This window comes from Chiloscyllium punctatum, chromosome 15, assembly GCF_047496795.1.
Source record: "Chiloscyllium punctatum isolate Juve2018m chromosome 15, sChiPun1.3, whole genome shotgun sequence".
Taxonomy (NCBI): domain Eukaryota; kingdom Metazoa; phylum Chordata; class Chondrichthyes; order Orectolobiformes; family Hemiscylliidae; genus Chiloscyllium; species Chiloscyllium punctatum.
In genome coordinates this window covers 70,043,479-70,165,374 of record NC_092753.1, presented here as the reverse complement: position 1 = coordinate 70,165,374, position 121,896 = coordinate 70,043,479, and the positions used below count along the sequence as shown (strand labels likewise).

The window sequence follows — 121,896 nt, the reverse complement described above, 5'->3', positions numbered from 1 at the left end:
ACAGAATTTACAACAAAAGTTTACAGTGTGATGTGATTAAAATTATATTTAGATTTTTTTTATTAGATTCCTACAGTGTGGAAACAGGCCCTTCGGCCCAACAAGTCCACACCGACCCTCTGAAGAGCAACTGACCCAGACCTATTCCCCTACACCTATCATGAGGGGCAATTTAGCATAGCCAATTCACCTAACCTGCACATCTTTGGACTGTGGGAGGAAACCGGAGCACTCGGAGGAAACCCACGCAGACACGGGGAGAATGTGCAAACTCCACACAGACAGTTGCCTGAGGTGGAAACTGAACCTGGGTCCTTGGCGCTGTGAGGCAGCAGTGATAACCACTGAGCCACTGTGCCGCCCATATTGAAAAAGACCAAGATTGTCTGCAACAGGACTTGGATGCCAGGTGAAAGTGGCAAGGAAAGTAGTCAGAGCGACAAATAATTGGGCAAGCTGGCTCTGGAGTGATGTTTGTCTTCTCCTTTATTGAAGTCAATAAATGGCCTCAACTTACCTACTGGCCCAATTACTTACCTTTTTTTGGCAGTCTAACAAACTGACTTGTTTCCCGAACAGGGTTGTCAGGGTGACCTGCCTGCTGGGTTGGAATGGTTCTCCATTTACTCAAATCTGGGGGAACTGGGAGCAACGGGGTGGCCACTGAAAGAAGTAGAACTAGAGTAGAGCTTTATAATAAGGTGCCATCCATTTAAGATGACAATGAAGAGATTTATTTTTCTCACAGAGGGTGGTGAGTCTTTGGAACTGTGTCCTCGAAATTCAGTGGAAACTGAGTCTTTAAGATATTGTTAAAGGTAGAGGTAGAAAGCTTCTTTACAGGCAAGCTGGAGAGAATGGTTAGCAGGTAAGGATAGCGCCAATAGCTGGGAACAGTTTGGAGTAGAAATTACAAATAACTATTTCACAAAAATCAGTGAAAGGTAAGACACCAAAAGAAATACAGGGTTTTTGCTGTATTTTCAATCAGTTGAGTGAGAATTTTCTTTTCCCACTTTGATTGAATCTTTTTCCAGTTTGTTAAAGAGTGGCATTAATTGCAATGTGGAGAGGTCATAGGTCTCACCCCATGATTACCATGTTGGAGAGGGAATCCTGGTGTAAGCAGAATGTCAAACAAAAAGTAAAACTAAAAATCCATGGGGAAGAAACAATTGGTTTTATTTGCCTATTATGTGCATAATGTTCTAACGCATCTTTTACTGGTTGCAATACGATTGAGGATTTTCACTTTTATGGGAGTCGGTGCTATCTCACATTGAGTTATTATCCCTTCCCATGCTGCTTTTGTGACATCATCTGGATTACATACATTTATCACTTGAAAATCTGCTAGTGATCTGCTAGCTCGGTCTTAGAGAAACCCCGTCAAGGCTGAACACAGCAGTAGTATGAAGGTGGCAGGTGTCTATCCAGCAAAAAAAACTGGGGTGAATTTTGACAGCAAGGCCTTGCAACTTGGATCCATACTGAATGGTCACATTCAATGGCTCCAGCTCAAGTACAGTTCAGCAAATGCAGTGATGGCACTGTTTGGGCTGTACTTGCAGGAAGATGGCATGTTGATGGGCATGTGCCCTTTAATACTGGATTAGTGGTGCTGGAAGAGCACAGCAGTTCAGGCAGCATCCAACGAGCAGCGAAATCAACGTTTCGGGCAAAAGCCCTTGATTTCGCTGCTCGTTGGATGCTGCCTGAACTGCTGTGCTCTTCCAGCACCACTAATCCAGTATTTGATTTTCAGCATCTGCAGTCATTGTTTTTACCTTGTTGATGTGCCCTTTAAGTCAGGTCCAGGGGGCACCCAGACCAATCAGGCAGGCCCTGGTGAGTGAGAAGACAGTTGCTAAGGGTTGGTGATGACATTGCCATCAGGTGATCAAGAAAGCTCAAGGAAGCAGGTACCTCTGATAAAACAGTGTGGGGTAGCAGGAAAATGATAGGCATGACAACTGCTGTCTTCCCTTATTCCAGACACTCCCCAAAAGGGAAAGGCTGGTCAAATTCAATTGCAGGGTTCTTTTTACCTGTTCTAAACAAACTTTCTGTTAAAGATCAATGTATTATTAGAATTGTGGGAAGAATTCAATATTTCTAACAAAGAGCATTGACATGGAAGCCAGGTTAACGCAATATAATTTTAAGGCACTAACATGGCAACATTCACTGTGGAACCAAATGAGGCTGATTTTTCTTCTGTTTTCGGCGAAGATTTTAATGCAGATATTGAATGCGATTATTCTAGGTCAATTTTATTTTCATTTGGTGTAAGAGACTGTGTGCACAGAGCTAATAGAATTATTAACATTGGTGTTAAAGAAAACGTGATCAACGATGTCTTGTTCAGAAAAGAAAATGATAGAATAACTTAAGGATTAAAGAGACGAGAAAAGATTGTACAAGACTATTTAAAGGAGAAGTAAGAGTTCGTGGATATAAGTCTCATTTTTGTTGTCAGTGATGCAATGTCATATGATGCAATGCTGTTTTGAAATGGCATTTCATCTTTTCAAAGGATGGAGGCTTGGAAGGACAATATATTTTTATTTTGTTTCATTTTGGACCGTGAACTGAGAAAAGGAGGAAGATATTGCTTTAAACTAAGGAGATTCTGTAACGAGATGGCCGCTGTTTTTAAACTCATGTTTACAGGGGCAGCCTGTGTGGTATATAATGTTGCTTACCCCCGAAACAGTGAGAGCAAATCAGACACAATGGGTTCTGAACCAAGGGAATACTTGTTGACAAGACTGTTCTGATTGGATCCTGAGCAAGTGATCATTGTTTGTGTGGCAGCAATGAGCTTAGTCTGCAAAGAGAAAGCAGTAGACGTGATCGATATGGACTTCAGTAAGACGTTTGACAAGGTTCACCATGGGATACTGATTAGCAAGGTTAGATCTCATGGAATACAGGGATACAATCTTACTTCACTTGCCATAACTTGTTTGCTGCTTTGCACGTGTCAACATATGATTTATTATGACCTGAATTTCCCAGTTAAAAAACAAATAGCTGTTCTCTGTTATTTTGATGGAAATGTTTATTTTGAATTGGTCAGCATCTCTGCCAAAACTACATGGAGAGGAGATAATAGTTTCAAGGTCAATGCATTTGAAATTTAAATGTTTATTTAGTTAATACTAATACATTTGTTCCTAATAACTGAGTCATTTGTTTAATTCAATATTAATATTTCAGCAGGAAACTCAACATACTGGTTGTTTGATTCAGGATTACAGACCACTAACATATTATAGGGTCATCAAAGGGAGCATGGGTTAACCTCCAGTTAATGCAACTCTCCCTTGAAGGGCAATGCAAAATCCTACTGTTAATCTGCTTTGCCTAATCTCCTCCCAGCAGTCTCACACATTCAGTCCAATGATTCAGAATAAACTGTTGAAATTTCAAAGGGAATCACAACTTGGGTTCTAGTCTAATGAAAAATAATGGAAACAATTCATATTTGAATGTAACCTGCACCATATCTACTAATATACAGACTTATTATCTAAGACCTGTAATAAAATTTCGACTTCAATCATTCCCGGTTTAAACAATACCATCCTCAGGGACTGGTTTGAATGCTGTTAGCATTAGGTCTCTGGGCTGAAACATTGCCTTGGTGTCTCCTCACTGTACTCAGTGCCAACTGTCCCCATTGCAATCCACCTTTCAATTATCTAGAGGGCTAAGATATTCCTCTGTGGATGAAACAATTGAAATGATTATGCTGAGTTCAAAATGCAATCACAGCTTTCACTCAGCATATTCTTTCTTCCTATCCGCAGCACTGCTATCACCTTAAACTACAGGATTTAAGTTCATTCCAAATCAAACAGACTTGCGTCAGCTGAGTATAAATAGCTTAATACAAATCTCCTGTCTTTTCCCACTGCAAAAAAGAGATAAGTAAGTGTGTCAAAGGCCGATAGTTTAATATCTCCAAGCACATTAACTAAATTGAAGTGAAGCCTTATATAAACACACAGCAAAAGCACTTTTAGTGCCAATCTTACTGGTCAAAATCCTGAACTAAATATAACCTGATCATGTAAACAAGACTTAATAGCCTAAGGGTTGGCTGCTTCACAAAAAGCCAGCTCCAAACAGTTCTCTCCTGTTCAATATAATTCTGAAATTCTTCTCACGAAGGGATAGGAGGGGAGTCTCAGCCTGGAATTTGTTGTAATTAAACTTCACCCTCTTTTTGGGATCACCCACTTGTTAACCATTTCGAACATTTTTTTTCCATCATGAGTAAGTTATGGGATGGACATTAGCAATACAGTGACTTTTAAATGGTCCAGCCAGCCAATTAAAATCACTGGACTTAAACAAGGAGGTCACAAGCAGCAGCCACAATCAAAATTCTTGGAAAATGAAGACAACTAAAACATTTGCATTGACAACGTGGCACTAAAGCAGCTGACACAGAAGTAAGTTTGTAGTAAGTTATAGTTGACACCAAGATTGGTGCTTTAGTGAACAGTGAAGAAGGCTATCTAAGATTACAAAGACATCTTGATCAATTGGTTTAATGGGGTGAGGAGTGGCAAATGGATAAATTTGGATAAATGCAAGGTGGTCCATTTTGGTACAACAAACAAAGGCAGTACTTATATAATTAAAACTGTGGCCTTGAGCAGTTTTGTAGAACAGAGAGAACATGGGGTTCAGGTACATAATTCTTTGGTGTTTGTTACACATTTAAATAGGGTGTTTAAGAAGACATTTGGCACATTTGCCTTCATTGCTTAGACCTTAGGAGTTAGGGCATTATGTTGAGGTTGTACAGGCCATTGGTGAGGTCTGTCTAGAGTATTGTGTTCAGTTCTGGTCTTCCTGTTAGATGAAGGATGTTATTAAACTGGAGAAGATTCAGAACAGATTTACCAGCTTTTGCTGTGAATGGAAGGTTTGGACTATAAGGAGAGGCCGGATGGGCTAGGACTTTTTTCACTGGAGCATAGGATGTTGAAAGGTGACCTTATAAAGGTTTACAAAATAATCAAGGATGCAAAGTGAGTGGCAAGTGTTTTTGCCCAAGGTGGATTTCCAGACTGGGGGCATGCTTTTAAGATAAGTGGAGTTTTTTGAAGAAGGAACAAAGATGATTGATGAGGGCAGAGCAATAGATGTGATCTATATGGACTTCAATAAGGCGTTCGACAAGGTTCCCCATGGGAGGTTAATTAGCAAGGTTAGATCTCATGGAATACAGAGAGAACTTGCCATTTGGATACAGAACTGGCTCAAAGGTAGAAGACAGAGGGTGGTGGTGGAGGGTTGTTTTTCAGACTGGAAGCCTGTGACCAGAGGAGTGCCACAAGGATCGGTGCTGGGTCCTCGACTTTTTGTCATTTACATAAATGATTTGGATGCGAGCATAAAAGGTATAGTTAGTAAGTTTGCAGATGACACCAAAATTGGAGGTGTAGTGGACAGCGAAGAGGGTTACCTCAGATTACAACAGGATCTGGACCAAATGGGCCAATGGGCTGAGAAGTGGCAGATGGAGTTTAATTCAGATAAATGCGAGGTGCTGTATTTTGGGAAAGCAAATCTTAGCAGGACTTATACACTTAATGGTAAGGTCCCAGGGAGTGTTGCTGAACAAAGAGACCTTGGAGTGCAGCTTCATAGTTCCTTGAAAGTGGAGTCGTAGGTAGATAGGATAGTGAATAAGGCGTTTGGTATGCTTTCCTTTATTGGTCAGGGTATTGAGTACAGGAGTTGGGAGGTCATGTTGCGGCTGTACAGGACATTGGCTCGGTCACTGTTGGAATATTGCATGCAATTCTGGTCTCCTTCCTATCGGAAAGATGTTGTGAAACTTGAGAGGGTTCAGAAAAGATTTACAAGGATGTTGCCAGGGTTGGAGGATTTGAGCTATAGAGAGAGGCTGAACAGGCTGGGGCTGTTTTCCCTGGAGCGTTGGAGGCTGCGGGGTGACCTTATAGAGGTTTACAAAATTATGAGGGGCATGGATAGGATAAATGGGCAAAGTCTTTTCCCTGGGGTTGGGGAGTCCAGAACTAGAGGGCATAGGTTTAGGGTGAGAGGGGAAAGATATAAAAGAGACCTAAGGGGCAACCTTTTCACGCAGGGGATGGTACCTGTATGGAATGAGCTGCCAGAGGATGTGGTGGAGGCTGGTACAATTGCAACATTTAAGAGGCATTTGGATGGGTATATGAATCGGAAGGGTTTGGAGGGATATGGGCCAGGTGCTGGCAGGTGGGACTAGACTGGGTTGGGATATCTGGTTGGCATGGACAGGTTGAACTGAAGGGTCTGTTTCCATGCTGTACATCTCTATGACTCTACATAAGGGTCAATTTGTTTTGCACAGAGAGTGATTTATGTGTGGAATGCACTTCCAGAGGAAGTGGTGGATGTAGGTACAGTTACAACATTTAAAAGACTCCTAGATAAGGAGATGAATAGGAAAGATTTGGAGCATTACAGGCCAAGTGGAGGCAGGTGGACCTAGTTTACATTTGGATTATGGTTGTTACAGACTGGTTGGGCCGAAGGGCCTGTTTGCATGCTGTATGAATCTATGACTGTGACTCAGCTAATTAAAAAAGGGCATTCATCTCAAAAGTGGTTGGTGTAGAAGCTATTGGTAGCAGGTTGCTGACAAGGACAATGTTGACTTTACGACCCAATGCACCTGGGCACAGAGTAGAGGGAAGATAGCTAAAGTCAACTGCTACAGGACTAAAAGGATTCAGAGTATGATGATTATTGTATCATCTGTAGGCAAAAGCCATTTGGTTCACTGATGTCCTTTAGCCCTGTTATCATTAACTGGGCTAGCCTACATGTGCTTCCACTGTGGCTGACTGTTCTGAAATTACCTAGCAAGCCATTCAAATTTGGAATTAGGAAAGTTGTCTCATAGACCTGTCAAGCAGCTATCTTCTCTTTGGCTGATGAATCGGCGCTCTTTCATATTGAGCAACACTTGAAGGAAGCACTGAGAATGGCAAAGGTGCAGAGGGTACCCTGGATGGGGGAATTTCAATGTCCCATCACCAAGAGTGGCTCAGCAGTAGCACTACTGCTTGTGTTGGTTGAGTCCTAAAGGACATTGCTGGGTCTGTGGCAAGTGGTGAGGGAAAAATATACTTGACCTCATCCTTACCAATCTGCCTAATGCAGATGTATCTGTCCTTGACATTATCAGTAGGATGACCACCAGGCAATCCTTGTGGAGTCCTGCCTTCACATTGTTAATACCTTGCATCATCACAGCACCATCCAAACTCATGACTACTTTCATTTAAAAGGACAAGTGCAGCAGGTACATGGAGAACCATGACTTGTAAGTTCCCTTCCAAGTCACTCACCATCTTGATTTGAAAATATATTGCTATTTCTTCAGCATGCTTGGAACAAAATCAAGGAAATCCCTCCTCAGCAGCTTTATGGGTCCACCTACAGCACAAAGCCTACAGCAATTCAAGAAGGCAGCTCAGCATCACCTTCTCATTGAGCCATTAGGGATGGGCAATAAATGTTGGCCCAGCCAGCGACATCCACGTCCCACAAGGAAATATCTTTTCAAAAATTATAAATTGTCATAACACAGCACAGCACAAAAAGACAAACAAAACTTTATGGCAAAGAATAGAGCATTCTCAGGCAGTTTAAAAAGTATTGACAACCAGTTGTATGTTCAATCTGCGATCCCATAAGCACTGTAGAATAGGCAGATATAAATAATTATACATTCCTTAAATACATAACATCTAAAGATTTCCTGTCAGCTTGAGGACAAACATAAAGGGATCAGACCAGAAATGAATATTGTCCCAGGAATAAGAAGCCTTTGGCAGAACCTGAAAACATATAATTAACAGAAATGCTGAGGAGAACGAATCCTCCCTCAAGGTTAAAACCACCAACATCCTAATGTTGTTTCACTTCTTTCTGCTCACTCACACTCAATAAAGGGTGGCATATAATCTTTAAAGACATTTCTGGGATTCAAAGTGTTTTGTGGCTTCAGAAGAACAGAGCACTGTCCGTGTCCCTAAGCTATCCAGAAATTCACATTGTGCTGTAGCTCTCCCAAAAACACTGGCAAAGACCGGTGCAGCTGCATATGCCCCGAAGGACGTAGATAATGAGCTTGGGAAGGAACATTGGGTGAGTGACATTGCACAGTCAGGAAGTGTTAATAGCAGATGAGGAGCAGACTTGATGCCTGAAGGGCTGTTGCTTTGCTGCAATGTCTAGATTCTGAACTTCTAGAATAAAAGGAGTTTGTTGTCTTTGAAAGGAATTAATCTACAGGAATCACTTGTGCTCTTAAGAAATATCTTGCAAAGTCTGATTCAGAAATGTTTGTTCGTGATAACCATACATTAGATGATGAATAATTGTCTGCTCCACTTAGTCTCCTGTGGAACACATTTAGAATTCAGGGGAAGCTGAAACAGTGCCCAGTGGTATATATCCTGGCCCTGTTGGCATATTGCTTATGAATGCTCATACTGTTGTTCTAGTAGCCTTGAGCTCCAATTAAAATAAAGCCTTGCTTGTCCAGTTCCAGAATGCTGGGAATACGATTGAGGTAGGAATTCACAGGGATCATTTCTGTTCCTGCATAATTAAGGAGACATTTTGATGAGGATTCTGGCAGGATTGTGGCTGCAGGCACAGAAGGTTTTGTGAAATGTAACGTCTTTTCAGAATTCCAGTACAAACAGCAATGCCAGCATCAGAATGTATTAAGGAACAACCAGTGTCACAGCATCAGGGAATATTGCTGAATCAGTGACAGGAAAATATCCTTGACTAGATAAAGGATCACCTAAAGCCTGGCCAGATCCCCCAATGCCCTGCACAGTGTCAGAAACCACTTAGGGGATTCAAACAGTGTGGAAGCAGGACATTCATCCCATCGAATCAATACCACCTCTCCCACTCAGACCAATCGCATCCCTATAACCTTGCCTTTCTCATGGTTAATCCACCTAACCTGCACACTTCAGGGCAATTTAGCATGGCCAACCATCTAACCCGCACATCTTTGGACTGTGGAAGGAAACCAGAGCACCCAAAGGAAAGACACAGGTAGAATTGTAAGCTCCACACATTTGCCCGAGGCTAGAATCAAATCTGGGTCCCAAGTACTGTGAGGCAACAGTGCTATCCACTGTGCCATCCAGTGTAATGAGCTGAAAATAATTCATCACTTATTGAAAACAAAGGAAAACATGTTGCTAAAACTCAATAGTAAGAAATATAGATTGCATAATTAAATTAATCATTTGTAAGATCCTTGAAATTAGTCAAGGGAAAGTTTGTGCAGGATACTTAGTATGTTGTTAGGATGAAATGCTGACGGCAACCTACAAATGCCAATGGAGCATAATTTTGGAAGAACTAACCAATTACGTAGCTATCTCTATGAGCTCCGTCCAATTAAGGATGGTGGGCAGGCTTCTAATCTAAATTGAATCCCATGCAGCACTGGAAGATTGGAAGCCCCATTGTCAGAGGTGGGCACAGCCAGTGAAGAAAGCAGAACAAGATAGCTTTTCAAGATGGAGGCACCCTCTGTAAACTTCATAATATTCAAATGTAATTGTTGCCTACAGGGATGGCCTATGGCTCTGTTATAGCCCTTTGGCAATTGCAGGGGTTGGAATGGGAAGAAATGAATGAATGTATCACTAGCTCCCTCCAATCCCCACTCCCCACCACTTAACTTCAGCCAAAGATCTGCCTCCATCCATTGGCCAAGATCTGTACATCCTCAAAAGAAATCACATGTGATGAAAATTCCAGACAGTTCTCTGAATTGGCCCTGTAAATGGCACTGCTACAGAAATACAGCTCTTTGTGTCTGATTAAGATGGCAAGACTGTAAATAACTGTAAATAAATGGTGACACAGGAGAAAGATTTGCAAAAGGTATGTTGAGCCATTTTCTTGAATCCTTGGACAGCAGAATTCTTCAAAGTGAAACATTAGACATCGAGCTGAATAGATTTTGGATAAGCATCTTATTCCTAGCCACACTGTTGTTTGTGCAGTAATACACACCGAGCTGATGTGCTGCTCGAGACTTAATTCTAAATTGACTTGCTCTTCCATGTCAGAGTCTTTTTATCCAGAAAATTTCTCATGTATGCAGCAGACATGAAAACCCTGAGGCAGTATAATATAATGAATGATATGCATATGAAAGCCATTGGGCTACAGGCAGCTGATAAATACTGTAACATCACTTGAAGAAACCCAAATATTTCAACTGTATTTGTACTTGTTTTCAAATTCCTTGAGTCTAGAGATATAGCATTTAACACTAGAGTTCCTTCAACTACTGGATATGTTGAATAGCATCTAGGAAAAGGTGGACAGTATATGTCACCTGCCATCTCAGATAACCCTTCCTTGTCTTTGCTAAAACATGTGACAACAGAGCACTGAAAGCAACCTTCAAAGCTGTAAACTTGATTAACATTTTAGCACTTAATATTGAAAACCAAAACAACCCGTTTGAAATTAACTATGTATTTACTCTCACATATTTTCATATAATGCTTGAAGACAATGGTTTTGAGGATTTCCTAAAATTTCCCAATTTACATGATAGTGCTGTTTGAACTGCCTGGTTAAAAACAAGTTAGAGAAAGCAAAGATTTTCTAACAGGTAGCCAGTAAGGGTAAAGTGAATGAATACAGAATTCACAACATTCCTCACCAATCTTAATTTTACAGTGCCATAACACTTTACAATGGTAAAAGCATCTAGATTCTGATATCCAGATCTTGGTGGACTGTAATTACCAGTGAAAAACTAAATCTCAACCACAAAAAACAATTACGCATGTTAGAACAGTCTGTTCCATACTGAAAGGAAAATTAACTGACCCCATTTAAGTTGCTGGCTTTCACCAGACAGTTCAGTCTAGACTTTTCAATCATGCTTTTGAAACTCCAGGATTACCACCAGTATTATTACAACACTAATCAGAAAATCCTGTCTTTATCTGCAGCAAATAAATCAAATGATGTGTGCAGGTCATGCAATGATCTGAACTGGATGGCACCCAGTTTAGTTAGGTTCATCGCTCTGGAGCTGGAAGGAGTTCAGTTAGTTCACACCTGCAACTTACTTGACTTCAGTCAGTAAAGCTCAGCCTTTAAAGAATTTTCCCTGCTGTAGAGTGCGGTTTGTGAATACAGTAAATCCCTAGCACATCTCCAATATTCCATTAAAGTCAATCTCATCCACTATATATCATATTAAACCTCCAATTCAACTCATGCAAGACACTTATAGCACAGAAAAAAGGGACCTTTGGTTTAATCATTCAAGTCTGGAATCAACCCCAAAGAAGATACTGAACCTACACGACCTATGGGAAATTAATAGGGACATCCATTCCACACCCTTCTCAATTTTACCTTTCTCTGGAGTCCATAAAAAGTCAAACATCAAACATTTGAATACCATGAGTTTCTTATTGGGCAAATTAGGTTAGATTACTCAAGTATTAGAAATGAAAGTACCATGTATTCACTCACCACATTATCAACTTCTGGATGAACAATACAGATAAAATTTAAAGTTACATCCTCCAGACAGATAGACAGAATAAATTTACTGATAAAGCTATTCTCAACCTCACAGAAGAGCAGGAGTAATCCTTGAACAATCGCCTTACAGCTAAATTATAAATTATGGCTCCGCAGGTCAGCGCTGTAATGTTCTATGTTCTATAAAATTGTTGGTGTTACTAATTCACTTGTTTAGAACCATCCCAAAACGTTAAGTTTTCTTTTCCCTTTACCAATGCTGAATAATCTGGTATGTATCTGTAAAACCTGGCTCAAGATTGGCAAATAATGTCAAGATGTTTCAGAACTCTTCCTTAATTAGAATGTTCCTTGGTCACAATTTAGTAAGGGAAATACACAATCTAATTAATGTTTGCCATTACACTATAAAAATGCTGTGAAAGAAACGCTGGTGTCCAACATTATTTTGGGAGGTCTTTGGGCAATGTTTTAATAACACGTAAATTAAGTTGTTTTAACAATTTTCATATTTCTCCCCCATCTTCATGTTCCATATTCCAGCCAATCTTTGCAGTGTTCATTTAAAATGCAAGAGTAAGTCCATCATGTATAGGGCTCCTGAACCATGGTTAGAATACACCGGTGCAGAGAGAAAACAGAATACTGCAGATTTAGGTACCACAACTGTAAATACCAGAGGTTTATGTTAATGAGACAAGAAGCAGTCATTAAAGTTTTATTTTAACAAAGTTAGATGTTGTGCACCAAAAGTACAAAAGCAATGTGAAACATACAGTTAAGGACAACAATATTTTTCATTAGAATTGGATATAGTACAACTACAAAAATGATTCATTCAACATTATTCAGGCCTGACCCATCTATTTTCTGTCTAATTTCAGTCCTAATATATTCTATTACTTCTTTTAAATGTCCTTGGAACACAGTTTGAAATGAGAATGTTGGACCAGTGATTATGTTCTTGAACATAAGATGCCTGAATTCATGATTGGAGAAATGACTTCAAATCCACCCTGGCAACTGGGGAATTTAAGTTCAGTAAATTAAACAGATCTGGAATAGAAAGCTAGCATCAGGAATGGTGACCAAGTAATTTCTGGGCTGTCATAAAAATTCAACTGGCTCACTAAAGCCTTTTAAGAAAGGAAATCTGTCATTGTTGACAGTCTAATCTACATCTGACTCCACTGTGATTGACTTTAACATCCCTTTGTAATAGACTTGCTAAGTGAGTCAGTTGTGGATGACCATCTCCTTCTGAAGGGAAATTAATGATGGGCAGTAATAGCTGGTCTTGCCGTGGACAACAAGATCCTATGAAATCTGCAGATTATACTGTTACAGTGTTGTTGTACAATCCTGATAAAATATGTTTGTAAAATAAGTCCTTTTACTGTTTCCAAAAGAACTTTAAACATCCTGAAAATCTTTATTTCCTTTCCAGTGAGATAGTGAATTCTGATGTAGAAGTTAAGATTCTTACAATCTTTTAAGATCCTTGTCAATCCGTAATTAGAAAATGGGATTCACTTGACTATTGTAAGTAAACTAGATCTCTGATTTTAGTTGTTTCACTATTGATGGCTGTGTCATCTATTTCCAAGGCTCTAAGCTCTTTCTAAACCTTTGTATCTTCCATCAAAATGCTCTTTACAGCTTACCTCTATGACTAGGCTTTTGGTCATCAGTCCTAAACATTTTTATGTGGGTTGGTGTCAAATTTTCTTTGACTATGATCCTGTGAAGTAACTTGTGAATTAATACTCTGAACAGTTGCACATATACTTCAAGTACTGAATTAATTTGTAGCAGTTTTCTAGACACTTTCAAGCATTGTCAGTTCTCTTGGAGGGGAGAAAACCGTTAATGTAAAAGTTACAGTCTAGCTCAAGAGACTCAGCCCATGATCACATTGTCCATACTGTTTCTCATATTGATTTTAAAAAGCAAGGTGATAAATTGCATTAATTCATTACAATTATTTCTCCTACTTTTCCCATGGTTAACTTTTGTAAAAAGTAAACACAATAAGGATATTGCATATTCAAGATGTGTGTGCAAAGTGAATTAGGTAAAAACAAGGACTGCAGATGCTGTAAACCAGATCCTAGATTAGAGTGGTGCTGGTAAAGCACAGCAGGTCAGGCAGCATCTGAGGAGCAGGAAAATCAATGTTTCGGGCAAAAGCACTTCATCAGGAATCTATTTGGGCTTTTGCCCGAAACAGCGATTTTCCTGCTCCTCGGATGCTGCCTGAACTGCTGTGCTTTTCCAACACCACTAATCTAGAATGCAAAATGAATTATAAATTTGACACAATCCAAGTACTTCATAATTATACACAATAACCACAGATATTAAGTTACATTATCAAAATGTATAAAGCAGCCTACACAGTTACCGGCTATTAACCTTAGACCAGTACTTAAACTTCAGTAATGAAAAAAAGTTGCATTGCATACAGCAATTTTCTGAAACTTCTCATATTTTCTCAAATTTAATGGTACTTTTCTTGATGTTGTACACAATGGTGATAAAAAAGAAGAATCCATACTAGCATGCTCTTTGTTTATGGAAGGATTTCAAATTTAATTATCCCTCAAAACCTAAGACTTTGACAGGCATCAAGACCAAAATATCCTAGAGTTATCATATGTCAAATCGAATTAGCTAGTCTTAGAGTGGGGTTAGCCTCCATAGCTCTAGGCGCTAGGGGGGAACATCAGGTAGGTTTCCCATTTCTGATCACGATCCATCTACTGTTGGAAAAACTACAACTACTGTTCATACAGTTCAGCTTAACCATTCAGAATCTTCCTTTAAGCCTTCCTAACTTAAAGCTGTACTCTAAATATTCATCCCAATTGAATACCTAAGCTATGCATTGAATCATGTTGCCTCTAAGTATCAGTAAAATGATTATTTCCTTACATTCAGCCTCCATTTTCCATGCAACCAACGAAAGTATAATGCATTCGTGCGGCACCACTTGATTAATTGGGGAAGTTAATAAAATGACAGAACTGAATAACAATTTTACTGAAAGTTTCATAGTAACGATGGGCATGTGAGTGTCCGAACACCCATGTTTGTCTCTCTCTTGTTGATGATACGATTGATAGAAGAATTGAAAAATCTGGAAAAAAAAGGAAAAAGCGGCCACTTTTCCAACAATGCAATGCAACTTAAAATCAAGTTACAGGAACAGGTTCTTCTTTGAATACTTTAGATAAAAACAGAGACTGAAACCTAAAATGTTGTGGTTTGGATTTAGAGTGCAAAACATTCAAACAAGGGATAAGAGTAGACTATCTGACCCTTTGAACCTGCTCCACCATTCAATAAAATAATGGCTGATCTGATTTTAACCTAAATTCTACAATTCTGCATACCCCCAGTAATGTTCCCACCACAGCACCCCCTTGTTGTTTAGCCTAACAGATAATGCTTCAGGCCAAAAGCTGGAAAAGTCTTTTGAAAAACTAGTATAATCATGGGGGCCTGGCCAGCTGTCTAGCTGTGCAGTTCAGTTCAGTTCAGGAGTGAGTTGAGTAAGAGTCACAGGAGAAAGAAGCCTTCTCTCTATCCTTCTGCCCTTATAATTTTGAACTGTAAGTTGCCTGTGCCATTGTTTGCTGTTTGTGCTGTGGGTTTTGGGACTGTTGCAGATATTTTCAGAACAGCTTCATTAAATCAGGTTTGTATTGGATACATTATCCAGTATTCTGTTTTCTGTTCTTTGTGTTTCATTCCATAATTTTGTGAATAAAATTTGTTTATTTAAAAATTAGCAGTTGACCCAACCAATGTACTCCAGGAATATCCACTATACACCTAGCTAGACAAATAGCAAAGTTACGATCTGGACTACCTGCTTAAAAATGTTTTGAGGAGTCTGGCGTAATCCATAACAGATGACACCCAGATCTCTCCGCATCTCAGAGCTTTGCAACCTCTTATCATTTACATAATGTGCTTCCTTTTTGTTCTTTCCATTTTGCACACTGTTTGCCAGATCTTTGCCCAGCCATTTAATTCACCTATCCCTTTGTGGGATACACAAGTCCTCCTCACAACATATCTTTTGTGGAATAGAGTAAGAAGTGAACTTTAATTCTGTGCTAATATTGGCTGAAAAAAAGAGTGCTTCTGACAAGGCCACAGTTGTGAGCAAGTCGGTGCGTTGAAGTCCAAAGGAAAGATTTACATTTGTGTGCTATTTTCTTCAATTTCAACATGTTCCAAAGTATTATACAGCTAATTAACTATTTGTGAGATTTAGTCACAGAATTGGATTTTATGGAATGCTATACAAACCACCTATTTCCTGACTGAAAGTTCAGACAAAGTCTAACCAGCATTGGTATTGACAGAGCCCCGCAAGTAAAGAGGCTCAGTGGAAGCTGGCTTTGTGATGCTGGGGTGGAGAGTTAAAAGTGGATATGACTTGGGCTCTGCCTCCAATAGACATAGGGTCACCAGGATACCAGATGCATTAGCAGGTTAGCTTAATGGGTGGTGAGTGAGGATGCATATTTTGGCATGAGTTGGCACTAAGTTGGCATAAGTCTACAAAGGATTATAAAAAGCACAGGATTAGGTAAAACAAATTAAGTTAGCATGGGGAATGAGTGTCAGAAGAGGTGCATAGATTGGCATAAAGGGTCCAAAGGGCCATGATGGTAGTTACAGGAATTTAGATTATCATGGAGGGAGTACAGGGCAGGGTGTAGCATGGATTTGCATGAATGAGGAATGGGAAGTGAGATGGTGTGAATGAGGGTATGTGAAGGAGAAGGGATGTTTTATATTTTCTGAATCAATGCACTGAATGCACTAAAGCAGCCCTTCCTCTCAGTCCATCTCCAGCTTTATTCGAGAGCTATTGAGTCCAAGCTCCAGTATAATCTCACCCCCGCCATCTGACCAGAAATCTGATCTTTGGGTCACCGTTTTTGGCTTTGCCAAGCCAGGATTTCTTTCCAACTCTACACATGTGGTTCCTGGACAAAGATCTGGGCATTATTTTCCATGGGAAATATCAGCACAAGTATGTTAATAAAATATGGACATAAATAAAACTGGCATTCTTACCATTTTAGGATTGTCTTCTACTTCTTCAGAAAGATTAATTTGTAGGATTTGTTTTGGTATGATCTACACCTCTAGTGAAGAAAGAATTAAGCAAAAATGTCAATGAAACAAGAGTTGCATGGTACAGTTGTTTAGCCATGCTGACTATTCACGCAAAAACTCCACAATCAGAGCTTTTTTGCAAAGCACAACAGTAATCTGCCACCATTCAAAAATGAATATATAATACTTTTACTTTGAATAACTCTACTGTTTCTCTTGAAATTAAATTTCATTTTTTTTCCATATTGTACTCTATCTGCCACTTCTTTACCCACTCTCCAAGTCCTGCATGCTTCCTCAACGTTACCTGCCTCTCCACATATTTTTGTGTTATCTGTGAACTTAGCAACAATGTCCTCACGTTCATGTATAAACGTGAATAGTAGTAGTCCCAACACTGAACCTTGTAGAATTTTACTAGTCACTGGCTGCCATCCTGAAAAAAGACCCCTTTATCTCTACTCTGTCAGTCAGCCAATCCTCTATTCATGCTAGTACCTTGCTGCTCACACCATGGATTCATGTTATATTTAGCAGCCACCTGTGCTATACCATATCAAAGGCCTTCTGGATATACAAATAGATCACGTACACTGGCTCTCTATTATCTAACTTGCTCATTTACTCCTTAAAAAGAATCTAACATGGGCATGACCTACTCTTGATGAAGCCGTGTTGACTCAGCCTTATTTCACCATGCACATCCAAGTACTCCACAATCTCATCCAAACTAATGAACCCTAAAATCTTACCAATGACCAGGCTAACTGATCTACAATTTCTACTCTTCTGTGTCCCTCCCTTCTTAAATAGGGGCACCACGTTAAACATTTTCCAGTTCTCTGGGACCTTCCCTGACTCCAGTGATTTCTGAAAGATCAACACTAATACACCTACAATCTCCTCTGCTATCTCCTTTAGAACATTGGGATGTAGTCATCACCTAATAACTTACATCTGATGTTGTCTCACAAATTCTGCAAACTGCCGATCTTTAGCATATAGATCTATTATCCGTAGTCTGTCCTGGATTTCCTGAAATACCACCAAAAATACAGAGTTACATAATCAATTGTTTTCATCTCCTAATGCATGCTACAAATGGCATAAATATTAGAGGAGCTTTCTGATTGTTATACTTATCATATGTTTTGACTGCATTTTAGTTTTCATGATGAAAGTCAATTCTGAAAGATCAGTTGATTGCAAAAAGAATAAGCCTTAAAATTATATAATGCCCACTTGATAATCAACTGTAACTAATTGACTAAAGAATATTTGGAGTAAAATCAAAGCTGATACAGAAAAATAAACATTTTGTTGAATTTATTTATAGAAAATGATATCCAAAAATCAATAATTTGCACAGGCCTCATATTTGTAAAATAACAGCTCCTAAGGCAGCTGTGTAATGTTTTGTGAAATAGATTAAGGATTACAGTTAAATTACTGAAACCACGAAAAAAAATCCTCAAATGTTTCTTTAACATTATTATGGACTATGGAAAATGTTACCAAAATAAATAGCTATTAGAATTAAATTACCTAAATTGGGGATTTATAACTTCTGTGAATAAAAATATTTTCATCCAATCTTTTGAAACTTGATTATTGCCTCTCTATGATCTCTGTAAAGTCTGATAAAGTTTTAGATAGAAACTCAAACATGAAAGAATGACTCAACAAGATTTGAGTTTTGAAGCTTTTTATTGTAAAAGTTGCCCAAATCCTACCAGGGCTGCTCTTTCATTAGAGAGAGATAAGTAGTGATGGTTTTACCTCAGGGTCACCACGTCTCAGGCAAAGGGAAAGTTCTTCATGGGAACCTCAGCCTGTAGTGGAATTGAACCCATTCTGTTGGCTTTATTTTGCATTGCAAACCAGCCATCCAGCCAACTGAACTACAAATGACTAAAACAAAACCATTATTAAGTAAATATTATTACTTTTTGTGGACAACTTATATTTTAATACAGAAAGTGGCAATCCATTGTTTAGGTATCACTCATTGCATCTTCACAGAATTACATTATTGTAGTAAAAACCCTCAGTTGAAGGCATGACTATTTAAGCCAGACTAAAGTCCAGGATGCCCAAGAAGTCAAGGCTAGAGCAGTGCATCTGTCCTGGAGAATTGTTATGCTGGAGATCATAATGATTGGCAGGAGTAAAACACAAAAGGATTTGAAAATGATGAAAAGGATTCTCTATCAAGGGGACTGAACATGCACTCACCAAGACATATTATTGGTGTGGTTCACATAAAAAAGGATGGGTGCTCAGCCCTCCACCTCCCCATCCACCTCTGAGTATATCCCCACAATAGTAGTGGATAGAGGGGTGGATGGGGTGGGGTTTGTTTGGCACTAATATTGACAGCCTGCATGTCATATTAAAATAAATTGTAAAGGATTGATTCATCTTGCTCGCAGCTCATTTGAACCCAATAATATTCTGCCCATGCTATAAAGGGGTTGGCAGGGGTGGGCAGGCAGGTGGAAGAGGTCTGTTTTTAAAGGGGAAGGGTGACTACTGAACAACAGAGAGGCATCCCAGAAGATGGAATCCTCCCCCCACTCAATTCTTTCTGCATGGACTTTAAAACACCCCTCTACTAACCTTGCCTAGCTTCCTAAGTTGCTTGAACTCTCCCTGCTGAATGAATCCAGTTACATGTGCCTCAGATCCTTCTTTCTGGGAATGCTTGCAATCCTAGCAGACGCCATCAGTACAGGACATCATTCAGATTGGCTAGAAGATGAATGGGCAGCAGCTCCTAAGGTCAGGAACTTCATGACCACCCAATCTGCACCAATTTAGTCCACCCACATTGAGAGGTGGCTGAGGGACAGGCTTCCTCCAGGTCTGTCAGCTGACCATCAACACTTTCCAAGGGGTGAGCAGTGCGCTCACCCTCAAAAGTTATTCCAAGGTGTTGTTTAGAAGAGAGCTAATTCAGCAGCTGACATAAAATGAAGTTTCAGGACTAAAGCTTGTAGTGTCTGAAATATGAAACATTCAGTCGTTACACAAGAGATGGTTCCCAGGTCGCAACATTCTACAGTAAACCTACCTCTTTGCTAAGTTCACTGTGCTCATAGATGTGTCGGATTTCATCACTGCTGAAGTTGGCAGATGCCTCTGCACTGCCTGAGCTGTATGAGGCCAGTTGTGGATAACGTTTATTGTAGTGACTGTAACTAGTTGTGGCATCACTTTCATACATAGGATTATATTTTGTTCCATTTTCCACTGATTCCAGGCTATTACTTTGTCTAGGGAAGGATTAGAACATGCTTTTATCAATATTCTAGCATAAGGCACAGGAATCATTGACAACTTAAGTCATACTTAAGAATACAAACACACATAAGCATGTTAAACACTTTTGTCAAAAAACAAAAGATAATCAAGACATACATTTAGGCCGCATTGGAGAACATTCAACAAAATATTCATGTTAGCATGTTAAAAAATAAACTATGAAGCAGCTAAAACTGTAAAATTCTGTCAGAAAAAAAATGAATAAGATGGACTCTTTTCTTGAGAAAAAACAAATCTAAAGGGTAGCCTGATACAGGCACTTAAGATTATGAAAGAGTTTCGTAGGGTAAAGGTAGAAAAAAAATTGCCATCTTTCCAGCTATAGGTTGTTGGTACTTCAAAGTATTCAGAAAATATTTACAAAGATGTTGCCAGAATTGGAGGATTTGAGCTATAGGAAGAAGCTGAATAGGCTGGAGCTGTTTTCCCTGGAGCGTCAGAGACTGAGAGGATGACTTTATAGAGGTTTTTAAATCATGAGGGGCGTGGATAGGGTGAATAGTCAAAGTCTTTTTCCCAGGATAGGGGAGTCCAAAACTAGAGGTTTAAAGTGAGAAATGAAAGACCTGAAGGGCAACGTTTTCACGCAGAAGGTGATGCAATATGGAATGAGCTGCCAGAGGAGATGGTGGAGGTGGTTACAATTTCCAACAGTCACAAATACATCTGGATGGTTACATGAATAGGAGGGGAGGGATATGGGCCAAAAGGAATTCGATCAGTTCAGAATATCTGGTTGGCACAGACAAGTTGGAATGAAGGGTCTGTTCCCATGCTGTACAGCTCTATGACTCTACAACTCTGTTTGGTGGAGGAAGGAGGCAAAACTACTAGCTGTAAATATAGAACAATCACAGATTAATTAGAGAATTCAGGAAAAAGACCCTTACCCAAACAAAAATTAGAATGTGGAACTTGATGCCACAAGAAGCAGTTAACAAGCCAGTCCCAAAGGGTTAAGTCAGGGTAAGCAGCCAGCTATAGGACATTCACAGAACCACAGAATTGTTATAACACAGATGGAGGCCTTGCTGATCCTTGAGGGCCCTATTCTCTCCCTCATTACCCTATGCAAGGCGGACTTTGTATGGAGCCGCAGAAAATGGTGGGGGGGGGGGGGGCGGCGGGAGATACTAAATGGGTATTTTGTATCAGTATTTACTGTGGAAAAGGATATGAAAGATATAGACTGTAGGGAAATAGATGGTGACATCTTGCAAAATGTCCAGATTACAGAGGAGGAAATGCTGGATATCTTGAAACGGGTAAAGGTGGATACATCCCCTGGACCTGATCAGGTATACCTGAGAACTCTGTGGGAAGCTAGAGAAGTGATTGCTGGGCCTCTTGCTGAGACATTTGTATCATCGATAGTAACAGGTAAAGTGCCTGAAAACTGGAGGTTGGCTAACGTGGTGCCACTGTTTAAGAAGGGTGGTAAGGATAAGCCAGGGAACTATAGATAGACCAGTGAGCCTGACCTCGGCAGTGGACAGGTTGTTGCAGGGAATCCTGAGGGACAGGAAGTACATTATTTGGAAAGGAAAGGACTGATTAGGAATAGTCAACATGGCTTTATGCGTGGGAAATCATGTCTCACAAACTTGATTGAGTTTTTTGAAGAAGTAAAGAAGAGGATTGATGAGGGCAGAGCGGTAGATGTCATCAGTGTGGACTTCAGTAAGGCGTTCGACAAGGATCCCCATGGGAGACTGATTAGCAAGGTTAGATCTCATGGAATACAGGGAGAACTAGCCATTTGGATACAAAACTGGCTCAAATGTAGAAGACAGGGGGTGGTGGTGGAGGGTTGTTTTTCAGACTGGAGGCCTGTGACCACAAGGATCCAGTGGAATGCCACAAGGATCGGTGTTGGCTCCTCTACTTTTGGTCATTTACATAAATGATTTGGATGCGAGCATAAAAAGTATAGTTAGTAAGTTTGCAGATGACACCAAAATTGGAGGTGTAGTGGACAGCGAAGAGGGTTACTTCAGATTACAACAGGATCTGGAACAAATGGGCAAATGGGCTGAGAAGTGGCAGATGGAGTTTAATTCAGATAAATGCGAGGTGCTGCATTTTGGGAAAGCAAATCTTAGTATGACTTATACACTTAATGGTAAGGTCCTAGGGAGTGTTGCTGAACAAAGAGACCTTGGAGTGCAGGTGCATAGTTCCTTGAAAGTGGAGTCACAGGTAGATAGGATAGTGAAGAAGGTGTTTGGTATGCTTTCCTTTATTGGTCAGAGTATTGAGTACAGGAGTTGGGAGGTCATGTTGCAGCTGTACAGGAGTTTGGTTAGGCCACTGTTGGAATATTGCATGCAATTCTGGTCTCCTCTCTATCAGAGAGATGTTGTGAAACTTGAAAGGGTTCAGAAATGATTTACAAGGATGTTGCCAGGGTTAGAGGATTTGAGCTATAGGGAGAGGCTGAACAGGCTGGGGCTGTTTTCCCTGGAGCGTCGGAGGCTGAGGGGTAACCTCATAGAAGTTTACAAAATTATGAAGGGCATGGATAGGGTAAATAGTCTTTTCCCTGGGGTTGGGGAGTTCAGAACTAGAGGGCATAGATTTCGGGGGAGAGGGCAAAGATATAAAAGAGACATAAGGGGCAACGTTTTCACGCAGAGGGTAGTACATGTATGGAATGAGCTGCCAGAGGAAGTGGTGGAGGCTGGTACAATTGCAACATTTAAGAGGCATTTGGATGGGTATATGAATAGGAAGGGTTTGGAGGGATATGGGCTGGGTGCTGGCAGATGGGACTAGATTGGGTTGGGATATCTGGTCGGCATGGACGGGTTGGACCAAAGGGTCTGCTTCCATGCTGTACATCTCTATGACTCTATGACCTTGGATCCAGGAATATTTAACTCCAGGACCTTCCTTTCTTTGAGTCAGGACTGTTATAGCCACCTTTGAGGAGTCAGGACGAGCATTCCTTCCATTAGTTTTTAATACATTTGTTTATGCTGTTACTCACTCTGTAGATTGTTGAGGGACACCTTTGGCATATTGAGCACGAAGAGTTCTGGCTATGCAGAAGATCACAGCAGAAGCTACCAAAAGGAACCCAACCACTGAAGCAAAAGCAATGGCCACCACAAGAGTTTCAGAGACATACTCCTCACAATGCTCTCCTCTGTACCACCAATTTTCACCCACACGACACCTACCAAGAGGGAATAAAACATTGTTAGTATTCATATCTAGATGTAACAATTTAATGTTTGGGCATAATAGACAATGTTTATCTCCTATCATAAGAGCAAACCAAAAGGCAGTACTTGAGGCAGTTGGGATTACATCCTTTAATAGCATGCAAAGCAGAACGTTCTAAGTTGGTGGCCAGATCGCCACAGCCTCAGTTAGGTTTCTGCCCACATCGAGCAGGTCACTGTGAGGACACCCATTGAGACAAGACCAGTGCCAAGAAATGATTGCCAACATTTAAATATATTGAGTCAATGGTGTTTCCAGAGAAATAGGAATTTGGGAGGAGAGGGCAGATTTTGGGAAGTCGGTGTTCATCTGATAAACATGCATCTGGTAAAGACAAAGGTGTTGACCAGTGTTCCATTTTGGATGACAGTATTTGACATAGCACAAGTGCAGACTAATTTACCCTTTCACAGATCAAACTCCTCCCAGGTAGAAACCAGTTCTTATGAATTATTTTTAGTCAGCTCTTTAGATGTGTTATGACATATCTTCAGGACTGCTGGAATTTTACTTTGTTTAAAAATATATTCTCTAACCTTTTCCCTAGATAGTATCTTAATCATAACTATAACATGCACAGATACACACTCAATTGATGCAACATTTGCTACTTTAGCAGAAGATGGGGTGGTGTGAATCAGAGACCGGGAGGTAAAGCCAAAGTGTTCCTTCACAAAAAACCTTCCTGCTCCTCTGACCCCAACATGAAAGTCAAATGAAAATGCTTTATTGGACATCTTCTGGTCTTGACTCCTCTTCCCCTAGGTTCAGCTGACAGAAAATCCACTATGTTTCCTACACAGACTTTTGATTAAAACAAAAGTTTGGACCTAATGACATTGATGGAGGGTGTTCTGCTTATTTGCATGTGGCTTTGGCCAAGTTTCCTTCTTGCTTACTCAGACGAATAGGTTAAAATCAGAGTCTGCACAATAACAGCTGGTGAATCCTATAAAACAATTTTAACTGCCGACCAACTGACCGAGTGAGTTGAGTTAAGATTGCTTAGTATTAACAGCAATAAACATACAGGAATAAAAATACAAAAAAAATAAAAATACAGGAATGCAGCAATAAACCATTTTGTGATATTTTCTATGTATGGATAATATTTCAGCATTATCAGACAATACAGTAATTTGACAGATATTCTGAAGAAGTATTCTGATCTCAAAACATTAATTCTGCTTTTCTCTCTACAGAAGCTGCCAGACCTGTTGAGCTATTCCAGCGCCTTCTCTCTCAATTTCATATTTCTGTCATCTACACTTTTATTATTATTAGTCAAAAGATTTATTATTAGTTTAGCTGAATGTCAGACCACTTCTGTTTTAAGATAAAAAGATGTTAAGTTCCAAGCCAGAAGTTTTAAATAAGAATAGAAATAATTGAATTACACAACAGGCTACTCAACAGCTGGAAGGGTGAAAAATAAGTTAATATCTTTCTGTAGACCCTTTATCAGAAACAATGATATCACTGAGGCTTCTGAAGTCACCTCCCTGAAAGCATAAGAGATGACTTAGATATTTTAATCAACCTGTTCAGAGATGGTATTACATACCTTTGGTATAGCTGGGACTTGAACTTAGGCTTCCTGGCTCAGAGGTAGGGACACTACCACTGCACCACAAAAGCCTTAAGAGAGCTGACTTAACAAACAGTCAAAACAGAATTACCTGCATCACATAATTATTTTTTAAAATTGATTTTAATTCACTTTTCTCAAATTATCAGACTCGGTAACAACTGCAACTTCATTTGTGTAGTGATTTTAATGTAATAAACTATTCCAATGTGCTTCACAGAAGTACTATTGGAAGAAATTTGACATTACGCTACATAAGGAGATATTGGGATAGGTGACTAAAAGCTTAATCAAAGGAGGTAGGGTTTAAGGAGCAACTTAAAAGGGGCAGGAGAGAGGTAAAGCATCAAAAATATTCAGGGAGGAACTGCAGAGCTCGTTGTTACAATCCTGTGAGGAACCATTTGCACCTAAAGAAGAAATCCAAACCCACTTAGAAATTTACTGAATGGACCATGCTATAAGATTTCACATTTTGTTAACCAAAACAAGATATGTCGTGAAATCTTTATGGTTCATTCAAATTTCCTGGGACCAAGTCAAAAAGAACATCACCACGCTCTGGATTAATTTTTTTTCAGTGTTACAGCTGTTTGCCACAGTATAAGATTTAAGGAGGCTTTCGGTTGTGACCTTCCAATTTCATGCTGATCTTATGATTCTGTATTCAATAGCTCAAGTACAGACTTCCCTGTGGCGTCTGCACAGAGGTTAAAAATCAGAAAACGTCCTTGCTTTCAAACTGCAACCAAGTTGATTACTTCCAGAATTCCTACTGTAAAAAGGTTAACTGCCTTTCACAGAGGATTACTGTCGATTTATGTCTTTAGCTTCCAGCTAAACAAGTTTTCAAGTTGTTTTTCCCCTTTCCAACTTTGCCTTATACCAGCTCCTTTCAAAGGCTGGGTCATGGATGATTTACTCTACTTTGGCTCTAGCCTTACCTCTTGACTCTTAAGAGTTATAAGCTGAAAAAAGACTCCATGCTGACACAGTGTCTTTACTGCTTATCTCAACCCATCCTGCCAACTGTCACAGAAAATTACTCTAAAACAAAGAACTGGACTCAGCTCTCCCTATCTCCATGGCAAGTGACACACTACCAGCTCACAGGTAAAATGTAAATTAACAAATTGGACTAACATAATTTAGGATAACTGGCCCGAATGGATGAGTTGGACAAAAGGGCTTGTTTCCATGATGCACATCTCTACGAATCTAACTGCCATTCAATTCCAAAATTTTCCTTAATTCTTTCCACTAAACATTATATTCTTTATTTAGAATAACTGCAATGTCATGTCTCCTATTCTTTAGCTAAGTAAGCATTCCTGCTGTTTATGATCTTACCTGTCTAATTATTAACTTTGTCAACATGGCACCGATGTTTCAGTGTAACAAACTCCAAGACTGTTTGAATTGCATTCACTGCAGGGTTATTGCCAGTTTCTAAATCAGGTTTTGCCATTTAACATATATTAAGTACCTCAACCTCTAAACTAAAGGTTATATGTTAACACATGTTTGCATAACAGTGTTCTATTGCTGTCACTACGCAATCATTGTTTGAATAAGACTGAGTAGTTAAAAATCTTGCACATATACATAATGTCATACTTCAATAACATTAATATCCAGAGCAAAAATGATGATTGATTCAAGTAGCTGCTGGATATAAAATTAGCAATATGCAAATATATGATTAATTAAATGACAATCTGACAAAAATCAGTTTCAGTTACTCGGGTAGGTTAAGCTACCAACAGCCACAAAACCATTCTGTTCCCTCATTCATTAAAGATAGCATTCATAGCTTGCTACATTAAAAATTACATCATTCTGAATAAAATCTTACTAAATTTATCCACAAAGCTAGAAGAACATGCAAGAAAAACTTATAAGAATATTTCTTTGCTTAGTGGCTCTCAGTCTTGAATCTTCAACAAGGTTATCAGATGTAATAAGGTAAAAACAATGACTGCAGATGCTGAAAATCAAATACTGGATTAGTGGTGCTGGAAGAGCACAGCAGTTCAGGCAGCATCCAAAGGGCTTTTGCCCGAAACGTTGATTTCGCTGCTTATCAGATGTAATCCCTGTTGTCAAATTCTTTATGTGTGAGATATATGTGTTATGGGAGTTGTAACAATCAATCCTTTCCTGTGAAGCTACAACACTCAGAGCATTGCACAATAATTCATTTCATGACAGTCAAGCAAAAAAGAATCAAGATACTTGGTTCTGATCCTTAAGCAAATTTTTCAATTCCTAATCTTTTGACTGGGCACTTTACTGTGTTCAACAACTTCAGTCCACAATCCCAATTTGTTTAATTTTATTTGCCTTTTTTTTTATCCTTTTATTTCTCATATTTTTGATTTCAAACAGGAGCATTCCTGCTCGAGGCGCAACTGACTTTTCTTGCCCCACCACCATTTCCTTTGGCTGTGTAAGACTATCTTATGCCATTCAATCTCTCCTGTCTTGCTTTATCCTTGCTCCACCCAGCCCTTGCTGAAAACATATTACCTGTACATCACTAATTTCTCACAATTCTCCTGAAATGGTCTTGACCTGAAGTTTTAACCCTGTTTCCCTCTCCACTGATGCTTGCTGAGTACACAAGCACTTTCTCTTTTTACTTCAATAAAATGTGCAGACTGTTACGAAGGAGAGGGCATGAAGTTTGATGTGAGGACCGAAGACACACACACATTCCTGGCCTTCCACAGTCTAAGCTCATAATAAATACTCTATTGTTATAATCACACCAAGAAACTCAACTATTCCACTTAATGACATTCACGAAAGCTTGAACAATAATCCAGGTTGGGAATTCATCATTTTCTTGTTCAGAATCTAGAAATGGACATTAGTCAAGAATGACTGCATACTTGGTGAAAACTAGCACTACACACGTCACCATTCAACAAGTGAGTATGCATTTTCACCAAAAGTAGAGCAAACTAGTGAAAAAACAAGCCCGATGATATTATAAAATTTTAATGTGGAATTCATGCAGAACTCCACAACTGTGGAGTCAAAGTTAAAAAAATTATTATCCTGAATTTGGTGAGCACAGCAACAGAAAATTCAATATATAGCTGCAGTAGTGAGGAGATTCAGGCTGTCTGCTGTGACTGACGGCATAGGGCTCCAGTTGTCCAAAATGTCAGTGATTGTTTTCAATACCCCTGACATTTATATCAGAGTGCTTTTAGATCATGGAAGGACATTGAGTCATAGAGATGTACAGCATAGAAACAGACCCTTCGGTCCAACCCATCCATGCTGACCAGATATCCCAACCCAATCTAGTCCCATCTGCCAGTACTTGGCCCATACCCCTCCAAACCCTTCCTATTCATAATACCCATCGAAATTCCTCTTAAGTGTTGCAATTGTACCAGCCTCCACCACATCCACTGGCAGCTCATTCCATATACATACCACCCTCTGCGTGAAAACGTTGCCCCTTAGGGCAACTTTTATATCTTTCCCCTCTCACCCGAAACCTATGCCCTCTAGTTCTGGACTCCCCAACCCCAGGGAAAAGACTTTGTCTATTTATCCTGTCCATGCCCCTCATAATTTTGTAAACTTCTATAAAGTCAACCCTCAGCCTCCGACACTCCAGAGAAAACAGCCCCAGCCTGTTCAGTCTCTCCCTATAGCTCAAATTGTCCATCCCTGGCAACATCCTTGTAAATCTTTTCTGAACCCTTTCAAGTTTCACAACATCTTTCCGATAGAAAGGAGACCAGAATTGCACATAATATTCCAACAGTGGCCTAACCAATGTCCTGTACAGCCACAGCATGACCTCCCAACTCCTGTACTCAACACTCTGACTAATAAAGGAAAGCATACCAAACACCTTCTTCACTATCCTATCTACCTGCGACTCCACTTTCAAGGAGCTAGGCACCTGCACTCCAAGGTCTCTTTGTTCAGCAGCACTCCCTAGGACCTTACCATTAAGTATATAAGTCCTGCTAAAATTTGCTTTCCCAAAATGCAACACCTCACATTTATCTGAATTAGGCTCCATCTGCCACTTCTCTGCCCATTCCCCCATCTGATCAAGATCCTGTTGTAATCTGAGGTAACCTTCTGTGCTGTCCACTACACCTCCAATTTTGGTGTCATCTGCAAACTTACTAACTGTACCTCCTGTGCTTGCATCCAAATCATATATATAAATTACAAAAAGTAGTAGACCCAGCACTGATCCTTGTGGTACTCCAGTGGTCACAGGCCTCCAGTCTGAAAAACAACCCACTACCACCATCCTCTGTCTTCTACCTTTGAGCCAGTTCTGTATCCAAATGGCTAGTTCTCCCTGTATTCCGTGAGGTCTAACGTTGCTAATCAGTCTCCAATGGGGAACCTTGTCGAACACCTTACTGAAATCCATATAGATCACATCTACCACTCTTCCCTCATCAATCCTCTTTGTTACTTCTTCAAAAAACTCAATCAAGTTTGTGAGACATGATTTCCAACACACAAAGCCATGTTGACTATCCCTAATCAGTCCTTGCCTTTCCATATACATGTACATCCTGTCCCTCAGGATTCCCTGCAACAACCTGCCCACTGCCGAGGTCAGGCTGACTGGTCTATAGTTCCCTGGCTTGTTCTTACCACCCTTCTTAAACAGTGGCATCGCGTTAGCAAACCTCCAGTCTTCAGGCATCTTAACTGTGACTATCGATGATACAAATATCTCAGCAAGAGGCCCAGCAATCACTTCTCTAGCTTCCCACAGAGTTCTAGAGTACACCTGATCAGGTCCTGGGGATTTATCCACCTTTATGCACTTTGTGACATCTAGCACTTCCTCCTCTGTAATATGGACATTTTGCATCTCAGCTTGCAACCGGTGTTAGACTTTTGCACAATGGATATGTTATCTGTGCAATTTGCAAAGAAGTACTAAAAACAAACTACAAGACAATGTTAGAATTATGGAATCATAGACTTTTACAGTACAGAAAGAGGCCATTTGATCCATCATGTCCGTACAGACTTCTGACAGCGCTACACAGCTAGTGCCATTCTCCAGCCTTAAATTCATCACATTCAGATAGATACTCAGTCCTCTTTTGAAAGCTCCTATGGAATTCTTCTCCACTACTCCCTCAGGCAGCACAATCCAAATCCTAACAACTGCCTGTATAAAGAGAATTCTCCTCATCTCACTCCCAGCTGTCTTGCTGACAATCTTGAAATTGTAAGCCCTACTTACTGACATCCTAACTAATAGAAACAGAGTGTCCTTCTTTATCTTGTCAAAATTCTTCATAATTTTGAACACTTCAATAAGATCACCTTTTAACCTTCTCTATTTCAAGGAGAATAAGCCCAATTTCTCTAATCTTTCCTCGTATCCGAAATCCCTCATTATTGGCGCCCTTCTAATAAATCTCCATTGCATTCACCTTAAATACGGTGTGCACAAATGATCACAATACCCCAAATGTAGTCTGATCAATGGTTTAGAAGGGTAGCATTAATCCCTTGCTTTTATATTCTATTCTTCTTTTATAATAATGTAGACATTGTATACTCTGGTGCTCCCCTCAAAGTTGTACCATTGTACTTGTATTGCCTTTCTGTGTTTCTTCCACCAAAATACATTTCTCACATCAGTGAGAAAATAAAACACATTTCTTAAATTGTGTACTATTGTATGCTTTATGTTGTCATCTCTGTCCTTCTTAGTGTTCTGAACTTTCCCGTGTTAATGGTATGAGTGCTGTATCATATTTTGAAATGGATCTCCCTAGTTCGGAAATAATCTTGGTGAATGGCTGCATTATCAACTGTCAAATAGCATAGATGCAAAAGGCATCCATCTACAATTAACTGATGGACCCTGTTGCTGTAGTTACTGGGAACCCAGTGCATTCAGAATAACTTGCATTGCCTCATGTACAGGGCTATATTGTGAATAGTGCCACCAAAAAGCTGTTACATGGCGATCACTGCCATCTTTATTAATGTAGAACACTGGACTTTTATGGAAATTCAGAATCCTTCCATTGCTGCAATAATTTCTTGAAGCAAAATACCTCCCTGTCTGCCTGGGGGCTATATGGCTTGAAGATTCATTTGATGTTCCACAACACAACTCTTATGGAACTTGGAGGCACACACAGCTGCTACATTCTTTTTACACAAGCTATCATACAATATAATGTGCAACAAGACAGTGCCTAATTGTGCTGCACTAAGTGCTGCATTCTCTTACAGTTCAAGTGAATCACTGCTTCCTTAACAGCATTAACTTCCTCAATGCCTCATCTGGCAATTCCTTAGCAATATCACTATGTATCTCCCATGAATATATCTATGTTGAATTTTGATGTTCTCTTCTATCAAAAATATATTTGACTAAGGTTGAACTTGTCAGCACTTTGCAGAATCTTGTTGTTAATATGTTTTCTATGTTCGTGATCAGACATTTTCTACAAGCATTGAACTATCTAACTTGATTATTGATATTTTGAATAATTATAGTCATTAAATGCCAAGTTGGCTGTAAAGAGATTTCAGACAATTATCATTAATGAAAGCACAACATAGCTGACTCTTATTTTCTCATTCAGTCACCAGGATCAAATGTTCACAAATTAGATGTTTGAATTAAAATTTCAGTAACAGTTTCATGATATGGAAGATGGGTATGTTTTACTCCCATGTCTAATAGAGAGTTAAACTTTTGAGTTCAAAATCTTCAACAATGTTTTTAACCAGGTTACCAAAAAATAACATTATTTTTCTGAACTCAGATTACCTTAAATGGAGATTTGAAAAAATATACAGGTGCATAAATTAACATTGATAATATGGAAAACAATCTTTCCTTAGTAGATACAGTTATGATGAAAATCGTACTTAGCAATTTATTTACACAATTGAAAATCCGAATATCTGAACAAGGACCAACTGGCAATAAATTTGTTGGAAGATGTGAAAAGAGAGAATAGCTGATCTGACTTCCAGATTCTGTACTACAAAACAAATGATGCAATAAATTAAATACGATGCTTGTTCAGGTTATCTGAATATGACATAAGAATTGTTATTTTGCTTAACTAAGTCAACTGGAACATACCTGCAGATTGCTCCTTGGCCTGGAATTATATCACATTTGCCATCATTAAGACAGAAGTCTGTGTCTATATCACAAATACTTTGACAGGGTAAGTCATCCACACTCATATACCCAACATTACAGACACATTCTGACTCTCCTGTCCAGTGATTCACCAAGCATTCAGAATGTTCATTGCAGGCTTGAAACTTGCATGGGTCAGCCCCATTACCTGAAATCACAAGGCACAGCTGTGTATTAGTTACTGTCCCTGTTACAAATAGACAGTACATGGTACAAAATAGGGTTCATTGAATACACAATGGAAAATACAATGTGCACATCACCCAGGAATTCTCTCCACCATTCGGTTTCCTCCCACAGTCCAAAAATGTGCAGATTAGGTGAATTGGCCAGTGCTAAATTGCCCGTAGTGTTAGGTGAAGGGGGTAAATGTTGGGGAATGAGTCTGGGGTGGGTTGTGCTTCGGTGGGTCGGTGTAGACTTGTTGGGCCAAAGGGCCTGTTTCCACACTAAGTAATCTAATCTAATCTAATCATCGCATGCAAGTTCCCTTCCAAGTCACAATCCATCCAACTTGGAAATATATCACCATTCCTTCAGGGTCATTGAAACTCCCTTGTGAATGGATTTGTAGGTCCACCTACACCAAATGAACAGTAGCAGTTCAAGAAAGTAGCTCACCATCACCTTCTCAAGGGTGACTAGGGACAAGCAATAAATAGTGGCCCAGCCAGAAATACCCACCATCCCATGAGCGAATTTTTTTAAAAGCCTTAGGATATTCAGCATGTTTAAAAGCAGCATAAACATTTGCTGGTGTTATTCTTACTAATGTTGTCTTGAATTATCATCTTTAAAAGTTCTCCGACCAACAAAATCAACATAAACACCTTGGGATTTTCTCTAATTCTGGTTGCCCAGGAAATTTCCTGGCCCTTTTAGGACTCCTAACTCCTTGTTTAAATCCTTTCCTGCTATCTGCATTTGTTGAGGGCTCTGTCTGTCTTCAGTTTTCTAAACCTTATGTATGTCTCCTTTTTCTTTTTGACTAAGCTCACATTTCTTCTTATTCATGATGAAGGGCTTTTGCCCGAAATGTCAATTCTCCTGCTCCTTGGATGCTGCCTGACCCGCTGTGTTATTCAAGCTCCCCCCCCACACTCTCAACTCTAATCTCCAGTCCTCACTTTCGCCTCACAATTTCTCCTGTCATCCAAGATTCATGAATATTACCATTCTTAACCTTCATTTTCACGGGAATATGCTGGTCCTGAACTCTAATCACATGTCCTTTAAAAGAATCCCATATGACAGATGTAGATTCATCCTCAAACAATCGCCCCGCCAATCTGCATTCCGCAGTTCCTGCCTAATGTTGTCATAGTTAGCCTTCCCCTGATTTAGTATTTTCATCTGAGGACTACTCTTTTCCTTATCCATAAGTAACTTAAAACTTACAGAATTATGGTCACTGTTTCCGAAATGCTCCACCACTGAAACTTCAATCACCTGGCCGGGCTCATTCCCTAATACTAAGTCAGTATGGCCCCTTCCCTAGTTGGGCTACTTACATATTGCTTCAAGAAGCCATCCTGGATAAACCTAACAAATTCACTACTCCTTCCAAGCCCTTGGCACTGTGAGTTTTAGTCAATATAAGAGAAAATAAACACACTTATTTTGACAATCCTAAAGTTTTTACATTTTTCTATAATCTGACTAGATTATAGAAAATAGATTATCGGGGGCATAGCTTTAAATTAAGGGGGGGGTAGATATAGGACTGATGTTAGGGGTAGGTTCTTCACTCAGCGAGTTGTAAGTTCATGGAATGCCCTGCCAGTAGCAGTGGTGGACTCTCCCTCTTTATGGGTATTTAAGCGGGCATTGGATAGGTATATGGAGGATAGTGGGTTAGTGTAGGTTAGGTGGGCTTTGATCGGCACAACATCGAGGGCCGAAGGGCCTGTACTGCGCTGTATTCTTCTATGTTCTATGTTCTATATCTGTTTCTCTATCACCTGCTGCCTGTTCGGAGGCCTGCAGTACAATGCCAACAAATTGATTGCATCTTCCTAATGTTGAACACTACCCACAAGGCATTGCTGAATGAGCCCTCTCAAATGCCCTCCCTGAGTATAGCTGGCATATTCTCCCTTAACAGTAATGCAACTTGCCCACTTCTTTTATATTTCTCTATACCACACCTGAAATATCTAAATCCCAGAATGTTAAGCTGCCAGCCTTGTCCCTCTCCCAAGCAAGTCCCTGTTATAGCTATAACATCATTGCTATAGCATAATATAAGCTCTAAATTAATCTGCCTGACCTAGTATACTCCTCACAGTTAAACAAACACACCTCAGATCGCCAATCCCACCATGTTCAGGAACCTCTCCCCTGTCTGTTCTTCCTCTTCATCTTACAGGTCTTGGTCTCTAACTCTTTCTTGGTCATTTCACATGCAGACCCACTGCTCTGGTTCCTATCTGTCTGCCCTGCTAGTTTAAACCTTCATGGAGTAACATAAGCAAACCTGCAAGGATATTGGTGGACTTCCAGTTTAGGTGCAACCTGTCCTTCTGGAAGAACCTGCCCTGGAAGACATCCCAATGATCCATATACCTGAAGCCTTTCCTTCTTCATCAGCTCTTTAATCACGTACTTAACTGTACTATCTTTCTATGCCTAGTCTCACTGGTACATAGCACAAGGAGTAATCCCAGGATTACAACCACAGAGGTTCTGCTTTTCAACATATTATCTAACTTCCTGAACTCCCTTTGCATTACCTCATCACACTTTGTGCCTATATAATTAATACCAATGTGTTAGTACCAGATGACTGACCATTATTGACAGGTTTATTCCTTTCACCTTTTTCTAAACTTTTGAACCCCTTGGATCCTTGGTGCCATCACCATATAGAGTACTGGAGTTACACAGCATGGAAACAGACCCTTCAGTCCAACTCATCCGCACTGAACTTATATCCTAAACTGATCTAGACTCATTTGCCAGCATTTGGCCCATATCTCTCTAAACTCATCTATTCATGTATCCATCCAGATACCCTTTAAATGCTGTAATTGTACCAGCCTCCACCACTTCCTCTGGCAACTCATTCCATACTCGCACCATCCTCTGTGTGAAAAAGTTGCCCCTCAGATCCCTTTTAAATCTTTCTCCTCTCATCTTAAACCTATGCCCTCTAGCTTTGAACTCCCCTACCCTAGGAAAAAGACCTTGGCTATTCACCTTATCCATGCACCTTCATGATTTTATAAACCTCTATAAGGTCACCCTCCTCAGCCTCCAAAACTCCACGGAGAAAAGCCCCTCCCTATAGCTCAAACCTTTCAATCCTGGCAATATCCTTGTAAATCTTTTCTGAACCCAGTCAAGTTTAACAACATGCTTCTATAGCAGGTTGAAGGACAATTGGAAGATGGTGGCTGGATACTCAAATATTTCCACCATTACTTACTCGGTAACCCATGTAGCCAAAGTGACTGTCAATCACTTTCAGCCAAACGTACCAAGTAGACAAACCACCTCAGCCTCTTCCTGTGGTCCCCAGCATTACAAAAGTGTGTCTATAACCAATTTGATCCTCCCTGGGTGATATCAAAAATGATTGAAAACTGGAAACTCCAAGGCCACATGCCCTGATAACATTTGCCAACAGTACGGAAGACTGGTGTTCCAGAACCACCTGCACCCCCACAAACCTGCTCCTTTACCATTGCAACACTGACATCTTCTCAACAATGTGGAAAACTGCTCAGATATGACTTAGAGACAACGAAAGGACAAATTTAATCCAGGCAATTGTCACCCGATCAACTACCTCCCAGTCATCAGCAAAGTAATGCTAGGTGTTATCAATAGTGCTATCAAGAGGCACTTACTCAACAATAAGCTGTAAATTCTTAGTTTTGGTTCTACTCAAATCACTAGACTTGTGACTTCTCTCCAGCCTTGGTCCAAACATGGACAAAGAGGCTGAATTCTGGAGTTGATGTGAGTTGATGCAGCAATTGACTGAGTGTGTCATCCAGGAACTCCAGCAAAACTGGAATCAATGGGCTTCGGCGGGGTGGGGGAAGCTCTCCAGTGGCTAAAGTACTATGTGGAGCAAAGGATTATTGTTGTACTTGACAGAGGCCGATCATCTCAGCCCCAGAACATTTCAGTAGGAGTTCCTCAGGGTAGTGTTATGATCTGAAGTGAAGCTTTACTGATAATTATACAATGCTCAGTATCATTCATGACTCCTCAAATACTTAAGCAGTTCACATCCAAATACTACAAGATCTAGATGACATCTGGGCTTGAGATGACAAGTGGCAAATAATATTTGTGCCACACAAGTTCCATGCAATGGCCAACTTCAACAAGAGAGAATCTAACTATTGCCCCTTTAAGTTTAATGGCACTGCCACCACTGAAGCCCCCACTACCAGCATTTTGGGGGTACTATTCACCATAAACTGAACTGGAGCAGTTATTTAAATACTATAGCAACAAAAGCAGATCAAAATTGGGAATTTTGCAGCAAATAACTCAGTTCCTGACTCCTCAAAGCTTGTCCACCAGCTACAAGGCACAAATTAGGAATCTGATGGAATAATTCCCACTTCCCTGATGAATGCAGCTCCAACAAATGAAGAAACATCACAACATCCAAAGAAACTTGCTTGATTGGCACACCACCCGCCAATTTAGGCATTCACCCTCTCCACCACTGATGCATAGTGTTAGCTGTTTGTAAAGCTTGTAAAGTTTGTAAAGCTTGTAAAGTTTGTAAAGTTTGATGCAAAGCAACAATTCACCAAGAGTTCTTGAACTACTCCTTCCAAACTCATAACCTCTACCACCTAAAAGGACAATGCAGCAGGCACACAGGAACACCACCCAAATTCCTTTCCAAGCTACATACCATCCTGGCTTAGAGCTAGATCATTGTTCCTTCATTTTCTTGGATCAAAATCTTGGCACTCCCTTCCTAACAGCACTTTTTGTCTATTGTAGACGGATTGCAGTAGTTTAACGATGCATTCATTCCACCTTTTCAAGAGCAAATAGGAATGGGAAATAAATGTTGGCCTTGCCAGTGATTCCCACACTGCTAGCAACATGCAAGTGCCCTAGCTAAACCAAAGTTGATGAAAGGACCACCACTGAGCCTGTAAATTTTGGAAGGAATAGCAATGCAGGTTGCTGGTAAACATAATTCCTGAATCACTGACAGAATTGCAAGCCCATTTTCAGTGTGTACATTTTTCTCTATCTTCCCTGTTGTAGCCTGCCTTTTCTAACTGTTTTTATAGATAACATCCATCTGGAAACATATTTATTTTATGCTGCTTTTCATTCTGCTTGTTTAATTAAAAGATTAAATTGGATATGTCTTATCCTTCTGATCAGCACTATTTTTAGAGAGTGTTTATCACCCTTCATTCTCCAATTGCTTCCATTCTTTAATGCCCATCTCACCATTTTAACTATTTGCTAATGCCTTTGCTCTTTCAATATCTTTACGTTGTCTCACTAATATAATATTTTATATCATTGAACAAACTCCTACTTTTGCATAAAATAACCTCAAGGTCATTCAATCTGTTATCCCTGTGAACAACTGGGGTATCTACTATTTATTACCACTTCTTTATTTTCACTCCTCATTTGAGATAACCTTATCTTTTAGCTGTCAGTTCTTTTGCAAGTCATGTCTGAAATGTTAGCACCTTTTTCATTCTAAAGACTGTGTCCTTTCCTCCCAGTTAATTGATTCCAATCAATATTAACTGGAATGATATCATTTAAAATTGTGTGGTAAGACTTATATGATTTCAAATTAATTTCAATAGTTAAATATATTCATAAGTTTTTCATGTTTGGTCTTATTCCACATGAATATTGAGTAGAAACTCAATAATTGCTATTTATCATAAAATACACTCAGCTCATAATGGGTATTAAGTGACTTACAATAGTCCCTGTGTTCCACAATATCAGATATCTATTTATGATGTGGGGAGCCAGTGTTGGACTGGGATGGACAAAGTTAGAAATCACACAACACCAGATTATAATCCAAAAGGTTTATTTGGAAGCACTAGCTTTTGGAGCACTGCTCCTTCATCTGCTGGTTGTGGAGTATAAGATCGTAAGACACAGAATTTATAGCAAAAGATTACAGTGTCATACAGTGATATATTGAACAAACCTGGATAGTTGAACAAATAGCAGCAGCAATAGTTGAATCATAGGGTGAGGTGAAGCAGTATCAGTTCCAGTAGCACTGGTTCGGGGTGGTGGGATGCTGTCAGCTCCAGCAGAACTATGTAGAAGTGGTGTTTGGGGAGTTTGTCATCTGCACTCAAGTTGAGACAGGGTGGGTTACCAGCTCCTGCAGAACTGTGTCAGGGGATGGGCTGCTGTTTCCAACTGGAACTGGTGGCCTAGAAGGTCAGGGCCATATGTTGTTGCTTTATTGAGTATTAGGAAAATTGGGGAGGTGTGTTTATTGTGGTAGTCAGTTAGAGTCAGGGGGTCAGTTTAATAGGCATACAGGAATTAGATTAGGATTTTAATTCTCCAAACATTTCTGAATAATTTAGATAAATCGGAAGCCTTCAAATTCTTCAACTTCAATGGATCCCTTTTGGAGAGTTTCAGATACAAGGGAATTGCCCGATCATAAATTTTATTTCCTGGGCAATTTCCCATGGAAACAGCTGCACCAGGGCTTTTACATCACTCCAAAGTGTAACCTTAACCAAACTGTTTCAATAAGTACCTGGCCATTGGAATATTTGGGCCTTTTGTCTGTCAGAAATGCACTTGAAATGCGCTTTAGCCAACTCCTTTTCTTTTATTCTTGCATTTGTTGCCTATGCCTGAGTTACTCTTAAACTTGGGTGCCATTTAGAATTAGGCAGCATCAAAGGAGAAGGAGAATTGACGTTTCGGGCATAAGCCCTTCTTCAGGAATGAGGAGGGTGTGCCAAGCAGGCTAAGATAAAAGGTAGGGAGGAGGGACTTGGGGGAGGGGCTTTGGGAATGCGATAGGTGGAAGGAGGTTAAGGTGAGGGTGATAGGCTGGAGAGGGGGTGAGGGCAGAGAGGTCGGGAAGAAGATTGCAGGTCAAGAAGGCGGTGCTGAGTCTGAGGGTTGGGACTAAGAAAAGGTGGGGGGAGGGGAAATGAGGAAGCTGATGGAATCTGCATTCATCCCTTGTGGTTGGAGAGTTCCTAGGCGGAAGATGAGGCGCTCTTCCTCCAGGCGTCGTGTTGCCATGGTCTGGCGATGGAGGAGGCCAAGGACCTGCATATCCTTGGCGAAGTGGGAGGGGGAGTTAAAGTTTTCAGCCACGGGGCGGTTGGGTTGGTTGGTGTGGGTGTCCCAGAGGTGTTCTCTGAAATGTTCCGCAAGTCCTATACATTGGGGAGACAGGCCGCCTACTTGCGGAACATTTCAGAGAACACCTTTGGGACACCTGCACCAACCAACCCAACCGCGCCGTGGTTGAACACTTTAACTCCCCCTCCCACTTCGCCAAGGACATGCAGGTCCTTGGCCTCCTCCATCGCCAGACCATGGCAACACGACACTTGGAGGAAGAGTGACTCATCTTCCGCCTAGGAGCCCTCCAACCACAAGGGATGAATGCAGATTCCTCCAGCTTCCTCATTTCCCCTCCCCCCACCTTTTCTTAGTCCCAACCCTCAGACTCAGCACCACCTTCTTGACCTGCAATCTTCTTCCCGACCTCTCTGCCCCCACCCCCTCTCCGGCCTATCACCCTCACCTTAACCTCCTTCTACCTATCGCATTCCCAACGCCCCTCCCCCAGGTCCCTCCTCCCTAACTTTTATCTTAGCCTGCTTGGCACACCCTCCTCATTCCTGAAGAAGGGCTTATGCCTGAAACGTCAATTCTCCTTCTCCTTGGATGCTGCCTGACCTGCTGCACTTTTCCAGCAACACATTTTTAAGCTCTGATCCCCAGCATCTGCAGTCCTTACTTTCTCCCTGCCATTTAGAATTAGGCCATTTTAGAGGGCAGGTAAGAGTCAACTACTGTGGATCTTTAATCACATGTAGGCTCGTCCAGGTTATAAAAAAAGACACTTTTCCCTGAAGGCCATGAGTGAAGCAAATGTTTTTTTTTAAAACCACAATGGTTTCATAGTCAACATTACGCTACCATTTTAAATACACATTTTACTGAATTCAAATTTCACCATTTGCTGTAGTGGATTTGAATTCATGTCCCAGAATTCATGACTCCAGACTCTAGCCTGGAGTCCTAGATTACTAGTCCATGATGCCATCCCACAATTCAGAAAATTTGGAAAAGAGGTTTGTGACTAGTAGAAAATTATCATCATGTACGGTAAATAAATCTGTTACAATTTTGGAGAAAGGAGCCAATGGAATATCATGAGGTTGTAGAGATTTTTTTGTGTTGCTGTGGTTGGGGACTCTGGCACGTTTTGCACTTCCTTGTTGTCTTCTCCTTCTCATTGCTGATCCCCTGCCAATACACAAAATCCTGCGCCAGGCGTCTTTTTGGCTCAGGCCCATATGTCCCTGGTGTAACTCTGTCAATATCTTCTGGTGAAGAACTTTATGCATAACCTCTTCTTCCACTTCAAAACTTATGCCTCCTGAGATAGCTAATTCATTTGTGAACAGCCAAAAGCACTTGAGTATGTCTGGCATCATTTTTATTGTGTTAGATCATGCTTTGATGATAACTTTTTAACGTGTTCTTTTGTGAATCATTAGTTCTTTCTTCCTGAAGGTGGTTGCATTTATGCTGGCCAAAATAAATAAACGGACTTTAAATATAATCTTTTATCTCAAAATCCACATTGTCTAATTGTAAGTCGAATGGACTTTCTGCATTCTTATTTGAATTTCATTGTAGTCTATGTGGTGCATTTCTTAGTGGTTTGCAATTATTTACAAAGGTTTGTGGTCAGTTTCCTCAAATAATTGTTTATCAAACAGATCCTCGTGGAATCTTGTGATGCCAAAATTCAAAGCTAGTGTTTCGTACTCTACATTGGAATAACTGGATTCTGCTTGCGATAGGCTTTCAGATCAAAATAAATTTTGTTTACTATCTTGCATGTTTCCTTGCACCTTAGTACTGTAAGATACAAGTTTCCAATTTTGCATGTTTGAATGATTCAAACACAGACTGATGGCCCTCCTGCCATACATATAGGATGCTTTCATTTAGAGATTTATTAACAAAGGTGCCTTCTTTCAAAAGTTTGGTAGAAAATTTGGGGTGACATGGTGGCTCAGTGGTTAGCAATGCTGCCTCACAGTACCAGAGACCCGAGTTCAATTCCAGCTTCAGGTGACTCTGTGGAGTTTGCACATTCTTCCTGTGTCTGCATGGGTTTCCTCTCACAGTCCAAAGATGTACAGGTTAGGTACATTGGTTATGCCAAATTGCCCATAGTGTCCAGGGATGTGCAGGACAGGACGATTAACCATGGGGAGTGCAGGGTTACAAAAATGGGATGGGTCTGTGTGTAATGTTCTTCAGAGTGTCAGTTTGGATTTGGTGGGCCAAATGATGTGCTCCCACACTGTAGAGATTCTATGAAAGTGCTAGGAATCTGAGACATCTCTGCAAACCTCATTTGTGTTGGGTGGTAGGCATGTGTCATACATCGTTGACTTTGTCTGGGTCAGGATAGTTCTTATAATCTGAATTAAGGCCATAAGTAGTAAAGTAGGCCATTGAGTCTACTCTACCATTCAATGAGATTATGCTGGTTTGATAATCCTCAACTCCATTTTCTTTTAATTTGATTCATATTTCTAAAATGTGACAAAGAAGGCAGAGGGAGGCTTAAATTTTTTTAACCCAAGACATTTGGACAGCCTAAATGTACTCCTGACATAGACATAGGCCAGCTCTTACTGACAGGGTTTTTAAGTGGAATCAGGGAAATGAAGTGCAGAACCTAATGCATGCATGAGCTTTTGGGCTCTCTAACTACCACTTGATTAGTGATGTGTTGGGCTCTGGGTACTGACCATTGGCAGTTTGTATTTGGGGTAGTTCACTGCCAGCACCCCTTTTTTTCTGTGCTGATTCCAAAGGCCTGTCTAATAGACAGCGGTTGAGAATAGACTATTGCCAGACTTTAACAAAAAAAGGCACTTGTCTTACACAACAAGATGTAGGTTGTTGCGTGATAGCAATAGATACAAATAATATTGACTACATATAACATAGAACTGTACTGCACAGAGTGGGCCCTCAGCCCATGACTAGTGAAGCATAATTACAATGATGAGGGGGCTAGAAATGGCAGGTCTGTCTCCACCGGACATCATATATGACTGTCTGATTTTGAAAACAAAGACTGTGAGACATCTTTAGATTGGGTGAAGATGAATGCAAGTTGATCATAATCTCCCTCACAACCATTATCTTACATAACAATAACAATCATGGCAGAAAACCCATCAAAGGTTGTCTTCCTGTTCCCTTCTATTTGATGCCCAAAACTGATGAGGAAATTGAGGAGGATGCCAGGAAGTATCATCTTCTTCTACAACATCATTTGAATATCTAGGCTGGAGCTGTGTGTACTCCAGGTGCAGAACTAATCGCATTCTTCAGGAAAAACACCGCATACAAACAGTGTCCAGTCAATATCATCTTCATGTATTTAACAGCTGAGCATTCCCCAGGAGCAAAAAATAAGAAACCTCTCCTGGCAATTCTTTGAAAATGTTGCCACTCTTACTTAAATAAAAAAAATCACACAACACCAGGTTATATTCCAACAGGTTTACTTGGGAAGCACTGTTGTGTGATTTTTAACTTTGTCCACCCCAGTCCAACACTGGCATCTCCAAATCATTACTTAAAGTACAACCCCTATATACAGTCCCTAAATGCTGCAAATTTATGATTATGATTAGATTCCCTACAGTGTGGAAACAGGCCCTTTGGCCCAACAAGTCCACACCGACCCTCCAAAGAGCAACCCACCCAGACACATTCCCCTACATTTACCCCTGACTAATCCACCTAACACTACATGCAATTTAGCATGGCCAATTCACCTAACCTGCACATCTTTGGGCTGTGGGAGCACCTGGAGGAAACCCACATAGACACAGGGAGAATGTGCAAACTCCACACAAACAGTCGCCTGAGGCAGGAATTGAACCCGGGTCCCTGGTGGTGTGAGGCAGCAGTGCTAACCACTGAGCCACCATGCTAAATTTCTTTTGGCAATTATTCAATTAATCCTGAAGAATGGGTCACAAGAGAGTTGTAAACAAAACCTGGCTTCAATTTTATCTCCACAGATCTCTGTGAACTCTGTTGAACCTTGGGTAATCTTCTTAAAGTCTATAACTATTACAAGCACTGAAGCCAGGTATGAACATGAGAAGAATTTAGATTACTACAATCCTATTAATGATATAGTAGGGTGGCCAGAAACGCACGTACAAAATAACAGCTATCCAAATAACCTGTGTTAAAGTTAATTTTTATATAAGGTAGTTGGACCTTGCATTTCAGCTCCTTTAGTATTTATTATGAACAGGATTCTGCTCATCAAATTATGACGCTGTCAGTCAATACAGGAAGGGACTCTGCTTTTGTACCAATAAAAAAAATTTCAATATCTCACAATTATCACTGAATTATCAAATAGAATTGAAAATTGGTTTACTGGTGACCTTCATGCAACTGTGGAATAAGCAACGTCACCTTGGTTCTCACCTAAAGTAAAGGAGGAAAATATGAATTCAGAATAATTCAAAGGGAAGTCAATTACAGGGCAGCCGAATGTTCAGTTTGGGTGAAATTTCATTCCCATTACAGTTTTTTTATTTATTTATCTCTAATCTACACATTGGGTTGGATTTTACACTTTTCAGAGGGAGATGCACTGGAAGGTGAGTGGTCCACTTACCTCCTTCCCACCATCTCAGTTTGGAGAATTGAATGTCACATGACCAACCAGGGACCATCCAGCAAGAGGCCCCCTATTTGGAGGTGCAACCTAATGCTCTGCCCAATGGGGGATCTAGGCTGGGATATCATGCAGCTGAAGGGTTATGCCCAACAGGACGTTAGTCGGGGTTACTAATTTAACGGACTCCCGCTTATTGAATCTGTATTTGCTTTTAAATGAGGCTTTAAAATGTCAAAAGATTAACTCAAAAATCATTCGGATGTTGTCACCTTCACCCAAAGAAATTGCTGTTACATTTAGCCATGGTCCCAGCAGGAGCTTTTGTTGTTTGGCCCTTGTGTCATTCCTTTAAAAATTCACTCATGGGCTGTGGACATCGCTGGCTGCCCAGCATTTATTGCTGATCCCTAGTTGCCCATGAGAAGGCAGTGGTGACCTGTCTTCTTAAACTGTTACAGTGTAGATGCTGTAGATTGACCCATAGCTCATAATTATGGAATTCCAGGATTTGACCTAGCGACAGTGAAAGAATAGCGATATATTTCCACGCCAGGATGTGCAACTCATTATGCATACAATATAGTAACCCCGATGCATTCTCATCTGACTTCCAAGAAAGAAAATGGATGACAAAATCTTCCATGTAATTGTCTTTTTTAACATGTTAAAACAGCTTGTTAATTTGTGATTTAAAATGCTGGCAGGGTTTCCAATTTGCACATTTGTGTTGTGTAATATTTAAGGCAGAAGTCATGATATCAGGCTGGCATTCCATATCATCACACCACGTTATATTTTCACACCATTTCATAAATATCTTATATATTCCTCATCCAGTTGTTAACAACAACAAATTAAAATAATGGCAACCAGCAAAAATGAAAGCTGTACTTTCTTCTTCATTGAACAATGCATAATAATTCATGTTAAAAGGTTTGCCCTCACACATGTTACTTGACAGGATGAGTTTTATAAAATCAAGCCAACCAACTTCACAAAGCACTTTCCTGGAGCAAAGTAGATGAAAACATTGACATTATCAGCCATTCACATAGCTTGTGCTTACCGGTCATGCTTCAGAATGGATAATGGATACAACAAAAGCAGAAAATATGAGCATCTTATGGAAAAATAAACAAAACAGTAGAAACTATCTACCTGATTCAACATCCAGAGAAAATCTATCAATCGCAAGGTTCATCGTCTGGTATGCTGTGTTGCAGAAATCATCCAGGATTAGGTAAACTGCATTGGTAACATTCTGTGGAACAGGCTTTGCAAACTTCATCCGGCTGTTAACAATAATGCTACCATTTCTGAAGTTTAAGATTTCAAGGTGCTTGAAATCAGTCAGGTTGGACTGAAGGTAGGGAACCAGCTAGAAAAGAAGCAAATAAAACTCTTGATAAGCATTGAATTGCTTCCTATACAAGATTTACATTTATTACATTTTGTGTTTACTGTCATTTTATTTTTTCAAAGTGTCTCAATTTTCCAAAAAAAGGAAGAATAAGTTTGATAAAACTTATCAAATTCTTTGAGAAGGAATTCACAGTGGATGTGGAAAGGGGGATACTGATTTCACGGCCTTAAAGAAAGCCTTTGCACTGGGATTATTAGAAACTATGAAGTGGTTAAACAAAAGTATGAGAAAACAGAATGAAAAATTACTTAGGAAAGATAACAGAAATTAAAATTATAGGCAAAATTTCTGTGTTTGTTGGAATATAATGGAAAATAAATTGTTTATGTATGGGTTTAATGTAGATGTGTTTTTGGAATTCCAGGGTTTTGACCAAGCAATACTGAAGGAACAACTGTAATATATTTCCAGGTTAGGATAGTGACTGTCTTAGAGGGGAACTTGCAAGCCGTTGTATTCCCATGTATCTGCTGCCCTCATCCTTTTAGTTGGTTGGTTAAGGGTTTGCAAGGTATTGTCTAAGAAATCTTTGTGAATTGTTATAATGAATATTATGAATGGTATACACTGCAGCTACTGAGAGGCAAAAGGAAAAAGCGTGAATGTTTGTGGATGTGATGCCTCTTAAGTGGGCTTCTTCATCCTCGATAATGTCAAGACTGGAGTATTGTTGGAGCTGCACTTATCCAGGCAAGTAGGAAATATTCCATCATACATCTTACTTGTGTCTTGTGGATGGGGGAACAGGCTTTTGGGAGTCCAGAGGCGAGTTATATACCACAATATTTCTAATCTCTGACCCACTGTTGTGGCCACTGTGTTTATATGGTTAGTTCATTCTGTTTCTGGTCACTGGTAATCCCCAAGGAGTAGATTTTGTGCAATGGAGAACAAACATTTTTTTACAGTTCTTTTCTGTTGGTACTGGCACAATTGGGATTTATGTAATTTAAGTTGATTAGTGTAAATTGACCTGTATTTTAAAAACAGTTGGATCTCTGAGACTGTTGCCTGACTAATCTGCAATTGTGGCAGCTAGTATATGGTGAACCATGTTTGTTGGCTGCATATCAATCACTGTATTCTGTTAAAAACAACCTTCTAAACATGCTTTCTTGTTTCATGACATTGATCTCTGGACCGTTAATTGGCATTGTTATAAAGGTTGAACTGTATCCAGGAAAGGTCTATAAATCATTTAGCACTTCTAAACCTTGCCATATTGTGTCACACAGTACAGAACTTGCTAAATTATCAATTACTTCACTTACTGGATATGAAATAGCTAGTAAATGAAAGAAGTTTCTTGAAATCAGTATACAGCATTTGTTGCCAAGTTTCAGTTCTGGAGAAGCCTAGATTAATTACATGAACGGGAAATGTACTTGTCCACATAGAGTACCTAATTTGGAAGACCGACCAAGCAATAAACGTAACTGTTTCATCCAGAAGATCTGCTGTTAGTCCAATTCTTGAGGATTTTCACACTCAAAAGTGAATCCTAACTTCACATTGTTTGATTTCAATTTTTTTAGGATAATTTTAAATAAGGTTTTTGTATTTCAATACATAATTTAGCCTGCAAAAAAAAAACTGACTAAATTTTATTGGCTTATACCCACTAGCATGTTATTATCTACCTTCTTAAGAACAGAAAATTAAGTAGAGACATCCTGGAAATTAATTCTTACTTCGATCAAAATGATTAGTTAATTATAGTATCACATCTACCAATTCAGATTCTGCTGTGTTGTTTATGTCAGGAACTCAATCCTTTCGATGTGATCATGATGTCCCTGCACTTATCACCCCCATCCTTAGTTACTCCAATGAAATCTCCACAGCAGCTTTTGCAAATCCTGGTGATCTTGCCAATGCCAGAGCAGATCTACAGCTTCACTTCCAAATGTGCAAATCACCCCAACCCTTCTCACTTTGAAAGACTGCCATTCACATTTGAAAGACATACCTTGTCTTTCCACTGAGACATAGCCAATTTGAAATCTCATCCCCTCTTGGTGACTCGCTTACTTACGCTTGGGCAGCTTGCCCGTTACTGGTTAATAAAACCTAACCATCAAAATAGGCTATATAGGCGTATGTGGCCTGAATATTTTTACAATTCAATATCATATCATAAAACACCAAAATTGGCTAAAGGGATTTGACTATCTATCATGTACAAACAAATGTAAATTTAAATCAGTTATTAGGAGGAAATAGAGACATAGGAAATGGGAACAGGAATAGGCCATTCAGCCTTGTGAGTCTGTTCCGCTAGTCAATATGAACATGACTGATCATCAAACCCTGTTTCTACTTTCATCCCACACCCTTTGATGTCTTTCGCCTTAAGAGTTATATCTAACTCCTTGAAAACATTCAATGTTTTGTCCTCAACCATTTTCTATGTCAAAGAAATCCATAGGCTCACCACTGTCTGGGTGAAGAAATTTTTCCTCATCTTGTAGGAGCAAATAGTAGCTACCATGAGTACAGGATCAAAATTAACGTAAACAAAATAATATAGAATTGGTTTATTTGATATAGGAAGCTCATCAAAAGTTAAGTGAAACAGAACTGCCCGATCTGGCACTAGGTGACAAAAAGATGGTTATAAGATCATAATTCTGTTCCAAAAAGAAAATAGTTATTGAAAGGATCTCCACAATTATTCTTGAGAGTCAAACTTGCCTCATCAGCTTTGATATGGCTTCGCCATTGTTAAGGGAAGCAAGAATTTACATCACACTATTTGTCCTTAAAGCATGTCAAACACTTTGCCATACAACAGAACACATTTTGAATGTAATCACTGCATTAATTATCACAAACAAACTATAATTCAGTGATTTAAATGTATATTTGAAAGAGACTGAACTTACTAATTCCAAGAATTGTTGTTCTAGTGCTTTATATTCATGTGAACTTTTGTTGAACAAGTCATCTGAGAAAATCATATTCGTCACACGTAGGCTGAAGAAGACTACTAGTGCCTGTCGAGATCTGTGACTTTCTCTAGCTGTGGTGCTTGTTGGAACAGTAACTGGCAATTCTGCGTAGATGCTAGCCATTTCTTCATTATCTGATTCTTCACGATGCTGGAGTATGTATGGGGGATCCAACTTATTTGAGATATCTTGAACTTCAAACATTTCTATTTTATCCTTGGCTATATCTTGAGGAGGTTGTATTTCATTGTGCTCCTCAATAATTGAATCATGGTGGTCTATTGGGAAGTAGTCTGTCGTCATATCCATTGCTATGGATGTCTTATTGGCAGGTTTTACTTCAGAAAACACTGTCATGTATATTCTCTGAATGGATTCATCATCAGAATGAATGCTGTTACTAGATTTACTGTATGCTTGAACAGTGGCTGATGATTTATTGACATTGTGCTCTGAAATAGATACACCCAAGCCTTGCACTGCTACTTCTGATTGAGTAGTAGATCCCATCACTGTGGAAGCAGCAGTATTAGGTAGTATAGGGTTATTCCATTCAGTAGCAATAACATTAGCGATTTCAGTGTCTAGTGGAGCTAATATTGTAGGAAAAGGTTGTAAATCATTAGACAATTCTGTGTTTGATTGGACCCCATTTGAAGAATCTAAGCTTGATTGGCTTATAGAGAATGTATCTCCAAAGGGCTGCGTCACCAAGATTGATTCTGTGGTTGCTTGCAGCAAGGTAGAGATATCTGCCACCGTCAGTGAGTCTGTCATCAGTTGCTGCATATTGGAAGATGCTGTGATAAACTGCCTTATTGAGGTTGAGTCTTGGATCAACTGACCCACTGTGGGTTGTTTTATTACCATATCTTCTGTGGGGAGAGATTTTGTTACTGTGTGCGCCATGGTGACCAATTCTAACATTTCTTGCTGTGCAGTGTCCAATTCGGTTATTATGTGCCCCTTGGCAAACAATCTCGTAGTGAACTGATCCTTAATGAAAGAGGTTTCTGGACTTCCTTTGGTAGATGGCTTTGTTCCTAGATGCTCTGTGACAAAGGCATCCATTGTTGTTTGACTTTTGGTGGATAGTTCAGTCACTGGCAGCTCGGCAACAAATGGCTCTTCAATTGATTCCAATGTTGTTGCATGTTCTGTGAAGGGTTGAGCCCTTAAGGTTGAGTCATTGGAATAGTAATTAAAGACATCTGTGGGTTCAGATGTTTGTATTGTTAATTCATTATCTGGCAACTGGTCAACAGGGGCTTTTTTACTTACTGTCTCTGCAATGTGAGGTTTGATTTCAACACCAATATCACTGTATGAAGCTGTTTCATTTAACAAAGGAACATCTATTTCATTAGAGATACTTGTATCGATAAGAATCTCAGGAGGCTCATCAGTCAAATCCCCAATAGTTACATTTGGTACATTTGTCGGAGAATCTACAGTAATGTCATCAAAGATTGGCATATTTGTGAATTGAATGGAATTGCTGACCAGTGATTCATTATCTAGCTTATTGTGGAAAACTGGCTGAAGGGCTACAGTCGCCCAGGACCGTAAAACGTCTTCCACAGATCCTGTCCTGGATTCATAGTTGGAAAATGTACCACTCTCAAAACTAAGCCTCTTTGTTGTACTATCAGATGCATCTGATGTAGTGATTTGTATTGTGGACAAATCAGAGGTTCCTTTCATTTCAATATCAATCAGTGGGCTTAGATCTGAAACAGATGGTGCAAATATTACATTCATTGTGCTCGTTGGCATCTTCTCATTAGAAACATTTTGCTGTTCCACAGGATTTATATAGTCAGTTAATATAACAGGAGTATTTTCAGCTTCTGACATTCCTTTGCCAGTTGTTTGATCAGACTGAAAATCAATAACTGTTGAATGTGACTGTAATAGCTCTTCAGTACTCAACATGGAATCTCCTGATCCATCCTCCTTGTCTGCAAATTCTAAAAGTTAAAAGCACACATTACTTCGCTTGTAAATTCACTGGAGACATGAAGTAAGTATCAGTGACCAGGTCAATGCTATTAATATCTCCACAACTAGGTAAAATCCACTCTTCATAAAGTTGAGTTTTTTAAAAATGTTTTGCATCCAAATTAGAAATTATTTCAAATTGATATCATAAGTGGTTGTGGCAAGAGGTCTTGGTTGACATTAACTGAATCCATATGTTGCAGATCATGTTGTGTTCAAACAAATGTTACTACCCTGCTATGCCAGATATGCTGCTTGTTAAAAAAAGCCCCTTCTTTCATATTGAATGAAATGTCTGACTATGAAAATAAGTCATTGTGTAGGGACTTCTTTTGAAATGGGGCACTGTGCCAGATTAATATAGACAGAAATCAAAATTCGATCTATTCCAGCCAGTCAATGTTGTCAATGTGGACAATCATACCCATTCGTGAGTGTTTGACAAATGTGGAATAACCGTGATTTTGTCATTCTCCATTTTGCTGACAGAAAAAACCTGAAAAGCAGTTACCAGTTTCTTGATTTTCTGGGTCAAACTTGATGCCTCCAAGTGTAAGACTGGTTGATCGCTCTGTAAAGGAAAACACAATCAAATTACTTGATTCTTGTCAGTTCAGATTTTAATCTCCAACACATTTCTCAATCCTGAAGTGTATTCATTACAATTGATATTGTTTACCATTCATGAGCTGAAGAGTCTCTGGATTAAAAGTCAGTGATGCATTCCCAATTAGATTTTCCTTGTGTAAGGCCTCAACTACAAGATTCTTGAAATCCATTAATGTGTAGGCAGCTGTCAGCTGATGTTCCAGTTCAAAGGAAAGATCATCTTCTATTTTTTTGAGGTTCACATCGACTAAATTAAGTGTTTCGTTCTGCAAAGCTGGTGTATTTCCATCAAATGTTACAGTGTAGTGAACCGCCACATTATTACTGCTGCACAGGAAATAACATGTGTTAGCAGAACATAAAATCACTACAAGCAGTGGTTAAATGGATTTGGACTCAGATGGAGAAAAACATTTTCTACTACATGAAGAAGTTGTCTTGAGTTAACACAGATCACAAAGCTGGAGTTTATGAGGTTTTAAATGTAGTTTTGAGAATTATGTTAATTGAGTCAGCCCAGAAGCAAAGTAGTTGATTTTTCCGCGTTTTACACAACCTTGTGGTTGCTTACATTCAATCCACAAACAATTTTCAGAGGTTTAGTAAAGCTGAAAGAAGGTGTGAAATTGGCACAATACATCTGCCTGACAGACACAGCAACTTGCGAGCTGTCTTAAAATCACGAAGGAAAGCATTCTCCACACATTTGCCTTGCCTGCACTAAAGAATTATAAGTTGAGCTGAAAGAGAAAAAGAAATCTAAAGGACACTCAGTGTTTCTGATTTCAGAAGGCCACAGAGATGTTTGAAACATTTGGGTACCTCTAGTTACTTCTTATAAATGTATTAGCATGAACGTAACCTTGCACTGTTAAACTCATCTTCTTGGAAGTAATTCTACCTCCAATTTTAGTTCAAATGGTAGCACATACCAAACTCTAGCCCCAACAAACATGAAACTGCCAACTACATTAGGGAGAAAAACACAGAGTTGGGAATTTAACTAATGACAATTACAGTTGCAAGAGATGACAGGAATAAAAACTAACATGTTTCATAGAGACATAGGAAACACAGCAAAAGGAATTATTGTTTAAGCCAGGATCTTTTCATTGGATTTGAATTAATTTTAATTAAAGCATATATATATTTAATATATGTCTTGCTAAAGTCTTTAAAATGCTGTAGTTAAAATCATATTACCTGTCTGAATTGGGATGTTTCCTAAAATAGAAGGCAAGGAAATTTATATTAAACTTCAATATGTATAAAAGCAAAGGGCTCATTTCATTTCTAAAGATTATTTTAAAGTTGATAACATTTTCATTCTTGCATGGATGAGTGTGAAGGCAGTACACTTCTACTTGTGTGATTCTTGGATAAGAAATATAGACAAAAGACTTAAACAAATGTGAAAGTTACCCATTACAACATTCTATTACAATGGTCCAGAGTTTGTTGTTTGCCACAAAATATAGGCGTTCACAGCTGGCTTTGAAGAATGCCTTGCTGAGAGATTTTATGATCTTTGTGGCAAAAACCTCACCCCTCATAACATGTAGTAGACTTTTTTCTATTCTTTCATGGGATACGGGCGAGGCGAGATTTTGTTGTTCATCCCTAAATGCTACTTGTGGTTGCTGGCACATTTCAGAGGGCAGTTAAGTGTCGACCATGTTTCTGTAGATCTGGAGTTATATATAGACCAGATGAGATGGCAGATTTCCTTCCTAAAATATTTAGAAATTCTGCACAAAAACGCAAGTACGTTTTCACAACTAGATCTGTTATTCGGCAATAGTTATTACCCAGATCATAGTTACAAGCATAATTACATTGGATTGAACAAGGCTTAACTTATGTTTTTTACAAACAGTGATATGAGAACAGAAGCGGAAAATTCTCATCACATCAAATAGTTTGAATGGTTGTCAGCTCTAAGGGTGAAGTCAGTGATGTCCTCACTGCAGCCTGTGTCAAAGCACAGGATAACAGATTGCATCGGGGGGAGTACTCCCCACTTGCTTGAATGAGTACAGGTCCAGCAACACTCAAAAAGCTTGACACCATCCAGGATAAAGCAAAACGCCTAAATGTTGGTGGATGCAATGGCATTCACTCCCTCCACTGCCAACATTCAGTAGCAGCAGTGTGGACTATTACAAAGATGCATTACAAAGGTCCTGAGACAACACCTTCCAAGCTCATGGCTGCTACCAACTTGAAACACAAGGGCAGCAGACACAAGTTCTCCTCCAAGCCATTCACCACCCTGACTTGGAAATATATTGCTGTTCCTTCGTTACTGCTGGGTCAAAATCCTGGAGTTGCCCTCCCGAACAACATTGTGGGTCAACCCACAGCACATAGACAGCAGTAGTTTAAGAACGCAGCTCACCACCATTTTCACAACTTCGCTCCCAACCGTTCAACACTCATCCCATCCCAACAAAATTCAGGCCCCATCACTTACAAAGTGTATCACAATACTCCTATAGCATGCTTATTTGTAAGATTTTTACACTTAGTTTTGTAGAGCATTTAAGATACAACACATAAAATCCAAGTGATAGAACTCCAAACCTGAACTCCAAAATGTTAATTGTCTGATATCCTGGAAACTTTCCAAAAACATTCTCCATCTGAAATCATATTAAAAAAAGAGATGCGATAATAGTTTTAGCACATTTATAAATCACTGAGTTAAGGACAACTTACAAGTTGAAAAAAAATCACCACACAACCATGTGTTACAAATGCATATATTACAAGATTATTTTTAATCCAGAAATTATGGGATAAATGAACAAAAATTTGGTCTATCTTATCAGAGTGGCCTGGAATTCTGGATTTAAGGGAGGAAGTTCTGTGTGATGTTGCTGGAATGGTGTTAAGAGTTATGATCTAGGCTAATCATGTTGTCTCTAAATTTCACTTGAAGAGACATTCTGCCCTTAAAGCATATCAGAAAAGGGCATGAAGTTAAAACATATAACAGAAGAGTTTAAATTATTTATATAACTCCTCATAAAGGATTTGGAAGGCTAGTGGGAAGGATAGTTTTAAAACATCCAAATGTTTTTCAGGTCAAATGAACACTTTAAAATTAAAGATAATTAATTTGAATTTTTATCTGAAGATCGTGTATGTGTGTCACTATGCCCCATGGTGTTGATTTGAGTGGCTAAAGTTATTCTGTTTTGCAAAATCTCAGCTGTATTGAGAAGTCTGCCTCATCTGTGAGAAGGCAGAGAGACAATCAAGTGGTGATCAGGGCTGGGGCAGAGAAACCCTCAGGAGCTGGGGGTGTTATGGACTGACTGCAGGAATTGTGAGTGGGGTCATGTTCAGAATTAAGAATTAATTTCCTTGACAGATCTGGCAGTGTTTAAGTGGAATAGATCATCAATGAAAGTTACACAGAGAGCAATCTGAAAGTAATTGCTATACTGGGGAATTAGCAGAATCACAGTGAGTCTCTCGGAGTTAAGATACACAGGGCTGGGCTTTCGCATTTGAAATTAAGATGTGGTGGCGAGCGGGTTTCTTGGAATCCACGCCACCCTGATTTTTCGCACATGGTCTTCTGCATTGTGCCTCATTAATTATGCAACCAAGATGTTGGGCATGTTACTTAGGGAACCTCAATGCAAGTAGTGCACAGCACTTGCAATGAAAGCCAGACAAGTTAACCCACACTGCGCTGCTCAACCCTAACCAGCAAAGAAATGACCCAGGAGAAGGGGAAGCTCACTCCCACGTCACAAACAGATCTGGAGGTGGTGCTGGATGGGCCAGTGGACACAGCCAGTCTGGACTCAGGTAACAGCATGGATCACCCCACAGTGTCACAAGAACGTCAATGAACCTCAACATTCTGCAAACGTAAATGCCACCAACTTCTTCCTGATACTTAACAACCACAGGGCCAGTATTGATTAGATTAGATTCCCTACAGTGTGGAAACAGGCCCAACCAGTCCACACCGACCCTCCAAAGGGTAACCCACCCAGACCCATTTCCCTCTGACTAATGCACCTAACACTACGGGCAATTTAGCATGGCCAATTCACCTAACCTGCACATCTTTGGATTGTGGGAGGAAACCACAGACAGGGGGAGAATGTGCAAACTCCACATAGACACCAACTCTGCCAGTGAACCAATATCTCATCAAGGCTGATGGACTATAACCCTCTCTCCTGAATGCTTTTCTGCTCAATGGCTCTCAGCCGCCTCATCTTCCCAAACAAATAACCCTTTCTGTCCTCTGTAGTTTCTGTTTATGCTTTGGGGACACCTCACCTTTACCCTGCTAATGTAGAACTAGTAAATGCTCATGCATCTACTTACATTAGACTTAGTCCTTCCATTTGTCTCATTGCAGGAGAAACTGGCCCAACCCCAGGACTGATGACTCAACAGCATCCCACTGACTAACCTGCAATCCTTGGACCGTTTACATTTGATCTGCAGGATTGACCATCGCCAAGCCCCTGGCCAGGAGTTAAAACAGCTCCTGAGCTGACTGTGGTGGTGCCCCTGAGTGACTGTAGTCCACATTCACCTCACAAAGCACTCTTTTCTTTTGACTTTCATACATCACCATTTACCTGCAGCACATGAATGTGTTTGCTACGTAAGCTGTCAGCACATTGTGCAGCTTTGATATTGACACAATACACACAGCGGCACATCGCCCACTGTCTGACTGGTACATTGACTGTTCAATCGATGCACGATCACAAGCTGCCTGCCTCTTTACCTGCACTCAAAAGCAAGCGATAACTAAGGAAACTATGCCCTAAGAAAGCAATATCACCAACAGAGGTCAAATGCCTGAGCACTAACATCAGTGAGCACTAAGAAAACAAGTTAGTGACATGCAGATGCAGGAATTGCATGGCTGTCACTGCAGATAAGCGACCTGGCAGAAGCATGCAAGTTGTAGGTGGCTTTGTGCTTCAAAGGAGAGTACTAAAAGCCAAAAGTGACGTGAGAGTTGCTCTTGGAGCCAACGCCAAGTTGTGTGGATGTGGAGTCAAGAGGAATGGTGGCCAAGGACCATGCAGGGATGCTATTTAGGAGAAATAATTGGATGACGACCAGCACAGGCAGGAAGCTACAGTGCCAGGAAACCATTCAGTTTTACAGAGTCTGTCAGGTTTTTAAGTTGTATAGATTCTGACCAGAGGTCAGGAGAACAGGAAGTTGGTTGTTAATAGGGTCAGTTGGGGTATTGGTGATATGTAAACATGTGGAGGTAAACTGGTCACCCAATCAAGGGTGAGACTCTGAAGTTTCAGTTTTAAGAGTGAAATACTGTCTATAACTTCTTCTAAATCTTGGAAATTTTTGTTCCATTCTCACCCTATTTTGTCACATTACTCAGCATTACTCTAACCACACCAGGAAAGGAAAATTCCTCCCACATTGTCCATTCACTTCTCGGAAATCAAAACAATCAAGAAACTAAAACAGAAAAAGAAATTAAAATTAAAAAGGAGGATTCTGTTTGGAATTTTGGTTAAAGTATAAGTGCTTCTGAGATACAGAGCCAACCCAGGTCCTTACTTCAATGCTGAGACTCTCCATTGTGGCAAAAGTAGCAGCAGATGTTGGAAATTCTAAGTTCCGCCCCTAAATTGGGCATTTTTCATTAACACAGAGTGGGGGATTAGAAAGGAGCTGTATATTACACTTGAGCAGTTTCTGTCAGCAGCTGGCCATTTAAATGATCCACAACCTCTACTGAAATTGGATTGTGGAATCCCTGGAATGTGGAATTCCAGACTGTAGAGACTGGTCTAAGTTAAGACCCTCTTCTCAGTGCCTTTCTTTGGGATAGCAAAGGCACCCCTTTGAAGAGCTGAGGGATACCTATGGACATGGTTCCAGGAGACCTTAAGTGTATAGATGAAGAGTCCTTTAAGTGCTCTTTAGGATTGTTAACATTGAAGAAGATTATGTGTAAAAAGGTGCATACATCATTGGAACTGTTTAAGTTATCATGAAATATTAACATTATCAAAGTATTTTCTTACGAATAAGGGCACTTTTCCCAAAACAATGCAATCTTAAATATAGAAATCAAACATTTTTTTTCCCTCCTTGTGATGCTAAAAAGGTTGATAAAATAGTAGGTGAAGGTGGGGAGGTTGGCAGGTAGAAGTAGGCATTAAGTTGACATGGGGATAGGAAGTGCCATGGGGATGGGCAGAAAGCATTAGGTGGCATGGATGAGGCCTTGGGAATTTGGGGGTTGAAGGGGAGTGACATGGGTATAAAGGATGAGAACTATAGAGCAGGCTCCCTCCACTCTAGCTGCAGAGGCTGTGACTGTACTGAGACATAGTGTGTGGCAAAGGGCAAAGAACACCTTTTGAAAAATATTGTTGGCATGGTTGAAATACTACTGCAAATAAAGTCTAACATCTGTTAAAACATGCTCAGAGTGTCACCAGATCTGTTTGCTAATGTCTCAATATGGTCCCTGCTGTAACTGTTGCACTGTGAGGTCAGACATCAGTTCATATGCTTGCTGTTCTATGGAGCAATGCTTGAATTAAGGAGCTTCTGCACACTTTGGAAACACAAACCTTGCAATTAGAACTGAGCATCATTTGCCACGTGCCCAGGTATTGTTTTGGCAACACTGGCCTCAGTGGCCAAAGGTGTTGGTCTTGCATGAAATAGTCAGCAATGTTTGGCCTTGGGAGATGTGCAACATAGTATAAGATGCTATGGCAAAGGGTTACCAGGGATTGGGAGCCAGCTGCTAAGTGTCCTTTTCAATGAACGGATCAGCAGGTAGTGTTGCTGCCCTTTGAAGTGCCTAAGGTTTTGCAGCTCAAGGCACTTACTCCATCCACTCTGGATGTAGTTGAGGCCATTTTCTTTCCCATTGGACAGTTACAATTTCCAGTTCAAAGGAAGGTGACAGTGAAGGCTCCTCAGACAGTAATTTCCAAGCACCATGCTTGTGTGTTAGTGAGGCTCCAAACATCCCCATCACCCTCCTGGTGGCTCTTCCCAATCTCAATCATTTCCTAATAGCTCTCCCCATAAACCTATTTGCATTCCTCCCACCTACTTTAGAGTCATAGAGTCATAGAAATGTACAGCACGGAAACAGACCCTTCGGTCCAACTTTCCCTGCCAACAGATAACATAACCTAATCTAGTTCCATTTGCCAGCACATGGCCATATCCCCAAAAACCCTTCCTATTCATATACCCCTCCAGATAGATGCCTTTTAAATGCTGAAATTGTACCAGCCTCCATCAGTTCCTCTGGCAGCTCATTCTGTACTCGTACCACCCTCTGTGTGAAAAACTTGCCCGTTGGGTCCTTTTTATATCTTTCCCCTCTCACCCTAAACCTATGCCCTCTAGTTCTGGATTCCCCACCCCAGGAAAAATACGTTGTTTATTTATCCTATCTCCCCGTATCTGATGAGTTTCCTCTGGGTGCTCCAGTTTCCTCCCACAGTCCAAAGATGTGCAGGTTAGGAGAATTGGTTATGCTAAAAGTGCCCGTGGAGTTAGGTGCATTATGAGAATGGGTCTGTGTGGGTTACTCTTTGAAGGGTCGGTGTGGACTAGTTGGGTCAAAAAGGCCTGTTTCCACACTGCAGGGAATCTAATCAAAAATATCTTTGACCAAAAAAATTGAGGTTGAGATCTGCCTGCATGGTCCTGGAAACCTATGGAGAAGAGAGATGGTGAATCCAGTCGGATATTTCCCTGAACAGACTGTCAAAGCCATTTAGCAGATTTTCTCATCATCAGAAGTTTTGAACAAGCCCAACCTCCTTCTGGAACGTGCACATTGCCAGGAACATCTGATTTTTGTCTGGGATTAGTCCTGGACAACCCAGTTGTAAGAAAAGTCTCTATTGACTTTTTCCAAGACAGGTTTTGAGAGAAACCTCAGCTGCTGCTGGAAGAGGATCCACATAATGAAAGATGGTCGACCTGAAATCTGACATTCATCCAGTGCAGAAGAGCTGCCAAGTATTGGAGCATTCGGGGCTACATACTGGGATGTAATGAGGTTTAAAGAACAGCCTTTGACCATTTTACACAGAAGGGCTGAACCAGTGTAAAATTTTTCAGGTTGGTCACCACAGAAAATGTCAGTGCAGATGCAATCTTCATTGTAAGTTATGCCTTGTACTGTATTTAAACAAATACATATGTACTGCTCTACAATACAATTCAAATATGACTCTTCCTAATGTTACAAGCTTTGTTAATAAAGTAAGCTTTTGAAAGAAAGGTTCCATTACAAGCAACTGATGATGAAAACTGAATGCACATTTCTATGTTTATTTATATTACTACCTGTACAGATTTAATGACTAATCCAGCACGAGGTGATATTACCGAAGCAGAAAATGCACAAATTTGTACAATTTACAAATTTTCCAGGATTCTATATATAGCCGGCCTGCTTCCACAGCAGGCCACTATTGTGTTGTCAGCGATCTTATACTGGGAATAGGCAGCTGCTGTTCTATAGCACAGATGGAGGAAAAATGGTAAACACACATGGGCATAGATAAACACATGTACACAGATGCACTGACAATGAACCTACAACCTAATGAGAAGGGCCATTAACCAACAATAACACATTGGTCCAGAGCTTTGAAGAAGTTTAGTAGAAGGCAAGTGAAGAAAGAGTTTCACACAACACTGCTAAATAAAAATGATACAAGTCCATCTCTTTCCCCTCTTTGGTGCTTTCAAATCCTAGCTGTCTGCGCTGAATCCCTGGCTCCAATAGCTCCAGTGCTAGGGCTAGCAGTACAATGTAGTAACAGATTAAAACTGAGAGATCCTACCCAGGAGTACATTTAATAAAGACACATTCCAAGACTAGACACAGCAATTTTTGACCTCACTTTACTGATTTTGAGGGAATTTAGGTATTAATGTACCCTCATCATTTAAGTGGAGCTTCAGCATGTGCCATTACTAAAGACTTTCTGACTGGACTTATCAACGAGCTGCTGTCCTAAATAAGCATGGCAGTCACTTAATTAGCTCCAACCAGCCAATTGCAGCCACATCTCCCAAAGCAGATTTGTAATGTTACATTGCTGCTTTTGGCAGCAGTGACAGGATTCCTGCCTACCTTGTGATTCTATCATCATCAAAGCCTTTTTTCACTGATTCTAAATAGATAGTATGATTCAAGGTTTGCATAATGATTTGTAGCTTGGATGCCAGTTGTTGTAGTTGTGGGTATGTTCGCCGAGCTGGGAAATTGATTTGCAGACGTTTCATTCCCTGTCTAGGTGACATCTTCAGTGCTTCGGATCCTCCTGTGAAGTGCTGCTGTATTGTGTCTTCTGGAATTTATTGGTTCCGTTCCTGCTGGTTCCAGTTGCCTGTTCCAGTAGTGGACAGTATATTGAGTCTAGGTCTATGTGTTTGTTGATGGTGTTCTTGGATGAGTGCCATGCTTCTAGAAATTCTTTGGTTGTCCTCCGACAGCCAGATTCCAAGATTCCACGCAAAGACTGCACGCAACACTCTATAGGACAAATGGCAGACAATTAGCAATCTGCATCCACGAACACCAAGTAGCCACTAAATGCCACAACCGACTGTCCCTCGTAGCCACACACACTTGACAGGGACAATATAAGGATCAAAGGACAAGCCAAACTGAGGACAGCCAGAGAATTTCTAGAGGCATGGCATTCATCCACGCACTCCATCAACAAACTCATAGACCTGGACCCAATACACTGGTCACTACATCGAGCAACAGGAACCAGCAACCGGAAGTAGCAGGAATGGAACCAAAGAAATTCCAGAATACACAGTACAGCGCTTCACAGGAGGCTCCAAAGCACTGAAGATGTCACCTAGACAGGAGACAAAACATCTGCAAGTCAACTTCCCAGCTCAGCAAACATGCCCATAACATGATTATCTATTTTTAACAATTCTGCATTGTTTCACATGTTTATCTGTGCCAGAGGTCAAGCTAATTATTTTACAATGTGGAGAAACAAAATAAAGCTAATCAAAATCATCTTTCCTGACAAAGCTCTCAAGCCACTAATGTATTTATGTTGGCTGACAGTTGAAATGGAAAGAAAGGAGATGAAAACAGTCATGGGAGTCAACACTGGTCAAGATTGTGCTAATGCTCCACATTCAGGGAAGCCTACTGAAGGCAAACAAAGTCATCTTGCTAATAAAACTCCTTATAGTTTTGAAACACTTATATAAACAATTGACCTTTCCACTGTGTCCTTAACTGATTCATCTAAAATAGAAACCAGGGTGTCAGAAAGAGTTAGGAGTAAACAAAATGATCAAAGGAAGGTTGGCTAAATCTGTATGTCTCAAAATTTTGTAAATGGCTACTTTGCCTCTCTAGCTTGGAAGGGAGAGCAGAACAACAGAACATTGTTTAAGTGGAGAAAAACTGCAGAAAGCTGCAACACAAAAGGACTTGGAGGTACTCGTGCATGAAACACAGAAAGCTAGCACATGGGCGCAGTAGGTAAGCAGGAAGGTTAATGGAATGTTGGTCCTTAGTTCAAGGGGATTGGAGTATAAGAGTACAGAAGTCTTACTGCAGCTGTTCAAGTGCTGGTGAGACCACATCTGGAATACTGTCAGCAATTGTTGACACAATGTTTTGGAAAATATATTATTTCATTGAGGGCAGTTCAGAGAAGGTTTCTAGAATGATCTAGTCTGGAGGCATTGTCTTATGAGCAAAGGCTAAACAGATTTACTCAGTGGAGTTTGGAAGAATTAGAGGTGATCTCATTGAAACATATAGGATTCTTAAAGAGCTTCAGAGGGTAAATGCTGAGTGGGTGTTCCCCCTCATGAGAGTCCTGGACCAGAGGGGGTGTTATTAGAATAAAGGGGCGCCAATTTAAGATTAAGCTGAGGAAGAATTTCTGCTCTCAGTGAGTGGCGTCTCTTTGGAATGCCTTGCCACAGAAAGCTGTGGAGCAAATGTCCTTGTGAACGTTTAAGGCTGAGGTGGATAGATTTTTGATCAGTAGGGGTACCAAGGGTTATGGTAAAATGCAAGAATGTGTATGTGAGGAATGTCGATTCAGCCATGATCCTATGGAATGACAGAGCAGGCTCAAGGGGCTGAACAGCCTATTTTTTTATGGTCTTGTAGTCTTATGAAGTTAGAAATTGTGGTTGATTAAAACTCTGCTGTTGATAATAGCACATAGCATCTCATTGACACCCAGGTTTGAGTTACTAAATCTATTTGAAGTCTCTCTCATTCAGCGTAATGGTGGTGCCCACACTACTGGTGTCTCGTGGTTACTGGCCCACTGACATTATCACTTTCTCACCTCCTCACTCAGTGCTGAGGGGTATCCTATTAGCCTTCAGCCTTTCAAACCCTGTCCACCATCCTTAACTGGACTGAGAGAGGCCTTTTGGCCACTCTTTCACCTCTGCAAAAAATCATATTAGGTTAGTGTTTCTGAAAATAAAGGTTGACACCAGAATTGCCAGTGTCCCAATGCAAAACGTGAAATCTGCCCCAGGATAAATGTTTGGTGAGAGAGGAAGGTTTCAAGAAATGTTTTAGAATACAATAAAGAAATGGGAAGTGGGAATGTTTAGGGAGGTAATTCCTTAGTATCGGCTAAGTCAGCTGAAAGTACAGCCACAAACTTTGAAACACTTAAACTTTAAGAGTTTCAAGAGACCAGAATTGTTGGAGTGCAGAGACCTCAAAGGGTTGTTGGTTGGAAGAGGGTACAGAAAAAGGGATGGACGACAAATGAATCAAGATTTTAAAAGACATGTTGAATCAGAAGTCAGTGTAGAACAGGAATCAAAGGGGTGAGGTGTGAATGAGATTTTGACTAACCCAAACATAAGCAGCATTTGTGTTTAAAGCTTCATTTATAGCAAGGATAAGGGGGGACATTTTGACATAGTGATAGCCACAAAACATAATACTCGTGACTTTGTCGACAGCCATTCAATACTGTGGCAAAGTCAGAAGGAAATTCAAAAGTGAAATTGTGGGCACAGATTAGGGAGACAACAAAACAATCAAACGTGATTAGATAGGAAAAGAAGGTAGAAGCAGGGAAGGAGTCAAGTGCAGATTGTTTGAGAAAGGGATTAAAGCAAATTTGAAGAAGTGGGATGAGGCTGGGACACTGCATCAGAAATTAGGGAATTGTGAACAACATCAAAAAACATGGGGCCAGAAAGGGAAGCTAAGAAGAATCAAAGGAGCAGGAGGCAAGTCTCATGGGCTAGATGAGCTTGATCAGAGTAATGCTGGAGAAAGACATGAGTTCATGGCCAGGATAACGGAAAATAAAGCAAAATTAATTCCAATTAAAATAGTTTCACCCTTTAGCTTTCCCTTGGTGCTTCATCAATGATTAAATATACTTTAGCATTTACTACTTCAATACTTGATATGAATTACTACTATGCAATAAAGTGCCCAAGATTGTTGCAATAGAGCTCAATCTCCACTTGTAATCTGCATCAAAGAATAGTCAAGGGCTTTATTTAAACAATACAATTCTTTTAAATGATTTAAAATTAAGGCACAAAAAATGTCAAGTGTTTCCCCACTCAAAACCATAATGTATTTTGACCACATTCAAAATGGATGGTCAAAATTAGATACTTTCCGACTGGCAGTGAAGATTTAAAATCATAAAGATAACATTATAGATAAATCTTTTGCATAGTGACACAGTGGCTAGCACTGCTACCTCACAGCATCAGGACCAGGGTTTTATTCCACCCTTAGGCAACCATCTGTGTGATATTTGCACATTCTCCAGATGTCTGCATGGATTTCCATCAGTGTGGTTTCATCCTATTGTCCAAAGATGTGCAGTAAGGTGGATTGGCCATGTTAAATTTCCCTACAGTGTGCAGGCTAGGTGGGTTAGCCAGGGAACCAATGCAGACTCGATGGGCCAAATGGCCTCTTTCTCCACTATAGGAACTGTATGAAATGTGTTGCAGGAGCTGCTTTCTGAAACAGTAGCTTGTGCTTTTTTATATCAAATGTTTCAGTAGCGGCATTTTTCAGTAATTTTGAAACGGACAGTCATTTTAGATGCATATTAAACTGATGAAAAAGGAAAAACAAAGAATGTCAGCTTTTGAAAAAAAACTATTCACAGAATGTGGGCATTGCTGGTTAGGCCAACAATTATTGCGCAAAAGGCAGTTAAGAATCAACTATGGATCTGAAGTCTTATGTAAGCCAGACATTCATGAACCTGAAGGGTTTTTCCAAATGGCAACTGTTTTCATGGTCATCACTAAACTCACTTCCAAATATTTTTATTGAATTCAAATTTCACTATCTGTTGTAAAAGGATTCAAACCTTGGTTCCTAAATATTACCCCTGCTGAAGGGTTCCTGCCCGAAATGTCGATTTTCCTGCTCCTTGGATGTTTCCTGACCTGCTGTGCTTTTCCAGCACCACTCTAATCTTGTCTCTGGATTAACAATCAATCGATAATACCACTAGCCAATTGCCTATCACACTAGCAAAATAACGAAACCTAAATTTACTTTCAAACTCATATTTATTGACAGAAACACACTTACCTGGAATTGGCAGGGAACCGTGTCACCAAAGCCTGCAGTTCACAGACAGACTGTTCCAAATTTTGTGCTGTATGTTATAGTTGACCTCCAAACAAACTCTACTCCTCACACAGAGCTACCAGTCGCTCTCAGGATCACTAATAATGGGAGGAACCAAACTTTTCCACCCAAGACAAACATTTTGTCTTTTGATCTATGTAACAGCAATTCAATGGCACCAGTGTAATTTGTATGGACCGGACTTACTATCCTTTAAGTGTGATCTTCAAGTATATGAAAACCAAAAGAGAAGGTTCCATATTGAAGCCCAAGGTTGCCTAAGCATCATGATCAGCATTATAGTACCCTGTCAGTGGAAGGTTCACTGCAGATGTCGATAAAGTTGTTTGATAATCTTTGTAGTGCTGTGAATCCATTGAACTAATCACATGGGGTGAAGCATTAAGCGCTCAGCATTTTCTTTCCATTGTGAATCCAAAAGCTTCTACCTAAGAAAGTATATTCTTTAAAATGCATTGGCCACAAGCTTCACATTCCTGGCTGCTTTTGCAGTCACTAGGTTGCTGGAACATTATCTGTGTATTTCTTGGTGCTGGTCATGCACACTATTAATTAATGAACCCCTGGGAAAGAATACCTGTGCTGATGCTTCTCCTGGAAGTATGAGCAAGGTGGGCCCAGGAGTGATTGTGAAACTATATATCAAACTGGAAGAAACATCTCAGAAACATCCACTGCAACTTTCATGTCTTTTTTGTAAACTTGTTCCTGAATTCCTGTTTATGTTATTTCTGAGCCAAAGGGGCTCAATTGCGGTCAACAAACGGAACACAATATACGCAGCAAAAATCCCTCGGCAGTCTTATTTTAGTGTGGACTCAAAGACTTACAGTTTAAAAGCACACTACTCAAATATGAACTGTTCATTTATTCCCAAGTAATTCCACTACTGATACAATACAAAGTACATATTATACATAAGAAGGCAATCATTTTCAAATCAACAGGGAATTTTCTCACCAATGGAAGATAACCTTGAAATTATTTCAGCAGCAAGTTTATGAAAGGCAAATAAAGGCAATAATGCTGACCTCTAAATATCACAATAATCTGCCCAAGAACTATCACTTTAATTAAGCCAGAGTAACACAGCAACTACGCCAAACACCAAGTTACACAGAATGTTTGGTATGTAAAGGTTTAACATATTATTACTTTAAAACACTTTGGCCTACCTACAATCAGCAATGCCACAGAGATATGCAAATTTAATCACTGTTTCTATACAGCTATTGCATTTATTTTCTCTCAAGTAGATATTTAACAATTACCAATGATTTCTCTTATTGATCATATCAAACTTCAGCTCATTCATTCTAGTACCTATAATTGTATTTGCTTGTACATGACTCATGTATTCAAAGCTTTCTTAAAATCGGATCACAAAGTGCCTTTCTTCTCAAAAAAAAACTTGAAATGAGGCCACAATCTTACCTTGGTATTGACATCATCAGCTAATTTCTGATAATCCATTGTAGCTGGGTCAGAGAGTGCTTTAGTGTAATTCTCTCCGACAAGCTGAACGATAAATTCCAATACTTGATTTGGTAGCTTCTTTGTAACTTGTTCAATATCACTGGGGGCCTGTGAGGAATCAGGAATAAATTACTAAAATGGTCAAAGGCAATTCATTTTGACCTGGCCCAATTTAGCTCAACTCATTCCATTTGTCAATTAATTGCCAATAGTAATAACATCACAAAAGGAGTATTGTAATGGAGGAAAATGGGATCCAAACATTTCTACAGTAGGGCAAGCAGAATGACATTATACTCTAGAGGGAACTGGATAATGGAGACAGTTAGTGCACTGTATTTTGCTCTTTGGAAATTGGAGTTAGTCCAAGACAAGATTAAGGAATGAAAGTCTCTCTCTGAAAGGTCTTAGGATATGGATATGAAATATCTTTAAAGCAAACTTAAGCCATTTCCCACTGAGTACTGACCGCAAAGCACAAATTTGCCTTTTAATATTTTTATTAATACTAAGAAGTGTCAACATCTGAATTAATAGTAAATACTTCTTGTTCTTGTCAACATATGACAATATAGTTAACGTATTGCTGAAAAAAAGATGTCTTTAAGCTTTGTGACTTGCATTCATTGGAAGATTTATAATACCAAAGTAAAGGGGAACAATGCTTATATTGAATGAGAAGAGTATGCTGTCTGGACAGGAATGGACTGTGATTAGTAGAAGCATTGTAATGAAGAGTGCACTAGTTAAATAATGACTGACAGGTAACTGCCCATCCTACTCAAATGATTTGACACTATTTGGTCAAAGCATTGTCCTGATGAATGAATCAGAGAATAACTGTTGCCTGGTTAGTTTAGTTGAAATGTTTTCTTGTCTGCCAAGAACAGAGCTTTTCCTATTGATAAATGTAGTTTGCAGCACATGAAGGTGCACCACATTGCAAGCCTGACTGGTGATCTTAAATTGGCTGTCAGCGATATAAATTTGGCCTTATTGGCAAACGCATGTAGAGGACCTGAACCATTTACTCAGAAACACTTTCTGTCTATCACAAATGGGTAATGTGGTATGAGAATTTCAGAACAGCATGAGACGATGTAGGCTGTATATCCCAAAGGCTTATAAGATTGTATCAATAGTATGCCCCTTCAGCTGTGCATGACAGGTAAGCTACTGAGCATAACTAACCAGCATGTGCTTACACAATCCAAAACATAGTGTGTGACATTAAAAATTAATACAGTTGTTAAATAACCCAGAGGTGTTAACAACCAATTTAAAGTTATCAATCAGGTGCGCTGTGTACACGCCTGCTTTTATTGTAACTACGTTTATGAATACACAGGGCTCTATTCTGTGAAGGCATAAAGAAGAGATACATACTTCATTGCTCTCAACTTAGCAAAATGGGTGACAGGCATTCTCTGCTTCATTGCTCGGATCATTGCCTCGATCAGAGTCAACCTGCCTGTGTCAATTTAAACAAGCGTAGCAACTAACAGTCAGTCCGCAACTAATTGGTGCACTCTTGATGGCAAATCCTCTACCAGAGTCCATTTGCTAGTGATTAGATTACTTACAGTGTGGAAACAGGTTCTTCAGCCCAACAAGCCCACACCAACTCGCCGAAGCGCAACCCACCCAGACCCATTCCCCTACATTTACCCCTTCACCTGACATTACGGGCAATTTAGCATAGCCAATTCACCTAACCTGCATATTTTTGGACCGTGGGAGGAAACCGGAGCACCCGGAGGAAACCCACGCAGACACGGGGAGAATGTGCAAACTCCACACAGTCAGTCACCTGACTCTTGGGTCTCTTGAACTGTGAGGTAGCAGTGCTAAGCACTGTGCCACCGTGTTTATTATTCATTTTAGAAAGGGCTGCTCCCCCATTCACTGATATTTCTTGCAAATGCTCTGATGAGTGCAAGACAAAAGCTTTGACAAAACATGTCTTTTTCATCAATACTCAAGTTCTGTATGCCAAGCAACTACTAATATAACCAATAATGACTCAAATGGAATATTTAATTATTGTTCTCACTAAGTTGCTAAACTCATTTAATTTGAAATTTTAACTCAGACAATTTTTTTTGAAAAATTGCCCTATTCAGCCAATGCAAAATAACCACTATATACTTTTTAAAACAAGCCCACAACATGCATTCCATTGATACTCAACTGATGGCAAGAGCCCCAATATTGTAATTTCCAACTCCCATTCCTATCATACAGCAACTTCCTATCTTTATTGTTTACAGTTGCTTATGTCTTTTATCTCTCAACCAAAATAAATTATGCTTATTGCTATACAATAGTGTATAGATGCAAAACCAATTTGAAACAAAAGAGAATCTAAAGATTTGGAATGTCAGCCAGGTAGGCAGTGCCGACTTATGGTTCCAATTCCATTTACCATTATTGTTCAATAAAATTACCATGTCAATTGAAGTGCCTCAACTGTCAAGTCTCAAATATAGTATCAACCTTTGTCATGAATATCCAGTAATAAATAATATTCAAAAATCTGAATTAGATAAACGAATGCTGCCTATAGTTTAAAAATATATTCAGACATTGTACCGTTCATAAATATGAAGATAAAGCATTAAATAGTGGTTTGGGTGTTTTGGTACTCCTTTTAAATACTGAAGTCCAAATTCCAGCTGCAAGTGGCCTTTCTAGTGTCGAAAAAGTAGGAATCCCAATATGTAGTCCCTGGCCAATTTCTCAACTAGGACATCAATGAAATGGAGTTTATTTCACTGTCTGATTTCAAAGGTGAATTTGAGAGCAGGATGGAGCCCACTGAAACACGCAAGGAAATTTTTACATGCGGCTGCATCTTCAAACATCGGAAACATATCACAAGCATGTCAGAAATATACAGAGGTAGGTGTGATGAGGTATCATTTAACTGAAGACATATTTTTCCTGAAATCTGACAAAGGAATTTGCAAATGAGGAGTCTGTCAAAGATCCCATTGTATCACCATGCTTTTGGGCTTCCAGGTGTTGTTAAAACTGGATTTAACTCCGAGTTGCTGAGCTCAGAGGTTCACTGAATACAGTCTAGGTCGCCATGAAATAGTGATGCACTGCAAATGCTTCTGACTTCCTTAATTGGCATATTGGTGATTGGCTAGCAATGTTCAAATGAACACACGGACATCACATTGCCTACTATTAACAATGATACATAGCAGCCTATGTATCTTTTTTCATCAATACTCAAATTCCAGATATTGTTGCTCTTTATTCCATCTCCAAATTTTAACAACTAAATCTTAATTTTTTCCTGATTTATGATCTTGCTTACAATTCTGTAGTCAGGATTCCTGGTCAATGCAAGTTTTCAAAAAGGTTTGATCAAAATTATACTGCATTCCTCACCTTTAGTTTTGATGTGTTTGTGCTTCTGAGGCATGCATTTTAATTGTGTGAGACTGTGGGCATTGTGGATCTACCTACAGTACGTGGACCACAGAGGTTCAAGAAGGCAGCTCAGCACCACCTTCTCAAAGGTAACTAGGGATGGGCAATAAATGCCGACCCACCCAGTGACATACATGTCCCACAAATGAATTAAAAAAGAGGTGAGTCACTTGCTACACAATTCCCAGTCTCTAAACTATTCTCATAATGAGACTACTTATGTGGCTGGTCCATTGAGTTTTTGGTTAATGTTAAACCCTAGATGTTGATGATTGGGGATTCAGCTATAGTAATATGGTGAAATAATGTCAAAGTGGTGGGTGGGGAAAGGGATCTGCGTAGGTTTCCTCTTGTTATTGCCTGGTACTTGTATTCTACAAATGTTACTTGTCACTCATCAGCCAAAGTCCAAACCATGGTCTACTGCAAGCTCTGTTAGGATATGCTATATACCCAGAAAGTATAGTGATCAGGTTTCTGATCAACTCCTAGATCGTATGCAGGTGGCAGGTAAGGCTTGTAAAGCATGAGCATTTGCCTATGGAACACATTTGAGATGCTCCCCCATAGGAAATATGAAGGAGGAATGACATAAAGGCAGTTACACCCATCAGAGGACTTGGCACTTTATTTCTGTTTCTCAATGCTAATATAACTCTTTAATTTTAAAAGAAGACAAGTGCAGAGTTATTATCCACAAGGCTCTAACTTATCCCCTGTCCCTTCACAATGCACAATAACAGATGTTCCTTCTATGGTTGCTGAGTGCTAATTCACAAAAGGTGAGTCAACAGAATTATTGAGGTCCTCCTTCCAAAATTATAAACTGCTGTATCATTATTCATTCTAATTTACTGCTGTATCATTATTCATTCTAATTTACTGTAAGGCCTCATGTGTTAATTCAATAATGATTCTTTGCTGAAAGAATGCCCTGAAGATTCAAATAATTTTACATTTGGCTCTTAAATCAAGCAATAAGTCAATTGGTTTCATTACTGTCCAAATCTCAGAACATATTTACATACAGCACAGAACCAGGTCATCCTACTCAACTTGTGTCTGTTGATTGGGTGGTCTAAACAACTTAAGTCAATCCTCTTAAAACACCAGCAGAAAGTTCCATTAGAAGGTAAAAGGAAAATGCACAAGTAATTTATTCCTTGATATTTGTGAATTCTCTAGGTCAACTGTAGACTGTCAGTGAGTTCATTGAGAAATCCATTTTAATAGGAATATGAGCAGTCTGAAGAACTGTGCTGACACTTATCTTCATATATTTTAATTTATGTAGAATTTTAAATCTGCAAGCCATTATCAAATACATTCTATTATTTGAAGAATGAGAAAAGATACACCAGCAAAACACACAAGTTAATCACCTTGACTCTCATTTGTCAATGATTTGTTTGTTCTTCCTTAAATTGAATTCTAACAGTAACCAAAGGCATCATTTTGATTTGTAATAGAAATAAAAACATACATCTACAGAAATGGACTTACAGTGATCTCACTTTCTTCCGCCCTGATTATTGTGCTATCGACAGAAGCTTCACCAGCATCTGGCTCTGAAATACAAGGCATGCTATTAGCTATTTGAACATTGATTGTCTTTATTTAAACATTCCCAGCTCTATGTCTCAGTTCCTTTTAGTAGTTGGTTTCCAACTGTTCAAAGGGCACATAGAGATGGATAATAAATGTTGGCTGTGGCTGTTTGCATCCCAAGAATACATTAAAACAAAATATGCATCTTCATACTACCAGACAGTACTATAATTGGTCGAGATAAATACAAAGGTAAAGACAAAAATACCAATGTTTTTCTAAGAAGAATTGGAATGCAACATGAAGGCTTAACATTAACTATATGATAGATCATAGATTCGGAGAACAAGACATACATCTGTTATTTAATTGGTCCCCATTCTTTCCCTGCAGTTGGTAGACGTTTTTTCTAATTCAAGCAACTGACTATTTCACTATGGAAAATTACTATGGAACCTGCTTCTATCACTTCTTCAGACAGTGCAATCCAGAGCACCACAAAACACTGGATACATCCACATCCTCTGGTTACCTGCTCTATCTTGTGCTATAAGCCAGCACTGTTACTATTGAGATACTGCTCTGGAATATCTTAGATTGTGAGTATCTGTATCCACATGTACAGTCTCCGAGGCTGCTTGCTCATTATCTCTATCTCTTCAGTTCCCTACATACTATAAATTCTTTGTTTACATATGTATAGCATAGGTTATTAAATACAAGTCTCTAACGTAGCATCTCAGATCTCTGTCCTCACATTCTCAATTTAAACTGGTGTCTACTTTCTTATTACTGTCTGTCAGCTAATGTGATCAGTTAAACCATCATGATTTACATCAATCTCATTATACCACATCTACCCACAAGCTTCTCTGTACTTGGTCTACATTAACCTAGTTTATTTCACGTAAAATATAGTTTTTGTAATCTTGAATGTCAATATTAATAGCCCCTTATTACCATTATCTCTATGTCCCTTCCCACCCCCACCCCCCAACCTACTCAAAGTCCAAATCTCACAGATTGAGACAATTTGGAGTTCTGACTGGATATCGCAATCTATATTTCTTTGAATTCAGTACTGGCGTACAGTGTCTTGGACTGTTGCATGACACTGTGCACTGTGATGCAGTATAGATAAGTCTGTCCCATGTTCTGCGATAATCATATTTCATCTCACTTCTTGGGTCAAGCAAGATCAATATGAGTTCTTGATTGATCCATTTCTCTGATTTTCTGTCCCTTAAATGAAGGTTCCACACTGCGTTTAAGGTGTGCAGAGATTTTGATCTGGATTAGAGTGGTGCTGGAAAAGCACAGCAGGTCAGGCAGCATCCGAGGAGCTGGAAAATCGACATTTTGGGCAAAAGCCTTTCATCAGGAATAAAGGCAGGGTGCCTGCAGAGTGGAGAGATAAATGAGAGGGGGGTGGGGGTGGGGAGAAAGTAGCATAGAGTACAATAGGTGAATGGGGGTGGGGATGAAGGTGATAGGTCAGAGAGGAGGGTGGAGTGGATTGGTGGAAAGGAAGATAGGCAGGTAGGACAGATCATGGGGACAGTGCTGAGCTGGAATGTTGGTGCTAGGGTGAAGTGGAGGAAGGGGAAATGAGGAAACTGGTGAAATCTACATTGATGCCATAGGGTTGAAGTGTTCCAAGGCGGAAGATGAGGCGTTCTTCCTCCAGGTGTGGGTGGTGAGCGAGCGGCAGTGAAGGAGGCCCAAGACCTGCATGTCCTCAGCAGAGTGGGAGGGGGAGTTGAAATGTTGGGCCACAGGGCAGTGCGGTTGATTGGTGCGGGTGTCCCAGAGATTTTCCCTAAAGCACTCTGCTAGGAGGTGTCCAGTCTCCCCAATGTGAAGAAGACCACATCGGGAGTAACGGATACAATAAATGACATTGGTGGATGTGCAGGTAAAACTTTGATGGATGTGGAAGGCTCCTTTGGGGCCTTGGATGGAGGTGAGGGAGGAGGTGTGGGCGCAGGTTTTACAATTCCTGCGGTGCCAGGAAGGGAGGGAGCCTGAAACGTCGATTTTCCTGCTCCTCGGATGCTGCCTGACCTGCTGTGCTTTTCCAGCACCACTCTAATCTGGACTCTGGTTTCCAGCATCTGCAGACCTCGTTTTTACCTAGAGATTTTGATCTGTCTCTTGAGCTGTACTGTTTTATTTTATTTTATGTTGTGGCTTTTTCATGGTTATTTTATTTTCTCAGTTTTGAGAGATTATTTTTGGTTTGATTTTGTGCTATAAAATTGGGAACATGTATTATAATCCTTCCCCATTAACAATTCCATTGGTGAGTACCCACTAAGACCATAACATGACATTGGAACAGAAGTAGACCTCAACCCATCAAATCTGCTTTGCTATTCAATTAGATCATGGATGATCTCACAATCTTCAATACTTTTCTGCCTTTTTTTCATAACTCTAATTCCCTTCCTGATTAAAAATCTGTCTCTCCCAGCCTTGAATAAAATTAACAAACCAGCCTCAACAGCCCTCTGGTAAAGAATCCCAAAGTCTCACAGACCTCAGCGAAAAAATTCCTTTTCATTTCTGACTTACATGTGCAACCCCTTATTCTGACATTATGCCCTCTGACATTAAACCTTCCCACAAGGTGAAACAATCTTTCTGCATCTAAACTACCAAGTCCCTTAAGAACCTTAAATGTTCCAATAAGGTCATTTCTCATTCTTCTAAATTCCAACTATTCAAATGTTCCTCAAAGATAGTCCCTCCATGCCTGATATAAGCCTAGTGAGTTGTCTTTGGACTGTCTCCAATGCCAGGATAACTTTCCCCAGATAATGGGCTCAAATATTATGTATAGTACTCCAGCTGTGGTCTGAGTAGCACTTTGCATGGTTTTAGTAACACCTCCCTACTTTTATACACCTTTGAAATAAAGGCCAACATTAAATTTGCCTTCCCTATTATCCACTGAATCCTTCTGTGCTGCAGCTTTCTTCACCATTATTCAATAGTGTTGCTCTGAAACTAAACAGAACTAATTATCAACCTGGATTCTTAGACATCAATGAATTTGCAGTCTTGATTGATTTTTCTGCCTCTTCATTTGACTGAAGATGGAATAGAGAACTTGTCAGTTAGCCTCCAAAGTCAATTCCCTGAAAACCTCGGTTCTGAATTGAGGTCCATAGCAATTCTTCCAGAAAACCAAGCATCATAAAGATACTTCTTCATTTTCTTGTCACTGAGTCCACTGTGGTTACATAAAGCTTGCCATCGCAACCCATCTTTATTAATAGTCAACTAGACCTAAATACATCTTCCCTCCAAAATCAAACAAATCCATTGTTAGCATTTCCCATGCCCTTTCCAAAAATATTGATGGAATCATTAGCTCTATGGTCACTTAGCTGATTATGACACATGTTTGGCACAACAATACCTAATTCTGTATGCATTTCAAAAAGCCTGGCCACTACACTGATAACATCTTATGTATTTCATGATACAGTGGAATTTCTATAGGATTTATTTTCACATTCAACTTTGATAGAGCATGGAAACAGACCCCTTGATCAAACTTGAATATGACGACAGGCATCCTAAACTGAACTAGTCCCATTTGCCTATGTTTGACCCATATCCCTTTAAACTTTTCCAATGTATGCATCTGTCCACATGTCTTTTAAATATCATCATTGTACTTGCCTCTACCACTTCCTCTGTTAGCTCATTCCATATATGCACCATCATTTGTGTGAAAAAGTTGCACAACCAGTCCCTTTTAAATCTTTCCCCTCTCACTTTAAACCCGAACAACTAGGGGTGATATGGCAGAAGAGAGGAGGGTTGTTATTTTTGTGCCATTATTTAAGAAAGGCTGTAATGAGAGCTCGGGAATTATAAACTGGTGAGTCTGACATCAGTGGTGACTACGTTATCAGAGAGAATTCTGAGAGATAGGATTTACATGCATTTGCAAATGTAAGGACTGATTAGAAATAGTTAGCATGGCTATGTGCATGGAAAATTGTATCTCAAAAATTTGTTTGAGTATTTTTGAAGAGGTCATCAAGAAGATAGATGAAAGCAGAGTGGTAGACATTATCTACATGGATTTTTAGCAAGGCCCCACATGGTAGACTGGTTAGCAAGGTAGGATCACAAGGGATCCAGGGTGAGAAAGCCAATTGGTAGAAGACAAAGGGTAGTGGTAGAGGGTTGTTATTCAGACTGGAGGCTTGTGACCAGTGGTGTACTAAGGATCAGTTCTGAGTTCACTTTTTTTTAAAAATCATTTATGCCAACAATTTGGATGAGTATATAGGAGGTATAGTTAGTAAGCTTGTAGATGACACCACAATTGGTGGAATAGTGGTCTCTGGGTTATCTGAGAGTACAATGAGATTTTGATTAGATGGGCCATTTGGCAAGAAGTGGCAGATGGAGCTTAATTTAGATAAATGCAAGTTGTTGCATTTTGGTGGGTCAAACCCAGGGCAGGATTTACACAGCTAATGATTATGCCCTGGGAAGTATTAGGGTTAGGGAAGGGCTTATGCCCAAAATGGTGATTCTCCTGCTCCTCAGATGCTACTTGACCTGCTGTGCATTTTCAGCCACCACACTCTTAATCTTGGGGAGTGTTGTTGAACAGAGGGACCTAGGAGTGCAGGTCCACGGTTCCTTGAAAGTGTCATCACAGGTGGACAGGGTGGTGCAAAAGGCATTTGGCATGTTTCCCTTCATTGGTCAGAGCATTGAGACATCATGTTGTGGCTGTACAAGATATTAGTGAGGCTACTTTTGGAGTACTGTATACAATTTTGGTCACCCTGCTTTAGGAAGGATGTTGTTAAACTAGAAAGGGTACAGAAGAAAATTACAAGAATACTGCCAGAGCTAGAGAGTTCATCAAGACATGACACTCATCACCTCAATTTCTCTGCTCCCCCACTTACCTACCTCAACATATCTCCTCCTGAAATGACTGCACTGCGTGTTCCCAGATCCAACACTGACTTTGTAATGAAGCCTGCTGGTGCTGTTATCTAGCAGACTGACCTCTACATTGCAGAGGCTGAGCTCCAGCTCTCATAACTCCTCCTATCTCCCTCTAGAACATAACCCCACCACGGAACATTAGGCCATTGTGTCCATCGCGGTCACTAATCTCATTTCATCTGGTGATCTCCCCCCACAGCCACCACTCTGCTTTCATCTATCTTCTTGATGACCTCTTCAAAAAAACTCAAACAAATTTTTGAGATACAATTTTCCATGCACATAGCCATGCTAACTATTTCTAATCAGTCCTTACATTTCCAAATGCATGTAAATAGTCTCCCAACCCTGCCCTGCTCACTTCTACCTCCTTCCCAAAATCCACAAACAGGACTGTCGGGGCAAACCCACTGTTTCTGTCTGCTCCTGCCCCACACAACTCAGCTCTTCCTACCTCAACTCAGTTTATTTTTCTCCCCTTGTCTGACTCCTCCCTTCCCTTCCTGAACATCTTAGTTTCCATCAAGTCACTCCCAGAGTTATGCTGATGATATATTCTCGTAGCTTGCTCCTATAAAGACTCTATTCCATTCTCTCCCAGTTCTTCCATCTCCATCACATCTGTTCTGATGATGGGAACTTCAACAAGCTCCTCCAAGAGTTGCAATTTTTAAGAAGATTTGTAGCTCAGGTTGTGGTTCCAGTTGTAAGTTTGTTTGCTAGTAGGTTTGTTCTCAGATGGCACAGTGGTGCAGCGGTTAGCACTGCTGCCTCACAGCATCAGGGACCTGGGTCCGATTCCAGCCTCAGGCAACTGTCTGTGTGGGGCTTGCACATTCTCCCTGTGTCTGTGTGGGTTTCCTCTGGGTGCTCCATTTTCCTCCCACAATCCAAAGATGTGTAGGTTAGGTGAATTGGCCATGTTAAATTGCCCATAGTGTCCAGGGCTGTGTTGGCATTAGTCAGTGGCAAATGTAGGGGAATGTGTCTGGTGGGTTACTCTTCAGAGGGTTGGTGTGGACTTTTTGGGCCGAAGGGCCTGTTTCCACACTGTAGGGATTCTAGTTCTAATGCAATAACAAGGCCTGGGGTTGGGGAAAGTGTGGGGAGGGTGTTCAAGCCCTAAAATTGTTGAACTCGATATTGTGTACAGAATCAGAAGTTGCTGGAAAAGTTCAGCAGGTCTGGCAGCGGCTGCAAAGAGGAATCAGATTTAACATTTCGGGGACACTGACCTTTCCTCAGAACTGATGATAGCTAGGAAAAGGTCAGTTTATTTGCAAGAGATAGGGAGGGTGGAGGGGTAAGAAGTAAATGATAAGTGGGGTTAGAGCCCAAAGAGAGGAGAACAATTGGACAGATGAAAGAGTGGCTAATAGTCTGGCTAGGAGAGTGAATAGCTGTTAGTGGAAACTGTTAAGGCTAACAATAGGTAGTGTGTGTTGGCAGACTATGTGACAACAAAGCCTGGTGACTGGGGTTGGGGATGAGGACATGGGAGAGTTCAGACCCTAAAATTATTGAATTCGATATTGAGCCCAGAGGGCTGCAGAATCCCTAAGCAGAAAATGAGATAATTTTGGTCTAGTTGTGCTGAGCTTTGCTGGAGCACTTCAGTGAACCTGAGTCAGCGACGTTACCAGGGAACATGGTGATGTGTTGAAGTGTGTTTATGGACAGAACATTTGTGTTCTGTGAAGCAGTCACCCAGTCTATGTTTCGTTCCCCAGTGTAGAGCCAACCACATCGTGAGCAATGAATGCAGTAGACTAGATTGAGTGAAGTGTTGGGAATGAAGGAGGAGTGGAGCACGGTGTCTCAGTGGAACGGTCCTTGTGGAAGGCTGATAAGGAAGGGGAGGGGAGGGTAAAATGTGGTGGCACACTGCTGGAGGTGGCGGAAATGGTGGCTGGAATCTAACCTGGGTCCCTGGCGCTGTGAGGCAGCAGTGCTAACCACTGAGCCATCGTCCTCAGCCATCGTCCCCATGGTCTGCTATTTCACACCACCTATTGTTAGCCATTAACAGTCCCTATTAGCAGTAATTCATTTTCCTAGGCTGACTGTTATCCACTCCTTTGTCTGTCCAACAATTTTTCTCTCTCTTTGGGCTCTACACCAGCTTGTTATTTGCTCCTTAGACCCCTCCCTCTAACTCCATCCTCTGCATAAGAAACAACTGTTTCCTAGCTACCATCAGTTCTGAGAAAGGGCCACTCAACCCGAAATGTTAATTCTGATTTCTGTCCACAGATGCTGCCAGCAATTTCTGTTCTGGTTTACATCATCTTCAGTTCTTTCTTTTTTTTATTTGGAAAAAACTTTGACACAGAGGAGATCCAAAATGGTAGACGATTATAGCAATACTACCCAAACCATGTCATAAGTATAGTCAGCAATCTTGATTCTTGGTCTAAGACTGTATGCCATAAATATATTCAATGCTAGAACACCCGTAACACTGCAATAAACAATACAAAGATTCACAACCCTCTGAGTGAAGGAATTTAACCGTATCTCAGTCCTAAATCATCTAGCTTTATCCTGAAACTCTGCCTCAGTGCACTCAATCCCTCAGCCAAAGAAAAAATCTTTCAGTATCTAACTTTCAGAATCTTGTTTGTTTCAATGAGATCAATTCTTATTCTTCTCTATTCCACAAATTATAGATCCAGTGGCTCAACCTCCCAACATAGAGCACCCTTCTCATCCTAGAAACCAATCGAGTGAACCCTCAATGTATCACCTCCAAGGCAAGCTTATCTCTCTTGCAATAGGTAAATAGCAAAGTGCATGGTTTAGTGGGTCTTAGTGCTTATACTAATATGTGCCTCCTCCTATGAAACTCAACCCCACTGAAATTTATTTTGACTGTTATAGGTCTCAATACTTAAGCAAATAAAAAGCTATTTAAAAATAAGTGCACAAACCTTCTCGTGTGGAGCTTTCAGTTGAAGTTGCATTCATGATTGGGGTGGTCTCTAGACTAGGAGAAAGATTGTACCTTGTTTAACAATTTGCAGACACACGGAAAATCATGGGCAATATATTTTGGCAAAGGTAATAGCCCATTTTGTTTTGCATGAATTACTCTCTGTGTTAAAACATTTGGGTGAAATATTTAAGCCAAGCACATTTTTTACCAGATATCGCACAGTGCAATTTTAACACCGTAACGAAATGCAAGTTTTAAGTTTCAATATATATATTTTTAAGAAAAATATTCAAATTCTATGCATCATTTTTGTATATTCTGAACTCAAAAGTGAAATATAAACTTACATGCACAAGTCTTCATTACTTGAACTTGCAAGAAAAATTAAATATTGTTAATTTTTCTAAGTTAATTAATCTCTAATTTCAATGTTGCAATATAACGATGGAAAATGTGTTTTATCGTAATCTACTGACCTGCTCACTATTTCTGTCTGTAGAGATAATTTCTGGGGAGAAAATAAACTTCTCATTAGAATAACGTAAAAATATACATATCGATTCAATAAATAAGTGTTTCTCAAATAGAATATTAATTTAAATCTAATTTTGCAATTGAAAAATTAAAATGAATTAATTACATCAGAAAGCTATAATAATAAACTTCATTTTACATTATTTAGAAATAAAGGTAGGTAGAACATAAAAATTGCACTGCCTGATAAAGAAGATGGATAAAGTTAAAAAAATGGAAGTAAGCAGTCATTGGAAAAAGATTTGGAGATGCCAATGTTGGACTGGGGTGCACAAAGTTAAAAATCACACAATACCAGGTCCAAAAGGTTTATTTGGAAGCACTAGCTTTCAGAGCTCTGCTCCTTCATCAGATGGTATGGATGAAGGAGCAGCACTCCAAAAGCTAATGCTTCCAAATAAACCTGTTGAACTATAACCTGGTGTTGTGTGATTTTTAACTTTGGAAAAAGAGTCTGTGAGATTTCAACTTCAGCCTTGCATCATTCCAGTAATACAGTATTGTTTAACTAATCTAAAAATACACTTACAGTAAATCAAACTAATGTAATGTTAACCTGGAGTTATCCTCCTCTCCTTTCCCAGTACAATAATAATAATGATTACCATGACCCAGGTCCTTAATTAATAACCATGTAGGTACACTGTCCAGTAACAGTTGCTGAATAGAGATTAGTGAGAACCTTGACTAATTTCCCCCTCCTCTAGGTGTGTTGAATATAGTTATATTATGTTGTCCTGGTTGAGGTTAACTAGCCAGTAATTCACCTTGTGAGTTTTGTGTAAAACATCCAAATAGTGAACAAGCTTTTGCTTCACTAATTTCATTTTGAATTCAGATATTTGGGTTGAATTTACTGCCATTTTCTTTCTGCATACCTCCTCCCTGTAATTCTTCTTGTAAAGAAGGTAAAGATAATTTTGCAATTAATTTTGCTTTTGGTGGTGACCCTAATGCAGTATCAGACCCTCACGTTGGGAACATCTGAGTGACCGTAATCACAATCCTATTAGATTACATTTGGTCAGGTTTGCTGAAAATTTAACAGTGGTTCCAGATTCCAGAACGACAAGATAGCTAATGACGGCAAAGAAATTGAACTGGATAAATAGAGAAACATGACCAAAACAGGGAAATTACTAACTCAGAATAAAAATAGAATACCTTTTAAAACTATTCAAAAGCAAAGCAGTCTATGTTAAATCACAAAGTTAAAATAAGAGCATATGGTCAAACAATGGCAAGCATGAAACAGGTCAAATCCATGGTCACTTCGGCAAAAATACTTCCACACTTTAATGGAAGTAGTTGTCTAATGGAATAGGATCATTGGTGATCTTAGTTATGCAACACTAGCTGGTATTAGAGTAACAAAATATCCTTTGAGAAAGTAGTAGATAACTGTGACACTAACATTTCTGTCCTCAGCTTACTACAGTGCTCTATTGAAGCCCAATAAAAGCTGAAGAAACAACATCTAATTTTCCACTTAAGCACATGAGGTGATGGTGTATTCTTGAAACACTGCAGTCCATTTGTTGTAGGTACACCCACAGTGTGAGTAGGTTGGGAGTTGCAGGATTATGAACCAACAGCGTTAGGAACAGTGTTAAATTTCCAAGTCAGAACGGTATGTGGCTTGGAGGGAAACTTGCAGATGGTGGTGTTCCAATGCTTCAGCTTCCCTTGTATATGTAAATGATAGAGGTCAAGGGTCAAAGGAGCTAAATTGAATTTCTGGAGTGCATCTTGACAATAGTACATACTGTGCAATTGAGCACCAGTGGTGGAGGGAATGTATTTTTGTGGACGTGGTGCCAAATAGGCTGTTTTGTCCTGGATGGTATCAAGGTTTTTTTGAGTGTTGTTGGAACTGCACTTATCCTGGCAAGTGGGAAATATTCCATCATGCCTTTGACTTATGCATTGTAGATGGTTGGCAGGCATTGGGATGTCAGGAGGTGAATTACACATGACAATATTCCTAGCCTCTGGCCTGCTCTTGTCGCCATTGTATTTATATGGCTCATCCAGTTCAATTTCTCATCAATGGTAAGCCCTAGAATATTGATAGTGTGAGAAAGCAATGATGGTAATGCCTTTGAATGTCAGGGGCTGATGGTTAGATTCTCTGCACCTGGAAATAGTCATTGCCTAATACTCTTATAACATGAATAATTTTTTTGCCACTTGTCAGCACAGCACAAGCCTGAATATTGTCCAGATCTTGTCACATTTCCACATGAACTGTTTCAGTATCTGAGGAGTTTTAAATTGTGCTGAATAATGTGCAATCACTGGTGAAATGCCCTATGTCTGACCTTAGGTTGGAGGGAAGGCCATTGATGAAGCAACTGAATATGTTGAGCCTAGGACACTTCCCTGAGGAACTCCTGCACAGATGTCCTGGAAGTGAAGACTGACCTCCAATAACTACATCTTCCTTTGTGTCAGGATGAGTTCAACCAGTGGAGAGTTTTCCCCGATCCACATTGACTCCAGTTTTGTAAAGTGCAGCCTTGATATCAAAGGCAATTGCTCTTATCTCACCTCTGGAATTCAGTTCGTTTGTCCAAATTTGAACCAACCCAATAAAATGAGGTCAAGAGCTGAGTAGCCCTGGTGAAACCCAAACTGGGGGTCACTGAGCAGTTATTGTTGAGCAGGTGCTGCTTGATAGCACTGTCGATGACATCTTCCATCATTTTACAGATGGAGAGTAAACTGATGGAGCAGCAATTGGCTGGGTTGAATTTGTCCGGCTTTTTATGTCTAGGATATACTTATACAATTTTCTACATTGTTGGATAATTGCCAGTGTTGTAACTGTACTGGAGGCTGTTGACTAGGTGTGTGGCAAGTCCTGAAGCACAAGTCTTCAGTACTATTGCCAGAATGATGTTAGGACCCAAAGACTTTGCAGTACCCAGTGTTTGCAACCATTTGTTTATATCACGTGACTGAATTCTGGCATCGGTGATACTGGGGACCACTGAGGAAATCAAGGTGAATCAGCCACTTGGTACTTCAGTCTGAAGATTGTTGGAAACACATCAGCTTAATCTTTGGCAATGAGTGTTGGGCTCTTACAATGCTGGGAATGGGGATATTTGTGGAACCTCCTCCTCCAGTGAGTTGTTTAAGTGTCTACTGCCATTCACGCTTCAGTGTGAACAGAACTGCAGGGCTTAGATCTGATCAGTTTGTTGTGGAAACACTTAGTTCTGTCTGTCACTTGTTGCTTATGCTTATTGGCATGTAAGTGGTTCTGTTTAGTGGCCTCACCAGGTTGACATCTCATTTTCAGATATGCCTGGTGCTACTCCTGGCATGTCCACTTGCACTTTCCACTGAACAATAAGACTATAAGACATAGGAGCAGAAATTAGCCCATCGCATCTGCTCTGCCATTCAATCATGGTTAAGTTTCTCAACGCAATTGTCTCATTTTCTCCCCATAACCTTTGATTCCTTTTATAATCAAGAACCTATCTAACTCCGTCTTAAAAATACTCAATGACCTGACCTGTGGCAGTGAATTCCATAGATTCACCACTCTCTGGCTGAAGAAGTTTCTCCTTATCTCCATTCTAAAAGGTCTTCACTTTACTCTATGGCTATGCCCTCAGGTCCTAGTCTCTCCCACCAATGGAAACATCTTCCCAACATCCACTCTGACAAGGCCATTCAGTATTCTGTAAGTTTCAATTAGATCCCCCCTCATCCTTGTTAACTCGATCGAGTATAGGTCCAGCGTCCTCAAATGTTCCTCATATGTTAAGCTTTTCATTCCTGGAACCATTCTTGGGAATCTCCTCTGGACACAATCCAGGGCTAGTACATCCTTCCTGAGATATGGGAATCAAAACTGTGCACAATACACCAAACATGGCCTTATTAGAGCATTATAGAGCCTCAGAAGTATGCCCCTGCTTTTATATTCAAGTCCTCTCAAAATAGATGCCATCATTGCATTTGCCTTCCTAACTACTGACTCAACCTATAAGTTTACCTTGAGAGAATCCTGGACTAGAACTCCCAAGTCTCTTTGCATCCTATTGGAAAGATACGCAGATGGGCAGAGGCAGTGGGGTTGCCTTATTAGTAAGGAATGTAATTAAATCAATAGTAAGAAATGAAGTAGGTCAGATGGAATAGAATTGGTGTGGGTAGAATTGAAGAACCGCAAAGGTTAAAAGAAACAGTTAAAATTTTGTTAGGCCTCCAAACAGTTTGATCTCCTAGCTTGATGATAATGGTTGAGTGGGGGATATGCCATTTCATGAGATTGTAGATTGTGTTGAATTGCAGCTCATGTCTGCCCAAGTTTGCGTTGCTAAATCTGTTTGAAGTCAATCCCATTTAGCACAGTGATAGCACCACATAGCATGATGTAAGGTATTATCAGTATGAAGTTGGGACGACTTATCCACATGGACGGCAAAGTGGCCATCCTCACTGATACACTCATGGGCAGATGCATTTGTGGCAGGCAGTTTATTAAGGAACAGGTCAACTATGTTTCGTTTCTCTTGTTAGTTCCCTCACCACCTGTTGCATACCCAGTCTAGCAGCTATGTCCTTTAGGACCTGGCCAACCTAGTCAGTAATGCTGCTGCCAAGGCACAAATTGTAATGGACATTGAAGTCCCCCCAAGTCTGTGCCTTATCATCCTCAGTCTTCCTCTAGGTGGTGTTCAACATGGAAAAAAAAATGAGGACTGCAGATGTTGGAGATCAGAGTCAACAGTATGGTGCTGGAAAAGCACAGCAGGTCAGGCAGCATTTAAGGAGCAAGACTCATTCCTGATGAAGGGCTTATGCCTGAAACATTGATTCTCCTGCTCCCCGGATGTTGCCTGACCTGCTGTGCTTTTCCAGCAACAAACTCTCATCACTTCAACATGGAGGAGTACTGATTGAGCTGATGGGAGGAGTCAGTTTGTGAAAAATCACCATCAGGTTTCCTTGCTCATATTTGACCTGGTGCTATTAGACTTCTGGGGTCTCGAGTCAAATGTAAAGGACTCGTAGACCAATTCCCCCTCAATGAATCTAACTGTGCTGCCACTCTGCTATATCTGTCCTGCCAGGGGGACAGGATATCCCTGGGGTTTGTGATGATGATGTTTGGGACATTGGCTAAATCTGATTTGCGCCAAGTGTTTTTGGAGGGTTCATCACCACATGGTCCAATGATTTTATTTTGCTGTTTTTTTAAAAATCAAACTCCTCATTAATTGCCTACCCACCCCATGGCGTCTCTCCAGTCTGATTTCTGCCCCCTCTTACCACGCCATAGGATATCCTGGAATTTACAGGCACCCCTGCCATCTGTGCATGTTGTGCACCCGGACAAGTACCATCTGTCTAGAGCTGCCACAGCACCAGACATTGCCAGCAAGGCCTGAGGCAGCTCATACAGTCTTAACTGGAGAAATGCTCAGTGCGGTAGGAAGAAAGACAGACAATGTCCTTCTCCACTCCACCAGGTCACATACCACCATCTTTTCTCTGACATCGAACATTCATTCAATCTCTACAGTGCCCACCTCTTATCAAGACTCATACTCTACAATTCTCACTATATTGCCGACAGTAACTTTCCTCACCCACTGTCACCCGCCGACACTACTAACCCTGCATGCCCTCTGCCCTACTTACTCACTTGCTTGGGTACACCCCACCACTTGCACAAACAGCAACAACTATGCCAGTCACGTTCATCTCTCTTACTACCTGCCTCTCACTTATTCCATGTTGAAACAGCTCATAGTAGGGCAGAAGAAGTCAAGTCAATTAGTGGGCTACCCAACACTCAACTCCTCATCCCTTACGAGAGGATCCTGATTTTGACCACCCCAAGCCACTAATTGACCATATCTAAGCTCCTAGCATGATAACGGAGGTTGCCCTTGACTTACTCCGCCAAGACCCCCCTGACTGAAGGCTAACATTCTTGACTTGATGAGGACTGCTGACAACCATGAAAAACTTCCTGGTTTTGTGTTTGGCCTAAACAGCAACTAATGCAGTAATACTGTGAACCTCCTACCTCTGGCTGAGGGACAAGTTGCAAAACAGAAAAGCAAGGCAGGGACACTGTGAGCATCCGGGTCGGCTCCAAGTGAGTGAGCATTGACAGAGCAATTGCGTAGCCCAGAGATGCAGCCTGGTCCAGTCCATGAACCAGTTCATGTCCCTGAGTTGCAGCTTGCAATGATGCCCACAGCTACAGCAAAGTGCAGAAAGATACTGTAGGTGGATCGAAGCTGTGCCACGAGAATTATTAAGAGGCTGCCACAAAAATGAAGCCAATGTCCATGGATATAGGGTCCATGTGAATGGTGCCCATTGCCCCTGACACGCTGTTGGCTGGGGGCCAACATGGAAGCTCTCTGCAGCCAGCAATAAGCAGAACTTGCCAGGTACCTGTTCCAACTACCAAGTCAAGAATTATCAGTATCTAGTTTACTTGCAGCAGATGGTGAGATAAGAAGCTGCATACTATGGAGATGAGATTCACAGTTAATCAAGAGGGGAACAAGAAATAATCCCCTTAATAGGCAACCCACCACTGCCTAGTCTCTCCTCAACACCCAGAAATTAATTAAAGTTCCTTGTGATGTGGAAATGGGACTTCTCACATGATTCTGTCACATCTTTCACCATAGCCTGCACCATGCAGGCTCCTATAAGATTCTGGCCCATGAAACTATCTTTGATGAAGGTTTTTGAATAGAAAAGTCTTGTTCACTACTGCCTTTGAGGGAAACAAATCTTCCAGCCATGTGTGTTCTGGCCTATAAGTGACCTCAGACCCGTAGTAATCTGGTGTCTCTGAAATGGCCTCCTAAACTATTCTGTTAAAGGAGATTAAGTATGCATAACTAATGCTGGCTTGGTGACATCTACAACTCAAAGAACAAAAGAAATGAAATGCTGAATACTTGTCTTTGCAATTGTCTAACCCTTTTCAAAATGGCTATTAGTGTGGTAGCATTAAATTCAGGGGTAATTCAGGGCAAAGAAAGCTCTACTTATATGAGTCATTAGGTTACTATGAATAACCAACTCAGTGACTCCATACAAGGGAAATACTTCATTATGTTTCCAAACTCACTGTGTGCCTGTTTAGAAATAGAATGCTCTTGACATCCAAAACTCTACAAAGCATACCATAAGGATGGTGTAATATCTTTTTAGCAGAATTATAAAAACATCTGTTGTGTGAAGCATATTTGAGAATATTGGCAGTGAAGTAATTCAGTTTAATGGGAGAGTAACAATTGTACAGTCGAAACTGCTTATATTATACACTTATAAATTCTTATCACTCTCCTGTAGTTGTCATCATTGGTTTGGACGAGGAACTTAATTGCAAAACTGTCCTGATCTGGCCAGTTCCTGCACTTAGTGAACAAAAATTTTGTTTTGGCAGTGTTAATCATAATCAGAGCAGGTGCAGAGAGAGAGAAAGAAACAGAATCATGTAAACACGTGTTAAATTCCAAGTCTATTTCAATGTACATAGGGATCAATGATAAATGCTACCTAACTTGACATCCCATTTGTGCCATTTTACATGTAGTTTATTTGCTAGTGCTCTGAATATGCATAAAAATACAGCCATCTTAAGAGAATGGACTATAGGTATACCATGCCAGCTGGCCTCTTTCAGAAAATGAGTCAAACGTTCCTATAAAATTCAGACTCTCTTGAGAAGCATATAAGCAGGTTTTCATACCAATTTAACACAATGTTGTGTAGAATTGTATTCTCCCACATTTACAATACATTCTGTAGATTAAAAGGTGAATACAATTGAGAGTTCTGCAGACTGGGAAAACGTTAATCTGGATCCCTGTCTATGTCGAATGACATGATCTGTGATGGGGTGGTGCTAAGGGTATTATAATTTACATCTATGACTTTTAGCTGGAGAAGACAAAAGCAGGCAAACTGCCTACCAACTGATTGTCTTCCAGTGTCCCCTGCTGGAAGCAAGTGTGTGTAAATGTCAAAGGAGAATGCAGCCAAATAATAGGACACACCCCGCCACCACCACCACCCCCCCAATCATTGGCCAGGTCCACACTTGAGGAATAACCGATTGGACAAAGAACTGGTAGGTGACTGCTGCCAATGGACCTCCATGTTAGCATGAGTCACTGTCTTTATACAATTGGGATGGAGAAAATGTAAAGGAAAAATTAAGCAGGAAACGTGCTGGTGGAAAACTCGAAGGAGAAATTGTGAGGGAGAGAAAACAAGAGTTATGTGACAGGAGAGTAATCCAATTAATTATAGAAGAATGTTACATGTCAATTACAATATGAGAATTACCTCCTTCACCAAGGCTTGGTATTCGTCTGATTGGCTAAAATTTACACCAATGTCAAAAATATTTATGATTCCTTGATCACACACATTCATCCAGGCTTCATGTTCATGGCGTGCAGGTAGTCTGTCCCAGAACATTTTGAATGCTTCCCATACTGCCTCCTGGCACACTAAGAAACGTAAACAGCAAGGAGGACATCTGGTGACTCTCAAACATTTTCATAAATTCACAACAAAAAAATGCTCAAACTAGAGAAGCTATAGGAGATGCAAATTCAATTTTAATAGTGAAATGCATTGGAGATTGGAGTGTGTGTTTGTCTTTTTAAGATTGGCTTGGTATCTAACAGTTGTAGAAATCTCTCAGCATGCTTAACAGGCTGCAAACAGACACACTGAGAATTTAAAAGGATTTGCTCACCAGCAAGTATACAGACTCTCCCAAAACTCAGAAGGGCAACTTGGCAACAACAATAGGTAAACAAACTTTAAAAGTGCACTTAAATTTACATGAATGTAACTATCTAAAGCAAAGTTAAGGTCCCCCAGTGCCTGAATGATACAGCTCAGATTATTACTTCTGCTCTGGACGGTTTCTTCGATCCAATCTTCTGTTTGCAAATGTGGCATCCCGGAACAACCCTGATCACAAACAGACCCCACAGCCTCTCCCCCCCCCAAAAAAAGCCATTAACAAATACCCATTAGACAATTGATAAAGACAAATTTGAATCCTTACCAGATGGAGAGCAGATACCAAGACCTCCTTCATGGAAGTAACATTCAAACTCTGAAAGGCTTCAGTCTGTAACTATCATCATTCTAACCACATAATAGACACGCATCTATTGAGCAGCATCTTAGTCAGTTGGTGGTGTTGATTATTAAGGCACTAATCAATCAAAGTCAGCTCTGCTGATTGGGCATGGGTCATGTTCCTTTGTAGGGCTAACACCAGGTGCCCAGAGAAACTGTTCTATTTGGAATTGACTTGCAGCAGGAGATTCCCAGGAGGTCAGCTGAAATGTTCTAAGGACAAGGTCAAACATACTCGCTGACGCAAGGGAAATCCCAGCTTTTGACCAATCAAAACAGAGGAGATTCTTTCAGCAATGCACTGAATTTATCGAGGGACTTCATCAGGAAAGTACAGAGGGGAAGACGAGGCTTTGGAGGGATCACACAAGCTACCAATCAATCAACCTACCAAACCTCTCCAACACCACCTGCCTGACCTGCAGCAGAGTCTGCAGATCACATACTGAGCTTCTCAGAGCCCATCAAACTGGAGGGAAAGCAAGTCACCCCCAATCCTGAGGCACTGCCTACAAGAGGTATTGAATGTGGAGAATGCAGTTCAATAGAAAATGTCAGGCTCCTTTAGTCCCACTCAGTTTAGACATCAGACCTCTGTTCTATGATCTTGAAATCAACAATTAACAAGGCCCTCCAGCAGCCTTTGAACAAAAGTTCCAGGTGTCCTCATTAGCAATATGATTTGAATCTCGGTACCATTAAAGGACTTGTGCAGAAGAGCTAATAAAGTGCCAGTCAATTTGATGTTGGAGACTCATATACCACCTCCCTCATCCCTAACTGCATGGCACTTGTTCAGGTTCATTAACAAAATGACATGTTCTTTAAAGTTCACAGAGTCACTATGCCTACTAACAATTAATTAGATTGAATGGATTTTATCACTTCTGCTTGTACTGCATAGGAAACACACACTTGTCAGGATTCTATGATTCTATGAGCCTGATGCTATATTCTGATTAAGCTCTCAAGTTTATCTGCAATGTTGGTGAGGATGAGCAGGAAGCTCAGCACAAAGTTGTGTGCCAAGTTGGAGCTAGACTCCTCCATACTCTGAGGTATTAATTATGGGCTTCCTTGTGGACTTTCAGATTCATCAGGTAGTAGAAAGTGAGGACTGCGGATGCTGGAGATCAGAGTCGAGAGTGCGGTGCTAGAAAAGCACAGCAGGTCAGGCAGCATCCAAGGAGCAGGAGAACCAACATTTCAGGCATAAGCTTTTAATCAGGTCATTCCTGATGAAGGCATTATGCCCAAAATGTCGATTCTCTTGCTTCTCAGATGCTGCCTGACCTGTTGTGCTTTTCCAGCACCACCATCTCAACTTCCAGACTCATCAGCCTTGTTCTGCTGCCTGCTACATTCAAGCCTTCATTTGAACCCTCTGCAGCCAAACTGATCATGTATGCCCACAGCCTCTGGTGACATGACAGGGCATTACTATTGTTGTCTGGCTGTCGACCACTTGTGCCCAATGTCTTCCCACATGCAGGTTCCACATTTAAGGCATTCTCTAACAAATGTAGAACATCTGGGCTGGTGACTATGAACATGTGGCAGTATTTCTTCTGCATCATCTTGCAGCCCACCTCTTGTTTTTTCACCATTGACAGACCAGGTTACAATTGGATATCCAAGAGGAGGCAGCAGCACACAGATAGGATTGTGGGGAGGGAAGAAGCAAGAAATGAATGCTTAGATTAACTGAGAAATGAAATGTGAAAAGCAGTATTAGGTATGACAATACTGTCAGCTTTCAGATTGTCAGCCTCACAACTTGCCAAGGCCATAACCTTGGCTTTTCTAATGATAACAGCTTCTATCTCCTCCACTGAAGTGAGGACAAGCAGCCATACTTGCCCTCCCAGAATACAGGCCACTGCTTAAGGTAATGAATTCCTTTGTCATGCGACAGAGAGGGAATTGCATCAATGAATGCGATGCAATGTGTTTATATGTTCTGGCTGTCACGGTTGAATAGCTGGCAGTCTGTATAAACTGTAAGGTGTGAGGGTTGCAGCAGTGTTGAGGATGTGAGGGTGAATGTGAGCTATAAGTTGTGATTGATAGGTGAATGATGGTGATGTGATGCATTTTACAGTGTGGGAAGTTAGAAGTGAAGTGGCAGGTGATGCTTGAAGTTACGTGACCTACATGACTGGTGTAAGGTAATTGAGCCTATTGCAGCACTGCACCCAGGTCCTTGGGGATAGACTATTGGTATTGCCTGGACCCACAAACTTCACAACGTTTGTCTGGAGGAACTCCAGGCCACCTGTGGATAGATGACAGCTTTCTTCCTCACCAGCTTCAGCACCAAGGCCAGTTGGAAGATCTTGGAGCCCATTGCCAGCCAATTTTGAGCATTCACTGTGGTAAAGACTTCCCTTTGAAAAGACTTCCAGAACTTTCTTTAGCTGAAATGCACCTCCTTTAAGAAGTGCCAGATGGCAGTGAGCAGAATGAGCTACCTTTAATCCATCCCAGCTTGAACCCATGACTTTGTGTTTCTTGTTCTGACACGCAACCAATCAAGAATAAGCCGATAACTGACAGCAAACTACAATGATTTACTTTAGGAGGCAGCATGAGATTTACATTTTGCCGACATCAGAATCAATGGGGATAGGGTAATCTTGTATCAGCATGCTACTGTCTGTATTCAAGTTCTGAACAAGTTCATAAGCTGTGATACTGTTACAATGTCTGTGTATCTTGTGTATTTAGCAGGATCTTGCCTAATCTCTCCTACTGACTTTGTTGTTTTATTTTGTATACAAGATGGAAATCAAGTGGATGGCTTTTAGGGAATAAAGTTAAATTCAATTAGAACACACAGAACTTGCCCCTGTACACCATAATCATATGAAAATTAATGAATTTCACTGGAATTTACAACAATGCATGTTCAATTCATATTGTTATAAAGTCTAAATCTTCGCCAAATGTAATGAGTAAAGACAAACAGTTATTTGGTTTCATTATGATCTCACCTCCCTCCCCCCACCACCACCCCCCCCCCCCCCCACCATCAACATTATGAGGGTTCTCATTGATCAGAAACTCGACTGGACTCACCGTATAAACACAGTGGCTACAAGAGCAGGTCAGAGGCTAGGAACACACCTCCTGACTCCCCAAAGCCTGCCCACTATCTACAAGGTACAAGTCAGGAGTGGGATGGATTACTCCCCACTTGCCTGGAGGAGCGCAGTCCCAGGTACACTCAAGCAGCTTGACACCATCCAGGATAAAACATCCACTCCCTCCATCACCAATGCTTCACCAAAGATCCTCAAACTGCACCTTCCATGCCCATGACCACTTCCGTCTGGAAGGACAAGGGCAACCACCACTTTCAAGTTCTCCTTCAAGCCACTCAACATCCTGACTTGGAAATATATCACCATTCTTTCACTGTCACTGGGTCAAAATCCTGGAATTCTTCCCTCATGGCATTCGTGGTCAACCCACAGCAGTTCAAGAAGGCGGCTCACCAGCATCTTCACAAGGGCAACTAAGGGACGGGCAATAAATGCTGGCCAGTCAGCAACACCCAAATCCCACAAATAGAGTCATCGTCATAGAGATGTACAGCACAGAAACAGACTCATCCATGCTGATCAGATATCCCAACCCAATGTAGTCCCACCTGCCAGCACCCGACCCATATCCCTCTAAACCTTTCCTCTTCATATACCCATCCAGATGCCTTTTAAATGTTGCAATTGTACCAACCTCCATAACTTCCTTTGGTAGCCCATTCCACACACACACCACCCTCTGAGTGAAAAATTTGCCCTTTAGGTCTCTTTTATAACTTTCCCCTCTCACTCAAAACCTATGCCGTCTAGTTCTGGACTCCCTCACCCCAGGGAAAGCACCTTCTCTATTAACCCTATTCATGACCCTCATGATTTTATAAACCTCTATAAGGTCATCCCTTATGGAAAATAAAGAGCATGAAAGCATGGGAAGGGTTAAAGCATGAAGACCACTGGCAATCTGTTGCAAGGAATCTGTGGAATGCAGGATGGGATAAGAATAGTGGAATGCTCTAACACCAATTAGCAGAGTAAGGTTGAGGCTGAAAGGTCCCTATGGCGAGATGAGATAACACAATTAGTAAAGTAAGTTTCCCTGTTAAGTATCATTGTGACAAGATTGGGACCATAAATATTTGGGACATGACATTAAATATCTAATTAATAGTTAGTAGAGTCGGCTTGAGACAGGAGACTATTGTAATAGATGGAATAGCTAAATATCTAATCATGACAGCTTAGTTCGGAATGGAAGATCACTGTAGCAGAGGTGATAATAAATATCAAATCATGACAAGTTAGTCTGGATTGGAAGATCACTGTAGCAGAGGTGATAATAAATATCTAATCATGACATTAGGAAAATATTAAGTAGGGTCTGGAATGAAAGACCACTGTTGCAAAACGTTGACACTAAATATCTAACCATAATATTAGAATAACATTAAGTAGAATGTACAACTTAAAAGATAATGGGAACTAACATTACTGGTTTATTGTGTAGCTAGAGTGAGGTACTTTGATTAATATAGTTGGACATGCTAATAAGCTAACAAAAACATGATAAAAAAAAGATATAAAAAAACCACAGACCCTGAGGTTCATGGGCATTCGAGAATCTGCTTTCTCAGTGTCACGGTTTTTTGTTTGCAAATAAAAGACCTACTTCTTGAAGAACTCTCTGCGTCTCCTGGTGATTCTCTACATTTTCTCCACAACACCCTCAGCCTCCAATGCTCCAGGGAAAACAGCCCTAGCCTGTTCAGCCTCTCCCTATAGCTCAAATCCTCCAATCCTGCCAACATCCTTTTAAATCTTTTCTGAATCCTTTCAAGTTTCACAACATCTTTCCGATAGGAAGGAGACCAGAATTGCACACAATATTCCAAAAGTGGCCTAACTGATTTCCTGTACAGCTGCAACATGATCTCCCAACTCCTGTGCTCAATACTCTGACTAATAAAGAAAAGCATACCAAACACCTTCTTCACTATCCTATCTACCTGTGACTCCACTTTCAAGGGACTATGAACCTGCACACCAAAATGTTTGTTGACTGTAGCTGTGACATTTCTCCCTTCCTATAACTTCCATCCATCACACCCCCTTGCTCTTGTAAATTGCTCATTGCCTCTAACTGTCTCTCCAACCATTCCATTCGATCTGATAGGATTCGCAACCAATGTCATTTATTGCAGATATAATCCTCAGTGACACGTAAACTTCCCCAAACTCCCACATCCGACAAGAGCATATCACTCTACTAAGGGCCATTTTTGCTTCTTCCAATCTGTAGATCCAGAAAATAGCCCCAGGCTAACTTAATACTATGAATAAATAAATAAAAATAATAATTTGTAACTGCATGGAAGGTTCTTTCACATACAGTAATAGTAAGCCCTTCTGTAAGCAATCTGAGCAGCTTACATCCAGGACTGTGCCTACACAACGTAATGATAATAATATAATTATACTATAGTTTTACCTGCTACACAGAACAACCTGAGTGAAATGACATCAAATCTCCCTATGAACCAAACTTGATGTTATAGCTTTCATACATGCCCTTCTTCAATTACTCTGAAGATGGACGTAAGCAATTAGTAGACCAGGCCAGGTACAAACTGTTAAGCCATTTCATTTTATTTTATATAAAAACCAGAAGAACTGCAGATGCTGTAAATCAGAAACAAAAACAGAAATTTCGAGAAAAGCTCAACAGGTCTGGCAGCATCTGTGCAGAGAAAGCAGAGTGAATGTTTTGGGTCCAGAGTCCCAGACCTGAAAACGTTAACTCTGATTTCTCTTTACAGCTGCTGCCAGACCTGCTGAGCTTTTCCTGAATTTTGTGTTTTTGTTTCATTTGTTTACATAACTGATCATGCAGAATAACGGAGGTAATTAAATCTCACTTTAACTTTACTAATCATAGAAGCCTCCTTAGCAACAAGGATATTGAAAAGTACATTGCATTATCTCTACAAATTAGATTTATTAACTTTTTCCTAGTTAGACTTCTGATTCTGTCTGACTTTGTTTTTGAGATATGCTCCACTGAGCAAAGCTTCCTCATCAGTATCAAACAAATAAAAGAGAATGTTAAAGGAACTGAATTGGTCTGGCAGCATCTGTGCAGAGATAAACTGAGTTAACATATTGAGTTTGGTATAATTCTTCATCATCAGTCAGCTGGTGGGTTAATTGGCCATTTATCTGTGCCTGGAGGTTTACAGTTCATGACCAGTTTTGTCAATGCAGAACTCCATTAAAATATTTTGTCCAACCACAGTGACTTCTAAGCTGCTGCACAGCCATGTACACAGGCTATGTGCCTCTATATATCTCTCCCTCTATACGTAACTCAGTGAGAGGGATAACTTCTGACTACTTCAGAATCAGTGACTCATCATTAGAAACATTAAAAAAGGGAGGTAGCTGGCTTATTCAAAGTGCAAACTTAAACAATGTTGGGAGGGATGTCCTATGAGGAGAAATTAATAGCCCATTATCATTGGAATTTAGAAAATTAAAATGCTATCTCCTTGCAATGTGTAAAATTCTGGCAGACTTGACAGGATACATAGGAGACTGCAGATGCTGGAGATCAGAGTCAAAGAGTGTGGTGCTGGAAAAGCACAGCCAGTCAGGCATCATTCGAGGAGCAGGAGAGTCGATATTTCAAGCATTTGCTCTTCATACTGATGAAGACTTTTGACGGGATAGATGCTGAGAGACTGTTTCCTTTGGCTAGACAGTGGAAGGTGCACAAACCCAAGGTAAGTGGTTCAATATTCAGGACTGTGATGAAGAGGGTGGTGAATTTTGGAATCCTCTATTCCAGGAGCTATGGCATCTTACGTCAATGAGTTTATTCAATACATAAATCATTTGGGTACGAAGTTGGATCACGAGATATAAGAGTTGAGCATGAAAGTAGAGGTCATTTACGTCAGTAGCATACTATTAACACCCATTCTGCATCTATATCTTTCCTGTAATACCATTAGCACTCTTTTTGTCTTTTGATCTGGGCACTCTCACTACCTATTTCAGTTGGTCCTCCCTCCCATTTGCCAATTGCATTAAAATGATCATCTTCCGGTCTACTTCAGATCCAAAGAAGAATCACATTGAATTCGAACCATTAACTTTATTACTCTCTCCACAGGAGCTGACAGACTTGCTGAGCTTCCCCAGCATTTTCTGTTTCTATTTTAGAATAGCCATGATGTTATTGAATGATTGAGCAGGCTTGAAGTGTAGCATGGCCTATTCCTACTGCTATTCTTCTTATATCCAAAGCATCTCTTGCTGTTAACAGAATGAATAAATGACATCTTGGTTTAATGGAGTTTCATTTGACCTTGATCAAATCAGTCTGCAAGAGACTATTTGCAACATTTCACAATCTAGCTCAACTGGCTCTAATATATGCTGTTAGTGTCAACAGAGTTCTTTTAATCTGTGAAATGCAGTTTTTTAAAATACAAGACTAGAGCACAAATCATTCTTAAATAATTTCTGTGAAGAAATAAATTTTTAAAACTCCCAAAATATGACAGGGACACACAAATGGGCAAAAGTATTACACAATAGTGAGATGCCATTGATGAGGACTTGGAAAAATTTAAATAGGCAATGGGAATTTTCTTACCTCTCAGTTTATAATATTTGAGATAATTGCCAATGGCTTGTGAAATTGTTTCCTCTGGACATAGTTTAACACCATTCGGAAATAAAAAGGATCGTTTTTGTCTGTAAACCAAATACTTCATTTGCATGTCGCTCACAGTCACAGAAGATTGAATGTCGCCACGAGAAAGACTTCTGGAGCCTTTGTGCAGTCTACTCTCATTTGATATTGTCTTTAACACAACTGAAACAGGCAAATTTAAATGGTTATTCTGTTGATCTAATTGTTAACGCATTGTACTGTAAACAACAGCATTTCCACTCTGAATATTTAGTTTACAGTGCCTGAGTTTTTAACGACCAAGGCTATTCACAGAGTTAAATAATAACAAATGAAATCAGAAAATATGAGGAACTCCCCAACCGCACCAGAAAAAATATTAAGAATTAACAGCTGCATCAAATAAAGATAGAATTTGATTTTTGAATTAATAGAGTAAGAAAATGCAATCCCCTTCAAAGAATTTGTAGAAGTTGCAGAATCCTATGTGATTAAAAGGACAGTATGGCTTGAGGTGTCACTGGAGAACACTATTCTTTAATGTTTTGTGTCTAATTGTGTATGTTAATCAAGAAGACCTCATTGTCACAGTACTAGCCACGTTTTGAAAAAAAGTGCATCAAATTATACCATCAATAACAACAAAACATTCATGTTGGATTTCTCAACTTATTCAACAACTCCGAAATGCTAATACAGTTAAACTAATTTATATTAGGCAGGAAAATATATTGCAGATGCTGTTAATTAGAAATAAAAATAGTGCTGGAAATACCCTGCAGATCTGGCAACATCTGTGCAGAATGAAGCAGAGCTAATCTTGCAAGTTCAAGATGACTCTTCTTCTGAATGCTGCCAGACCAGCTGGGATTTTCCAGCACATTTTAAATACAAATGAAATTTTAAAGTGTACTCACAGAATTTTGATAATTCTCAGGTCCTGTAATCAAAATAACTCAAAATTGTCTTATTTAAAATGTTCATTTATTTATAGCATCACATTGTTAACATTTGTAATTATAATGATTATCAGAATCATTAGAATGAAAATAAGCAGAACTTATAAATTAGCAGCATTTTAGATAACACCAGAACGTAACTTGTGAGATTGTTTTGAATCTTTTAATCAGAATTCCAACCTATGAAGGGTCGACTGATTACCAAACAACCTGAATTTATTTCACTATAGTTTTTTTTTAAATGCTCTAATCTGATAAGTATTAGTCAACTGCTATAAAGTCTGCTCTAAACCTCCACAATAGAAAGTGCACTTTCTTCTGTTTTCATTTTGAACTGACTGAAATGAATTTCTTTAGCAGGTTTTTTTGGTGAATAATGGAGACATACAGGATATAAAGGTCCCATGTTCATTCTCTTGGGTCTGTACTGAGCTGCCTGCTTTCAGACAGGGCGGTAACGGTGATGTTAGCTAGCCTCGATCTTCCTGTCTATAAAACTAGGAAAACGGCCAGGTTTTCCACTCATGATCATCACCAGCCAGAAAACCAGGTAAATGGACTTAGGGTGGAGACAACACATTGCTTCGTTGTGGTATAACCCACAGAGTAATATGCTGAGAACACTTACTGTCAAGGTTCAGACATGAATCATAGTCAGTTTGTGCCAGATACAGGAGAGGCAAGGGACAAAAGAAAATCTGTTCCGAGAACTAAAAAGGAGGCATTTAAAAAATAAAATTGCATTTACTTCAGCACAATTTGGATTCTCAAATTAAAGACTTCTACTGTATGTGTTTTTCACAGGCACAGGATTTCCCAAAGTGCTTTACAAACACTGAGGCACTTTTGAAGTACAGCCATAACTGTCAAGGTGCTCCCACAGACAGCAGTCTGACATAAGCCAGAGACATTTTTTTTTGTGTGGTGTTGATTGAGGAATAAACTTTGGCTGGAGCACTCGGAATAATTCTCCCGTTCTTCTTGATAATAGATTAATGGAATCTTTCCATTCCACCTGAAAGAGCAGACAAAGCCTCACTTTAAGGTCTGGCCCAAAAGGCAGCAGCTCTGACTGTGCAATACTGCATCAGCACCGCACCAGAGTGCCAACTTTCAATGACTTGTGTCATAGAGTCAGAGAGACTTACAGCACAGAGAAAGGCTCTTTGGCCCATCCTGTGTGCACAAGTCAGGAACATCACTCTGACTGTCTAATCCCATTTTGCAGTCCATAGCCTTGTACGCCATGGCATCACGTATACATCTAAATACTTCTTCAATGTTATGAAGGTTTCTGCCTCTACCACCTTCCCAGGCAAAGTGCTCAATTCTCGCAGTGGGGCTCTGTACTGATCTCAATGCATGTCTGTTAAAACAATACAAACATTCCAATTTCTTGGTTGCATTAATAATGTCAAATTTAGATATGGTACATTATATGTTCTTTTCAGTTGAAATGAGCTGAAAATCTCTTACCTGAATGCGCCAGTAAATTAGATAAAAGGACTAACAGGGTCACTCTGCACCAAGAACCAAGCATTCTTCAGCCTCACTACAAGTTAAAAGAATAAAGAGACAATCAAAGAAACGCAACACAAGCTGGTAACGAGATCTGTGTAAATTCTACAAAAGCTTCATTGATAGCACCTTGTTCGTTAGCAGTGAGGATCTGAGACAACCTTTTTAAATATCCCATCCATATTTGTAGCTCACCTTCTCAATATGTGTTCATGATTTTAATGGAAGTGGAAGAAAGCTCCAAGGAGATTTGGTCTTGAAGTGAGCTGCTCTTGCTGCTGGACGCGATTTCAGTGACCGCGCTGTCTCTCTAATCGGCTTTCCTAAGCTGTTCCCATTCTAGCGAAGGTTTCAGGTACGGGCGTTAGCTGGTTTAACAAGAAATGAGCGCGCATACCAGCAATTTATCTTAATGTGTATCTTTCAAAAATCATGACGACAAAACTTGCAACACTACCGTGGCAATACTCCTCAATATTGTATTATACAATTGGCATGTCAATAATAGGTTGGTGTCAATGGTATTCCATTCCTGCCAAAGTCACAATTCTGGGAATTGTTTTCTAAATAACAAAGGTGACACTTGGGAGGTTTAGGTGCATTTTTCCAATTACAAACCTGACTAATGAATGTAATTATTTAAGCCTTCTCGATTTTTTTTCTGTCAGAATGTTTCTATGTCATGGCAGCTTTCAATTTAAACATGAAATTACACTATATGGTTAGGGTGGTATTTTACCAGGTTTTTAAGTCAGGGTCCGCTCTCCACCAACTTTTTTTTAAGTTCCATTCTCCTGCTTTTCATTTCCGAGAGTATTTCTTTTTCTGTTTAAGTGCTTATCCAACTCCATTTGGAAACTTACAACTGAAGCTGCCGAATAGTGCGATTCTGATTCTAACCTTTGCTTACATAAGAGGGAGAAGATAGAATCAGGTATTACAGCTGAAAAAAAAGTCAACTACAGAGACATGAGGAAGGAGCCGGGTAGAATTGTCTGGGAGAGGAGCAGAGCAGGAAAGACAGCAGAACTGCAATGGCAGGAATTTCTGGGAGTAATTCAAGAAACACAGCAGAGTTTCATCCCGAAAAAGAATCTTGGTACTGGGGAAGTCAGCCACAGCATAAAAGGCAAAAGAGAAAGCATATAATGTGGCGAAGGGCAGTGGGAAACCAGAGGATTGGGAAGCTGACAAAGACCAACAGAGGACAACAACAAAAGAAATAAGGAGGGTGAAGATTAAATAGGAGGGTAAGCTAGCCAGTAATATAAAGGAAGACTGTAAGAGATTCTTTAGATATATAAAGGACAAAAGAGAGGCAAAGGTGGACACTGGGCCGTTGGAAAATGACACTGGAGAGATAGTAGTGGGGAACAAGGAAATGGCTGAGGAACTGAATAATTACTTTGTGTCAGTCTTTGTGGTGAAAGACACTAGTAATATCCCAAAAGTTCATGGGAGCGAGGGGGCAGAGCTGAGTATGGTATCCATCACCGAGGGGAAGGTGTTAGAAAAACTGAATGGCCTGAAGGTGGGTAAATAACCTGGACCAGATGGACTACACCCCAGATTCTGGATTAGTGGTGCTGGAAGAGCACAGCAGTTCAGGCAGCATCCAAGTAGCTTCGAAATCGACGTTTCGGGCAAAAGCCCTTCATCAGGATGGAGATAGCTGAAGACATAGTGGAGGCGTTAGTGGTGATCTTTCAGGAATCACTAGAAACAGGAAAAGTCCCAGAGGACTAGAAAATCGCTAACAAGACACCCCTGTTTAAAAAGGAAGTAAGGCAAAAGACAGAAAATTACAGACCGATTAACCTAATCTTGGTCATGGGTAAGATCCTGGAATCCATTGTGAAGGAGATTTCTGAATACTTGGAGGTGTGTGGTAAAATAGGGCAAGGTTTCATGGTTTCATCAAGGGGAGGTCATGCCTGATAAATCTGCTCAAATTCTTTGCGGAAGTAAAGAGAAGGTTAGACCAAGGACAGCCAATCAATGTTATCTAGATTAGAGTGGTGCTGGAAAAGGTTATCAGCCTGGAATTCAAGAAGGCCTTTGACAGGGTGCCACACAGGAGGCTACTGAGTAAGATAAGGGCCCATGGTGTCAGAAGTAAGGTGCTAGCATGAATAGAAGCTTGGCTGCCTGACAGAAAGCAGAGAGTGGGGATAAAAGGATCCTTCTCAGGATGGCAGCCGGTAACAAGTGTTGTTCCGCAAGTCTCAGTGTGGGACCACAATTTTTCACTTTATATGTTAACAATCTAGATGAAAGCATTCTGGCTAAGTTTGCAGATGATACAAAGATAGGGAGAGGGACAGGTAGCATTGAGGATGTAGGGAGGCTGCAGAAGGATTTGGACAGGTGAGTAGAGTGGGCAAAGAAGTGGCAGACGGAGTACAAGGTGGGAAAGTGTGAGGTCATGCACTTTGGTAGGAAGAAGAGGCATGGATTATTTTCTAAATGGGGAGAAAATTCAGAATTTTAAAATGCAAAGAGACTTGGGGGTTCTTGTCCAGGATTCTTCCAAAGTAAACTTGCAGGTTGAGTCAGTAGTTAGGAAGGCAAATACAATGATGGCATTCAGTGTCATAGAGATATATAGTGTGGAAACAGACCTGTCAGTCCAACTTATCCATGCTGATCAGATATCTTTATCTAATCTAATCCCATATGCCAGCACATGGCCCGTATACGTCTAAGGAGACAATGAGGTCTGCAGAAGCTAGAACCCTTCAACCCTAGGGCATCAATGTGGACTTCACCAGTTTCCTCATTTCCCCTCCCCCCACCTTACCCCAGTTCCAACCTTCCAGCTCAGCACTGTCCTCACGACCTGTCCCGCCTGTCAACCTTCTTTTCCACGTATCCGCTCCACTCACCTCTCCGACCTATCACCTTTACCCCACCTCCATCCACCTATTGCACTCTCAGCAACTTCTCCCCAGCCCCACCCCCCTCCCATTTATCTCTCTACCCCTGAGGCTCCCAGCCTCATTCCTGAAGAAGGGCTCTGGCCCGAACATCAATTTTCCTGCTCCTTAGATGCTGCCTGACCTGCTGTGCTTTTCCAGCAATACACTCTCAACCCATATCCCTCTAAACCCTTCTTATTCATATATCCATCCAGATGCCTTTTAAATGTTGCAATTGTACCAGCCTCCACCACTTCCTCTGGCAGCACATTCCATGCACACACCACCCTCTGTATGAAAAAAAATGTCCCTTAGGTCCCTTTTATATCTTTCACCTCTCACCTTAAACCTATGCCCTCTAGTTCTGGATTCCCCACCCCAGGAAAAATACTTTGTCTATTTATCCTATTTTGAGAGAACTTGAATATAAAAGCATCGATGTACTTTGAGGTTCTCTAAGGCTCTGGTCAGACCACATTTGGAATACAGTTTGCAGTTTTGGGTCCCATATCTGAGGTAGGATGTATTGGTCCTGGAGCGTGTTCAGAGGAGGTTCATGAGGGCGACTTTGTGGGCGGCACGGTGGCACAGTGGTTAGCACTGTTGCCTCACAGCGCCAGAGACCCGGGTTCAATTCCCGCCTCAGGCGACTGACTGTGTGGAGTTTGCACGTTCTCCCCGTGTCTGCGTGGGTTTCCTCTGGGTGCTCCGGTTTCCTCCCACACTCCAAAGATGTGCAGGCCAGGTGAATTGGCCATGCTAAATTGCCCGTAGTGTTAGGTAAGGGGTAGATCTAGATGTAGATGTAGATGTAGATGTAGGGGTATGGGTGGGTTACGCTTCGGCGGGGCGGTGTGGACTTGTTGGGCTGAAGGGCCTGTTTCCACACTGTAAGTAATCTAATCTAATCTAATCTAATGAGTATGGTCCCAGGAATGAAAAGCATTTGATATGAGGAATCTAGATTTATACTCAATGGAGTTTAGAAAGATGAGGGCAGATCTAATTGAAATATACAGAATACTGTATTGGAGGTAGTGAGGACGGTAAATGCTGGCGATCAGAGTCGAAAAGTGTGGCACTGGAAAACCACAGCAGGTCAGGCAGCATCTGAGGGGTGGGGCTGGAGGAAGGTAGCTGGGAAGTCGATAAGTAGGTGCAGTTGGGGGGTGATGGTGATAGGTAGGAAGGAAGTTGGAAAAGTAGGACAGTTCAAGAGAGCGGTGTCAAGTTGGAAGATTGGATCTGGGATGAGGTTGGGGAGAGGAGATGAGGAACTAGTGAAGTCAACTTTGATGCTATGTGGTTGGAAGGTCTCAAGGCAGAAGATGAGGCATTCTTCCTTCAGGTGTCAGGTGGCTTGGATTTGGCGGTGGAGGAGGCCCAGGACTTGCATGTCCTTGGTGGAGTGGGAGGGGGAGTTGAATGATTGGCCACAGGGCAGTGGGGTTGTATGAAGTATGTGTCCCAGAGATGTTCCCGGAAATGTTCCATGAGTTGGTGTCCTGTCTCCTCAGTGTAGAGGAGACCACATCGAGAGCAACAGACATAGTAGAGGAGGTGTTTGGAGGTGCAGGAAAATCTCTGCTGGATGTGGAAGGATCCTTTGGGGCTTTAGATGGACATGAGGGAGACGGTGTGGGTACAGGTTTTACACCTCTTGCAGTGGCAAGGGAAAGTGCCAGGAGTGGGGGGTGGGGTGGTGAGGGGTGTGGACCTAACAAGGGATTTGCAGAGGTAGAATGCTGATAGGGGTGGTGAGGGAACTGTATCCCTGTTGGTGGGGTCTCTTTGTTGGTGGTGGAATTGGCATAGGATAATGCACTGTATCCAGAGATTAATGGTGTGGAAGGTGAGGAACAGGAGGGTTCTATCTTCAGTTCAATGGTGGAGGTGTGGGAAGTGGAGGCGATGCAATGGAGGGCATTGTTGACCATGTGGGAGGGGAAATTGCAGTCCTTGAAATAGGAGGCCATTTGGGATGTCCTGGAGTGGAATTGCTCCTCCTAGGAGCAGATACGGCCGCAGCACAGGGATTGAGAGTAAGGAATAGCGTTTTAACGTGGGCTTCGCAGGAGGTGCAGTCCAGGTAGCTGTGGGAGTTGGCGGGTTTGAAGTAGATGTCTGTGTTGAGCCGGTCACTGGCGACAGAGACGGAGAGGTCCAGGAAGGGCCAAAACTTCTTTTCTCCTGCTCCTCGGATGCTGCCTGACCTGCTGTGCTTTTCCGGCAACACATACTCGACTCTGATAAGCTTCTCAACCCCATTCTCCTGTTTTCTCCATGTAACCCTTGATACTCAAGAACCTATCTATCGCAGTCTTAAATATACTCAATGACCTGGCCTCCACAGCCTTCTGTGGCAAAGAATTCCATAGATTCACCACTCTCTGGCTGAAGTTTCTTCGTATCTCCATTCCAAAAGTCTTCCCCTTAGTCAAAGGATATGCCCTCAGGTCTTAGTCTCTCCGATCAATGGAAACATTTTCCCAACAACCACCCTTTGCAGGCCATTCAGTATTCTGTATGTTTCACTTAGATCCCCTCCCCCCACCTTCCTTCTTAAAGGGATAAATAAAGGTTCAGCAGCAAATGAGCTGAGGCAGTGGTAGAGTCATACATGTTAGGGCACTGGATATTGGCATTTTAATGACATGAATGGTCAATAGCTTGTCTCAGTGTCATATATGATGCAACATTACATTAACAGTCTAGGTCAACTTTAGCCAGTTGCTAAGCAGAGGGATGGAGTGTGTGCAAGAGACCAAATTTAACAAAACAGTCTTTGCAATAATAAAGTGGAGGAAATTGCCATTCATCTAATACTGGATGTCAGACAAGCAGGCTGACAATTTAGCGACAGCAGAGAGAACATGGTGAGGTAAAGTTGAGTATCTATAACTCACATGTGGCAACAGGCGTGTATTTGGATGATGTCACCAAGGGGCAGAATGCAGCTGCTCAGAAGTTTTCAAGTATAGATCCTAGAGGAAACTATAAGCAACTGTGCCATATGTGGACACAGGGAAACTTAAAAAAAAATTACAAATGTTTTGCTAGAAATGATTAGATATCATAGTTCAGAACAAATCATCTCATGATCATGGATGAAATTTAGTTCTTACTGAAGCCTCTCCACATGTTCCACCCAAGCAGTTAGTGTATTCTTCCATTTTCTCTTTTGACAGCACCCCCCTACATATCTGCCAACCTACATTCTATGACAAACATTTCATCAAGATATTTTGAAAATATCCTTGATCAGCCTCTGCACAGAGGTGACTTCTAATACCATCACAATTCACCTTGTGAAGCTGAGTAGCCCACTCCTGCAATCATTTATATTGTACTCTCCTGTGTTCACTGGTCTCTTAATCTCTTTTTCCATATAAACTTTCCTAACCATATTCACTGCTAACCTCTTGACCCTTTCCTATACCTTTCAATTGCTATCAAAGATAAGGCCTTCTCCAATTATTCACTTGAAACTCTACTCGCTTCTGACTTCCAACCCAAATTGTTCTATAAATGTCCTTGAAATCACTCCATAAAATAAATTACAATTACTTCAACAGCCAGATTTGTATTTCCTACTGCTCCAAATATACTCAAACTCCAGTTTCTGCTTAGAATGCCCTAACGGTTACTTTTATCCTGGTTACTTTCCTTTACCAAAATAAAGACTACCTATTCAACTACTTTTTGCTGCTTCCCTTTCACTTTGTGCTAACCATAAACACTCGTCGTTCTCTAGATTCTCTCACCTCCGCTCATTCTGAGCTTAGCTCATGCATAATACCCACCTCCTAATTTCATGCCTTTTACAGCAAATTACTGGCCATTCAGCTTCCTTTCAAGATATGCTCAGCTCCCTTAATGCTAACTGATGCAGAAATAGCCATTTATTGCATATGGCTGGTTTGGGCATTGATTTCCGGTTTGACTAGACCAAAGAAGTACTGTTTTTCTAAAAACCAGGCATCACAACACCAGGTTATAGCCAAACAGGTTTTTTTTAAAAAATTACAACCTTTTAGAGTATTGTTCCTTTGTCAGGTGAAGTATTCTGCAGCTGACAAAGGTGTGGTGCTCTAAAAGGTGGTGATTTCAAGTAAACTTGTTGGACTACAACCTAGTGTTGTGTGGCTTCTGACTTTGTCAACCCCAATTCAATTGGCACTTCTGCATTTCTAAAAAATCCAGATTCAGATTCAAAATTCTATCAAACATACTCCTCATTTTAGGATAATTCTGGAACGTAGAGGTAATTCCCAGTTTCCTTGTCCCCATTACTAGTGATTTCATGATGACTCATTCCTTCTACCCTCCACCTCCAACAAGTATAAACACAGACACTATTTTTAAAGATCATCCATTCAACTATTTCTGCTGCATCTCTCACCTTGTCTTATGCTAACCATAAATTCTCATCTTTCTCTAGATCCTTACCTTCACTCATTTTGAGTTCATCTTACCTGAAGACCCACTTCCCAATCCTATTTCCACCAGTGTGCCACCGTTTCCTTTCAACATTCCTATATTAGCCAGTGACATTTCATGTCTACCCTCTCAAATCTTGTCATAATATGAAAGATGTCTTTCAGAGCATCCCTCTCATTACCACAGAAAAAAGGTATCAAGCAAAATCCATTCCAGTGGCTCATCTTTTTTGAATATGGCAACTGAAACTATTGAGTGTTGTTTACTCAAGATTTAAGTTCAACAAAGCTTTTATCAATTATATCTTTCTAAGAATTGAACCTGGCATTTTGTTTACATTTTTAAACTGTTAATGAGTTGCTACTTTTAGCAATTTGTGCATCCATACCTTAGATCCCTAGCTTGACTTTCCATGACTTAATGTAGAAGGCACTTGTAATTTGAATGGCTTGACTATATTTTCAATGTATTCTACATTAGTTTTAATGTTTATATATCCTATCAATAGATTTTACCTACTCTAGTTGGATTGGAAGTGGCAGGTTTAATTTACTCCAGTAGGATTATGTATGGTGGATGCAGTTCACTCCAATATGATTATGCTCCCAAAGACAGAGCAGCACAATTTTCATAATGACAAGATAAACTTTGTAGAATTGATCCAGGGACACAATTCAAATGAATGACTGCAGGCTTTAATAACAGTCACCATTGGCTACATGGTTCTGCTTGGAAAATTCTCAAAAGATACCACATTGTCCCCCAACATCATCAATCATTCTTTATATGTGGATTACAACCTTTATACGCAGTATCCTTATAGATAGTGTTATTTAAATTGTTGCCTCTCCTACAGCATTTTAGCACAAATAGTGTTACTGAATACATTTGCATTAGCCTGTCTTGTCCAGTTATGACCACTACACTAGTGGAGTAAAAGAAACTGATGCAAATAAAGAGATCAAATAAAAAGTCATTTGAAGAGGGCATTGCTCGAGACTGGTAGTTGTTTAGGCAGCCTTGGTTCATATACCTAAGAAGAGACAGAAGCAAAGTTATTTCCTTTTACAATGTTTTAGACACATACAAAGTGTAATGATGAACATTAGCCACAAGACTTTGATATGCATTATGTTAACATGTTGAATATTAAATTGGCATTGCCTTGTAGGCAACAGACTTCAGCTTAGTAAGTATCCTGGGTACTTGATATTTGTTTCTAATGTAATTTAGTGATCTAGTCTTCACTTTCACTTTTGTTTTCACCCATTAGATGTACCTAATAGTAAAGCATTATTCCCTCCTGATGTTATCGTTTAATTGGAGCTGTTCTTTCAAGTTGGTTTAAGTGGAAGAGAATAGAACAGTTTTGATTATTATTTCTGAAATTTTATTCACTGCGCCCACGCTCAACTTCCTAGAGTAAAATCCTACTAGTTTGGACAAAAAGTCATGACTAATCTGAACTGTTGTTAATATGGCACTTTGCTGTCTCACTGTGAAGAGTAATAACGTTATTGTACGTTGTAGACTTGTCAGAGGTTAGTGAGAAGTGAAGAGTATAACATTGATTGCCTGTTCATGATGTCTGACCTAGGTTCAACCATAACTCATCATCAACACACCAATTCAGCACAGAGAAAATACCAACTTCTTGGTTCCCAATTAGGTTATTTACAAACACACTTGTGTCCATGCATTGTTAATTCAGTATTTGACCATGCAAGAGGTGTCCAGCAATTCTTTGAATGGTTATTCTAACTAAATGTCAATATTGATCTATGTAATAGCCTTCATAGTTTAGCAGAGAAAAATTAAAACATTCTATATAACATTTGAACAGCTACATGATTAAAATTAATATCATTGTCCTATGAAATTTAATTGCTTCATTTTCATTTGAGCTGTCAGTTATTTTTGCAAAACATTCAAAATTAGTATACTATTTCTATATTTACACATTTGGTTTTCTAGGTACCCAGATAAAATCTTTCAGACCTGTTTCAAGAGCAATGAAAATTACATGTTGGAGGAACAGCGAGAATGAATGGACTTTCCAAAAGATTTATTTATTCTTTCTTCTGCTCCGTACCCCTCTTTCTTGCTGATATTCTACCTCCCCTCGCTCATCACAAACTTGAAATCAATAAAAAAAGGTCTTCAAAACCAAAATATGAAATGGTCAACAATGTTTTTGTCTTTGATTTTCCTTTAGGTCTTTTTATATCTATCATTCCAAACTTTGCAATTCAGACAGACAACTTGCTCTTAAAATGAATTGTCTGCTAAAGCATAGTGGATAGTTCACAATGACTCAAATAAAATCTCTCAGGTTTGCACGTCTTCTTTAATAATAATTAACTTCTGCTCAGCTTCTTCCTTTATTCTCTCCTTTGTCTGCCTTCTGAACCATATTCCCATCTCAAAGGGTAGATCAGGATGAAGAACACACTGAATGGGAAAATTGCAAGGAAACTCACATACCAGTTTCAGCATTTGGTCTGATAACATGCTATGCACATTTGTTCTAGCCAAAATAAAATTAGTTACAATTAGATCCCACAAATGAGCTTTTATACAACTGGATGATGAAAGACTAGACCGGGACACATTTTATTTTGCAATAAGCACTGGCTCAAAGGATTCAACAACAGCAGCAATAACAAATGGTCATCCTTGCTGCATCTTTTTGAAAAAAAATCTTAATGGCTCGAAGTTCCTTTCAGCAAAACCTGCCCGTGTACCGATAGTCATTACTCAATCTGCATCATTGTTAACATGTTTACAACTTAACGTGGTCTCTTTTAAGCACTCTAATGGAAAGATATCTACGTTATGAAAAGAAAAAGTCATCATTGATTTAAAACTAGAAACTTGTACCTTAAAATAGCATCATTTCTTTCAAGATAAAATTGCAATGTACAATTTCAGAACTGAGTCCTCACCTCCTTCGCTCTGTTCCAATTCATGAATAAGCATTTTAACAATTGCCAGGGCAATGGAACTAAATGAATCGTTGATTCAATAATGGAATAGCCAAAAACAAATGCAAGAAGCCAAAAAGTCAAACAGTATAATTTATTAAACTGTACACCACTATAAACAGAGCTAATTGAATGTGCTACACATTATTGGTCAGCTGGTTCAAAATTTACAGTTGAATTTAAAAATCTTCATATTTCCAAGATGTGTGGATACTTGATGATCAGCAGCTTTGAAATGATCGGTTACAATATCTGTCCTTCATTTGCAGGTTCATTAGTTATCAGTTCTCTGCTGGCTGTGTAACTGTAGAATTAAATCTTTTATTTCCTCCCGCTTTTTCTTTACCTCCTCTCGCAGAAACCAATTATCCAGCTGCAAAGGTAATTCAAAACTTGTGATGGGTTTCTGTGAAAAAGAGAAAAAGAAACAAATTTTGCAAAGAAGAAAACAGGCCAAAGTAAGAGTAAACAGTGTTCTGAAATTAATTCCTCAATACTTATTTAAACAAAACTCAGTTAATAAATTGAATACATCACAAAGCTATACTAAATGGCCCAAGACTCAAAAATGCTCAGAATAAGTACCAAAGCAAAACTTCACTCTAGTGATCAATAAAGTATCATCTAAAATTAAAAGTGATCCCACCATTACAAAGGATCCTGATGAAAGTGGTACATTGCACCACTTAGTTCTCTCTGCAACCTTAGATAATCATTTTTCATCACCTTCCCTCTGTTGACCAGCTTGATATACTTCACTGATTTACATAATCTCTTACATATCCACTTGTATCCAGTGGATCTCAGTGCCAGAGCCTTGCCTCCCCACAGAGCTGCGAGTTGGGTTGTGAACTCTGAACAGAGGTTTTATTTGTCAGATAAGTCATTTTCATACTTTCTGCTCCACATCATTTATGTGTGGGAATTGTAGCAGTTTGGGAAGGCCTGGGGTGGAAAATGCACACATCATCCACCAAACTTGGGATCCCATTGTGAGGGCCACAAGAAAATGTATTTCTTCCCGCACTCCATGTGTGCATGCTGGTGTATTTTCCAAAGTGCAAAAACTTAAAATGTCACTACCAGATTCGATATTGTACTATTGATGTGGCTTTCGATGCTATGATTCATCAAGGATCTGCTCTGCAAAGGTCAGTGCATGTTTACATTAATCACAATTGTGCAAGTTGTGCCATGCATTGCAGTATTTGTGCCATTAGAGAAAGTATCATAGAAGTATAAAGAAAATGGCATATGGTTCTGCTGACATGCCTTGTGCCTCAAACTGACAGCTCTAGCTGTTTAAAAAAAACTCTTTTATAGGTTAATAAAAAAAACTCTGCATCTACTCTCGATTGATTGACAGGTTCACTGCTTTAATGTTGAAATGGGATACTATTTTGTTCTGAACATCTCAGGACTTCTAGCTGAAAGTCTGTTATGACAGCTGTAGCTATTATGAATTCCAAGCTAAGTATCAAAAGCAATTAATGACATCAACTCAGCAGGCCATCTACTAATCCAATATGAGAAACTTAAAACTTAGTAATAGCAGAATAAATCTAAATGTGATTTTTTTTTTGTTTGCAAATTGAATGTGTACATAGTTCCTGAAGACTATCTGTAGTATATATTGGATGATTGGATATGAGGACTCACAGGAGAACATGGGCAATCTGGAAGGGGCATGAAATACAATGGAGTTTAGTGAGGCAGCACTAGATCGAATTGCGAACCCCCCAGATGAAGCGACAAAGATGCCAGATATAAATAACAAATTGATCAGTCATGTATTTTGCAAAGTACAAAAGTACAGAGGTCAAGGTTTTCAAAATGAACCAGAACAATCCCAACCCAAAATCCTACTTTTGCCATTCCCTGATCCTCACTATACTTTTCCAAATACAGCCCTCAGGCAGGATCATGCATTATATAATTAATATTAACATGAATGTACATTTTCCCATTCCTGATGACGGACTCTGGTCAGAAACATCGATTCTCCTACTCCTTGGATGCTGCCTGATCTGCTGTGCTTTTCCAGCAACACACTCTCGACATTATCCCATTGCAACCTATTACTGATGCAGCTTGGGTATTATAATGGAATCTGAATTCCATCCAATATCTTTACCAAGAAAATTACCACGTTAGCTACTACTAAGGGTTTCTGCTATTAGAGACAGAGTCCTACAGCATGGAGACAGGCCCTTTGGCCCAAACCGACCGAAATATCCACCCACTATAATCCCATTTCCCTACACATGGCCCATGTCCTTCTAATCCTTTCCTTTCCATGTATTTGTCCAAATGCCTTTTCAATGGTGTTAATGTACCCACCTCAACCAATTCCATACGTATACTACTCTGTGTAAAAACGTTGCCCCTCCAGTTCCCTTTTATTCTTTTCCCTCTAACCTTACACTAATACCCTCCAGTCCTTGATTATCTAACCCTGGAAAAAAGACTAAGTGTACTCACCCTACCCATGTCTCTCATGATCTTATACACCTTGAAAAAGGTTTCCTCTCTGTCTCCTACGCTCTAAAGAAAAAAAGCTTGACCAACCTCTCCCGATAACTCAAACCATTGAGTCTAGGCAACATCCTTGCAAATTGCTTCTGCACTCTTTCTAGTTTAATAAACACCCTTCCTATAACAAGGTGACCAAAGCTGAACACAATACTCCAATTGTGCCTCACCAATGTCCTGTATAATTGAAACATAACTTCCCAACTTCTATATTCAAGGCCAGTGTGCCAGGAGCCTTCTTCACTGCCTTGTGACCACTTTCAGACAACTGTCAACCTCAACTCCAAGATCTCTCTTATCCACCACACTTCTTAAGGCCCTACCATTTATCATGAAACTCCTACCTTGATTTGACTTTCTAAAATACAAGACCTCAGACTTGTCTATTTTAAACTCCATTTGCCATTTCTTGGCCCACCTCTCCAGCTGATCAAGTTTCTGCTGCAATTTCTGATAACCCTTCTCCCTTTCCAATATACCACCTATTTTACTGTCATCAGCAAACTTACTAATCATGCCTTGTACACTCTCATCCAAATCACTCATATAGATAAGAGTAATAGGCCCAGCACCAACCTCTGAGGAACTTCACTACTCACAGGCCTCCAGTCCGACAAGCATCCTTCCACTATTACCCTCTGCTTCCTACCATCAAGCCAATTGCCAGCTTGCCCCGAATTCCATGCAATCTAACCTTCCAGAACAGCCTACAATGTGGAACCTTATCAAAGGCCTTACTGAAATCCATATAGACTACAACTACCGCCGTACCCTCGTCAACCTTCCTGGTCTATTCATTAAAGATCTCTAACAAATTTATGAGGTATGATCTCCCATTCACAAAGCCAGACTGACTACCCCTAATCAAACTCAATCTTTCCAACTCTGTATATCTTCTGTCTTAGAATCTTCTCAAGTATCTTACCTATCATAGATGTTAAGCTTACTGGTCCATAGTTCCCAGGCTTTTCTTTGGAGCTCTTGTTGAGTTATGACAGAACATTCGCTACCCTCCAGTCTTCCGGGACCTTACCCGTGGCTAACCATGATGCAAAATGTACTTTTTATTTCTCTTCTGATCGTTTTAGCTTCCCACACTGAAGGGCAACATTTCCTCCATCTCTCAAAAGAAAAATTATAACTCTCCTGGACCCAAGAACGCACAGAGAATCTCTAAAAACAATTCCTATAACTGGCATCTCACAATAATGGAAATTTTAAAGTACAATGCTCTATTTTTAATTTTTAGTAGAGATAATTGTACCCACTTCTCATGCTGAATTTTAATCAATGCTCTTCTTGTGCAAATAACATCTCCCACCTTGGTGTGTTTGCATGGCCATACTTAACTCTAAGGCTTCAGGCATTGTTTGGGTGTCCAGCCAATTCAGCTTTACAATTCTTCCCTTTGAGTTTGAGTTTTGGAAGTCTGTTTTTTTAAATGAGCCTCTACTTTGACTAACAACAATGACACTAACATTTTCTCAGAGATTGCTGCTGCAAACAGTCTCCTGATCCACTTAACCCGATTTCTAATCTAATGCACTTAAAAGACCCTGAAAGCTGATGTCCCAGTTTGAATTTTGCTTTCAGCCTATTTAGTACAGCTTTTCAAATTCACTCTTCCCTCCTCTCATTAAAAAAAACTATGAATCATAAAGTTGCCTGAAAGCTGACTCCTATAATGCCAGTAAAACATTGCACAGTGTGCTTTCAACTGAAGACCAGCCAATTTCCATAAGACACACTAAGAACTACCAAACTTAGAGGCATGAATTAGGCCACATACACAATTAATTTCTAGTGTTTCCTCTGCATTTTGGTCTGACATCCTTGCAAAAATGCAGTCATAATATAAGTTGACCTACACTCCCAAGTATGCGTTGCCATTACATCCATAAATATATTCAAAATTGCTTTTCCTGCCTTGTCTCGGTGTTTGATCTTGCATTTTTATTAATATCAGGATTCCTTTTAAATGTTTACAATCCCTTTCTAGGAGCATGTTAATTGCTAGAGCCATGGTCAAAAGTTTATACTTCATGTTACTAATCCATGGACATAACCTGCTGCTTCTCATCCTGTACATTCAAACATTTGTTCTATTTTCAGTGACTTTTCTTACTGTAAGTATTTAACTTTAGTACCCATATTTGGTAGCTGCCCTTTGCAACAACAATCTCATTTTGATCAGTAGAACCGAGCCGCCCTTCATCTGAGACTGTCAATTGTGACAGTCTGATCCTTGCAGCTGTGCAAAATATGGCCAAGAAAGGTAGCTGATACATATACATACATAGGCTAACTCCTTTACAACCTGAAAATGTATAATCCACACCAAGAAACTTTGAAGAGCATACCCAAACAAACTGTCTGATCCCCATGTTGCACAATAATTATATTCCCTTTTACCAAGAATTTCTCTCAGGCATCTCCACTCTAAATTCTTCCCTTTTATAATAATCCATGTCTTTGCAATTGAAACTGGTTTCCAAAGACCCTACAAGTATGTGACCAAATTCTTTGAGATCCTAGTTTTAAAAATTGCTTTTCTCTACCTGCATGCAATGCATTGAAATGCTGAAAAAACGTACAGATAATTGTACTCACTTCTCATACTGAGTTCTGATCAAATTTATTACTGATAAAACTTGAGGATTTCAACCAAAAACTAACTGAAAGGGACTACATCCTCTGACAACCTGCAGCAAATTGTTGGCATGGACAGTTGATACAACTACAGACAGTAATTTACAGTTTGGCTAATCTGCCAAAATATTATGGACCATTTCTTCTATTGCTCTTCGCTTCCATTCACACGTTCCATTGAACGTGTTTTTTTACTGCCATATTCATAGCAATTATGTTCATATTCAAACCACATCGCTAAATTCATTGTCTATGTAATTTTAAGTTAAATTTCAAAGAAAAATAGTTACGCCCTCTGATGTCAATTAGCACTTGCTTAGTTTCTTTTGTGGAGAGGTTATGTTCCATTAACGGAATGCAACAATGTCCCCGTTTTGAACATTGTAATTTCACAGATTATAAACACAGAACTCTTATTTTCCACATCCGATTCAATCTGCAAGTTTTTTATTGATTGCTTCAGAAAGTTAATTTGAAAATTTCAGCATAATTGAATTTCCAATGCTTAAGCAACACCCAGTTGATCAAAAAAAGTTACCTGAAAGAAGCTTTCCACATACTGCAGTAAGTAAATGCCACAGTCACTGCTGTTATCTTGCTTAGGAACTCTAGGAACTGAGCCCTTCATGGTTTCTGCTGTGAAACTGCGCTGTCCTCTTTTTTTCACTTCCCATTCAATCTGCAGATACCTATTAAAGAAAATGAGAAATGTATGAAAACAGCAGAACTGTAGTAAGATTTAAAATAACATTCAGCAGACCCAAAGTAAATCAATACTATTACCAATTTGTATTTGTCCAGCACTTTAAATATGCAAACCATATAAATATATAAAATATATATTTAAAAATATGTAGAAGCAAAACATAAGAACAAAAAAAACTAGGTAGGTGGATTGGACAGACAAATAGGGCTCAAGGAATTGGTGGAAAAAGGGATGAGGAAACAAAACTTCAAAGTAAGTGAAAAGCTGAAGGAGCAGTATGTGATGCTGGAAAGGAAATAACTAGAAGCAAACAAGTAAATCAGAATCAAAGCAGCACAACGTGAGAGAGACTGTGGAGATTCAGATGGTCAAAGCAATTGCAAAGTTTGTAGAAAGGAATCCAGAACCAATGCATCAGCAACTAACACTCAATAGGCCAGTGACAGAAGATGATAATTCAGTGGTCCTAAAGTACTGATGCTTTGAATGAATTTGAGTTTATGCAAGGGAGTGCATGACAGTCCTGAAGTCAAGATTAGAAGGGACAGGAGAGTGGATGTGGGTTTCAGGTTACAGTAACAGAGTTACATACACAACAGATAAAGAACGCCCAACTTCCATGGTTCAATTTTTTTATTCAATCATGGGGGGAGAGGGTAATTGGCCAGTATTTATTCCCCGTTTGTAGCTTCCTTCGATTTGATAAGAGAGAGTTGCCTCTGGGAACCATTGCAGCCTAATCACTGTAGGTACTCCCACAGTGCTGTTAGTGAGGAAATTCCAGGATTTTGACCCAAACTCACTAACCGTCAATATATCTCCAAGTCAGGACAGTTGAGTGTCTTAGTGGGGAACTTGCAGGAGGAAGTCTTTCCATGTACCTGCCATCTGTGTCCTTCAAGATGGTAGTGTGGTTGGTTCTTTAAGGTACTGAATAAGGAGGCTTAATGAATAGTTGCAGTGCATCCTGGAGATGACATATACTGCTGCTAGTCTACACCAGTGCTGGTGGTGGTGGGGGAAGGGGGGTGTGAATGTTTGTGGAGGAGGCAAACGCGGGGCGAGCAAAACCACCCAATAGGTATGCTAGCTGGAGGGAATGGGAATTCGAAAACTGAAAAAAGCTGGAATGTCAAGGGGCAAGCATCCAGTACTTTAGAGATGACAGGATCTCTAATTCTTGGACAAAAGCCAGAGTACAACAAAAAACTTCTAGATTCATAAACAGCGTGCTCTTGCGGTGTAATCTATACCCGACAAGAACCACATTATCTAGAGGAAGGCCAAACCGAAACAAACTATGTCAAAGGTGTGAAACGCCAAACGAGACCATATCACACATCTCAGGATGCTGTCCATTCGTGAAAAATGCTCGAATAAAACACCATAACAAGCTCGCTGACCAGTTGCAGAAACATGTCAGTAAGTACGGCTGGACATTGTACGTGGAGCTCAGGCTGTTTGACAAAGATGGCTCCCTATGGAAGCCGGATCTCATATTTAAAAAGGACCAAAAGATCCCGGTTGTAGATATCACAGTGCGGTACGAGAATGATAGTAAAGCACTGGAAACAGCATGGCGGGAAAAACAAGAGAAATATAAACACCTGAATGTCGAGGTCACGGAATTGATGGGAGGCGTGGACCCCAAATACTTTGGCTTCGTGATGGGCGCACAAGGCAAGTGGCTGAATATGAATAACTGCCTCATGAAATTCCTTGGCATCGAGAAATATGATACGTTCATCCAAAAGACATCAAGACTCACTCAGTCACTGACACGTGAACTCTTACAACTCTTCAGTGACAAGTGAGCAAATAACCATAAACGGTGAGATAAGATCCTTCACCGAGCCAAGGACCAGCCGAACCCCACCATAAAAAAATATAAAAATAAAAAATAAAACCGGAGGGAAGCCGGTCCCCAAAATCCTACAACATCACCAACATCAGTAGGTCCCCACTAATAATGACAATAACAACCAGCCTCATATACCACCAGTATCACCTGGTCCTTGGTCTGTGGTGATGCTAGAGAGTACACAAACATCGACGAGCGATGTAAAGACTCGGAAAAGGCACTTCCCGAGTGTTCCAAATGAAGCAGGTTATGTCATGTCCTGAATAATATTAAACTTGAGTGTTGTTGGAGCTGCACTCTTCAAAGTAAGTGGGAAATACTTCATCATGTTCTTGACAGTGTAGACAGTGGCTGTGCTTTGGGAAGTGAGGAGGTTAGTTACTCATTGCAGGATTCTGAGCCTCTAGCATGCTCAGTATTTATATGGCTAATCCAGTTTAATTTCTTAATTTTATTTAAATTTTATACATTATGGTCCAGATCCAACTGAATGGTAATCACCTTTTTCAATTAAATGAGCCTTTTAAATATCCTAAACATTTTATCAAACACAAGTTGTAAAGCAAACTAAAAAGGATCTTCATACTTTGAGGATTCCTGTTAATTCAAATAAATTATCTTCCTTCTATGACTCCTAATTGATAGAATACATTTATGTTTTTACAACAATAACATGCTTTGCACATTCAGTATAAAAATATTGTTCCTCTTTATTTTGATATTCCTGTGAATTGTCCTGACAAGTGCAAGACAAAAATGTTTGACAAAAGATCTGCATACTAAGTGACTAAGAATATACATTATTAATACTCACTCTCGTAAAATTTTTACTGTGTGTAATTGTGAAGCTGCTCTTAGTGAATCCATAATAAGAATGCAGGGCCTGAGAGGGAAAAAAATAATAATTTCAGTTATCACTTCATACTTCAGTTTGATTGCTTAATTTTGAAAGGCTAAAATCACCAGTGTGGTAGACATGAATGACCACCACTACCAACAACACTGACTGATAATTGACACAGCTGAGAGGATTCATGCTTTACTCTTGTAACTAACTACTTTCACAGAAACAAAAGATAGGAGCAAAAGTAGGCCTTTCAATCTCGAGTCTGCTCTGACATTCAACATGATCATGGCTGAACGTGAAGCTCAATCCCCTAATCCTGAACTCCTGCCATATCCCGAGATCCTTTTAGCCACAGGAGCTATATCTACTTCCTTCTTGAAAACCTGTTTTAACTTCAATCTCTTACTGCGGCAGATTAAAAACCCCTGATGAAAAATAAAATTACATCGTGAGATTTATATTCAACTTCCAAAGTCTATCAATCCAAGCTATATTTTCATTGCCTTTTACTGCAAATTCCCTTTTAAACTCTTATGCAGTTTACCAAAAATTAAAAAAAAAGCTCAATATGTAGCACAGACACAGACAACCCATTTATTGAACAAAAACAGAGAACAACCAAAACTGGTAAAATGTAACTTTGCTTCCTGGCATTTTTACTTCAAATATGTTATTATGGACCGTTAATGTTTAAGTAAGAAATCCAAACACCCAGCAATCAACTGGCAGAACAATGCTCTAAAATTTCACATTTTTAAAACAAAAAACAAATTATCTGGCCTATCAAAATCATTTTTTTAAAAATGCTTACAGTAAACAATTACTTATTCTATGAACTCACTTTTACTTGTTACTATCCTCCCAGAATTCTTGAAGGCTCATTCACTTAAAAGGGGACTAACCCAATAGATATGCCATAGTCTTCTGGAATTAATTTTTCCTGCGTGTTCCACGGTTCTGAGGAAGGATTCTTTGGAGGTCCTTCCATTATTATTTTTGGCTACCTGACCTTCCACCCTGGTTCTCACGAACATCAATGCCTCTCCTCCTTTTGGGTTGCAGGCAGACACCCAATTGCTTTCTTTCAGTTTCTCACAGTGGCCAAGTCAGCTAATTATTTGCTGTCACAAATCTCTGAGGACCACTGGAGATTTCTTCCACAAGCTGAAAGCCAGAACAGATCTGCCTAATACTTTTACATCATTAAAAAATTTGGCAGATGGAATATAACGTGGTCAAAATGTGAAGAAATGTTAACTTATCCAATCCTAGCAGGAAAAGCTGACTACTATTTAAATGGCGAAAGACCGCAGAACTCTAAGCTCCAAATGGACTTGGATACCCTGATAAATGAATGTCAAAATTAGTGTGCGGATATGGCAAGAGATTAGAAAGACAAATTGAATACGGTTGCTTATTACAAAGCAAGTGAAACATAAAAGCAGGGAAGGCTTACTGTAGCTACAGATTGCTCCAGAAACCAGATCTGGAGTATAGTGCAGGCTTAACCCAATTGGGTTGAAAAAGAAGATAGAGACAGTTCACTCAACTCATTTCTGGAAGTAAGAGCTTTTCTAATGAAGATTAAGGTTATACTCTTTGAGCAGTTATCTTTAACAAACATAAGATCTTGTATGGTACCTTGATATGGTGGATACTGGAGGAGTTTCTCTGGTTTAGGGTCATGGGGGTTGGCGGGGGAGGGGGGCTGTGGGAGTTGGGGAAAGAGTCTAAAACTAGGGTACATACATAAAGAATGAGGTTTCTCTTATGAAGGAGCGAATAGATTTGTTCCCCCCTCTCAGAATGTCATTAAAATATGAAACACTCCTGGAACATGACATCTATTTAAGGTCGAGTTTGATAGATTTTTGCTGGATAAGGGAGTCAAAGCTTATATGCCACAGATAGGAAAATAAACATGAGACCATGACCAGATCATTTATGAACATATTGAATGGAGGAGCAGCTTCAAGTGTGGAAAGGCATAGGCCTTCTCCGAAGTTCTACGTTGCTATGAAACACAAATGGAGCTTAAGATATTCGCATGATTTAAACTGGGAATACTAAAGTTAGTATTTTCTCTCTTAAAAGGCGACATAACTAATTTCCTTAGACTCTTCAAACAGTAAGCTGCAGCACAGAAAAGACCAAAAATCTGCAACCATCTCATTCAGTTCCCAAACTGAATTGCTTGCTTCTCTCAGCAAACAGATACATTAGTTAAAAGAACTTGCCCCACATCCTGCCTCAGACACCGTGCCATGCTTTGGAATTGGCTCAGAGGAATATAAACAAATTACCTACAAAAATTCTGGAAAATACAGCATATCTTATCCTTCTTTCAAATTTTCAGCACCCACAGCATTTTGTTTATGTAAAGAAGTCTATCTTTAACTAAACTCTGAATTTGTCACCTATTTAGATTGTTAATGGAGTTTTACAACCCTTTTACCAGACTTCCTGATTCTATTACAAGCTTAGAGACAGATAATTCATCATTCAAGTGTATTCACTATTCATTCTGTCTTTGCAAGATAAATACATTCAAGTGTAATAAATCCAGGCCTTGATGGAGTTATAGCTCTGATTCAAGTGCCTTTTTTTTGTAAAGCTCTTTCAGCTCCAACCCAAAAGTTATGGCTTTTAGCTTCAGGAATATGTTCTAAAACACAAAGTGGATTTTCACAATGTTTATGCAAATATTATTGACCTTGTTAACTTATCAAGTCACCCTGTTAAATGATTTTCAAATCATTAGGCAGTAAACTTAAGAGAGCATAGATTCTTTCCTGTCCAATCCCTAAATAGCTACATTTTGCTTTCTTTGTAACAGTTCTGGCAATGTATCCTGCCCAAGAACAGCAGTTGTTTCTTTTGTAAAAAAAATAAAATTCAAGTGTTGAAACTAATTGAAATTTTCCATTAATTTTGTTACAAACGCTAGCATTTTAAACTAACACAATAAAAGAATGGTCATAAGACCATAAGACCATAAGACATAGGAGTGGAAGTAAGGCCATTCGGCCCATCGAGTCCACTCCGCCATTCAATCATGGCTGATGCGCATTTCAGCTCCACTTGCCAGCGTTCTCCCCGTAGCCCTTAATTCCTCTAGACAACAAGAACCTATCAATCTCGGCCTTGAAGACATTTAGCGCCCCGGCTTCCACTGCACTCCGTGGCAATGAATTCCACAGGCCCACCACTCTCTGGCTGAAGAAATGTCTCCGCATTTCCGTTCTGAAATGACCCCCTCTAATTCTAAGGCTGTGTCCACGGGTCCTAGTCTCCTCGCCTAACAGAAACAATTTTCTAGCATCCACCTTTTCAAAGCCATGTATTATTTTGTACGTCTCTATTAGATCTCCCCTTAATCTTCTAAACTCCAACGAATACAATCCCAGTATCCTCAGCCGTTCCTCATATGCTAGACCTGTCATTCCAGGGATCATCCGTGTGAATCTCTATTAAGTTTCTTTATTAAGCTTTATTAAGTTTCTCACCATTTAGAAAGTAGTCCATTCCTATATTCTTTTTGCCAAAGTGCAAGACCTCGCACTTGCTCACGTTAAATTCCATCAGCCATTTCCTGGACCACTCTCCCAACCTGTCTAGATCCTTCTGTAGCCTCCCCACTTCCTCAGTACTACCTGCCTGTCTACCTAACTTTGTATCATCGGCAAACTTCGCTAGAATGCCCCCGGTTCCCTCATCCAAATCATTAATATATCATATATGTTATCAACAAATTACAATTAAGTAATGGCTTTAATACAGAAAACAATATTAGGATCATGAATGAATTGGAGAGAAATGTATGTCAAGGTGCTTCTCTTGTGTTAGGTAGAGATCAGGGAATAAGGAAGCACTATTGAAATCAAGTTCAGCAAATTGCTCAGTAAATCAAAAGGTCTACTCTGTCACAGTGCTGAAATAGATCTGTTCAAAGTCACAAATAACATCCTTCGTTACTGCAAAAGCAGTTATTAACATTTACCTTTTACAACCTGTTTGTATTCTCGGACATGGCTGACCCCAT

At 40.1% G+C, this 121,896-nt stretch overlaps 2 protein-coding genes across 5 annotated transcripts in view; both read right to left on the bottom strand.

Moving 5' to 3' along the window:
- Window positions 1-13,831: 13,831 nt before the first annotated feature.
- On the bottom strand, window positions 13,832-99,239 carry LOC140486372 (interphotoreceptor matrix proteoglycan 2-like). Of its 2 annotated transcripts, none has more exons than XM_072585414.1 (21): window positions 99,113-99,239; window positions 98,876-98,951; window positions 96,402-96,623; window positions 87,891-88,057; window positions 79,487-79,518; window positions 79,358-79,381; window positions 79,006-79,061; window positions 71,045-71,109; window positions 66,056-66,205; window positions 53,539-53,597; window positions 52,159-52,179; window positions 51,026-51,282; window positions 50,858-50,917; window positions 48,280-50,315; window positions 45,130-45,349; window positions 31,992-32,202; window positions 23,042-23,230; window positions 19,802-20,003; window positions 17,684-17,763; window positions 16,687-16,757; window positions 13,832-14,728 (listed from the first exon to the last, which is right to left on the bottom strand). In XM_072585414.1, the coding sequence occupies exons 2-20, from the start codon at window positions 98,937-98,939 to the stop codon at window positions 16,721-16,723; spliced, it is 4,152 nt and encodes a 1,383-aa protein (XP_072441515.1). In that variant the 5' UTR covers window positions 98,940-98,951; window positions 99,113-99,239; the 3' UTR covers window positions 13,832-14,728; window positions 16,687-16,720. The 2 variants fall into 2 exon arrangements, with proteins under 2 accessions (XP_072441515.1, XP_072441516.1); XM_072585415.1 differs by having other exon boundaries at window positions 51,026-51,279.
- A 10,100-nt stretch (window positions 99,240-109,339) lies between these two features.
- LOC140486371 (sentrin-specific protease 7) overlaps window positions 109,340-121,896 on the bottom strand; it is a 119,705-nt gene continuing 107,148 nt past the window's right edge. For all 3 annotated transcript variants that reach the window (XM_072585412.1, XM_072585411.1, XM_072585413.1), the window contains 3 exons: window positions 117,822-117,890; window positions 114,979-115,129; window positions 109,340-109,665 (listed from right to left, as the gene is read on the bottom strand). In XM_072585412.1, coding sequence (XP_072441513.1) covers window positions 109,534-109,665; window positions 114,979-115,129; window positions 117,822-117,890 — 352 coding nt within the window. In that variant the 3' untranslated portion in view covers window positions 109,340-109,533. The remainder of the gene's footprint in view (window positions 109,666-114,978; window positions 115,130-117,821; window positions 117,891-121,896) is intronic.

Coding starts and splice junctions, on each gene's coding strand:
- LOC140486372 (XM_072585414.1), bottom strand. CDS start 98,939: ATGCTTGGTTCTTGGTGCAGAGTGACCCTGTTAGTCCTTTTATCTAAT. Junction 79,062..79,357: donor AGTAATGAAGACTTGTGCAT/GTAAGTTTATAT, acceptor TCTTTCTCCTAG/TCTAGAGACCACCCCAATCA. Junction 66,206..71,044: donor CGGAAGAAAGTGAGATCACT/GTAAGTCCATTT, acceptor GATTCCTCACAG/GCCCCCAGTGATATTGAACA.